The sequence below is a fragment of the Ranitomeya variabilis genome, chromosome 4, assembly GCF_051348905.1.
Source record: "Ranitomeya variabilis isolate aRanVar5 chromosome 4, aRanVar5.hap1, whole genome shotgun sequence".
Taxonomy (NCBI): Eukaryota; Metazoa; Chordata; class Amphibia; order Anura; family Dendrobatidae; genus Ranitomeya; species Ranitomeya variabilis.
In genome coordinates, this window is record NC_135235.1 from 405,509,919 (window position 1) to 405,654,097 (window position 144,179).

Consider the following 144,179-nt stretch of genomic DNA (forward strand, 5'->3'; position numbering starts at 1 on the left):
ACACTGTGGCGAATCTTTTGGGCCCAGGCATAAGAAGTCGTCGAGGTAATGGATAATATGTGCCGCCTTACAAACGTCCATGATGACACATTCGAGGAAGCAACTAAACACCTCAAATAGTGAGCAGGATATGGAGCACCCTATGGGCAAACAGCGATCTATGTAGTATGCTCCTTCACAGAAGCAGCCCAATGGGAGGACACTATTCGGAGGCACAGGTAGTAACCGGAACGCCCCCTCAATGTCTGTTTTGGCCATTAGGGTGCCCCTTCCCAACTTCTTGACCCATCTGATTGCCTCGTCAAAGGAGGTACAGTACATAGTACTGTACTTGGTTCCACGTCGATGTTGTCGTTTACTGCCCCTTGGATATGACAAATGGTGGATTAGTCTGAATGTATTGGGTTCATTTTTTGGCACAACTCCCAACGGGGGTACCACTACGTCTTCTAAGGAAAGTGTTCTGAATGGACCCGCCGCCATTCTACCTAAAGATATTTCTTTTCTTTTTTTTGTCAAGACGTCTGGGTGTTGGTAGTGAGTTTAGATTTTTACTCCAGCCTTTCTTAACTTTAGAAGGGCATGACATGCCTATATCTGTGTCTCCTCCTCCTTTTACTCCTCCACCTCTTTTCTTTTCGCATGACTATGTGTAGTTGTGACTTTTCCATGTGTTTGTTGTGTCTTCTGAGCAGTTTGTCAGCTTTTGGACACCTTTTAAGGTGTTTTCTATGTGTTTTCCATGTGTTTGTATGTGTTTGTGTTTGCGTGCCATTGGTTTCAATGGGTTTCAATGGGGTTCAACGGTGTTCGTCGAACAGTTCGACAAACAGTTCGGCGAACATCTCCCTGTTCGACGAACTGAACCGAACCCGAACACTAGGGAGGTGGCTCATCTCTACTCAGTAGCCATAATAACCATCTAGTGTATCAAATTAGCAATACTTTTAAAATCCCTTTAATAAAAAATGTGTACATACTGTATATGCAATCGTTTTTACTGTATAGATTAAAAAAATAATCCGTAGGGGTATGACACACAGGAAGCCATCTTTTCAATGTAAGAGTCTCTGATTGATTTGGTGAAATGTGGCTACATTTTCTCATTGAAATGGTGAGGTTTCCTGCATGTCATACCCCTATGGATACTTTTTTTCATCTATATAGTAAAAATGTTTGTATATATGTACATCTTTTTTAATTAAAGTGATTTTAACATTATTATTTATTTAATACACTAGATGGCTACTATGGCTATTTGGATGGGCCCTGAGAAAGGCCATGTGGCTGAAACGTTGCTTCATTTTTGTCTTCTCACTGTTGTGATGTTTTAATTAATTTGGAATAAAGATTGAACTTTTACAAGGATCTCCATGGTGCTGAGGATATCTTTGGATTTGCTGCTGTTTTTGGACCTGGTGGGAGGCCCTGCCAAGTAGCACATACTCATCAATGGTACATGGGAATTCTATATTGGACTGAGTAGGTACTGAGTCGAAATTCCGATCAACAAATTGAAAGATAGTCCTAAGATGGCTGAAATGTCCATTGCTGCCATCTACCTACAGGAAAGAATCCGGCTGCCAAGCAGGCTGACTGACTCTTTGTGTTGTCAGCAGCTATATGACAGTAGATCGGGACTCCTCTTGAAGTCATTATAGCGATCAGTTTTGTAACTACGTCATTGAATACACCTTGTGCTCTGTAGGCGCCCTCAGTGAACCCCATGCGAATTTCTGCAGACTGTTCAGTTAATGTCCAGGCAATAGGTTGTTGCGTGCCCTGTTTTCTAGCACACAAGTTAGGAAACATCTGAATACATCGTGCGATATAGTTCTTGCTGTTTTCATTACCGCCAAAGCCCCATTCTGCATTAACAAGGTAGGCCTCATCAGGGTTTAGTTCACTGAAGTGCATGTTAACAGACCTGTAGAATGGAAACAATACAATGGTTTGTGACAAAGGGGAAAGAATAGATGAGAAGAAGCACATTCAGGTTAAGAAATGATTTGCAATTGTTTCATTGTGACCTAAAGATTTTTGTCCTGGCACCAAATCAGTACCCTCATTTTGGAACATTTGGGTCCAAAATGACATTTTGTCAGACACATAAAATACCCTCTGACCAAAGAATATATTATCTTTGACTAATGGTGCAGCTGACTCTACTGCCTAAGGTACGAGACATCACAGTTCTTACCCTAGATTATCAACTAGAGTGCCTCCATAATGTTGCCAATGCCTTGTTTAATACAGGAGGATGCATCCACCAGAGTGCCATCTATTAACTAATTGGTTTTCTCATTTCTGCAGGAACAGAATGTTATAAATGGCTTGAACTTATTTGCGCACTAAAGCATGGCAGTGATAATGGTACTGTGGCTAGTACTCTTTGAGGAAACACAAACTCAAGAGAAACAAGGAGTGCTGTTAAGAATTTGGAGCTCATGGAAAACACTGGAACACTATGTTTAGCCCTCATTGGCATGGGACAGTATGAAAAGGTAATTTGATATACCATTGTTATGGGGAACTTACCATTGCACTATTTAACCCCTTCACCCACGGGCCATTTTCCGTTTTTGCATTTCTGTTTTTTGTTCTCCTCCTTCCCAAAGCCATAAATTTTTTACTTTTCCATCAATATGGCCATGTGAGAGCTTGTTTTTAGTGTGACGTGTTGTACTTTTGACTGACACCATTGGTTTTACCATGTAGTGTACTGGAAAACTGGAAAAAAAATTCCAAGTGCGGTAAAATTGGAAAAAAAAGTGCAATCCCACACTTGTTTTTTGTTTGCCTTTTTACTATGTTCACTAAATGCTAAAACTGACCTGCCATTATGATTCTCCAGCTCATTAAAAGCTAGTAGATACCAAATAATTATAGGTTCTTTTGAAAAAAAATCCCAAATTTGTAAACAAAGAAAAAAATTTGCCTCATTTTCTGAGACCTGTAACACCTCCATTTTTCATGATCTGGAGCTGGGTGAGGGCTTATTTTTTGGGTGCCAAGCTGATGTTTTTATTGACACCATTTTAATGTAGATACTTTTGATTGCCCGTTATTGCATTTTATTGTATTTTTTTCTCGTTACACCGTTTACCAATCGGATTAATTATTTTTATATATTGATAGATCGAGGAGATTCTGAATGCGATGATACCAAATATGTGTATTTTTAATTTTTTTTAACTTTATTTTTTAATGGGGTGAGTGGGGGGGTGATTTAAACTTTTATATTTTTTTTATTTTCAAAAACATTTTTTTAACTTTATACTTGCTTCAATAGGTTCCATGGGAGACTAGAACCTGCAATCACCTGAGAGGCTGTCAGAAAGAAATTAATTTTATTCTCCACTGCAGCATTTCAGTTTCAGTCATGGGGGTGCCACTGGCACGGGTTTAATCACCGCTCTGTATATAGAGAGCAGCAGCTGTAACACGTGATTGAAATGCTGACGGGGGAATTAAGTTAAGTTCTTCCTGGCAGCATGGGTCTAAGTGCCAGTGCTGCTGTGGCACCCCAGCAACTTTATTTTTCACTACACTTCATCCCCTTCAATTGGACGCCCAGGGCCACGGACCGGGTCACCGCTGCCGTGACCTACCCCTTTAAGAACTGTGTCTGGCCCGGTACCGTGTATCCCACGGTCCTAGCGGGCGCTCCACTGCCATCTTCAATACAAATAAATTGAGCAAGGCTGGACATATCTAGTCAGAATGTGGCTGGAAGTATGAAAATCGCATACATACACTCACATGACTGTCCACTCTTGCCGCCAGCACAGGAGAATCCTGACAATGTGCAGTACATGTGCTGTGAAAATTCAAAAGTCTGCAGCCACAGATAATGATTGCAGACTTTCATCACAAACCTGGACAACCCTTTTAAGGGTATGTGCCCACGTTGCTGATTCTGCTGCGGATTTTTCCACAGCGGATTTGGAAAATCCGCAGTGCAAAACCACTGCGGTTTTCACTATGGATTTTCTCGCAGTTTCTTCTGCGGATTCCTCTGCGGGTTTTCGACTGCACTTTCCTATTGGTGCTTGTTGAAAACCACTGCGGAATCCACAGAAAAAATTGACATGCTGCGGAAAATAATCCGTTGCGTTTCCGCTCGGAATTTTCCGCAGCATGTGCACAGCGGTTTTTTTTCCCCATAAGTTTACATGGTACTGTAAACTGCGGATCTGCAGCAGAATCCGCAGCGTGTGCACATACCCTAACCCCTTCATGATCCAGCCTATTTTGACCTTAATGACCTAGCCGGTTTTTGCAATTCTGACCAATGTCCCTTTATGAGGTAATAACTCAGGAACGCTTCTATGGATCCTAGCGGTTCTGAGATTGTTTTTTCGTGACATATTGGGCTTCATGATAGTGGTAAATTTAGGTCGCTAATTTTTGCGTTTATTTGTGAAAAAAATGGAAATTTGGCTAAAATTTTGAAAATTTCGCAATTTTCAACTTTTGAACTTTTATTCTGTTAAACGAGAGAGTTATGTGACACAAAATAGTTAATAAATAACATTACCCACATGTCTACTTTACATCAGCACAATTTTGGAAACAACATTTTTTTTGCTAGGAAGTTTAAGGGTTAAAATTTGACCAGCGATTTCTCATTTTTACAACAAAATTTACAAAACCATTTTTTTAGGGACCACCTCACATTTGAAGTCAGTTTGAGGGGTCTATATGGCTGAAAATACCCAAAAGTGACACCATTCTAAAAACTGCACCCCTCAAGGTACTCAAAACCACATTCAAGAAGTTTATTAACCCTTCAGGTGCTTCACAGCAGCAGAAGCAACATGGAAGGAAAAAATGAACATTTAACTTTTTAGTCACAAAAATGATTTTTAGCAACAATTTTTTTATTTTCCCAAGGGTAAAAAGAGAAGCTGGACCACAAAAGTTATTGTACAATTTGTCCTGAGTATGCCGATACCCCACATGTGGAGGGGAACCACTGTTTGGGCGCACAACAGGGCTCGGAAGGGAAGGAGCGCCATTTGACTATGTCAATGAAAAGTTGGCTCCAATCTTTAGCAGACACCATGTGCCTAAACATTGGAGCTCCCCCACAAATGACCCCATTTTGGAAACTAGACCCCCCCAAGGAACTTATCTAGATGCATAGTGGCATAATGAGCACTTTGAACCCCCAGGTGCTTCACAAATTGACCCGTAAAAATGAAAAACTACTTTTTTTTCACAAAAAAATTCTTTTAGCCTCAATTTTTTCATTTTCACATGGGCAACAGGATAAAATGGATCCTAAAATGTGTTGGGCAATTTCTTCTGAGTACACCGATACCTCATATGTGGTCACAAACCACTGTTTGTGCACACGGCAAGGCTCGGAAGGGAAAGAGCCCCATTTGACTTTTGAATGAAAAATTAGCTCCAATCGTTAGTGGACACCATGTTGCGTTTGGAGAGCCCCTGTGTGCCTAAACATTGGAGCTCCCCCACATGTGACCCCATTTTGGAAACTAGACCCCCCAAGGAACTTATCTAGATGCATAGTGAGCACTTTGAACCCCCAGATGCTTCACAAATTGATCCGTAAAAATAAAAAAGTACTTTTTTTTCACAAACAAATTATTTTAGCCTCAATTTGGTCATTTCCACATGGTCAACAGGATAAAATGGATCCTAAAATTTATTGGGCAATTTCTCCTGAGTACACCAATACCTCACATGTGGGGGTAAACCACTGTTTGGGCACACGGCAGGGCTCGGAAGGGAAGGAGCGCCATTTGACTTTTTGAATGAAAAATTAGCTCCAATCGTTAGCGGACACAATGTTGCGTTTGGAAAGCACCTGTGTGCCTAAATATTGGAGCTCCCCCACATGTGACCCCATTTTGGAAACTAGACCTCCCATGGAACTAATCTAGATGTGCGGTGACCACTGTAAACCCCCAAGTGCTTCACAGAAGTTTATAACGCAGAGCCGTGAAAATAAAAAATAATTTTTCTTTCCTCAAAAATTATTTTTTAGCCCGCAATTTTTTATTTTCACAAGAGTAACAGGAGAAATTGGACCCGAAAAGTTGTTGTCCAGTTTGTCCTGAGTACGCTGATACCCCATATGTGGGGGGAACCACTGTTTGGGCACACGTCAGGGCTCGGAGGGAAAGTAGTGACGTTTTGGAATGCAGACTTTGATGGAATGGTCTGCGGGCATCATGTTACGTTTGCAGAGCCCCTGATGTGCCTAAACAGCAGAAATCCCCCACAAGTGACCCTATTTTTGAAACTAGACCCCCCAAGGAACTTATCTAGATATGTGGTGAGCACTTTGAACCCCCAAGCACTTTGAACCCCCAAGTGCTTCACAGAAGTTACAACTCAGAGCCGTGAAAATAAAAAATCATTTTTCTTTCCCCAAAAATGATGTTTTAGCAAGCAATTTTTTATTTTCACAAGGGTAACAGGTGAAATTGTACCCCAATAGTTGTTACCCAGTTTGTCCTGAGTACACGGATCCCCATATGTAGGGGAAACCACTGTTTGGGCACACGTCAGGGCTCGGAGGGGAAGTAGTGACGTTTTGGAATGCAGACTTTGATGGAATGGTCTGCGGGCATCATGTTACGTTTGCAGAGCCCCTGATGTGCCTAAACAGCAGAAATCCCCCACAAGTGACTATATTTTTGAAACTAGACCCCCCAAGGAACTTATCTAGATATGTGGTGAGCACTTTGAACCCCCAAGTGCTTCACAGAAGTTACAACGCAGAGCCGTGAAAATAAAAAATCATTTTTCTTTCCCCAAAAATGATGTTTTAGCAAGCAATTTTTTATTTTCACAAGGGTAACAGGGGAAATTGTACCCCAATAGTTGTTACCCAGTTTGTCCTGAGTACACGGATACCCCATATGTGGGGGAAACCACTGTTTGGGCACAAGTCGGGGATCGGAAGGGAAGTAGTGATGTTTTGAAATGCAGACTTTGATGGAGTGGTCTGCCGGCGTAACGTTGTATTTGCAGAGCCCCTGATGTGCCTAAACAGTAGAAACCCCCAACAAATGACCCCATTTTGGAAACTAGACCCCCAAGGAACTTATCTAGATGTGTGGTGAACACTTTGAACCCCCAAGTGCTTCACAGAAGTTTATAACGCAGAGCCGTGAAAATAAAAAATAATTTTTCATTCCTCTAATATTATGTTTTAGCAAGCAATTTTTTATTTTCGCAAGGGTAACAGGAGAAATTGGACCCCAATAATTGTTGCCCAGTTTGTCCTGAGTATGCTGTTACACCATATGTGGGGGTAAACCACTGTTTGGGCGCACGTCGGGGCTTGGAAGGGAGGGAGCACCATTTGACTTTTTGAACGCAATATTGGCTGGAATCAATGGTGGCGCCATGTTGCGTTTGGAGACCCCTGATGCACCTAAACAGTGGAAACCCCTCAATTCTAGCTCCAACACTAACCCCAACACACCCCAAACCCTAATCCCAACACTGGATATAACCCTAACCCCAACACACCCCTAACCCTAGTCCTAACCCTAATCCCAACCCTAACCACAACCCTAACCCCAACACACCCCTAACCATAACCCTAACCACAAGCCTAATCTTAACCCTATTTCCAACCCTAGCCCTAATTCCAACCCTAACTCTAAGGCTATGTGCCCAAATTGCGGATTCGTGTGAGATTTCGCCGCACCATTTTTGAAAAATCCGCAGGTAAAAGGCACTGCATTTTACCTGCGGATTTACCACGGATATCCAGTGTTTTTTGTGCGGATTTCCCCTGCGGATTCCTATTGAGGAACAGGTGTAAAACGGAATCCACACAAAGAATTGACATGCTGTGGAAAATACAACACAGCGTTTCCGCGCGGTATTTTCCGCACCATGGGCACAGCGGATTTGGTTTTCCATAGGTTTACATGGTACTGTAAACCTGATGGAAACTGCTACGAATCCGCAGCGGCCAATCCGCTGCAGATCCACAGCCAAATCCGCACCGTGTGCACATAGCCTAATCTAACCCTAACTCTAGTTCTAACCCTAATTCTAACCCTAGCCCTAACCCTAGCCCTAACCCTAGCCCTAACCCTAACCCTAACCCTAGCCCTAACCCTAACCCTAGTGGGGGAAGAAAAAATATATATATATATTTTCTTTATTTTATTATTGTTCCTACCTATGGGGGTGATAAAGGGGGGGTTAATTTACTAATTTTTTAATTTTGATCACTGTGATAGGTTTTTATCACAGTGATCAAAGTGTACCTGCAACGAATCTGCCAGCCGGAAGATGGCGGAACACATGAAGAAGACGGACGGACACCGGGAGGCTCAGTAAGTATGAGGGGGTAGATCGGAGCACGGGGGGATCGGAGCACGGGGGGGTGGATCGGAGTACGGGGGGAGCAGACAGGAGGACGGGGGAGCGGACAGGAGGACGGAGGGGAGCGGACCACAGTACGGGGCAGAAAGGAGGACTGGGGAGCAGATAGGTGGCGGTGGCGGGGGCAGATCAGGGTTTCCAGTCATGGCCGATGATATTGCAGCATCGGCCATGGCTGGATTGTAATATTTCACCACTTTTCATAGGTGAAATATTACAAATTTCTCTGATTGGCTGTTTCACTTTCAACAGCCAATCAGAGCGATCGTAGCCACGGGGGGAGGGGGGGCGAAGCCTCCCCCCCTGGGCTGAAGTACCACTCCCCCTGTCCTTGCAGATAGGGTGAAATTGGAGTTAACCCTTTCATCCGATCTGCAGGGACGCGATCCCTCCATGACGCCACATAGGCGTCACAGGTTGGTTTGGCACCGACTTTCATGACGCCTACATGGCGTCACAGGTCGGGAAGGGGTTAATTATAACATTAAGCACTGCAGCATGCCAATCCTAACAGCATGTAATATACTCACTTTCAAGATCCGGCTCAGCTTGCTGGTTCCAGCAGTCATCACATGACCAAATATATATTCGTTCTTCATACTTACGGTCACATGAGAACTGGCTTTTCTCCTTGCTTCTCTCAGTGAAACAGGGGCAGTATTATTTCACTAAACACTGAGAAAATTAGTAAAAAACAGCTCGTCGGCACGTGGCTGTAAGAAACCAAATCGCATATGAGTGGTCAAATGATGACTAATGGAACCACTTCAGGGGCCCCAAACTGAATTCTTGACTGAGTGCCAGAAAACCTAGATCCACCTCTGTCTTATGTTTTTTGTGTTTTTTTTTGCATGTTTTTTAAATTTTTCAATAAAGATGAAAATTTTAGGTATGTTTTTGAGAAATTATTATTATTTTATAACTTTGCATTATCTGAAACACTGTGAATTACTACTTTCAGATTAGACAGCAAAAACCTTTTGACAGATTCTCTTTATAACTGGAACCTACAACCAGCCATTGTCTGCAAGAGTCTGAGTTATCTGTGGGGTCATCTATAAATTTCTCTTGTTGTAAAGAAAAAAGGTTAACAAAATCTGTTGAAGATAACATATATGTGTCCTAGTTAGTGTTGAGCGATACCTTCCGATATCGGAAAGTATCGGTATCGGAAAGTATCGGCCGATACCGTCAAAGTATCGGATCTAATCCGATACCGATACCCGATCCCAATGCAAGTCAATGGGACGAAAATATCGGAATTAAAATAAACCCTTTCTTTCCTTGTAGGTTCATTCTACATGAAGGAAAACAACTAAGAATAATGTAGGATGTATTGGGGGAGGTGGCGGAGACAAATTAAAGGCACAGAGGTTTATCCCAATCAAATAGAATAGCAGGATTTTGGGGTTTTTTTATGACGTTCGGCGTTAGAAAGATTTTGATTATGTTATTTGTTTTTTTTATTTTGTCAGATATTGATGTTTCACTACTTCCACGCCCTTCACCTTCTTTTTTACTTCTCCCACACTTTCTTCTTCATTATCCTCATCATCAGCTTCTTTGACATCAACTATCTTCACCTTATTCATCTTCTTCTTCATCTTCTACCTATAATTTTTTTTTTTTACATTGTTCATATTCTTTTTATTTAACTATTATTTTCTTCATATTCAACTTCTTCATCATATTCTTATTTGTGACAGGCATTCCCGTAGTTATCTATAAAAGTTTGAAGATTACACCTTCCGTTCTGCCTGTCACAAAAGAGTTACATTTGTCCGCGTTCAGTTAGGCCTGCAGCATCAGGCTTTATCCAGGGGCACCACGAGGAGGAACGGACTCACCCCCATACACTGCTTAGTCTTCTTCTGCTTATAATTTAGATAATATCTTTTGCTCTGATATTTAGTGTTATGCTTAATGTTCTTCTGCTCTTTGTTCTGCAGCCTCTTGTTCTTCTGCTTCTCGGTCTCCCATGTCGTCGTCGTCTCCAGGGTCGTCGTCTCCAGGGTCGTCGTCTCCGGGGTCATCGTCATCGGGGTGGTCTTCAGGGTCATCGTCTCCAGGGTCGTCGTCATCTCAGTGGTTGTCGTCTCTGGTGTCGTCGTCATCTTAGGGGTGGTCTTCCGGGTCGTCGTCTTTAGGGTCTTGAACTTGGAAATGTAGCAGAAGGTACAAGAAGGCTGAGAAAATGCCGAGAAACAGCTGATGGAACTGGAACTCGGATGGCTACCCGAAGGTCCAAGAGCCAATGGAACTACCGAGGACCAGCTGACATTACTGGAACCCGGTTACTAAGCAGGAGGTACCCGTGCCTGAAAGCACTACCAAGGACCACCTGATGTTGGTGGAACTCGGATACCCAGAGGGAGGCACCTAAGCCAAAGGCTCTGCCCGGAACCAGCTGACGGTACTGGAACCAGGATGGGGAGCAGAAGGTACAAGAGCAAAAGACACTGCCGAGAACCAGCTGACTGTACTGGAACCAGGATGGGGAGAAGAAGGTACAAGAGCAAAAGACACTGCCGAGAACCAGCTGACGGTACTGGAACCCGGATGGGTAGCCGAAAGTCCAAAAGCCAAAGGAACTACCGAGGACCAGCTGACGTTACTGGAACCCGGTTACTAAGCAGGAGGTACCCGTGCCTGAAAGCACTACCAAGGACCACCTGACGTTGGTGGAACTCGGATACCCAGAAGGGGGCACCTAAGCCAAAGGCTCTGCCCAGAACCAGCTGACGGTGCTGGAACCAGGATGGGGACCTATTCAAGCTTGTCTTCCTAGAGCCCCAACTAGCGGTGTTGGAGCAAAGGGTCAGCAGGGGGAGCAGAGTGTAGGCCGAAGCCTTCACTGGAGGCATATGTAGGTCTGTTGTGTCTGCGTGGCGTTTGCAGGACACGATGCCGGCTACACAGCAGGGGAACAGCTGGCGGTGCTGAACCCCACTGACACATTGGCGAGGTGTTTTTCTCTGTGCAGCCAGCACTTCGAGGCACCAACTGGCGGTGTTAGAGCCCAGGCTCTGCAGGGGGAGCAGAGTGTAGACCGAAGCCTAATTGAACCAATTTTAAAGGTAACCTTTAACCCCCCCTCAGGTGTTACAAACTAGAAGAGCCACGCCTTATGCAGCAGTAGTGCTGCACAAGTCAAAGGTTGCTCTTTTAATTTTGTTCCTTGCACAAGCTGAATGAATCACGTACAACATTTTGGCCCTTATACAGTCAATTTGTCTTGGAGGCGGGAGTTCCCTTCGTAATGAGACGCAGCACAGCTGGCAAAAATACCACCTTGGTGCTTGGTGCGGCCTCCTGAGCATCGCATTTTGATGTACAGGAGTCTGCGTTGTTGCGTTATCCCTTGGCCATGCGCTGCCCGTCTTCTGACATCATTTCATGTCGGCTGGTGCGGTTCACGATGCCCATGAATCCCAGCCCCGCAGTGTCTTTACAGTGTTTCACACTGCGGGGCTGGGATTCATGGCCTGGCGCAGTACATATGTTCGCCTCTCGCTCGTGTCCTTACACCTGCTACAGACTGTGTGGCGTCAGCTGATCCCTTATCGCATGCCACGGCCATGAAGCCGCACAGTCTGAAGAAGGCGGAAGGAGCTGAGTGACAGCCTGGCGAAGATATGCACTGCTCATGCCCGTCAATCAAACCCTCGCAGTCAAAATAAATAAGACACCGAGGGGCGTTGTGTAGGGCAAGGCGGCCGCAGAGGCGCAGCCAGCCAAACAATGATGTCAGAAGAAGGGCTGTGCTACCAAGGGGGTCGTTGCGTGTCATTACAAAGGAAAGTCACACCTCAGGGACGTTTTAATGGTCTCAGGGGACACATTGTAGACGTGTTCTGTTCCACGGGTGCAAGGAGAATAAGTTTATGAGCCACCTTGCACACATGCAGCATTACTGCTGTACAAGGTGGCAGTAAAACATACAAACACCTGGGGGTGGGGCGACAGGATCCCTTCAATTTCAGTTCTTGTGTCTGCGTGGCTTTTGCAGGACACGATGCCGGCTACACAGCAGGGGAACAGCTGGCGGTGCTGAACCCCACTGACACATTGGCTGGTGTTTTTCTCTGTGCAGCTAGCAGTACCGGGCACCAACTGGCGGTGTTAGAGCCCAGGATCAGCAGGAGGAGGAGAGGGAGCAGAGTGTAGGCCGAAGCCTGCACTGGTGGCAGCTTTGTGTCTGCGTGGCTGTTGCAGGACACGTTGCCGGCTACACAGCAGGGGAACAGCTGGCAGTGCTGAACCCCACTGACACATTGGCGAGGTGTTTTTCTCTGTGCAGCCAGCACTTCGGGGCACCAACTGGTGGTGTTAGAGCCCAGGCTCTGCAGGGGGAGCAGAGTGTAGGCCGAAGCCTAATTTGTCATGGTTCTCTAATGGCAAGAGAACATAAATACAGACTAGCTCTTGGAAGATGGCAACTCGAGCTGACCATGAGCTAAACCTATCGCACAACTAGCAGTGGCCGGGTAGCGTGCCTACGTTTTTATCCCTAGACGCCCAGCGCCAGCCGGAGAACTAAATAACCCTAGCAGAGGAAAGTACAGACCTGGCTTACCTCTAGAAGATTAACCCCAAAGGCAGACAGAAGCCCCCCACATATATTGTCGGTGAATGCAGAGGAATATGACAAACGTAGTATGATGATAGGTTCAGCAAAGGGAGGTCCGCTTACTAGATAGAAGAAGACAGAAAAGGGGACTTCACGGTCAACTGAAAACCCTTACAAAAAACCATCCCGAAATTACTTTAAGACTCTAATATCAACTCATGATACCAGAGTGGCAATTTCAGCTCAACAAGAGCTTCCAGTCACAGAAATAACAATCACTGAGAACTGGAACAAAAATGCAAAGCAAACATGGGACAAAAGTCCAACTTAGCTGATAGTTGACTAGAAGCAGGAACATGCAACAGAAAGGCTTCTGGTTACATTGATGGCCGGCATAAGAATGACTGAGGAGCAAGGCTAAATAGAAAACTCCCACATCCTGATGAAAACAGGTGAACAGAGAAGGTGAAAACCACAAGTTCAATACCACCATTGACCACCGGGGGAGATTCACAAAACCCAAAATCACAACAGTACCCCCCCCTCAAGGAGGGGGCACCGAACCCTCACCAGAACCACCAGGGCGATCAGGATGAGCCCTATGAAATGCACGGACCAAATCGGAGGCATGAACATCAGAGGCAGTCACCCAAGAATTATCCTCCTGACCGTAGCCCTTCCACTTGACCAGATACTGAAGTTTCCGTCTGGAAACACGGGAGTCCAAGATCTTCTCCACAACGTACTCCAACTCACCCTCAACCAACACCGGAGCAGGAGGCTCAACGGAAGGCACAACCGGTACCTCATACCTGCGCAATAATGACCGATGGAAGACATTATGAATAGAAAAAGATGCAGGAAGGTCCAAACGAAAGGACACAGGGTTAAGAATCTCCAATATCTTGTACGGGCCGATGAACCGAGGCTTAAACTTGGGAGAAGAAACCCTCATAGGGACAAAACGAGAAGACAACCACACCAAGTCCCCAACACTAAGACGAGGACCAACCCGACGACGGCGGTTGGCAAAATGCTGAGTCTTCTCCTGGGACAACTTCAAATTGTCCACCACCTGCCCCCAAATCTGATGCAACCTCTCCACCACAGCATCCACTCCAGGACAATCCGAAGACTCCACCTGACCGGAAGAAAACCGAGGATGAAACCCCGAATTACAGAAAAAAGGAGAAACCAAGGTGGCAGAACTAGCCTGATTATTGAGGGCAAACTCCGCCAACGGCAAAAAGGCAACCCAATCATCCTGATCCGCAGACACAAAACACCTCAAATAAGTCTCCAAGGTCTGATTAGTTCGTTCGGTCTGGCCATTAGTCTGAGGATGGAAAGCAGACGAAAAAGATAAATCAATGCCCATCCTAGCACAGAACGCCCGCCAAAATCTAGACACGAATTGAGTCCCCCTGTCAGAAACGATATTCTCCGGAATACCATGCAAGCGAACCACATTCTGAAAAAACAGAGGAACCAACTCGGATGAGGAAGGCAATTTAGGCAAGGGAACCAAATGGACCATCTTAGAGAAACGGTCACACACCACCCAGATGACAGACATTTTCTGAGAAACAGGGAGATCCGAAATAAAATCCATCGAGATGTGAGTCCAAGGCCTCTTCGGAATAGGCAAGGATAACAGCAATCCACTAGCCCGAGAACAACAAGGCTTGGCCCGAGCACAAACATCACAAGACTGCACAAAACCTCGTACATCTCGCGACAGGGAAGGCCACCAGAAGGACCTAGCCACCAAATCCCTGGTACCAAAGATTCCAGGATGACCTGCCAATGCGGAAGAATGAACCTCCGAGATGACTCTACTGGTCCAATCATCAGGAACAAACAGTCTACCAGGCGGGCAACGATCAGGTCTATCCGCCTGAAACTCCTGCAAGGCCCGTCGCAGGTCTGGGGAGACAGCAGACAATATCACTCCCTCCTTAAGGATACCTGTAGGTTCAGAATTACCAGGGGAATCAGGCTCAAAACTCCTAGAAAGGGCATCCGCCTTCACATTCTTAGAACCCGGCAGGTAAGAAACCACAAAATTAAACCGAGAGAAAAATAACGACCAGCGCGCCTGTCTAGGATTCAGGCGCCTGGCAGACTCAAGATAAATCAAATTCTTGTGGTCGGTCAATACCACCACCTGATGTCTAGCCCCCTCAAGCCAATGACGCCACTCCTCAAAAGCCCACTTCATAGCCAAGAGCTCCCGATTACCAATATCATAATTTCGCTCGGCGGGTGAAAATTTACGAGAAAAGAACGCACAAGGTCTCATCACAGAGCAATCAGAACTTTTCTGCGACAAAACCGCCCCAACTCCGATTTCGGAAGCGTCGACCTCAACCTGAAAAGGAAGAGCAACATCAGGCTGACGCAACACAGGGGCGGAAGAAAAGCGGCGCTTAAGCTCCCGAAAGGCCTCCACAGCAGCAGGGGACCAATCAGCAACATCAGCACCCTTTTTAGTCAAATCAGTCAATGGTTTAGCAACATCAGAGAAACCAGTTATAAATCGACGATAAAAATTAGCAAAGCCCAAAAATTTCTGAAGGCTTTTAAGAGAAGAGGGTTGCGTCCAATCACAAATAGCCTGAACCTTGACAGGATCCATCTCAATGGAAGAGGGGGAAAAAATGTACCCCAAAAAAGAGATCTTCTGAACCCCAAAAACACACTTAGGACCCTTCAGACACAAGGAATTAGACCGCAAAACCTGAAAAACCCTCCTAACCTGTTGGACATGAGAGTCCCAGTCATCCGAAAAAATCAAAATATCATCAAGATACACAATCATAAATTTATCCAAAAATTCACGGAAAATGTCATGCATAAAGGACTGAAAGACTGAAGGGGCATTTGAAAGACCAAAAGGCATTACTAAATACTCAAAGTGGCCCTCGGGCGTATTAAATGCGGTTTTCCACTCATCCCCCTGCTTAAGTCACACTAAATTATACGCCCCACGGAGATCGATCTTAGAGAACCACTTAGCCCCCCTTATTCGAGCAAACAAATCAGTCAGTAGTGGCAAAGGATATTGATATTTAACCGTGATTTTATTCAAAAGCCGGTAATCAATACACGGCCTCAAAGAGCCATCTCTTTTAGATACAAAGAAAAAACCGGCTCCTAAGGGAGATGATGAAGGACGGATATGTCCCTTTTCCAAGGACTCCTTAATATATTCACGCATAGCAGCATGTTCAGGCACAGATAGATTAAATAAACGACCCTTAGGGAATTTTCCGCCCGGAATCAAATCTATGGCACAATCGCAATCTCTGTGCGGAGGTAGTGAACCAAGCTTAGGCTCCTCAAAAATGTCACGATAATCAGATAAAAATTCCGGAATCTCAGAGGGCATAGATGACGAAATGGAAACCAAAGGAACGTCCCCATGAGCCCCCTGACATCCCCAACTTAACACAGACATAGCTTTCCAGTCAAGGACTGGGTTATGAGATTGCAGCCATGGCAATCCAAGCACCAAAACATCATGTAGATTATACAACACAAGAAAGCGAATAATCTCCTGGTGGTCCGGATTAATACGCATAGTTACTTGTGTCCAGTATTGTGGTTTATTACTAGCCAATGGCGTGGAGTCAATACCCTTCAGAGGTATAGGAACTTCCAATGGCTCTAAATCATACCCACAGCGCTTGGCAAAGGACCAATCCATAAGACTCAAAGCGGCGCCAGAGTCGACATAGGCGTTCGCGGTAATTGATGACAAAGAACAAATCAGGGTCACAGACAGAATAAACTTAGACTGTAAAGTGCCAATTGAAACAGACTTATCAACCTTCTTAGTACGTTTAGAGCATGCTGATATAACATGAGTTGAATCACCACAATAGAAGCACAACCCATTTTTCCGCCTAAAATTCTGCCGTTCGCTTCTGGACAGAATTCTATCACATTGCATATTCTCTGGAGCCTTCTCAGTAGACACCGCCAGATGGTGCACAGGTTTGCGCTCCCGCAAACGCCGATCAATCTGAATAGCCATTGTCATGGACTCATTCAGACCTGCAGGCACAGGGAACCCCACCATAACATCTTTCACGGCATCAGAGAGACCCTCTCTGAAATTCGCCGCCAGGGCGCACTCATTCCACTGAGTAAGCACAGACCATTTACGAAATTTTTGGCAGTATATTTCGGCTTCATCTTGCCCTTGAGACAGGGCCATCAAGGCTTTTTCAGCCTGAATCTCTAAATGAGGTTCCTCGTAAAGCAACCCCAAGGCCAGAAAAAACGCATCCACATTGAGCAACGCAGGATCCCCTGGTGCCAATGCAAATGCCCAATCCTGAGGGTCGCCCCGGAGCAAGGAAATTACAATCCTGACCTGCTGTGCAGGATCTCCAGCGGAGCGAAATCTCAGAGACAAAAACAATTTACAATTCTGTCTGAAATTCTGAAAGCGAGATCTATCCCCGGAGAAAAATTCAGGTAAAGGAATTCTAGGTTCAGATACTGGAGCATGAATAACAAAATCCTGCAAACTTTGAACCTTCATAGCGAGATTATTCAAACCTGTAGCTAGACTCTGTGGATCCATTTTACTCAGGTGAGATCAGAGCCATTCAAGGATTAGAAGGAGAGAGAGACGAAGGCTGCAGTATACAAGGAGATGCAAGTGAAAAAAAAAAAAAAAAATTTTCCTGCAGACTTCTTTTTCTCTCCTTACTTCTGCCAATTATTTTAACCCTTGGCCGGCCATACTGTCATGGTTCTCTAATGGCAAGAGAACATAAATACAGACTAGCTCTTGGAAGATGGCAACTCGAGCTGACCGTGAGCTAAACCTATCGCACAACTAGCAGTGGCCGGGTAGCGTGCCTACGTTTTTATCCCTAGACGCCCAGCGCCAGCCGGAGAACTAAATAACCCTAGCAGAGGAAAGTACAGACCTGGCTTACCTCTAGAAGATTAACCCCAAAGGCAGACAGAAGCCCCCCACATATATTGTCGGTGAATGCAGAGGAATATGACAAACGTAGTATGATGATAGGTTCAGCAAAGGGAGGTCCGCTTACTAGATAGAAGAAGACAGAAAAGGGGACTTCACGGTCAACTGAAAACCCTTACAAAAAACCATCCCGAAATTACTTTAAGACTCTAATATCAACTCATGATACCAGAGTGGCAATTTCAGCTCAACAAGAGCTTCCAGTCACAGAAATAACAATCACTGAGAACTGGAACAAAAATGCAAAGCAAACATGGGACAAAAGTCCAACTTAGCTGATAGTTGACTAGAAGCAGGAACATGCAACAGAAAGGCTTCTGGTTACATTGATGGCCGGCATAAGAATGACTGAGGAGCAAGGCTAAATAGAAAACTCCCACATCCTGATGAAAACAGGTGAACAGAGAAGGTGAAAACCACAAGTTCAATACCACCATTGACCACCGGGGGAGATTCACAAAACCCAAAATCACAACACTAATTGAACCAATTTTAAAGGTAACCTTTAACCCCCCTCAGGTGTTACAAACTAGAAGAGCCACGCCTTATGCAGCAGTAGTGCTGCACAAGTCAAAGGTTGCTCTTTTAATTTTGTTCCTTGCACAAGCTGAATGAAACACGTACAACATTTTGGCCCTTATACAGTCAATCTGTCTTGGAGGCGGGAGTTCCCTACGTAATGAGACGCAGCACAGCTGGCAAAAATACCACCTTGGTGCTTGGTGCGGCCTCCTGAGCATCGCATTTTGATGTACAGGAGTCTGCGTTGTTGCGTTATCCCTTGGCCATGCGCTGCCCGTCTTCTGACATCATTTCATGTCGGCTGGTGCGGTTCGCGATGCCCATGAATCCCAGCCCCGCAGTGTCTTTACAGTGTTTCACACTGTGGGGCTGGGATTCATGGCCTGGCGCAGTACATATGTTCGCCTCTCGCTCGTGTCCTTACACCTGCTACAGACTGTGCGGCGTCAGCTGATCCCTTATCGCATGCCACGGCCATGAAGCCGCACAGTCTGAAGAAAGCAGAAGGAGCTGAGTGACAGCCTGGCGAAGATATGCACTGCTCATGCCCGTCAATCACACCCTCGCAGTCAAAATAAATAAGACACCGAGGGGCGTTGTGTCGGGCAGGGCGGCCGCATAGGCGCAGCCAGCCAAACAATGATGTCAGAAGAAGGGCTGTGCTACCAAGGGGGTCGTTGCGTGTCATTACAAAGGAAAGTCACACCTCAGGGACGTTTTAATGGTCTCAGGGGACACATTGTAGACATGTTCTGTTCCACGGGTGCAAGGAGAATAAGTTTATGAGCCACCTTGCACACATGCAGCATTACTGCTGTACAAGGTGGCTGTAAAACATACAAACACCTGGGGGTGGGGCGACAGGATCCCTTTAATTTCAGTTATTGTGTCTGCGTGGCTGTTGCAGGACATGATGCAGGCTACACAGCAGGGGAACAGCTGGCGGTGCTGAACCCCACTGACACATTGGCTGGTGTTTTTCTCTGTGCAGCTAGCACATCTGGGCGCCAACTGGCGGTGTTAGAGCCCAGGGTCAGCAGGAGGAGAGGGAGCAGAGTGTAGGCCGAAGCCTGCACTGGCGGCAGCTTTGTGTCTGCGTGGCTGTTGCAGGACACGTTGCTGGCTACACAGCAGGGGTACAGCTGGCGTTGCTGAACCCCACTGACACATTGGCTGGTGTTTTTCTCTGTGCAGCTAGCACATCTGGGCGCCAACTGGCGGTGTTAGAGCCCAGGGTCAGCAGGAGGAGGATAATGTAGGCCGAAGCCTGCACTGGAGCAAGTTGAAAGGGAACCTCTTTAACCCCCCCCCCAGGGGTTTGTAGCTGAAAGAGCCATATTGTACAGCACTAATGCTGGAAAAGGTAAACTTAGCTCTTTTAATTATGGTCCTTGCAAACGCTGAACTTGACACTTACGAAATGTGTCCCCTCACACCGTTAAACCGTCCGGTCGGAGGGACTTTCCTTTGTCATGTGACGCAGCACAGCTGTCATTCTTACCCCCTTGGCGCCGTGCGCCGCCTCCTCAGCGTTGTTTGAATCTGTCCCAGAGCCTGCGCTGTTATGTTAGCCCTTGTCCATGCACACATTTTGCGCTGCCCATCTTCTGACATCATTTGGTGTCAGGCTGGCTGCGCCTGTGTGGCTGCGCTGGCCAAGATCCCGCCTCGCTGTGTCATCTAATGTAATCACTCTGCGGACCTGTGATCCATGGGCATGCGCAGTGCATATCCTTGCCTCTCACTCCCCTCCTTCCAGCTTCTTCAGACTGTGCGGCGTCATGGCCGTGGCATGCTATTAGGGATCAGCTGACGGCGCACAGTCTGAAGAAGGCTGAGGGAGATGAGAGAGAGGCGGATGTTAAGATATGCACTGTGCATGTCCATGGATCACAGGCCCGCAGTGGGATTAAATCAGAAGACACTACGAGGTGGGATCTCGTCCAGCGCGGCCGCACAGGCGCAGCCAGCCTGACACCAAATGATGTCAGAAGATGGCCAGCGCAAAATGTGTGCATGGACAAGGGCTAACATAACAGCGCTGGCTCCGGGACAGATTCAAACAACGCTGAGGAGGCGGCGCACGGCGCCAAGGGGGTAAGAAACACAGCTGTGCTGCGTCACATGACAAAGGAAAGTCCCTCCGACCGGACGGTTTAACGGTGTGAGGGGACACATTTCATAAGTGTCAAGTTCAGCGTGTGCAAGGAGCACCACAAAAAGAGCCTCTTTTTCCTTTTGCATCATTATTACTGCTGCACAAGGTGGCTCTTTCAGTAACAAACGCCTTGGGGGAGGGGACAGGTTCCCTTAAATTTAAGTTGTTGTGCCTGCGTGGCGGTCGCATGACACGTTGCCGTATACACAGCAGGGGAGCAGCAGGCGTTACTGAAACCCACTAACACATTGGCGAGGTGTTTGGCTCTGTGCGGACAGCACTTCTGGACAACAACTAGCGGTGTTGTAGCCCAGGGACATCAGGAGGAGGAGGTGGAGGAGATAGGAGGGATTGCCACACACACAGCTGGGGAACAGCTGACGTTACTGAACCTGTTGTGAATTTGCTTTTTGCTCCCTCTAGTGGTTACTAGTTTTTTGACTCTGGTTTTTCTGTCATTCCTTTTATCCGCACCTGGGTCGTTAGTTAGGGGTGTTGCTATATAAGCTCCTTGGACCTTCAGTTCAATGCCTGGCAACGTAGTTATCAGAGCTAGTCTGCTGTGCTCTTGTCTACTGATCCTGGTTCCAGTTATATCAGCTAAGTCTGCCTTTTGCTTTTTGCTAGTTGTTTTGGTTTTGTATTTTTGTCCAGCTTGTTCCAAATATATATCCTGACCTTTGCTGGAAGCTCTAGGGGGCTGGTGTTCTCCCCCCGGACCGTTAGACGGTTCGGGGGTTCTTGAATTTCCAGTGTGGATTTTGATAGGGTTTTTGTTGACCATATAAGTTACCTTTCTTTATTCTGCTATCAGTAAGTGGGCCTCTCTGTGCTAAACCTGGTTCATTTCTGTGTTTGTCATTTCCTCTTACCTCACCGTCATTATTTGTGGGGGGCTTCTATCCAGCTTTGGGGTCCCCTTCTCTGGAGGCAAGAAAGGTCTTTGTTTTCCTCTACTAGGGGTAGCTAGATTCTCCGGCTGGCGCGTGTCATCTAGAATCAACGTAGGAATGATCCCCGGCTACTTCTAGTGTTGGCGTTAGGAGTAGATATATGGTCAACCCAGTTACCACTGCCCTATGAGCTGGATTTTTGTATTCTGCAGACTTCCACGTTCCTCTGAGACCCTCGCCATTGGGGTCATAACAGTTTGCCAGGCCAGTATTAAATGTTTAATGCATTGCAGAAGAGGGATTATAAGAAAGAAGATTCAGAGTTTTTTTTTTTTTCTTCTTCCCCTTTACCTCAGAGTGGCTATGCTTGCTGCAGACATGAATGTCCAGACCTTGATTACAAGTGTGGACCAGCTGGCTACTCGTGTGCAGGGCATACAAGACTATGTTATCAGAAATCCTAGGTCAGAACCTAAAATACCGATTCCTGAACTGTTTTCCGGAGACAGGTTTAAGTTTAGGAATTTCGTGAATAATTGTAAATTGTTTTTGTCCCTGAGACCCTGTTCATCTGGAGATTCTGCTCAGCAAGTAAAAATTGTTATTTCGTTCTTACGGGGCGACCCTCAGGATTGGGCTTTTTCGCTGGCGCCAGGAGATCCGGCATTGGCTGATCTTGATGCGTTTTTTCTGGCGCTCGGTTTACTTTATGAGGAACCCAATCTTGAGATTCAGGCAGAAAAGGCCTTGCTGGCTATGTCTCAGGGGCAGGACGAGGCTGAAGTGTATTGCCAAAAATTTCAGAAATGGTCCGTGCTGACACATTGGAACGAGTGTGCACTGGCCGCTAATTTTAGAAATGGCCTTTCTGAAGCCATTAAGAATGTTATGGTGGGTTTTCCCATTCCCACAGGTCTGAATGATACCATGTCCCTGGCTATTCAAATTGACTGGCGGTTGCGGGAGCGCAAAACCGCAAATTCCCTCATGGTGTTGTCTGAACAGACACCTGATTTAATGCAATGTGATAGAATCCTGACTAGAAATGAGCGGAAAATTCATAGACGCCGGAATGGCTTGTGCTACTACTGTGGTGATTCTACACATGTTATCTCAGCATGCTCTAAACGTATAGCTAAGGTTGTTAGTCCTGTCACCGTTGGTAATTTGCAACCTAAATTTATTCTGTCTGTAACTTTGATTTGCTCACTGTCATCTTATCCTGTCATGGCGTTTGTAGATTCAGGTGCTGCCCTGAGTCTCATGGATCTCTCATTTGCTAAGCGCTGTGGTTTTACTCTTGAACCATTAGAAAATCCTATTCCTCTTAGGGGTATTGATGCTACACCATTGGCAGCAAATAAACCGCAGTATTGGACACAGGTTACCATGTGCATGACTCCTGAACACCGCGAGGTGATACGTTTCCTGGTTTTACATAAAATGCATGATTTGGTTGTTTTAGGGCTGCCATGGTTACAGACCCATAATCCAGTCCTGGACTGGAAGGCTATGTCAGTCTCAAGTTGGGGCTGTCGTGGTATTCATGGGGATTCCCTGCCTGTGTCTATTGCTTCTTCTACGCCTTCGGAAGTTCCGGAGTATTTGTCTGATTATCAGGATGTCTTCAGTGAGTCTGAGTCCAGTGCACTGCCTCCTCATAGGGACTGTGACTGTGCTATAGATTTGATCCCAGGCAGTAAATTTCCTAAGGGAAGACTGTTTAATCTGTCGGTACCTGAACATACCGCTATGCGTTCATATATCAAGGAGTCTCTGGAGAAAGGACATATTCGTCCGTCTTCTTCCCCTCTTGGTGCGGGATTCTTTTTTGTGGCAAAAAAGGACGGATCTTTGAGACCTTGTATTGATTATCGGCTTTTAAATAAGATCACTGTCAAATTTCAGTATCCTTTACCGCTGTTGTCTGACTTGTTTTCCCGGATTAAGGGTGCCAAGTGGTTCACCAAGATAGACCTTCGTGGTGCGTACAACCTTGTGCGCATTAAGCAAGGTGATGAATGGAAAACCGCATTCAATACGCCCGAAGGTCATTTTGAGTACTTGGTGATGCCTTTTGGGCTCTCCAATGCGCCTTCAGTTTTTCAGTCCTTTATGCATGACATTTTCCGGAAGTATCTGGATAAATTTTTGATTGTTTATCTGGATGATATTTTGGTTTTTTCTGATAATTGGGATTCGCATGTGGAGCAGGTCAGGTTGGTCTTTAAAATTTTGCGTGAAAATTCTTTGTTTGTCAAGGGCTCAAAGTGTCTCTTTGGTGTACAGAAGGTTCCCTTTTTGGGGTTCATTTTTTCCCCTTCTGCTGTGGAGATGGACCCAGTCAAGGTCCGAGCTATTCTTGATTGGACTCAGCCCTCGTCAGTTAAGAGTCTTCAGAAGTTCTTGGGCTTCGCTAACTTCTACCGTCGTTTTATCGCTAATTTTTCTAGCATTGTGAAACCTTTGACGGATATGACCAAGAAGGGCTCCGATGTAGCTAACTGGGCTCCTGCTGCCGTGGAGGCTTTCCAGGAGTTGAAACGCCGGTTTACTTCGGCGCCTGTTTTGTGCCAGCCTGACGTCTCACTTCCCTTTCAGGTTGAGGTGGATGCTTCGGAGATTGGGGCAGGGGCTGTTTTGTCGCAGAGAGGCCCTGGTTGCTCTGTTATGAAACCTTGTGCCTTTTTCTCTAGGAAGTTTTCGCCTGCCGAGCGAAATTATGATGTGGGCAATCGGGAGTTGTTGGCCATGAAATGGGCATTTGAGGAGTGGCGTCATTGGCTCGAGGGTGCTAAGCATCGTGTGGTGGTCTTGACTGATCACAAAAATCTGATGTATCTCGAGTCTGCTAAACGCCTTAATCCGAGACAGGCCCGCTGGTCATTGTTTTTCTCCCGCTTTGATTTTGTTGTCTCGTATTTACCAGGTTCAAAGAATGTGAAGGCCGATGCTCTTTCTAGGAGCTTTGTGCCTGATGCTCCTGGAGTCGCTGATCCTGTTGGTATTCTTAAAGATGGAGTTATCTTGTCAGCTATTTCTCCGGATCTGCGACGTGTGTTGCAGAGATTTCAGGCTGATAGGCCTGAGTCTTGTCCACCTGACAGACTGTTTGTCCCGGATAAGTGGACCAGCAGAGTCATTTCCGAGGTTCATTCCTCGGTGTTGGCAGGTCACCCGGGAATTTTTGGCACCAGAGATCTGGTGGCCAGGTCCTTTTGGTGGCCTTCCTTGTCAAGGGATGTGCGGTCATTTGTGCAGTCCTGTGGGACTTGTGCTCGAGCTAAGCCTTGCTGTTCTCGTGCCAGCGGTTTGCTCTTGCCCTTGCCTGTCCCGAAGAGACCTTGGACACATATCTCCATGGATTTCATTTCTGATCTTCCGCTATCTCAGGGCATGTCCGTTATCTGGGTGATATGTGATCGCTTCTCCAAGATGGTCCATTTGGTTCCTTTGCCTAAGCTGCCTTCCTCTTCCGATCTGGTTCCTGTGTTTTTCCAGAACGTGGTTCGTTTGCACGGCATCCCTGAGAATATTGTGTCAGACAGAGGATCCCAGTTCGTTTCCAGGTTCTGGCGATCCTTTTGTAGTAGGATGGGCATTGATTTGTCGTTTTCATCTGCTTTCCATCCTCAGACTAATGGACAGACGGAGCGAACCAATCAGACTTTGGAGGCTTATTTGAGGTGTTTTGTCTCTGCTGATCAGGACGATTGGGTGACATTCTTGCCGTTGGCTGAGTTTGCCCTTAATAATCGGGCTAGTTCCGCCACCTTGGTTTCGCCTTTTTTCTGCAACTCTGGTTTCCATCCTCGCTTTTCTTCGGGTCATGTGGAGCCTTCTGACTGTCCTGGGGTGGATTCTGTGGTGGATAGGTTGCAGCAGATCTGGAATCATGTGGTGGACAACTTGAAGTTGTCACAGGAGAAGGCTCAGCGCTTTGCCAACCGCCGCCGCGGTGTGGGTCCCCGTCTACGCGTTGGGGATTTGGTATGGCTTTCTTCCCGCTATGTTCCTATGAAGGTCTCCTCTCCCAAATTTAAACCTCGTTTTATTGGGCCTTACAAGATATTGGAAATCCTTAATCCTGTATCTTTTCGTCTGGATCTTCCTGTGTCGTTTGCTATTCACAATGTATTTCATAGGTCCTTGTTGCGGCGGTACATTGTGCCTGTAGTTCCTTCTGCTGAGCCTCCTGCTCCGGTGTTGGTTGAGGGCGAGTTGGAGTACGTGGTGGAGAAGATCTTGGATTCTCGCCTCTCCAGGCGGAGACTTCAGTACCTGGTCAAGTGGAAGGGCTATGGTCAGGAGGATAATTCCTGGGTGGTCGCCTCTGATGTTCATGCGGCCGATTTAGTTCGTGCCTTTCATGCCGCTCATCCTGATCGCCCTGGTGGTCGTGGTGAGGGTTCGGTGACCCCTCACTAAGGGGGGGGTACTGTTGTGAATTTGCTTTTTGCTCCCTCTAGTGGTTACTAGTTTTTTGACTCTGGTTTTTCTGTCATTCCTTTTATCCGCACCTGGGTCGTTAGTTAGGGGTGTTGCTATATAAGCTCCTTGGACCTTCAGTTCAATGCCTGGCAACGTAGTTATCAGAGCTAGTCTGCTGTGCTCTTGTCTACTGATCCTGGTTCCAGTTATATCAGCTAAGTCTGCCTTTTGCTTTTTGCTAGTTGTTTTGGTTTTGTATTTTTGTCCAGCTTGTTCCAAATATATATCCTGACCTTTGCTGGAAGCTCTAGGGGGCTGGTGTTCTCCCCCCGGACCGTTAGACGGTTCGGGGGTTCTTGAATTTCCAGTGTGGATTTTGATAGGGTTTTTGTTGACCATATAAGTTACCTTTCTTTATTCTGCTATCAGTAAGTGGGCCTCTCTGTGCTAAACCTGGTTCATTTCTGTGTTTGTCATTTCCTCTTACCTCACCGTCATTATTTGTGGGGGGCTTCTATCCAGCTTTGGGGTCCCCTTCTCTGGAGGCAAGAAAGGTCTTTGTTTTCCTCTACTAGGGGTAGCTAGATTCTCCGGCTGGCGCGTGTCATCTAGAATCAACGTAGGAATGATCCCCGGCTACTTCTAGTGTTGGCGTTAGGAGTAGATATATGGTCAACCCAGTTACCACTGCCCTATGAGCTGGATTTTTGTATTCTGCAGACTTCCACGTTGCTCTGAGACCCTCGCCATTGGGGTCATAACATGAACCCCAATAACAGAGGAGCGACTGTTGACTGTGCGTACAGCACTACCAGGCAACAACTAGCGGTGTTGTAGCCCAGGGACATCAGGAGGAGGAGGTGGAGGAGATAGGAGGGATTGCCACACACACAGCTGGGGAACAGCTGACGTTACTGAACCCCAATAACAGAGGAGCGACTGTTGACTGTGCGTACAGCACTACCAGGCAACAACTAGCGGTGTTGGAGCCCAGGGACAGCAGGAGGAGGAGGTGGAGGAGATAGGAGGGATTGCCACACACACAGCTGGGGAACAGCTGACGTTACTGAACCCCAATAACAGAGGAGCGACTGTTGACTGTGCGTACAGCACTACCAGGCAACAACTAGCGGTGTTGGAGCCCAGGGACAGCAGGAGGAGGAGGTGGAGGAGATAGGAGGGATTGCCACACACACAGCTGGGGAACAGCTGACGTTACTGAACCCCAATAACAGAGGAGCGACTGTTGACTGTGCGTACAGCACTACCAGGCAACAACTAGCGGTGTTGGAGCCCAGGGACATCAGGAGGAGGAGGTGGAGGAGATAGGAGGGATTGCCACACACACTGCTGGGGAACAGCTGACGTTACTGAACCCCAATAACAGAGGAGCAACTGTTGACTGTGCGTACAGCACTACCAGGCAACAACTAACGGTGTTGGAGCCCAGGGACATCAGGAGGAGGAGGTGGAGGAGATAGGAGGGATTGCCACACACACAGCTGGGGAACAGCTGACGTTACTGAACCCCAATAACAGAGGAGCGACTGTTGACTGTGCATACAGCACTACCAGGCAACAACTAGCGGTGTTGGAGCCCAGGGACAGCAGGAGGAGCAGAGGAACACAGTGTAGGCCGAAGCCTGATTGGAGTAAGTCAAAAGGGAACCTTTAACCCCCCCCCAAGGCGTTTGTAGCTGAAAGAGCCAGCTTGTGCAGCACAAAGGATGCAAAAGGAAAAGGTGGTTCTTTTCATTATGCTCCTTGCAAACACAGAACTAAACACTTATAAAATGTGTCCCCTGATACCGTGAGACCGTCCCGGAGGTGGGACTTTCCTTCGTAATATGACGCAGCACAGCTGTCATTCCTACCCCCTTGGCGCCATGCCCCGGCTCCTCAGCATTGTTTGATTCTGTCCCGGAGCCTGCGCTGTTATGTTATCCATTGGCCAGGCACACTTAGCGCTGCCCATCTTCTGACATCATTTGGTGTCAGGCTGGCTGCGCCTGTGCGGCCGCGCTGGCCGAGAGCCCGCCTCGCAGTGTCGTCTAATGTAATCCCACCGCGGGCCTGGGATCTGTGGCCATGCGCAGTGCATATCCTCGCCTCTCACTCCCCTCCCTACGGCTTCTTCAGACTGTGCGGCGTCATGGCCGTGGCATGCTATTAGGGATCAGCTGACGGCGCACAGTCTGAAGAAGGCGTAGGGAGATGAGTGAGAGGCGGAGGTTCAGATATGCACTGCGCATGTCCATGGATCTCAGGCCCCCAGTGGGATTAAATCAGAAGACACTGCGAGGCGGGCTCTCGGCCAGCACGGCCACACAGGCGCAGTCAGCCTGACACCAAATGATGTCAGAAGAGGGACAGCGCTAAGTGTGCCTGGCCAAGGGATAACATAACAGCGCAGGCTCCGGGACGGAATCAAACAACGCTGAGGAGCCGGGGCACGGCGCCAAGGGGGTAGGAATGACAGCTGTGCTGCGTCATATTACGAAGGAAAGTCCCACCTCCGGGACGGTTTTACGGTATCAGTGGACACATTTTATAAGTGTTAAGTTCTGCGTGTGCAAGGAGCTAAACAAAAATAGCTACCTTTTCCTTGTGCAGCATTACTGCTGCACAAGGTGGCTCTTTCTGTAACAAACGCCTTGGGGGGGGGGGGACAGGTTCCCTTACATTTCAGTTGTTGTGTCAGCATGGCGGTCGCAGGACACATTGCCGGCTACATAGCTGGGGATCAGCTGACGTTACTGAAACCCAATAACACTGGGTCGTATGTTTTGACTGTGCAGATGGCACTTCTGAGCCTCAACTGGCGGTGTTGGAGCCCAGGAATTAAAGTTCAAGTGGTAGAAAGATGAACACAACAAGAGACCTGGATACTGTAGACAGTCACCTAATTATTTAATCAGGAAGAGGAGTGGCAAATTCCTGCGAGATCCAGGCCTTGTTCATTTTCAGGAAAGTAAGCCGGTCAACGTTATCGGTGGATAGTCGCATGCGACGGTCAGTTAGTACACCACCTGCAGCACTAAAGACGCGTTCCGATAATACACTAGCCGCAGGGCAAGCCAGCACCTCCAATGCATACTGGCTTAGCTCTGGCCATGTATCCAGCTTTGAGACCCAAAACTTGAAAGGGGAAGAGCCATCTGGGAGTACAGCAAGAGGGCAAGACATGTAGTGTGTCACCATCTGACGGAACCGTTGCCTCCTGCTGACTGGAGCCGTCTGTGATGGTGTAGACTTTTGTGGCGGGCACAAAAAACTGTGCCACAGTTGGGCCATACTGGTCTTGCCTTGGGCAGAGGCACTGCTTCTGCTCCCTCTTTGTGCAGAGCCTCCTCCACTGCCTGGACGCACTGAGCTGCTTTGTAATGCACTAGCAGCACTTCTCTCAGTTGGAATGGAGAAGATGATGGAATTCACCAGTGTGTCTTGGTACTCCCGCATTTTTCGCTCCCGGTTCAACGGTGTGATGAGGCTTTCTACGTTGTCCCGGTAGCGAGGATCGAGGAGGGTGAACATCCAATAATCAGACATGTTGAGAATGTGGGTGATGCGGCGGTCGTTTCTCAGGCAGTGCAGCATGTAATCCACCATGTGCTGCAGACTGCCAACTGGCCAAGAAACGCTGTCCCCTGCTGGAGGCGTGATCTCTGCCCGCTCGTCATCACCCCACCCTCGCTGTACACACGGAGTACTGGACAATTGTGTAACTCCCTCCTCTGGACGGATGTCTTCCTCCTCCATTGACTCCTCCTCATCCTCCTCACAAAGTGTCCCCTGCCTACGCGTTTGTGAGGCACCACGTGGCGCTGACTGTCCAGAAGATGATGGAAATGGTGAATCCTCATCCTCCACCTCTTCCACAACATCATCCCTTAGCGCTTGCAGTGATTTTTCAAGCAGGCAGATAAGGGGGACAGTCATGCTGACTAGTGCATCATCTGCACTCGCCATCCGCGTGGAATAATCGAAGGGACGCAAAACCTGGCAGACGTCCTTCATAGTGGCCCACTCTGTGGTTGTGAAGTCTGAACGGTGCGGAGTGCGACTTCTTTGCGCCTGATGCAGCTGGTACTCCATTACAGCTTGCTGCTGCTCACACAACCGCTCCAACATATGTAACGTGGAATTCCACCCGGTAGGTAGGTCACATATGATGCGATGTTCCGGCAGGCGGTGTCGGCGCTGCAGAGCCGCAATGCGCGATTTTGCCGTGCTGGAACGCCGCAAGTGAGCACACTCTAGGCGGACCTTGTGCAGCAGTGCATCAAGATCCGGATAGTCCCTCAAAAAACTCTGCACGACCAAATTGAGCACATGTGCCAGACATGGGATGTGAGTGAGGTTGCCGAGGCCCAGAGCTGCCACCAGATTTCGGCCATTATCACACTGTTGTGAACTCTGTTTCCGGGCTTCCTCCTGTGGTCATGAGTGGTACTGTGTGAGTTCTCTCTTTGGGCTCCTCCTGGTGGCTCTTTTTGTTATTTTGCAGGTTTCTGGCAGGTTCCTTGCCTGTTGCCGTTGTATTCAGTGCTATTCTGATTGCTCCTGTCTACATCCGTTATCAGTCTCTCCAAGAGAAGCTAAGTTCTGTTTGCTTATTTTTGCTCATCTGTGTTCAAGATGTTTCCTAGTATATGATGAGTTTTTGTCCAGCTTGCTAATATGTGATTTCCCTGCTTGCTGGTGCTCTGGGGTGCTGAGTTGCTCCCCCCACATCGTTAGTTGGTGTGGGGGTTCTCTCATTCTCTGCGTGGATATTTTTGCATAGGGTTTTTTACTGACCGCACAGATCCCTTGCTAAATTCTGCTATCTAGCGTTAGCGGGCCTCATTTGCTTAACCTGTTTCATCTCTGCGTTTGTCTTTTCCTCTTCACTCACCGTTGTTATTTGTGGGGGGCTTCTATATCTCTGGGGGATTTCTCTGAGGCAACTAAGGTCTTACTTTCTCTTTAGGGGTAGTCAGTTTCTCAGGCCGTGAAGAGACGTCTAGGATTTCAGGAAACGTTCCACGGCTGCCTATAGTGTGTGCGGTTAGGATCAGGTTTGCGGTTAGTCCAGTTACCACATCCCCAGAGCTCGTCCTATTATTTTCTACTTAGCTGGTTAGATTTGTGATCCTAAGCCACTAGGATCATAACACACACACTACCATGCCTGGCTGGAGATTCGCTGGCACAAACCACACATCGCTCTCCTGCTTGATGGCATTCCAGAGCTCCTGCGCTGTGTGGCTTCGATTCCCCAAAGAAATTAATTTCAAGACGGCCTGTTGACGTTTGGCCACGGCTGTGCTCATGTCGGTTGTAACAGGTAAACGTTCATCACGGGTCCATGTGGAGGTGGACTGTGACGGCTCCTGCAGCGATGATTCTGAGGAACTGGTGTAAGAGGAGGAGTCAATGCGTACAGAATGGATTCCTGCAATCCTTGGAGTGGGCAAGACACGGCCTGCGCCACTCGCACGATCTGTACCCGGCTCAACGACATTAACCCAATGGGCAGTGAGGGAAAGGTATCGCCCCTGTCCATGTTGACTGGTCCACGCATCGGTGGTGAGGTGGACCTTGCTACTGACGGCATTCAGTAGCGCGTGTTTTATGTGTCCCTCCACATGCTTGTGCAGGGCAGGTGTTATGATCCCAGTGGTAGAGGATCTCTGATATTTCGGCAAGATAGCAAAAACATAAATACTGCTCTATTGAGGTGGTAACTGGGCTAACCACATACTTGATCCTAACACACAACTAGAAGCAGCCGGTGAACGTGCCTACATTGGTTCTAGACGTCTCGAGCCAGCCGGAGAACTGACTACCCCTAGAGGGAAAATAAGACCTCACTTGCCTCCAGAGAAATTGAACCCCAAATATATAGAAAGCCCCCAACAAATAATAACGGTGAGGCAAGAGGAAAACACAAACGTAGAGATGAACTAGATTCAGCAAAGTGAGGCCCACTAGTCTAGATAGACAGAAAATAGATAGTGGACTATGCGGTCAGCAGAAAACCCTACAAAAACATCCACGCTGAATATTCAAGAACCCCCACACCGACTGACGGTGCGGAGGGAGAATATCAGCCCCCTAGAGCTTCCAGCGAGCCATAAAATCAAATATTAAGCAAGCTGGACAAAGACACTGAAAATGCAAACGATCCAAATTATACAAAACGGACTTAGCTTTTCTTGCATGAGACAGACTGAAAGGAATCCAGAGGAGACCATATAGGTCTGGATACAACGATGCCAGGCAAGAGACTGAGTCCGGAGGAGACTTAAATAGGGAACACCCGCTGCTTAACGACACAGCTGGAGCTCAGGCCTGCAACAAGACATGCCTAACACAATACCGTTAGTGATCACCAGAGGGAGCCCAGAAACACAGTTCACAACAGTACCCCCCCCCCTTCAGAAGGGGTCACCGAACCCTCACCAAGACCCCCAGGGCGATCAGGATGAGCAGCGTGAAAGGTATGAACCAAATCAGCCGCATGAACATCAGAGGCGACAACCCAGGAATTATCCTCCTGACCATAGCCTTTCCACTTAACTAAATACTGGAGTTTCCGTCTAGAGATACGAGAATCCAGAATCTTCTCCACCACGTACTCCAACTCGCCCTCAACCAAAACCAGGGCAGGAGGCTCAACAGCAGGAACCATAGGCACCACGTACCGCCGCAACAAGGACCTATGGAACACATTATGAATAGCAAATGACGCTGGAAGGTCCAAGCGAAAAGACACCGGGTTAAGGATTTCCAAAATCTTATAAGGACCGATAAAGCGAGGCTTGAACTTAGGAGAGGAGACGTTCAAAGGAACATGCCGAGAAGACAACCAAACCAAATCCCCAACACGAAGTCGGGGACCCACACCGCGGCGGCGGTTGGCAAAACGCTGGGCCTTGTCTTGTGACAATTTCAAATTGTCCACCACATGGTTCCAAATCCGCTGCAACCTATCCACCACAGAATCAACCCCAGGACAGTCAGAAGGTTCAACCTGGCCCGAGGAGAAACGAGGATGAAAACCAGAGTTGCAGAAAAAGGGTGAAAACAAAGTGGCAGAACTAGCCCGATTATTAAGGGCAAACTCGGCCAGTGGCAAAAAGGTAACCCAGTCGTCCTGATCAGCAGAAACAAAACATCTCAAATAAGTCTCCAACGTCTGATTAGTTCGCTCGGTCTGGCCATTAGTCTGAGGATGAAAAGCCGACGAAAAAGACAAATCAATACCCATCTTAGCACAAAAGGATCGCCAGAATCTGGACACAAACTGGGATCCTCTGTCAGACACAATATTCTCAGGGATGCCGTGCAAACGAACCACATTCTGAAAGAACAAAGGGACCAAATCAGAGGAGGAAGGCAACTTAGGCAAGGGCACCAAATGGACCATTTTAGAAAAACGATCGCACACTACCCAGATGACAGACATCTTCCGAGATACCGGAAGATCCGAAATGAAATCCATGGAAATGTGCGTCCAAGGCCTCTTCGGGATAGGCAAGGGCAAAAGCAACCCGCTGGCACGAGAACAGCAAGGCTTAGCCCGAGCACAAATCCCACAGGACTGCACAAAAGAACGCACATCCCGCGACAAGGAAGGCCACCAAAAGGACCTAGCCACCAAATCTCTGGTACCGAAAATCCCAGGATGTCCCGCAAACACTGAAGAATGAACCTCAGAAATAACTTTGCTGGTCCATCTGTCAGGGACAAACAGTCTCTCTGGTGGGCAACGATCAGGCCTATCAGCCTGAAATTTCTGCAGCACTCGTCGCAAATCTGGGGAAATGGCAGACAAAATCACTCCCTCTCTGAGAATACCAGCCGGCTCCGAGACTCCCGGAGAGTCAGGCACAAAACTCCTAGAAAGTGCATCAGCCTTCACGTTCTTCGAACCAGGCAGGTACGAGACCACAAAGTCAAAACGGGAGAAAAACAACGACCAACGAGTCTGTCTAGGATTCAGGCGCTTGGCCGACTCGAGGTAAATCAGATTTTTATGATCAGTCAAGACCACCACACGATGTCTAGCTCCCTCGAGCCAATGTCGCCACTCCTCAAATGCCCACTTCATAGCCAACAACTCCCGATTACCAACATCATAGTTCCGCTCAGCAGGCAAAAATTTTCTTGAAAAGAAGGCGCATGGCTTCATCACGGAGCCATCAGAACTTTTTTGCGACAAAACAGCCCCTGCACCAATCTCAGAAGCATCAACTTCAACCTGGAAGGGAAGAGAGACATCCGGCTGGCACAAGACTGGCGCTGAAGTAAACCGATGCTTCAGCTCCCAAAAGGCCTCCACGGCCGCAGGAGACCAATTAGCAACATCAGAACCCTTCTTGGTCATATCCGTCAAAGGTTTAACCACGCTGGAAAAATTAGCGATAAAACGACGGTAAAAATTAGCAAAGTCCAAGAACTTCTGCAGGCTCTTAACAGACGTGGGCTGAGTCCAGTCATGAATGGCACGGACCTTGACTGGGTCCATCTCCACAGTAGAAGGGGAAAAAATAAAACCCAAAAAAGAAACCTTCTGTACCCCAAAGATACATTTTGAGCCCTTCACAAATAGAGCATTCTCCCGCAGAACCTGAAACACCATCCTGACCTGGTTCACATGGGACTCCCAATCATCAGAAAAAACCAAAATATCATCCAGATAAATAATCATAAATTTATCCAGATATTTCCGGAAGATGTCTTGCATGAAGAACTGGAACACAGAAGGGGCATTCGATAATCCAAAAGGCATCACCAGGTACTCAAAATGACCCTCGGGCGTATTAAATGCCGTTTTCCATTCATCTCCCTGCTTTATGCGCACAAGGTTATACGCACCACGAAGATCTATCTTGGTGAACCAACTGGATCCCTTAATCCGAGCAAACAAATCAGACAACAATGGCAAAGGATACTGAAATTTAACTGTGATCTTATTCAGAAGTCGATAATCTATACAAGGTCTCAAAGACCCATCTTTCTTGCCCACAAAAAAGAATCCTGCACCAAGAGGAGAAGAGGATGGGCGAATATGTCCCTTCTCCAAAGACTCCTTTATATAACTCCACATCGCGGCATGCTCTGGCACAGATAAATTAAAGAGTCGTCCCTTAGGAAACTTACTACCAGGAATCAAATCTATAGCACAATCACAGTCCCTATGAGGAGGAAGGGCACTGGACCTGGCCTCATTAAATACATCCTGAAAGTCTGGCAAAAACTCAGGGATCTCAGAAGGAGTAGAAGAAGCAATAGACACCAATGGAGAATCGCCATGAATCCCCTGACACCCCCAACTAGACACAGTCATAGCTTTCCAATCTAAAACTGGATTATGGGCCTGTAACCATGGCAGACCCAAAACGACAACATCATGCATTTTATGCAGTACCAGAAAACGAATCACCTCCTGGTGTACAGGAGTCATGCACATGGTCACTTGCGTCCAATACTGAGGTTTATTCTCTGCCAATGGCGTAGAATCAATTCCTCTAAGAGGAATAGGATTTTCCAAAGGCTCCAGGACAAAACCGCAGCGCTTGGCAAACGACAAATCCATCAGACTTAAAGCAGCACCAGAATCCACAAAAGCCATAACTGAGTAAGAAGATAATGAACAAATTAAAGTCACAGACAAAATAAACTTAGGCTGAAAAGTACCAATGGCGACAGGATTAACACTTTTTTTTTAAGCGTTTAGAGCATGCTGAGATAACATGTGTTGAATCACCACAGTAGAAACACAACCCATTTTGACGTCTATGATTTTGTCGCTCGGCTCTGGTCAAAATTCTGTCACATTGCATAGAATCAGGTGACCGTTCAGACAGCACCGCCCAAGGATTAACAGATTTGCGCTCCCGCAAACGTCGATCAATTTGAATGGCCAGAGCCATTGAATCATTCAGACCTGTAGGGATAGGAAACCGCACCATCACATCTTTAATGGCTTCAGAAAGACCATTTCTGAAATTTGCGGCCAGTGCACACTCATTCCATTGAGTAAGCACGGACCATTTCCGAAACTTTTGACAATATACCTCAGCTTCGTCCTGACCCTGAGAGATAGCCAGCAACATCTTTTCAGCCTGATTTTCAAAATTAGGCTCCTCATAAAGCAAACCAAGTGCCAGGAAAAACGCATCAACATTCACCAATGCAGGATCTCCTGGCACCAGAGAGAAGGCCCAATCTTGAGGGTCGCCGCGCAAGAAGGAAATAACAATCTTAACTTGCTGAGCGGAATCACCAGAGGAACGAGGTTTCAGAGACAGAAACAATTTGCAATTATTCCTAAAATTCAGGAACTTAGATCTATCTCCAAAAAACGGCTCAAGAATAGGTATTTTTGGTTCAGACATAGGGCTATGGATAACAAAATCCTGAATGCTTTGCACCCTAGCAGCAAGCTGATCCACACTAGAAGTCAGAGTCTGGACTTTCATATCTGCAGCAGAGTTCCAGCCACTCAGAGAAAAAGGGGATGGAAGAAGCTACGCAAACTGCAGCAACAAAAAAAAAACAAAAAACTCAGAACTTCTTTTTAATCCCGCTTCTGCGATGCAATAAACATTTTCTTTCGGCCTGGCATACTGTTATGATCCCAGTGGTAGAGGATCTCTGATATTCCGGCAAGATAGCAAAAACATAAATACTGCTCTAGGGAGGTGGAAACTGGGCTAACCGCATACCTGATCCCAACACACACAACTAGAAGCAGCCGGTGAACGTGCCTACGTTGGTTCTAGATGTCTCGAGCCAGCCGGAGAACTGACTACCCCTAGAGGGAAAATAAGACCTCACTTGCCTCCAGAGAAATTGAACCCCAAAGATATAGAAAGCCCCCAACAAATAATAACGGTGAGGCAAGAGGAAAACACAAACGTAGAGATGAACTAGATTCAGCAAAGTGAGGCCCACTAGTCTAGATAGACAGAAAATAGATAGTGGACTATGTGGTCAGCAGAAAACCCTACAAAAACATCCACGCTGAACATTCAAGAACCCCCACACCGACTGACGGTGCGGAGGGAGAATATCAGCTCCCTAGAGCTTCCAGCGAGCCAGAAAATAAAATATTAAGCAAGCTGGACAAAGACACTGAAAAATGCAAACGATCCAAATTATACAAAACGGACTTAGCTTTTCTTGCATGAGACAGACTGAAAGGAATCCGGAGGAGACCATATAGGTCTGGATACAACGATGCCAGGCAAGAGACTGAGTCCGGAGGAGACTTAAATAGGGAACACCCGCTGCTTAACGACACAGCTGGAGCTCAGGCCTGCAACAAGACATGCCTAACACAATACCGTTAGTGACCACCAGAGGGAGCCCAGAAACACAGTTCACAACAGGCAGGGACAGCTTGCCTGCTGAAGTAAAAGCGGCTGGGCACATTGTACTGTGGGACTGCCAATGACATCAAGTCACGGAAGCTGTCAGTCTCCACCAGCCTGAATGACAGCATTTCCAGTGACAGAAGTTTGGCAATGCCTGCAGTCAGAGCCTGTGCTCGTGGGTGGTTTGACGAGAAAGGCCGCCTTTTCTCCCATGCCTGTACTACCGATGGCTGTAGACTGGGCTGGGAATGTGTGGATGACTGGGAAAGTGGTGCTGCGGGTGGAATTACAGTGGGTCTCTGGACAACAGGGCCAGAGGTTCTTCCACGGCGATCCTGGGAGGAAGCCGAACCAGCTGCGTGTGAGCTGGAGGAAGAGGCAACACGAGCTGGAGAGGTGGTAGCTGCCGCTGTTGGTTGGCCTAGCTCTTCAGTGTGTTTTTCTAACTCCGCCGCGTGCCTGTTGCGCACATGTTTCCACATGTTGGAGGTATTGAGGTTGCTGACATTTCGACCTCTTTTGACTTTGTGATGACACACCTTGCATTTGACATAGCAAATGTCATCTGCAACTGTGTCAAAAAAGGGCCAGACACTGCAAGTCTTGGGAGCGCCCTTTTTGGCTTTTGGAACAGACATGCTCCTTACGGGTGCCAAAGTGGAGGCTACAGGCTGCGCAGTCTTCCCCCTCCCTCTACCTCTTTGGCCCGTTCTAGGAATCTCTTCCTCGGAGCTGCTCCCACCACCTTCCTGTCCCTCACACCACGATGGGTCAAGGACCTCATCATCTACACTACCCTCTGCCACCAACTGCTCCTCCTGGGTAGTCTCAGCAGCAGAGCACGCACCAGAAAGTGGCACCTGAGTGTCATCATCAGCGGATGCGGCCTGCGATGTGGTGACCGGAGGCACTGGCCCACCCGCCTCTTCAGAGGAAGAGAGAAAAAGCTGTTGGGCATCACTGCACCCTGCCTCTTCTTCCATTTCTCCAATGCTGCTTGGCTGGCCCCCTGTTTCCAAGCCAAGAGATTCAGAGAACAGAAGTAGAGACGGCTCCTGTCCTGGGCTCTCTGTCTGCCTGGCCAATTTGGCAGGTGGTGAAGAGACAGATGGCTGCTCTCCAGTGCTCTGTGTCTGAGAGGATGTGGCACTAATTGAAGTCGATGCGTTAGCTGCCATCCATCCAACAACGGCTTCAATTTGGTCTTCACGCAGCAGCGGTGTACGGCGCTCTGCGACAAAGCTGCGCATGAAGGACTGTTCCCTGGTGAAACTGAGTCACCGGTGCCCGCAGCAGGCACAGAATCCCCACGTCCTCTCCCTGCTCCGCGCCCACGCCCACGTGCCTTACTCCCTGCCTTCTTCATCTTGGTTGACTGATAAAGATAAGCAGAAAAGTACTAACGGCTTTGTGTGCTTATTCCTGAAAAGCTCCGAGTCCTAACAGGTATAGGAAACACTAATTTTCTAAAGTGTGGACTAGACTTTAATATGAGCTAATGTGGCCTACACAAATGTAAAGTGGTGTGTTTGGTGAACTTTATTATTTATTTTTTGGGGGCTGAACTGACAACAGAGAGAGCTGCAGTCACACGGAGACCGTGCAGACAGCCGTAAACGGCGCTGCAAGGCCCAAAAAACCTCCTCTACTTTATCCTATGTAGTGTTTTTCCACAAGTTAGCTGGATACGGGTGGAAAGACACTAATAGGAATTTTTTGAAAAAATGTGCAGCAGCCTTTACTACTTAAAACAAAAGGAAAATTGATTTTACGGTATGACGCAGTGAAGAACCCTGAGCTGGATACAACCAGGCTATGGCTGCTCACAGACTACAGGGCGAGCTGCAGTCACACGGAGACCGTGCAGACAGCCGTTAACGGTGCTGCAAGGCCCAAAAAACCTCCTCTACTTTATCCTATGTAGTGTTTTTCCACAAGTTAGCTGGATACGGGTGGAAAGACACTACTAGGAATTTTTTGAAAAAATGTGCAGCAGCCTGCACTACTTAAAACAAAAGGAAAATTGATTTTACGGTATGACGCAGTGAACAACCCTGAGCTGGATACAACCAGGCTATGGCTGCTCACAGACTACAGGGCGAGCTGCAGTCACACGGAGACATTGCAGACAGCCGTTAACGGGGCTGCAAGGCCCAAAAAACCTCCTCTACTTTATCCTATGTAGTATTTTTCCACAAGTTAGCTGGATACGGGTGGAAAGACACTAATAGGATTTTTTTGAAAAAATGTGCAGCAGCCTGCACTACTTAAAACAAAAGGAAAATTGATTTTACGGTATGACGCAGTGAACAACCCTGAGCTGGATACAACCAGGCTATGGCTGCTCACAGACTACAGGGCGAGCTGCAGTCACACGGAGACCGTGCAGACAGCCGTAAACGGCGCTGCAAGGCCCAAAAAAAGTCCTCTACTTTTTTCTATGTAGTGTTTTTCCACAAGTTAGCTGGATACGGGTGGAAAGACACTAATAGGAATTTTTTGAAAAAATGTGCAGCAGCCTGCACTACTTAAAACAAAAGGAAAATTGATTTTACGGTATGACGCAGTGAACAACCCTGAGCTGGATACAACCAGGCTATGGCTGCTCACAGACTACAGGGCGAGCTGCAGTCACATGGAGACCGTGCAGACAGCCGTAAACGGCGCTGCAAGGCCCAAAAAACCTCCTCTACTTTATCCTATGTAGTGTTTTTCCACAAGTTAGCTGGATACGGGTATAAAGTCACTAATAGGAATTATTAGAAAAAATTAGCAGCAGACTACACTACTTGAAAAAAAAAAAAAAAAAGAACAGTATGAGGCAATGAACCACCCTCCCTGAACTGAATGCAACCAGCTATGGATGGCCTATGGCTGCACACAGACTAGAGAGTGGGCTGCACTCACACACACACACACACACACACACACACACACACAGACCTTGCAGATCGCTGTGAAAACAGCGCTGCAAGGCAAAAGCAAGGTGATTAGTAGGTGAACACAGCTGTTGCTAAATTAGCCTTGGAAAAGCACAAAGAAGCAAATCGCTATCTCTAAACTGGCCCTCAGTCAGCAAACAGCGTCCTGTCACTAACTGAATTCACAGCAGAGTGAGCGAAAAATGGCGCCAGCGACTTTTAAACTGCATCATGACATCATTTCAGCAGCCAATCACAGCCTTGCCAGTAGTTTCATGCTCTCCATGCTGAACAGGATGTGCCCACACTTGGAATCATTCTCATTGGCTGATTTCGTGCAAATTTGTGCAGTTTGAATCCTGGGAACTTCCGATTCCGGTATCCGATACGCGGCAAGTATCGGATCTCGGTATCGGAATTCCGATACCGCTAAGTATCGGCCGATACCCGATACTTGCGGTATCGGAATGCTCAACACTAGTCCTAGTACTAACCAGTATATGGAAAGGCTAACTAGAATTATCAAATAATCTTTGCATGCCAGACCTGAATGCTAGTCTTACCTAAGGTTATTCGTTTCTATTAACACTTGTACATCTACCAAAGCGCAGGTTCAATATATATTATAAAATATATAAAAGAGTTGAGCATTGTTGAATCACCTTCTACTGTTCCGGTTGTCCAATTCATTTGCATCTTTTATACCATGCCTCATGTATAATATATTACTGCTGGTCTGCATACAGCTTCCATGTTTGGAACTTATCTTATAGAGCACACTCCCGAGTTCTGGCTGACATCCTGTATGGAAAGCATAGAAATACTCAGAGAGATTATAAAAAACAATATACCGTAGTTGACAACCATTTACATTTATTTCTAGGGCCACATTGGTTTTGACAAATCAGACCATTCATAATTCATACTCAATAACCCATAGTACAGATCAAAGATCCAGCATTTTTACCACAGTCAAGATCCCATAATTCAACTTTATTTCAATCCCCTTATATTACGCACTTGTCCTCAGTCCCATCCATTTCTGTAGATACTGTACCTCTTTGGCTCCAGGCCTTGCCAGATCTAAGATGCTTTGTGCATTTAAAGGATTGTCCGGATTTTTTTCCTATTCTGTGTGTGTACCTGGGCTGCAGTTTGTAATATACTCACTACTCATATACTCAGCATTCTGCACCGTTGCCCAGATACCACATTTAGGCATGTAACCAGCTTCTCTCCTGATTCTAGATGAACTACTCACATCCCATCTAGAGTTTTCCTGTTCAGAGACTGGACATAATGCCACACTAATATCAGCCAAGATGATTGTCTATAAAGTGATGGTATAAAAAAAGACTGACTGGCACTTCCAGGAAGTGCCAGTCAGTCTTTTGTCATTTGTATATTAGCTCTCTGACCAAGCACTTCGCCCTCCAGCATGTGGTGGATTTTAATTGCAACAGGGTCCTGCCTACCCATAAAATCAGACTTTGGAGAGAGATATTCACATCTATGCAGGAATTGAGACTTCAGTCTTAGAATGGTATTCACACTAGACTCATAGGAAAAATCTACCCAAAATCTATGTATCTATACAGCTATCTACATATTCCATATTTATTTATGTATATATCTTTCAGTCTATCAATCTATCTCTGTATCACATATCTATCCCATACCTGGATGTTATGAATGTATTCATTACCTCTTCCTCCCAAATATATCCGGTAATAGACGGAAAGGTTCAGGTCACATACATATGAATTTACTTCGCTGCTCAAGTATACCTCTATCACACACTTTACTTATTCCCTTTCTTTCTCTTTGACATTACCGCAGCCAACATCTTCTATACAGTAGGTACGCCCACCGCAAACTGCACAAGCGCCGACGTTCCTCATAATCTTTGCCCTCAGTGACATTGCGCAGATGCCGACGTTGCCCGGCAACTCCCAAACAAACTTAGATCACCGCACAGCGCATGCGTCTGCAGGCCGTCCCACTTCCGGTCACCTGACCCATGAGCGCTATTTATGAGCGCTCAGCCTGCGATCTTCCAGGCGTCCCATTGCTAAGGCACGGCTGTGCCAGCACCTCTACAAACCGATCCGCATGTAAGTACACCCCTTGGTCACAAACACAACTTGCCCATTACAATTTAGTTCTTACGGTAAACTCTCTTATAGTGGCATCTGCACAACCTGGACTCTGGGCTCACACAGCTCCAGTGTCGCGCCACACCCGGGAAGGCGCACCTACTTTTTTGACCGGTGTAAGTACACTGTGATGCCACAGCTATATTTTACCCATTATGTCAGGTTACTTACCTCCATGTATTCGATTTCCCCCCCCCCTTTTTTTAGTGGCATCTACATTATCTGGGCTCATATAGCTCTAGGATTGCGCTTCACCAAAGGGAGCGCACTGACCATATTTGCTGGTGTAAGTATACACCTCTGTCCCTGTCATACTTTTTTCATTGTGTCACATTACTTACTTCCATATATTTAATCCCATTTTAGTGGCATCTACACAACCTGGGCTCTTACAGCTCTACTAGTGCATTTCTCCAAAGAGAGCGCACCCACCACATGCCTGGTGTAAGTATACACCTCTGTCCCCGACATATGTTGCCCATTGCGTCAGATTAATTATTTCCATGTATTGAATCCTATTTCAGTGGCTTCTACATTATTTGGGCTCAAACAGCTCTAGCATTTGTCTATAAGTGGACACACTCACTACTTGAACGGTGCAGTTTATCATCAGGGGTAATTATGCCTTTTTACTTCCTCATCACGCACCACCATTGTTATACAATCACACACTCCTCTGGCCATATTACACCTCTATCCTAGTACCCCTTCATACATGGTCCCCATAATACTACGGGGTAGCCCCCTTAAAACCGCAACATGACGTAGGACTCACTATGACTAAACTCTCACCAGGTTATCCAGATTTTGACCCAGACTGATCCAGGACGCTCGAGCATTATTCAGTGACACACTGAACACTACGGTATGTCTCTTTTCTTTTCTATAATCTGTAGCTCTTGTCTTTTTACCCATAGTCTATGAGACCTCAAATATATCTAGGAGGTCTTGTCGTTAGTACATCTATATCTCTCTCATGTCCCCTATAGATGTCCCAGTCTCATTAAAGGACCCCTTCAGAGGCCACTCTGACATGACCTCTACTCCCTACGATGCGTGATATACTGTGTATCATATATTTGTAAATATTGTAAATATTGTGTCTATACTATATGTCTTATGTATATTTGTTTTCCATCTTTTCTAGCGACACAGTGATCAAGGCCACAAGGTGGCCGAAACGTCTATACTTGTCGCCTCTTCATTTATAATAAAATACACATGATTTTGAAGCATAAATCTTGTTGCAAAGTGTGCAGTGATTAGAGACTTATATATGCAGGAATTGAGACTTCAGTCTTAGAATGGTATTCACACTAGACTCATAGGAAAAATCTACCCAAAATCTATGTATCTATACAGCTATCTACATATTCCATATTTATTTATGTATATATCTTTCAGTCTATCAATCTATCTCTGTATCACATATCTATCCCATATCAAAATCAAATTCAATTCTAATTCAAAGAAACTTTATTGGCAGGACCCAGTTCAAATTAGTTTTGCCAAAGCAGGTGTACAAGTAGGGAATGGGGATAGGGACTGTGGGGATGATGGGTAGGAACTGTAGGAATGAAGGATGGGTGCACATACAGTGTTTGGGCTATGGAAGTCCATGGCTTATCATAGTTCTCCTTCTTGCAGCCTATGGCATGCATTCACACACTGGACTGCTATATCCAATGTGCTCACTTCTTTCCCCAGTAATATATATGTTTTCTCTTCCTGGAGCCAAAATCCAGAAAAAGATTGGAGAGTCTCTAGAAGTGAGTGTCCCTCACTGCTGAATATTTGGAGCAGTGTAGCAGGAAGTGGGTCTCATCCTCCAGGACCTCAAAGACACAGTGCGGGCACAATTTGTCTTCCCTGGGCTTGTAGCTTTGTGCCGGCTAGATTCAGTGTCCGGACTGTGGGCATCTATACCGGATCAGGATCTGGCTGTCTGTGGGATACAGAAGTTTCTCCAGATGTGGATCCAGTCTGGAGTTTATCTGTAGACTGTGGTACATGGTCAGTTTCAGGTGATGATATTGTTCCTTCACAAAAAATAAAAAAAAATGTCCATCATTATGACAGTTCCATGCCGACAGCTGTCACTGCCCAGCAGCTAGATCAAGAGACCTGCTGGGACACCCGTTGTGGTTCCATAGGAGATTGGAGGACTGGCTGACCTGCAGATCACAGGAGATGGAGGCAGAAACTTCCACCTTGAGCTAAAAGGTATACCCGAGGAGGTCCATGGTCTGTGAGGAGGACGGAGCTGAGCACCGGGAATGACAGCCAACAGCAGGTGCGACTCCCACTGTGCACAGAGAAGACAACGTGATCTGTGGGAGAGCACAGAGGAGGCAGGAGCGGGATTCCCCAGTCACCAGAGCCGTGATTGCCTGCTGCCCTGAGGTGTTGGATGTTGCACCTCTTCGACTGCGTCTAATACTTGATACTTTCTGTGGCTGCTCATCTCCCCTAACTAATTTGGCCCCCAAATCCACCACTTTGCAAAATCAATAGAGGAGACACTGCATCTCCATCTGCAGTTCCTCCCCTTCTTCACCCTGCCAACAGAGACTCTCGAAACTGGGGAAAGATATTCTGACCCTATATAACTTTATACTCTGTAAACATTTAAAACAATAGAGATACTGATAGATCCCTCGGACATAGCTCCTCTGCTTAACTTTCGGTGCCAAATTCCGCCATTTTATGAAACAACACGCCCATTGATATCACATCTTCAACTACTATACTGATATTTCTATGTCTCCTACCATCTAAAGTGGGTTTTGATAGAAGATTACAATTGGTCCTATGAAAAAGGTCCGTGTATAATATGACACATTTCTGCTAAATTAATTAGAGATTTCAAGGTTTGGTTGGTTATGATTGGCAAACTTCCTGATATTTATTGAACAGTTCATCTAATATACCCAAACCCCATTGACTCCAATGGGAGGAAAAACAACATGCATAGACAACACCTTCAAGGGGGCCACAAAGCTGCCAAAACAGCTAAAGTTAGGGACAGACACCAGGAAAAGTGGCATTAATTGACCCGTCCATTGAGCTATAAATAAATAATTTAAAAAAATTGATGTGGGTTCCCCTGTATTTTTGATAACCAGCCAAGCAAAACTGACAGCTATGGACTGCAACTCTCAGCAGTCAGCGTTAGCAAGGCTGGTTATCAAGAATACAGGGGTCCTCACGCTGTTTTGTTTTAATAATTTAAATTAATCATTTAAAAAAACCTTGTGGGGTACCCCCATTTTTTAAAAACAGTACAGCTAAAGTTGACAGCTGGGGGCTAGTATTCTCAGGCTGGTAAGGGGCCATGGATTTTTGCCCCTCAGCCTAAAAATAGCAGCCCGCAGCCACCCCAGAAAAGGCACATCTATTAGGTGGGCCAATTCTGTCGCTTTGCCCAGCTCTTCCCATTTGCTCTGTGGCAGCGGTTAGGGTTGAGCGAAACGGATCGGTCATTTTCATAAGTCGCCGACTTTTTGAAAAGTCGGGTTTCATGAAACCCGACCCGATCCCTGTGTGGGGTCGGCCACGCGGTACGCGACTTTCGCGCCAAAGTCGCGTTTCAATGAGGCTAAAAGCGCCATTTCTCAGCCAATTAAGGTGCACGCAGAGTGTGGGCAGCGTGATGACATAGATCTCAGTCCCCACCATCTTAGAGAAGGGCATTGCAGTGATTGGCTTGCTTTCTGTGGCGTCACAGGGGCTATAAAGGGGCGTTCCCGCCGACCGCCATCTTACTGCTGCTGATCTGAGCGTAGGGAGAGGTGCCGCTTCGTCAGAAGCAGGGATAGTGTTAGGCACGGTACATTCACCCCCAAACCGCTTGTGCTGTAGCGATTTCCACTGTCCAACACCACCTTTTGTTTGCAGGGACAGTGGAAGCTACATTTTTTTTTCCTCAGCGCTGTAGCTCATTGGGCTGCCCTAGAAGGCTCCCTGATAGCTGTGTTGCTGTGTGTACGCCGCTGTGCAAACCAACTGCTTTTTTCAAAGCACAAATCCTGTTGTTCCTTCCTTTCTGCACAGCTGTCTTGTTTGTTTGTCCACACTTTTTTTTTTTTTTTGTGCAGCTGTCCACTCCTTGTTATTGCTGCCTGCCATACCTTGCTGAGATTACTGCAGGGAGATAGTAATTGTAGGACAGTCCCTTTTTTTTTTTTTTTTTAAATTCTCCCTGAAAACAAAAAAAAAATAGTGGGAGATTAAGATTGGCATTTCTGCTTGAGTGCCGGTCCTGTGTGTGCCATCTGTCTCAAATTATTGGGGCACAGAAAACCTAGTGTGTCATACTGGGAATTTTTTTTTTTTTTTTTAAATTCTCCCTGAAAACAAAAAAAATTGTGGGAGATTAAGATTGGCATTTCTGATCGAGTGTCGGTCCTGTGTGTGCCATCTGTCTCAAATTATTTGGGGCACAGAAAACCTAGTGTGTCATACTGTGAATTTTTTTTTTTTTAATTCTCCCTGAAAACAAAAAAAATAGTGGGAGATTAAGATTGGCATTTCTGCTTGAGTGCCGGTCCTGTGTGTGCCATCTGTCTCAAATTATTGGGGCACAGAAAACCTAGTGTGTCATACTGGGAATTTTTTTTTTTTTTAATTCTCCCTGAAAACAAAAAAAATAGTGGGAGATTAAGATTGGCATTTCAGCTTGAGTGCCGGTCCTGTGTGTGCCATCTGTCTCAAATTATTGGGGCACAGAAAACCTAGTGTGTCATACTGGGAATTTTTTTTTTTTTTATTCTCCCTGAAAACAAAAAAAATAGTGGGAGATTAAGATTGGCATTTCTGCTTGAGTGCCGTTCCTGTGTGTGCCATCTGTCTCAAATTATTGGGGCACAGAAAACCTAGTGTGTCATACTGGGAATTTTTTTTTTTTTTTTAAATTCTCCCTGAAAACAAAAAAAATAGTGGGAGATTAAGATTGGCATTTCAGCTTGAGTGCCGGTCCTGTGTGTGCCATCTGTCTCAAATTATTGGGGCACAGAAAACCTAGTCTGTCATACTGGGAATTTTTTTTTAACCCCTTCCCACCTGTGACGCCACGTAGGCATCATGAAAGTCGGTGCCAATCCGACCCATGACGCCTATGTGGCGTCATGAAAAGATCGCGTCCCTGCAGATCGGGTGAAAGGGTTAACTCCAATTTCACCCGATCTGCAGGGACAGGGGGAGTGGTACTTCAGCCCGGGGGGGGGGTGGCTTCACCCCCCCATGGCTACGATCGCTCTGATTGGCTGTTGAAAGTGAAACAGCCAATCAGAGCGATTTGTAATATTTCACCTATGAAAATGGTGAAATATTACAATCCAGCCATGGCCGATGCTACAATAGCATCTGCCATGGCTGGAGACCCCGATTTGCCCCCCCCACCGCCACCGATCGCCCCCCCCAGTCGTCCTTTCTGCCCCGATCTCCTGTCCGCTCCCCACCTCCCTCCTGTCCGCTCCCCCGGTCCTCCGATCCCCCCCCATGTTCCAATCCCACCCCCCATACTTACCTAGCTTCGATGTCCCTCCCGGTGTCCGGCCGTCTTCTCCATGGGCGCCGCCATCTTGGAAAATGGCAGGCGCATGCGCAGTGCGCCCGCCGAATCTGCCTACCGGCAGATTCTTTCCTGTACATTTTGGTCGCTGTGATAAGTTCTATCACAGCGATCAAAATAAAAAAAATAGTAAATAAACCCCCCCCCTTTATCACCCCCATAGGTAGGGACAATAATAAAATACAGAAAATATAATTGTTTTTGTTTTTCCATTAGGGTTAGGGTTAGGGGTAGGGTTAGGGGTAGGGTTAGGGTTAGGGGTAGGGTTAGGGTTGCACTTAGGGTTAGGGTTGCACTTAGGGTTGCACTTAGGGTTAGGGTTGCACTTAGGGTTGCACTTAGGGCTAGGGTTGCACTTAGGGCTAGGGTTGCACTTAGGGTTGCACTTAGGGTTGCACTTAGGGTTAGGGTTGCACTTAGGGTTAGGGTTGCACTTAGGGTTGCACTTATGGTTAGGGTTGCACTTAGGGCTAGGGTTGCACTTAGGGTTGCACTTAGGGTCAGGGTTGCACTTAGGGCTAGGGTTGCACTTAGGGTTGCACTTAGGGTTAGGGTTGCACTTAGGGCTAGGGTTGCACTTAGGGCTAGGGTTGCACTTAGGGCTAGGGTTAGAATTAGGGTTAGGGTTAGAATTAAGATTAGAATTAGGGTTGCAATTAGGGTTAGGGTTGGAATTAGGGTTAGAATTATGCTATGTGCACACGGTGCGGATTTGGCTGCGGATCCACAGCGGATTGGTCGCTGCGGATTCGTATCAGTTTTCCATCTTGTTTACAGTACCACGTAAACCTATGGAAAACCAAATCCGCTGTGCCCATGGTGCGGAAAATACAGCGCGGAAACGCTGCGTTGTATTTTCCGCAGCATGTCAATTCTTTGTGTGGATTCCGCAGCGTTTTACACCTGCTCCATAATAGGAATCCGCAAGTGAAATCCACACAAAAAACACTGGAAATCCACGGTAAATCCGCAGGCAAAGCGCAGTGCGTTTTACCTGCAGATTTTTCAAAAACTGTGTGGAAAAATCCACACACAAATCCGCAACGTGAGCACATAGTCTTAGGGTTAGGGTTGGAATTAGGGTTAAGACTAGGGTTAGGGGTGTGTTGGGGTTAGGGTTGTGGTTAGGGTTGGGATTAGGGTTAGGGGTGTGTTGGGGTTAGTGTTGGAGTTAGAATTGAGGGGTTTCCACTTTTTAGGCACATCAGGGGGTCTCCAAACGCGACACGGCACCACCATTGATTCCAGCCAATCTTGCGTTGAAAAAGTCAAATGGTGCTCTCTCCCTTCCGAGCCCCGACGTGTGCCCAAACAGTGGTTTACCCCCACATATGGGGTACCAGCGTACTCAGGAGAAACTGAGCAACAACTTTTGGGGTCCAATTTTTCCTGTAACCCTTGGGAAAATAAAAAATTGAGGGCTAAAAAATTATTTTTGAGGAAAGAAAAATTATTTATTATTTTCACGGCTCTGCGTTATAAACTTCTGTGAAGCACTTGGGGGTTCAAAGTGCTCACCACACAGCTAGATAAGTTCCCTTGGGGGTCTAGTTTCCAAAATGGGGTCACTTGTGGGGGGTTTCTACTGTTTAGGCACATCAGGGGCTCTGCAAACGCAACGTGACACCCGCAGAGCATTCCATCAAAGTCTGCATTTCAAAACGTCACTAATTCACTTCCGAGCCCCGGCATGGGGTCACTTATGGGGAAGCTCCAATGTTTAGGCACACAGGGGCTCTCCAAACGTGACATGGTGTCCGCTAATGATTGGAGCTAATTTTCCATTCAATAAGCCAAATGGCGTGCCTTCCCTTCCGAGCCCTGCCGTGCACCCAAACAGTGGTTTACCCCCACATATGGGGTATCATCATACTCAGGACAAACTGGACAACAACATTTGGGGTCCAATTTCTCCTGTTACCCTTGGGAAAATAAAAAATTCTGGGCTAAAAATAATTTTTGAGGAAAAATTATTTTTTATTTTCACGGCTCTGCGTTATAAACTTCTGTGAAGCACTTGTTGGTTTAAAGTGCTCACTATGCATCTAGATAAGTTCCTTGGGGGGTCTAGTTTCCAAAATGGGGTCACTTGTGGGGGAGCTCCAATGTTTAGGCACACAGGGGATCTCCAAACGCGACATGGTGTCCGCTAACGATGGAGATAATTTTTCATTCAAAAAGTCAAATGGCGCTCCTTCCCTTCCGAGCCTTACCATGTGCCCAAACAGTGGTTTACCCCCACATGTGAGGTATCAGTGTACTCAGGAGAAATTGCCCAACAAATTTTAGGATCCATTTTATCCTGTCGCCCATGTGAAAATTGAAAAATTGAGGCTAAAAGAATTTTTTTGTGAAAAAAAAGTACTTTTTCATTTTTACGGATCAATTTGTGAAGCACCTGAGGGTTTAAAGTGCTCACTATGCATCTAGATAAGTTCCTTGGGGGGTCTCCTTTCCAAAATGGGGTCACTTGTGGGGGAGCTCCAGTATTTAGGCACACAGGGGCTCTCCAAACGCGACATGGTGTCCGCTAACGATGGAGATAATTTTTCATCCAAAAAGTCAAATGGCGCTCCTTCCCTTCCGAGCCTTACCATGTGCCCAAACAGTGGTTTACCCACACAAGTGAGGTATCAGTGTACTCAGGAGAAATTGCCCAACAAATTTTAGGATCCATTTTATCCTGTTGCCCATGTGAAAATTAAAAAATTGAGGCTAAAATAATTTTTTTGTGAAAAAAAAGTACTTTTTCATTTTTACGGATCAATTTGTGAAACACCTGGGGGTTTAACCCCTTTCTGTCATTGGACGTACTATTCCGTCCATGTGGGGTGGGCCCTAATTCCCAAGGACGGAATAGTACGTCCAGCACGATCGGCCGCGCTCTCGGGGGGAGCGCGGCCGGTCGCGGCCGGGTGTCAGCAGCCTATCGCAGCTGACATCCGGCGCTATGTGCCAGGAGCGGTCACGAACCGCCCCCGGCACATTAACCCCCGGCACACCGCGATCAAACATGATCGCGGTGTACCGGCGGTATAGGGAAGCATCGCGCAGGGAGGGGGCTCCCTGCGGGCTTCCCTGAGACCCCCGCAGCAACGCGATGTGATCGCGTTGCTCCGAGGGTCTCCTACCTCCTTCCTCGCTGCAGGTCCCGGATCCAAGATGGCCGCGGCATCCGGGTCCTGCAGGGAGGGAGGTGGCTTACCGAGTGCCTGCTCAGAGCAGGCGCTGGTAAGCTTGCTGCACTCTAAGTGAGATCGGTGATATGACAGAGTGCTGTGCACACTGTCAAATCACCTATCTGTAATGTCCCCCCCGGGACAAAGTAAAAAAGTTAAAAAAAAATGTCCACATGTGTAAAAAAAAAAAAAAAAAAAAATCCTAAATAAATAATAAAAAAAAAATTATTCCCATAAATACATTTCTTTATCTAAATAAAAAAAATCAAACAATAAAAGTACACATATTTAGTATCGCCGCGTCCGTAACGACCCCACCTATAAAACTTTATCACTAGTTAACCCCTTCAGTGAACACCGTAAAAAAAAAAAAAAAAAAAACGAGGCAAAAAATAATGCTTTATTCTCATACCGCCAAACAAAAAGTGGAATAACACGCGATCAAAAAGACGGATATAAATAACCATGGTACCACTGAAAACGTCATCTTGTCCCGCAAAAAACAAGCCACCATACACCATCATCAGTGAAAAAATATAAAAGTTATAGTCCTCAGAATAAAGCGATGCCAAAATAATTATTTTTTCTATAAAATAGCTTTTATCGTATAAAAGCGCCAAAACATAAAAAAAGATATAAATGAGGTATCGCTGTAATCGTACTGACCCGAAGAATAAAACTGCGTTATCAATTTTACCAAATGCGGAACGGTATAAACGCCTCCCCCAAAAGAAATTAATGAATAGCTGGTTTTTGGTCATTCTGCCTCACAAAAATCGGAATAAAAAGCGATCAAAAAATCTCCCATGCCGAACATGTTACCAATAAAAACGTCAACTCGTCCCGCAAAAAACAAGACCTCACATGACTCTGTGGACTCAAATATGGAAAAATTATAGCTCTCAAAATGTGGTAACGCAAAAAATATTTTTTGCAATAAAAAGCGTCTTTCAGTGTGTGACGGCTGCCAATCATAAAAATCCGCTAAATAACCCGCTATAAAAGTAAATCAAACCCCCCTTCATCACCCGCTTAGTTAGGGAAAAATTAAAAAAATTTAAAAAATGTATTTATTTCCATTTTCCCATTAGGGCTATGGTTAGGGTTGGGGCTAGGGTTGGGGCTAGGGTTAGGGTTAGGGCTATAATTAGGGTTAGGGTTGGGGCTAGGGTTGGGGCTAGGGTTGGAGCTAGGGTTGGGGCTACATTTAGGGTTGGGGCTAAAGTTAGGGTTAGGGTTGGGGCTAAAGTTAGGGTTAGGGTTTGGATTACATTTACGGTTGGGAATAGGGTTGGGATTAGGGTTAGGGGTGTGTCTTGGTTAGAGGTGTGGTTAGGGTTACCGTTGGGATTAGGGTTGTGTTTGGATTAGGGTTTCAGTTATAATTGGGGGGTTTCCACTGTTTAGGCACATCAGGGGCTCTCCAAACGTGACATGGCGTCCGATTTCAATTCCAGCCAATTCTGCGTTGAAAAAGTAAAACAGTGCTCCTTCCCTTCCAAGCTCTCCAGTGCGCCCACACAGGGGTTTACCCCCACATATGGGGTATCAGGGTACCCCAAACAAATTGGACAACAACTTTTGGGGTCCAATTTCTCCTGTTACCATTGGGAAAATACAAAACTGGGGGCTAAAATATAATTTTGGGGGGAAATTTTTTTATTTTTTATTTTCACGGCTCTGCGTTATAAACTGTAGTGAAACACTTGGGGGTTCAAAGTTCTCACAACACAACTAGATAAGTTCCTTGGGGGGTCTAGTTTCCAATATTGGGTCACTTGTGGGGGGGTTTCTACTGTTTAGGTACATTAGGGACTCTGCAAACGCAATGTGACGCCTGCAGACCAATCCATCTAAGTCTGCATTGCAAATGATGCTCCTTCCTTTCCGAGCTCTGCCATGCGCTCAAACAGTGGTTCCCCCCCAGATATCAGGTATCAGCGTACTGAGGACAAATTGGACAACAATATATAGGGTTCAATTTCTCCTGTTACCCTTGGAAAAATACAAAACTGGGGGCTAAAAAATAATTTTTGTGGAAAAAAAAAAATTTTATTTGCACGGCTCTGCGTTATAAACTGTAGTGAAACACTTGGAGGTTCAAAGCTCTCACAACACATCTAGATGAGTTCCTTAGGGGGTCTACTTTCCAAAATGGTGTCACTTGTGGGGGGTTTTTACTGTTTAGGTACATTAGGGTCTCTGCAAACGCAATATGATGCCTGCAGACCATTCCATCTAAGTCTGCATTCCAAAACGTCACTACTTTCCCTCCGAGCCCTCCCATGCGCCCAAACGGTGGTTCCCCCCCACATATGGGATATCAGCGTACTCAGGACAAATTGGACAACAACTTTTGGGGTCCAATTTCTCCTGTTACCCTCGGGAAAATACAAAACTGTGAGCTAAAAAATAATTTTTGTGGGAAAAAATTTTTGTTTTATTTTTACGGCTCTGCATTATAAACTTCTGTGAAGCACTTGGTGGGTCAAAGTGCTCACCACACATCTAGATAAGTTCCTTAGGGGGTCTGCTTTCCAAAATGGTGTCACTTGTGGGGGGGTTTCAATGTTTAGGCACATCAGTGGCTCTCCAAACGCAACATGGCGTCCCATCTCAATTCCTGTCAATTTTGCAGTGAAAAGTCAAACTGCGCTCCTTCCCTTCCGAGCTCTCCCATGCGCCCAAACAGTGGTTTACCCCCACATATGGGGTATTAGCGTACTCAGGACAAATTGTACAACAACTTTTGGGGTCCAATTTCTTCTCTTACCCTTTGGAAAATAAAAAATTGGGGCGAAAAGATCATTTTTGTGAAAAAATATGATTTTTTATTTTTACGGTTCTGCATTATAAACTTCTGTGAAGCACTTGGTGGGTCAAAGTGCTCACCACACATCTAGATAAGTTCCTTAGGGGGTCTACTTTCCAAAATGGTGTCACTTGTGGGGGGTTTCAATGTTTAGGCACACCAGTGGCTCTCCAAACGCAACATGGCGTCCCATCTCAATTCCAGTCAATTTTGCATTGAAAAGTCAAATGGCGCTCCTTCGCTTCCGAGCTCTGTCATGCGCCCAAACAGTGGTTTACCCCCACATATGGGGTATCGGCGTACTCAGGACAAATTGTATAACATCTTTTGGGGTCCATTTTCTCCTGTTACCCTTGGTAAAATAAAACAAATTGGAGCTGAAGTAAATTTTGTGTGAAAAAAAGTTAAATGTTCATTTTTATTTAAACATTCCAAAAATTCCTGTGAAACACCTGAAGGGTTAATAAACTTTTTGAATGTGGTTTTGAGCACCTTGAGGGGTGCAGTTTTTAGAATGGTGTCACACTTGGGTATTTTCTGTCATATAGACCCCTCAAAATGACTTTAAATGAGATGTGGTCCCTAAAAAAAAATGGTGTTGTAAAAATGAGAAATTGCTGGTCAACTTTTAACCCTTATAACTCCCTAACAAAAAAAAATTTTGGTTCCAAAATGGTGCTTATGTAAAGTAGACATGTGGAAAATGTTACCTATTAAGTATTTTGTGTGACATATCACTGTGATTTAATTGCATAAAAATTCAAATTTGGAAAATTGCGAAATTTTCAAAATTTTCGTCAAATTTCCATTTTTTCACAAATAAATGTAGGAAATATCAAAGAAATTTTACCACTATCATGAAGTACAATATGTCTCGAGAAAACATTATCAGAATCACCAGGATCCGTTGAAGCATTCCAGAGTTATAACCTCATAAAGGGACAGTGGTCAGAATTGTAAAAATTGGCCCGATCCATAACGTGCAAACCACCCTTGGGGGTGAAGGGGTTAAAGTGCTCATTATGCAACTAGATAAGTTCCTTAGGGCGTCTTGTTTCCAAAATGGGGTCACTTGTGGGGGAGCTCCAATGTTTAGGCACACGGGGGCTCTCCAAACGCGACATGGTGTCCGCTAAAGATTGGAGCCAATTTTTCATTCAAAAAGTCAAATGGCGCTCCTTCCCTTCCGAGTTCTGCCGTGCGCCCAAACAGTGGTTTACCCCCACATATGAGGTATCAGCGTACTCAGAACAAATTGGACAACAACTATCGTGGTCCAGTTTCTCCTTTTACCCTTGGGAAAATAAAAAAAAATTGTTGCTAAAAGATCATTTTTGTGACTAAAAAGTTAAAAGTTCATTTCTTCCTTCCATGTTGCTTCTGCTGCTGTGAAATACCTGAAGGGTTAATAAACTTCTTGAATGTGGTTTTGAGCACCTTGAGGGGTGCAGATTTTAGAATGGTGTCACTTTTGGGTATTTTCAGCCATATAGAACCCTCAAATTTACTTCAAATGTGAGGTGGTCCCTAAAAAAAATGGTTTTGTAAATTTTGTTGTAAAAATGAGAAATCACTGGTCAAATTTTAACCCTTATAACTTCCTAGCAAAAAAAAAATATTGTTTCCAAAATTGTGCTGATGTAAAGTAGACATATGGGAAATGTTATTTATTAACTATTTTGTGTCACATAACTCTCTGGTTTAACAGAATAAAAATTAAAAATGTGAAAATTGCTAAATTTTCAAAATTTTCGCCAAATTTCCGTTTTTTTTCACAAATAAACGCAGAAATTATCGACCTAAATTTACCACTAACATGAAGCCCAATATGTCATGAAAAAACAATCTCAGAATCGCTAGGATCCTTTGAAGCGTTCCTGAGTTATTACCTCATAAAGGGACACTGGTCAGAATTGCAAAAAATGGCGAGGTCATTAAGGTCAAAATAAGCTGGGCCATGAAGGGGTTAAATTCTCCCTGAAAACAAAAAAAAGTAGGAGATTAAGATTGGCATTTCTGCTTGAGTGCCGGTCCTGTGTGTGCCATCTGTCTCAAATTATTGGGGCACAGAAAACCTAGTGTGTCATACTGGGAAATTTTTTTTGTTTTTAATTTTCCCTGAAAACAAAAAAAATAGTGGGAGATTAAGATTGGCATTTCTGCTTGAGTGCCGTTCCTGTGTGTGCCATCTGTCTCAAATTATTTGGGCACAGAAAACCTAGTGTGTCATACTGGGATTTTTTTTTTAAATTCTCCCTGAAAACAGAAAAAATAGTGGGAGATTAAGATTGGCATTTCTGCTTGAGTGCCAGTCCTGTGTGTGCCATCTGTCTCAAATTATTGGGGCACAGAAAACCTAGTGTGTCATACTGGGAATTTTTTTTTGTTTTTAATTTTCCCTGAAAACAAAAAAATAGTGGGAGATTAAGATTGGCATTTCTGCTTGAGTGCCGTTCCTGTGTGTGCCATCTGTCTCAAATTATTGGGGCACAGAAAACCTAGTGTGTCATACTGGGATTTTTTTTCTAAATTCTCCCTGAAAACAGAAAAAATAGTGGGAGATTAAGATTGGCATTTCAGCTTGAGTGCCGGTCCTGTGTGTGCCATCTGTCTCAAATTATTGGGGCACAGAAAACCTAGTGTGTCATACTGGGAATTTTTTTTTTTTTAAATTCTCCCTGAAAACAAAAAAAAATAGTGGGAGATTAAGATTGGCATTTCAGCTTGAGTGCCGGTCCTGTGTGTGCCATCTGTCTCAAATTATTGGGGCACAGAAAACCTAGTGTGTCATACTGGGAATTTTTTTTTTTTTTAATTCTCCCTGAAAACAAAAAAATAGTGGGAGATTAATATTGGCATTTCTGCTTGAGTGCCGGTCCTGTGTGTGCCATCTGTCTCAAATTATTGGGGCACAGAAAACCTAGTGTGTCATACTGGGATTTTTTTTTTTTTTTTTAATTCTCCCTGAACAAAAAAAATAGTGGGAGATTAAGATTGGCATTTCTGATTGAGTGCCGATCCTGTGTGTGCCATCTGTCTCAAATTATTGGGGCACAGAAAACCTAGTGTGTCATACTGGGAATTTTTTATTTTTTTTTAAATTCTCCCTGAAAACAAAAAATAGTGGGAGATTAAGATTAGCATTTCTGCTTGAGTGTCGGTCCTGTGTGTGCCATCTGTCTCAAATTATTGGGGCACAGAAAACCTAGTGTGTCATACTGGGATTTTTTTTTTTTTAATTCTCCCTGAAAAAAAAAAATAGTGGGAGATTAAGATTGGCATTTCTGATTGAGTGCCGGTCCTGTGTGTGCCATCTGTCTCAAATTATTGGGGCACAGAAAACCTAGTGTGTCATAGTGGGAATTTTTTTTTTTTTAAATTCTCCCTGAAAACAAAAAAAATAGTGGGAGATTAAGATTGGCATTTCTGCTTGAGTGCCGGTCCTGTGTGTGCCTTCTGTCTCAAATTATTGGGGCACAGAAAACCTAGTGTGTCATACTGGGAATTTTTTTTTTTTTTAATTCTCCCTGAAAACAAAAAAAAATAGTGGGAGATTAAGATTGGCATTTCTGCTTGAGTGCCGGTCCTGTGTGTGCCATCTGTCTCAAATTATTGGGGCACAGAAAACCTAGTGTGTCATACTGGGATTTTTTTTTTTTTTTTTTATTCTCCCTGAAAAAAAAAAATAGTGGGAGATTAAGATTGGCATTTCTGATTGAGTGCCAATCCTGTGTGTGCCATCTGTCTCAAATTATTGGGGCACAGAAAACCTAGTGTGTCATAGTGGGAATTTTTTTTTTTTTAAATTCTCCCTGAAAACAAAAAAAATAGTGGGAGATTAAGATTGGCATTTCTGCTTAAGTGCCGGTCCTGTGTGTGCCTTCTGTCTCAAATTATTGGGGCACAGAAAACCTAGTGTGTCATACTGGGAATTTTTTTTTTTTTTTAATTCTCCCTGAAAACAAAAAAAAATAGTGGGAGATTAAGATTGGCATTTCTGCTTGAGTGCCGGTCCTGTGTGTGCCATCTGTCTCAAATTATTGGGGCACAGAAAACCTAGTGTGTCATACTGGGAATTTTTTTTTTTTTTTAAATTCTCCCTGAAAACAAAAAAATAGTGGGAGATTAATATTGGCATTTCTGCTTGAGTGCCGGTCCTGTGTGTGCCATCTGTCTCAAATTATTGGGCACAGAAAACCTAGTGTGTCATACTGGGATTTTTTTTTTTTTTTAAATTCTCCCTGAAAACAAAAAAAATAGTGGGAGATTAAGATTGGCATTTCTGATTGAGTGCCGATCCTGTGTGTGCCATCTGTCTCAAATTATTGGGGCACAGAAAACCTAGTGTGTCATACTGGGAATTTTTTATTTTTTTTTAAATTCTCCCTGAAAACAAAAAATAGTGGGAGATTAAGATTGGCATTTCTGCTTGAGTGCCGGTCCTGTGTGTGCCATCTGTCTCAAATTATTGGGGCACAGAAAACCTAGTGTGTCATACTGGGAATTATTTTTTTTTTAAATTCTCCCTGAAAACAAAAAAAATAGTGGGAGATTAAGATTGGCATTTCTGCTTGAGTGCCAGTCCTGTGTGTGCCATCTGTCTCAAATTATTGGGGCACAGAAAACCTAGTGTGTCATACTGGGAATTTTTTTTTGTTTTTAATTTTCCCTGAAAACAAAAAAAATAGTGGGAGATTAAGATTGGCATTTCTGCTTGAGTGCCGATCCTGTGTGTGCCATCTGTCTCAAATTATTGGGGCACAGAAAACCTAGTGTGTCATACTGGGAATTTTTTTTTTTTAAATTCTCCCTGAAAACAAAAAAAATTGTGGGAGATTAAGATTGGCATTTCTGCTTGAGTGCCGGTCCTGTGTGTGCCATCTGTCTCAAATTATTGGGACACAGAAAACCTAGTGTGTCATACTGGGATTTTTTTTTTTTTAAATTCTCCCTGAAAAAAAAAAATAGTGGGAGATTAAGATTGGCATTTCTGCTTGAGTGACGGTCCTGTGTGTGCCATCTGTCTCAAATTATTGAGGCACAGAAAACCTAGTGTGTCATACTGGGAATTTTTTTTTTTTTTTAAATTCTCCCTGAAAACAAAAAAAATAGTGAAAGATTATGATTGGCATTTCAGCTTGAGTGCCGGTCCTGTGTGTGCCATCTGTCTCAAATTATTGGGGCACAGAAAACCTAGTGTGTAACATTGGGCCTGATTTTCCTTTCAGTGTCAGCCACCTATAAAGGTATATATAAATCCTACAGAATTTTGAGTTCACCTTAAAAGTTGTTTTATAGTAACAAATACCGTTACTTTGGTTACATTTTGCAAACAATGAGGAAGTCTGGTGGAAGAGTTCGTGGCCATGGGCAGTCATTGTCAGCTGGTAATGATGGTAGTGGTGGTGGAGCATCAGGTGGTCATGGTAAAAGCAATACAGCACCTATGTCTCGAGTTGTTGAGCCAGGTTCGTCGTCTGGCTACACAAGGCCTCGAACGCTCCCTTTTCTGGGAGTAGGAAAACCGCTTTTAAAGCCGGAGCAGCAAGAACAAGTTTTGGCTTTCCTTGCTGACTCAGCCTCTTGCTCTTTTGCCTCCTCTTCTGAAAGTGCTAAATGTAAAAGCAGCGCATTGTTAGTGGATGTTCACGGTCAGGGACAAGTCGCTTCCTTGTCTTCTTCACCCAGAACAAGAGAGAAGGATGCGTCAGGCGACACAACGGGTCACTCCATGGAGCTCTTTACACATACCGTTCCTGGGTTAGACAGTGAAACAGCTAACAGGCCATGCCCATTAGAAGTTGAATCGGACATGGAGTGCACAGATGCACAGCCACAGCCAGATTACTATGCTGTTCCTTTGACTCAGACCAGAACATTGCCCTCGCAGTGTACTGAGCCAGAATCAAACCCAGCTGAGACTATGGTGCCCCGTCACGAACGCTATAGCACTGGCTTACACGGTGACAGACGAAGTTGCACACGAGATAGAAGAGGAGGTCATAGATGACCCAGTTGTTGACCCCGATTGGCAGCCATTGGGGGAACAGGGTGCAGGCGGCAGTAGTTCTGAAGCGGAGGAGGAGGAGCCGCAGCAGGCATCAACATCACAACAGGTTCCATCTGCCGGGCCCGTATCTGGCCAAAAACGCGTGTCAAAACCAAAACCAGTTGGAGGACAGCGTGGCCATCCGGTTAAAGAAGCTCAGTCTGCAATGCCTGAAAAGGTATCCGATAGTAGAAAGAGTGCAGTCTGGCATTTTTTTAAACAACATCCAAATGATCAGCGCAAAGTCATCTGTCAAAAATGTTCAACTACCTTAAGCAGAGGTCAGAATCTTGAAAGTCTAAATACAAGTTGCATGCATAGACATTTAACCACCATGCATTTGCAAGCCTAGACTAACTACCAAACGTCCCTAAAGGTTGCAGCACCCTTGGCCAATAAAGCTAGTCAGCAACGCTACATCCCTTGCCTCACTGTAAGCCCATCATTTCCCGCACCACCTGCAGTATCTGTGCAGCTTTCGTTGCCAGGCCAAAGCAGTCAGGGAATCACCAGGTTCGTAGTAGGAAACACTGCATGTAGGGCACCGGCAAGAATACCATCTCCAACCCTCTCTCAGTCTGCCATGTCCACCGGCACCACCGCTAGTTCCACGATCTCCAGCTCTCCATTCCAGCTCACCCTACATGAGACTCTTGTTAGGAAAAGGAAGTACTCATCCTCGCATCCGCGTACACAGGGTTTGAACGCCCACATTGCTAGACTAATCTCATTAGAGATGATGCCCTACCGGTTAGTTGAAAGCGAAGCTTTCAAAACGCTGATGGACTACGCTGTACCACGCTACGAGCTACCCAGTCGACACTTCTTTTCAAGAAAAGCCATCCCAGCCCTCCACCACCATGTTAAAGAGCGCATCGTCCATGCACTCAGGCAATCTGTGACTACAAAGGTGCACCTGACAACAGATGCATGGACCAGTAGGCATGGCCAGGGACGTTACGTGTCCATCACGGCACACTGGGTGAATGTGGTTGTGGTGGATGCAGGGTCCACAGGGGACAGCAATATTGGGACAGTCCAGCCTAGCCCACGGTCTAGGAAACAGTTGGCTGTAGGCGTTCGCCCCCCCTCCTCCTCCTCCTCGTCCTCCTGCAGAAGCGAGAGCTCGTCCACAGACCGCAGTCGCACATCCACTCCATCCGCAGCTGCCACTGTTGCACACCAGGTGTCCCATTATGGGACAGCTAGTGGCAAGCGTCAGCAGGCTTTATTGGCAATGAAGTGTTTGGGCGACAACAGACACACCGCGGAAGTTCTGTCCGAGTTCTTGCAGAAAGAAACTCAGTCATGGCTGGGCACTGTACATCTTGAGGCAGGCAAGGTAGTGAGTGATAACGGAAGGAATTTCATGGCTGCCATAGCCCTTTCCCAACTGAAACACATTCCTTGCCTGGCTCACACCTTAAACCTGGTGGTGCAGTGCTTCCTGAAAAGTTATCTGGGGTTACCCGACCTGCTACTCAAAGTGCGCAGACTTTGCTCGCATATCCGCCGTTCGCCCGTACACTCCAGCCGTATGCAGAACTATCAGCGTTCTTTGAACCTTCCCCAGCATCACTTAATCATTGATGTTGCAACAAGGTGGAACCCAACACTGCACATGCTTCAGAGACTGTGCGAACAGAGGCATGCTGATATGTATTTGTGGGAGGATACACATACACGGGCAGGCAGTTGGATGGCAGACATGGAGTTGTCAGGTGTGCAGTGGTCGAAGGTACAAGACCTGTGTCAAGTCCTTCAGTGTTTTGAGGAATGCACACGGCTGGTTAGTGCAGACAATGCCATAATAAGCATGAGCATCCCCCTAATGCATCTGCTGATGCAAAGTTTGACGCACAAAAAGGAGCAGGCGTCTGCAGCCGAGGAAGAGGAAAGCCTTGATGACAGTCAGCCATTGTCTGGTTAGGGCAGTCTACAGGACGAGGTAGCGGGTGAAGAGGAGGAGGACGAGGAGGATGATGGGGATGAGTATTTTTTAAATGAGGAAGCTTCTCCGGGGCCAATGGAAATTGGTGGCATGGCAAGGCCGGGTTCAGGTTTTTTGAGGGAGACAAGTGACGTAGATTTGCCTGTAACTGCCCCTCAAACCAGCACAACCGCAGATTTGACAACTGGAACTTTGGCCCACATGGCGGATTATGCCTTACGTATCCTCAAAAGGGACCCACGCATTATTAAAATGATGACCGATGATGATTACTGGTTGGCCTGCCTCCTTGATCCTCGCTATAAAGGCAAATTGCAAAATATTATGCCACATGAGAACCTCGAACAAATATTAGCAACCAAACAAGCAACTCTTGTAGACCGCTTGATTCAGACATTCCCAGCACACAGCGCCGGTGATGGTTCTCACACGAGCTGCAGGGGCTACAGGGCAGAGGTGTTAGAGGTGCACAAATCAGAAGTGGCGTTGGACAGAGGGGTTTTCTGACCAGGTTGTGGAGTGATTTCGCAATGACCGCAGACAGGACAGGTACTGCAGCATCTATTCAAAGTGACAGGAGACAACATTTGTCCAGTATGGTTACTAACTATTTTTCAGCCCTTATCGATGTTCTCCCTCAACCGTCATTCCCATTTGATTACTGGGCATCCAAATTAGACACCTGGCCTGAATTGGCAGAATATGCATTGCAGGAGCTTGCTTGCCCAGCAGCTAGTGTGCTATCAGAAAGAGTATTCAGTGCTGCTGGTTCAATATTAACCGAAAAAAGGACTCGTCTGGCTACCCAAAATGTTGATGATCTAACCTTCATTAAAATGAACCACTCCTGGATTTCAAATTATTTTGCCCCACCTTTCCCGGCTGACACCTAGCTTTCCTATAAAAAGGTCTTGCTTGTGGACTGGTCTTAGGGTACTGTCACACTCTGCAACTTTCCAAAGATCACGACCAGCGATACGACCTGGCCGTGATCGTTGGTAAGTCGTTGTGTGGTTGCTGGGGAGCTGTCACACAGACCACTCTCCAGCGACCAACGATGCCGAAGGCCCCGGGTAACCAGGGTAAACATCGGGTTACTAAGCGCAGGGCCGCGCTTAGTAACCCGATGTTTACCCTGGTTACCATCGTAAAAGTAAAAAAAAAAAAACCGTACATACTCACATTCCGGTGTCCGTGAGGTCCCTCGCAGTCTGCTTCCCGCTCTGACTGAGTGCCGCCGTAAAGTGAAAGCAGAGCACAGCGGTGACGTCACCGCTGTGATCTGCTTTCACTTTACGGTCGGTCCTTTCAATCGTCCTCCGCTGACCACACCAATGCTGCCTGTGTACCCCTGTAACCAATTTAAAACTGCATAGAGCCACCTTTTTTTAGTTAACACATGCTACCTTTGTCTGTCTGCGCCCCTAAATCATGCTGTCCTCCAAAAAAAGCTGAGCTTCAACCTTCAGGCTCTCATTGAGTATTTTTTAATGTCACACTGCAGTTGCCCTACTACTTTGGTTGGGGCCTAGTAACGGTGTCTGCCACTCCTTGGTGTTCTCCTCCAGGTTTCCTTGTCTGAGCTTCAACCTTCAGGCTCTCATTGAGTATTTTTTAATGTCACACTGCAGTTGGCCTACTACTTTGGTTGGGGCCTAGTAACAGTGTCTGCCGCTCCCTGGTGTTGTCCTCCACTGAAAAAGCTGAGCTTCAACCTTCAGGCTCTCATTGAGTATTTTTTAATGTCACAATGCAGTTGGCCTACTACTTTGGTTGGGGCCTAGTAACGGTGTCTGCCACTCCTTAGTGTTCTCCTCCAGGTTTCCTTGTCTGAGCTTCAACCTTCAGGCTCTCATTGAGTATTTTTTAATGTCACACTGCAGTTGCCCTACTACTTTGGTTGGGGCCTAGTAACGGTGTCTGCCACTCCTTGGTGTTCTCCTCCAGGTTTCCTTGTCTGAGCTTCAACCTTCAGGCTCTCATTGAGTATTTTTTAATGTCACAATGCAGTTGGCCTACTACTTTGGTTGTGGCCTAGTAACGGTGTCTGCCGCACCCTGGTGTTGTCCTCCACTGAAAAAGCTGAGCTTCAACCTTCAGGCTCTCATTGAGTATTTTTTAATGTCACACTGCAGTTGCCCTACTACTTTGGTTGGGGCCTAGTAACGGTGTCTGCCGCTCCTTAGTGTTCTCCTCCAGGTTTCCTTGTCTGAGCTTCAACCTTCAGGCTCTCATTGAGTATTTTTTAATGTCACACTGCAGTTGGCCTACTGCTTTGGTTGGGGCCTAGTAACGGTGTCTGCCGCTCCCTGGTGTTGTCCTCCACTGAAAAAGCTGAGCTTCAACCTTCAGACTCTCATTGAGTATTTTTTAATGTCACAATGCAGTTGGCCTACTACTTTGGTTGTGGCCTAGTAACGGTGTCTGCCGCTCCCTGGTGTTGTCCTCCACTGAAAAAGCTGAACTTCAACCTTCAGGCTCTCATTGAGTATTTTTTAATGTCACACTGCAGTTGGCCTACTGCTTTGGTTGGGGCCTAGTAACGGTGTCTGCCGCTCCCTGGTGTTGTCCTCCACTGAAAAAGCTGAGCTTCAACCTTCAGGCTCTCATTGAGTATTTTTTAATGTTACACTGCAGTTGCCCTACTACTTTTGTTGGGGCCTAGTAACGGTGTCTGCCGCTCCTTGGTGTTCTCCTCCAGGTTTCCTTGTCTGAGCTTCAACCATCAGGCTCTCATTGAGTATTTTTTAATGTCACACTGCAGTTGGCCTACTACTTTGGTTGGGGCCTAGTAACGGTGTCTTCCGCTCCCTGGTGTTGTCCTCCACTGAAAAAGCTGAGCTTCAACCTTCAGGCTCTCATTGAGTATTTTTTAATGTCACACTGTAGTTGCCCTACTACTTTGGTTGGGGCCTAGTAACGGTGTCTGCCGCTCATTGGTGTTCTCCTCCAGGTTTCCTTGTCTGAGCTTCAACCATCAGGCTCTCATTGAGTATTTTTTAATGTCACACTGCAGTTGGCCTACTACTTTGGTTGGGGCCTAGTAACGGTGTCTGCCGCTCCCTGGTGTTGTCCTCCACTGAAAAAGCTGAGCTTCAACCTTCAGGCTCTCATTGAGTATTTTTTAATGTCACACTGCAGTTGCCCTACTACTTTGGTTGGGTCCTAGTAATGGTGTCTGCCACTCCTTGGTGTTCTCCTCCAGGTTTCCTCGTCTGAGCTTCAACCTTCAGGCTCTCATTGAGTATTTTTTAATGTCACACTGCAGTTGGCCTACTACTTTGGTTGTGGCCTAGTAATGGTGTCTTCCGCTCCCTGGTGTTGTCCTCCATTGAAAAAGCTGAGCTTCAACCTTCATGCTCTCATTGAGTATTTTTTAATGTCACACTGCAGTTGCCCTACTACTTTGGTTGGGGCCTAGTAACGGTGTCTGCCGCTCCTTGGTGTTCTCCTCCAGGTTTCATTGTCTGAGCTTCAACTGTTGTGAATTTACCTTTTGGCTCCCTCTAGTGGCTACTAGTGATTTGACTCTGGGTATGTCATTCATCCCTTGTTTGCTCACCTGGGTCGTTAGGTCAGGGGTGTCGCTATATAAGCTCCCTGGACCTTCAGTTCAATGCCTGGCAACGTTGATATCAGAGCTAATCTGTAGTGCTCTGGTCTGCTGATCCTGGTTCCTGCTTTATTAAGCTAAGTCTTCTTCCTTGCTTTTTGCTATTTGTTTTTGTTTTGCATTTTTGTCCAGCTTGTATATAATCTGTTTCCTGACCTTGCTGGAAGCTCTAGGGTGGCTGGTGTTCTCCCCCCGAGCCGTTAGACGGTTCGGGGGTTCTTGAATCTCCAGCGTGGATTTTTGATAGGGTTTTTGTTGACCATATAAGTTATCTTACTACATTCTGCTATTAGTAAGTGGGCCTCTCTTTGCTAAACCTAGTTCATCTCTGTGTTTGTCATTTCCTCTTACCTCACCGTTATTATTTGTGGGGGGCTTGTATCCTACTTTTGGGGTCTTTTCTCTGGAGGCAAGAGAGGTTTTTGTTTTTTTCCTCTTCTAGGGGTAGTTAGCTCTCCGGCTGGCGCGAGACATCTAGCGACCAACGTAGGCATGTTCCCCGGCTACTTCTAGTGTTGGCGTTAGGAGTAGATATATGGTCAACCCAGTTACCACTGCCCTATGAGCTGGATTTTTGTACTTCGCAGACTTGCTGATATCTCTGAGACCCTCGCCATTGGGGTCATAACAGTTTGCCAGGCCCATTAAATGTTAAATGCATTGCAGAAGCGGGATTATAAGAAAGAAAGTTCTGAGTTTTTTTTTTCTCTCTCAGTTTTTTTTTTTTTTTCTTTTCCCCTTTACCTTTGAGTGGCTTGTGATTGCTGCAGACATGAATGTCCAGACCTTGATTACAAGTGTGGACCAGCTTGCTGCTCGTGTGCAGGGCATACAAGATTATGTTATCAGAAATCCTATGTCAGAACCTAAGATACCGATTCCTGAACTGTTTTCCGGAGACCGATTTAAGTTTAGAAATTTCAGGAATAATTGTAAATTGTTTTTGTCCCTGAGACCCTGTTCCTCTGGAGACTCCGCTCAGCAAGTGAAAATTGTTATTTCTTTTTTACGGGGCGACCCTCAGGATTGGGCTTTCTCGCTGGCGCCAGGAGATCCGGCATTGGCTGATATTGATGCGTTTTTTCTGGCGCTCGGTTTGCTTTATGAGGAACCCAATCTTGAGATTCAGGCAGAAAAAGCCTTGCTGGCTATGTCTCAGGGCCAGGACGAGGCTGAAGTGTATTGCCAAAAATTTCGAAAATGGTCCGTGCTGACTCAGTGGAACGAGTGTGCATTGGCTGCAAATTTTAGAAATGGCCTTTCTGAAGCCATTAAGAATGTGATGGTGGGTTTTCCCATTCCCACAGGTCTGAATGATTCCATGGCCCTGGCAATTCAAATTGACCGGCGGTTGCGGGAGCGTAAAACCGCAAATTCACCTATGGTGCTGTCTGAACAAATGCCTGATTTAATGCAATGTGATAGAAAAACCGCAAATTCACCTATGGTGCTGTCTGAACAAACGCCTGATTTAATGCAATGTGATAGAATCCTGACTAGAAATGAGCGGAAAATTCATAGACGCCAGAATGGCTTGTGTTACTACTGTGGTGATTCTACACATGTTATCTCAGCATGCTCTAAACGTCTTACTAAGGTTGTTAGTCCTGTCGCCATTGGTAATTTGCAACCTAAATTTATTCTATCTGTAACTTTGATTTGCTCACTGTCATCGTATCCTGTCATGGCGTTTGTAGACTCAGGTGCTGCCCTGAGTCTTATGGATCTGTCATTTGCCAAGCGCTGCGGTTTTGTTCTGGAGCCATTAGAAAATCCTATCCCTCTTAGGGGTATTGATGCTACGCCTTTGGCAAAAAATAAACCGCAGTTTTGGACACAGGTTACCATGTGCATGACTCCCGAACATCGGGAGGTGATACGTTTTCTGGTTCTGCATAAAATGCATGATTTGGTTGTTTTGGGGTTGCCATGGTTACAGACCCATAATCCAGTCTTGGACTGGAAGGCAATGTCAGTGTCAAGTTGGGGCTGCCATGGAATTCATGGAGATTCCCTGCCCTTGTCTATTGCTTCTTCTACGCCTTCGGAAGTTCCGGCGTATTTGTCTGATTATCAGGATGTCTTCAGCGAGTCTAAGTCCAGTGCACTGCCTCCTCGTAGAGAATGTGACTGTGCAATAGATTTGATTCCTGGCAGTAAGTTTCCTAAGGGGAGACTGTTTAATTTGTCGGTACCTGAACATACCGCAATGCGTTCATATATCAAGGAGTCTCTTGAGAAGGGGCATATCCGTCCTTCTTCTTCCCCTCTTGGTGCGGGATTCTTTTTTGTGGCCAAAAAGGACGGATCTTTGAGGCCTTGTATTGACTATCGGCTTTTAAATAAGATCACTGTCAAATTTCAGTATCCTTTGCCGCTGTTGTCAGATTTGTTTGCCCGGATTAAAGGTGCCAAGTGGTTCACCAAGATAGACCTTCGTGGTGCGTACAACCTTGTGCGCATTAGGCAAGGCGATGAATGGAAAACCGCATTCAATACGCCCGAAGGTCATTTTGAGTACTTGGTGATGCCATTTGGGCTCTCTAATGCACCTTCAGTTTTTCAGTCCTTCATGCATGACATTTTCCGGAAGTATCTGGATAAATTTTTGATTGTTTATCTGGATGATATTCTGGTTTTTTCTGATGATTGGGACTCGCATGTGGAGCAGGTCAGGATGGTTTTTGAGATTTTGCGTGAAAATTCTTTGTTTGTAAAAGGCTCAAAGTGTCTTTTTGGTGTACAGAGGGTCCCCTTTTTGGGGTTCATTTTTTCCCCTTCTGCTGTGGAGATGGACCCAGTCAAGGTCCGAGCTATTCATGATTGGACTCAACCCTCGTCAGTTAAGAGTCTTCAGAAGTTCTTGGGTTTTGCTAACTTCTACCGTCGTTTTATCGCAAATTTTTCTAGCGTTGTTAAACCGCTGACGGATATGACCAAGAAAGGCTCTGATGTAACTAACTGGGCTCCTGCTGCTGTGGAGGCTTTCCAGGAGTTGAAACGCCGGTTTACTTCGGCGCCTGTTTTGTGCCAGCCTGACGTCTCACTTCCCTTTCAGGTTGAGGTGGATGCTTCAGAGATTGGGGCAGGGGCCGTTTTGTCGCAGAGAGGCCCTGGTTGCTCTACTATGAGACCTTGTGCCTTTTTCTCTAGGAAGTTTTCGCCGGCAGAGCGAAATTATGATGTGGGCAATCAGGAGTTGTTGGCCATGAAGTGGGCATTTGAGGAGTGGCGTCATTGGCTCGAGGGTGCTAAGCATCGTGTGGTGGTCTTGACTGATCACAAAAATCTGATGTATCTCGAGTCTGCTAAACGCCTGAATCCTAGACAGGCCCGCTGGTCATTGTTTTTCTCCCGTTTTGACTTTGTGGTCTCGTATTTACCAGGTTCTAAGAATGTGAAGGCCGATGCTCTGTCTAGGAGCTTTGTGCCTGATGCTCCTGGAGTCGCTGAACCTGGGGGTATTCTTAAGGAAGGAATTATCGTGTCAGCTATTTCTCCAGATCTGCGACGTGTGTTACAGAGATTTCAGGCTGGTAGGCCTGACTCTTGTCCACCTGACAGATTGTTTGTGCCTGCTAAATGGACCAGCAGAGTCATTTCCGAGGTTCATTCCTCAGTGTTGGCAGGGCACCCGGGAATTTTTGGCACCAGAGATCTGGTGGCCAGGTCCTTTTGGTGGCCTTCCTTGTCAAGGGATGTGCGGTCATTTGTGCAGTCCTGTGGAACTTGTGCTCGAGCTAAACCTTGCTGTTCTCGTGCCAGCGGGTTGCTCTTGCCCTTGCCTGTCCCGAAGAGACCTTGGACACACATCTCTATGGATTTCATTTCTGATCTTCCGGTGTCTCAGGGCATGTCTGTCATCTGGGTGATATGTGATCGTTTCTCCAAGATGGTCCATTTGGTTCCTTTGCCTAAGCTGCCTTCCTCTTCTGATCTGGTTCCTGTGTTCTTCCAGAACGTGGTTCGTTTGCACGGCATTCCTGAGAATATTGTGTCGGACAGAGGATCCCAGTTTGTTTCCAGGTTCTGGCGATCCTTTTGTGGTAGGATGGGCATTGATTTGTCGTTTTCGTCCGCTTTCCATCCCCAGACTAACGGACAAACGGAGTGAACTAATCAGACTCTGGAGGCTTATTTGAGGTGTTTTGTCTCTTCTGATCAGGATGATTGGGTGACCTTCTTGCCGTTGGCTGAATTTGCCCTTAATAATCGGGCTAGTTCCGCCACCTTGGTTTCGCCATTTTTCTGCAACTCTGGTTTCCATCCTCGTTTTTCCTCGGGACATGTGGAGCCTTCTGACTGTCCTGGGGTGGATTCCGTGGTGGATAGGTTGCAGCAGATCTGGACTCATGTGGTGGACAACTTGAAGTTGTCACAGGAGAAGGCTCAGCGTTTTGCCAACCGCCGCCGCGGTGTGGGTCCCCGACTTCGCGTTGGGGATTTGGTATGGCTGTCTTCTCGATTTGTTCCTATGAAGGTCTCCTCTCCCAAATTTAAGCCTCGCTTCATTGGTCCTTACAAGATATTGGAAATCATTAATCCTGTATCCTTTCGCCTGGATCTTCCGGTGTCGTTTGCCATTCACAACGTATTTCATAGGTCCTTGTTACGGCGGTACGTTGTGCCTGTGGTTCCTTCTGCTGAGCCTCCTGCTCCGGTGTTGGTTGAGGGCGAGTTGGAGTACGTGGTGGAGAAGATCTTAGATTCTCGTCTCTCCAGGCGGAGGCTTCAGTACCTGGTCAAGTGGAAGGGCTATGGTCAGGAGGATAATTCCTGGGTGGTCGCCTCTGATGTGCATGCGGCCGATTTAGTTCATGCCTTTCACGCCGCTCATCCTGATCGCCCTGGTGGTCTTGGTGAGGGTTCGGTGACCCCTCACTAAGGGGGGGGGGGGTACTGTTGTGAATTTACCTTTTGGCTCCCTCTAGTGGCTACTAGTGATTTGACTCTGGGTATGTCATTCATCCCTTGTTTGCTCACCTGGGTCGTTAGGTCAGGGGTGTCGCTATATAAGCTCCCTGGACCTTCAGTTCAATGCCTGGCAACGTTGATATCAGAGCTAATCTGTAGTGCTCTGGTCTGCTGATCCTGGTTCCTGCTTTATTAAGCTAAGTCTTCTTCCTTGCTTTTTGCTATTTGTTTTTGTTTTGCATTTTTGTCCAGCTTGTATATAATCTGTTTCCTGACCTTGCTGGAAGCTCTAGGGTGGCTGGTGTTCTCCCCCCGGGCCGTTAGACGGTTCGGGGGTTCTTGAATCTCCAGCGTGGATTTTTGATAGGGTTTTTGTTGACCATATAAGTTATCTTACTACATTCTGCTATTAGTAAGTGGGCCTCTCTTTGCTAAACCTAGTTCATCTCTGTGTTTGTCATTTCCTCTTACCTCACCGTTATTATTTGTGGGGGGCTTGTATCCTACTTTTGGGGTCTTTTCTCTGGAGGCAAGAGAGGTTTTTTTTTTTTTCCTCTTCTAGGGGTAGTTAGCTCTCTGGCTGGCGCGAGACATCTAGCGACCAACGTAGGCATGTTCCCCGGCTACTTCTAGTGTTGGCGTTAGGAGTAGATATATGGTCAACCCAGTTACCACTGCCCTATGAGCTGGATTTTTGTACTTCGCAGACTTGCTGATATCTCTGAGACCCTCGCCATTGGGGTCATAACATTCAACCTTCAGGCTCTCATTGAGTATTTTTTAATGTCACACTGCAGTTGCCCTACTACTTTGGTTGGGGCCTAGTAACGGTGTCTGCCGCTCCTTGGTGTTCTCCTCCACTGAACAAAGCAGTGCTGCCTGTTTACTCCTGTTACCAATTTTGAACTTCATTTGGCCCACTTAATTACTTGGGCCTACTAACTGTGTCAGCCTCTCATTACAGTTGTCCTCCAGTGAACAAACCAATGCCGCCTGGTTAGTCCTGTTACCAATTTTGAACTGCATTTAGCCTACTTTATTCTTTGGCCCTATATCTGTGTTTCCTCCTCATCCTGCCCATTGCCCAGCCACTGCTAGATGTGTCTGCTGGTACATTGACCCAGACCACTACATTCCCCTTGCACTATACACAGCCAGAATCTGAGTAAGGTTCCCCTTCCCGCATGCTATACCACCTTACACGGGGACAAAGAGGAAGGTGCAGATGAAAGTGCACAAGTGTCGCTGCCGGTGGGAGGCGCCCCCGCCGTGCAAACACACCGCCGTACTTTGAGGGGCCCTGTGCCAGTGCCAATGCCAAAGAGTGGCCCCCCCTGCTTGCTCAGGATCACAGCACTTGCAAAGTTGAAATACTTACCTCTCCCTGCGCCACTGCCGTGACGTGGTCCAGATTTCCTGGGCCCACAAAATATTTGAACCAGCCCTACCCCCAACAACTTTAGCCAAATGACCCCCAATTTCCAATGCCTATTATTATAAGGGAAATTAATATTGACAAGCTTCATTAACAAGAATGGATGTTTTTGCCATTAAAATTGGCACTCTAGGTGTTTTCCTGGCCCCACTCACTGCCGACTATGCTGCCCCATTGACTTGCATTGGGTTTCGTGTTTCGGCCAATCCCGACTTTACGAGATAATCGGCCGATTTCACTCGACCCGAGGGTCTGAAAATGGATTGAGAGAGCAATAAATTATTACAACAACCGCTGTGTTTATTTCATTAAAATACTTTTAAATCATGTGTGTGTGTGTGTGTGTGTTTTTTAACCCTTTCAAACAATTGGATTAATAATGGATAGGTGTCATAATTGACGCCTCTCCATTATTAATCTGGCTTAATGTCACCTTACAATAGCAAGGTGGCATTAACCCTTCATTACCCCATAGCCCACCGCTACAGGGAGTGGGAAGAGAGTGGCCAAGTGCCAGAATAGGCGCATCTTCCAGATGTGCCTTTTCTGGGGTGGCTGGGGGCAGATGTTTTTAGCCACGGGGGGGGCCAATAACCATGGACCCTCTCCTGGCAATTAATATCTGCCCTCAGTCACTGGCTTTACCATTCTGGCGGAGAAAATTGCGCGGGAGCCCACGCCAATTTTTTACGCCATTTAACCCTTTATTTTAGCAGCTACAGCGGCCAAATTTTGCACATACACACTACTAACATTAGTAGTGTGGAATATGCAAAAAAAAGGGGGATATGAGATGGTTTACTGTATGTAAACCATGTCTCATATCCTGTCGGGTTTGGGAAGGAGAAATGCAAAGCCGGCAATTGAATTACCGGCTTTTCACAGATATCGCGCTGAATGAAATATAAATACAGAATATATATATATGTCTCTCAATGACATATATATATATATACTGTATATATGTTTTCCCGAACATTTGAGCACATAAATCCATTAGATGTCGGTTTTGCAAGCTTGCGAGAAAATCTCGGCATACGGATGCCATACGGATGTCACACGGATGTCACACGGATCATTTGATGCGAGGAAATCGCATCCTCGCACTGCACACGGATCACTGTTTTTGAAACATTTGTGCGATTCTCGGCCGTGAAAAACGGACCGTTTTTTTATACGTTAAGTGTGTCCCCGGCCTCAGAAGAAAAAGCCCTGGAAGCTGCCTGGTCTGGAGGAGCCTGATGTAAACACACTGGGTGAAGGGAATGTGTGCAGTGAAATTCAGGAAGAAGAAAAGGTAGAAGCAAAGAACAAAATGAATAGAAGTGTTGTATATTATAATATGGATGGGGTCACACTTAACATATAGAAAATCGGTCCGAGTCTCCCTGCCGAGAGTCACACGAGTGTACTCCGTATGGTCATCCATGTGTAATGCATTTGCAATGCAATAATGCGATTTTCTCCCACCCATGTATCCGTATGACATCCGTATGACATCCGTATGACATATGTAAAGCCATACGGCTTTACATTTCTCACTGATTTTCCCCATTGAATTTAATGTCTCAATGGGCTGAAAATCTGCATATTTGTTGCAAGCTAGATGAATGGTCTGTGTGGCGTCTGAGTTTTTCTCGCACCCATAGGCTTGCATTGGCGAGTCTCGGACGATATACGCATACAATCGCAGCATGCTCACACTCGCACGTCGAATACACCTGAGAAAGAATACAGTGATGTGAGCTGCCCCATAGATTAACACTGGTCCAAGTACTATGCAATGTTTTCTCGCATAGCACTCGCCCGTATTCTACGCTAGTGTGACTCCGGCCTACAGCACAGACTATCTTCAGTAAAAAAATTGAATTTGGGGATCCGACAACCTCTTTAACTTACAAAGTGTCTCGGTCCTTAAAGGGTTAGGGTTAAAGAGTTATTCCTAAAAAAAAAAAAAAGTTATTCCCTAGTTCTAAGATAACTTTCTGATCCCTGGGACCCCTATCAATCCATTGTCTGTAACCCTGCTAGTCAGGATCTGTACCACATTTTGAATGGAGTAGAAACGCACACATTCAGAGTCAGATTCATTCATGCTCAAAGGGACTGCTGAAAATATTGTAGCCAAGTAGTGATGAGCGAGTGTACTCATTGCTCGGGTTTTCCCGAGCACGCTCGGGTGGTCTCCGAGTATTTGTTAGTGTTTGGGGACTTAGTTTTCATCGCCGCAGCAGAATGATTTACAGCTGCTATCCAGCTTGATTACATGTGGGGATTCCCTAGCAACCAAGCAACCCCCACATGTACTCAGTCTGGCTAGTAGCTGTAAATCATGCAGCTGGGTGATTAAAACTAAATCTCCGAGCAGTTACAAATTCTTGGAGACCACCCGAGCGTGCTCGGGAAAACCCGAGCAACGAGTATACTCGCTCATCACTATAGCCAAGTACTCTGAACCACTGGTAATCACACTGGTTGGAGCCCTAGTAATCATGGATACGGGATAGTTTTTTTTTTTGTGAATACACCTTTGAAATCAACATTATTACCTATTTACCTTGTATCTGTAGCTTCTGCTTCCAATTTATAGTGCTTGGTTCTTCGAGCATTTGGCTAAGGTTCTGTGGAGCTTTGCTGAAGAGAAAATAAGTGTTCGTGTAAGGGTCCATGGCATCTGTCATTTCCTGGAAAAAGAAAAAATATATACTGTAAGTAATACTTAAAGATTTATTATGATACAATAAAGGGAGAAAAATGCTGATACAATTGACATGCTACATATTTGAAAAACGCACTGATGATTTTAAAATGCAAGGAAAAAAATGTAGCATGTGGACAACATTTTGACATTCATTATGTAAAATGTTTTTTGAGCACGAAAAACGCACAGAAAATGTTAAAATACTCAACCTGTGAGCAAGCCACAGTTGCTGCTTTGATGGGTCATGGGTGTACCCACTCACCTCCAGTGGAGGGCGACATATTACAGAAGTAAATTCTGGCCATTTGTCCACAAGCACTTGAAGTCGGAAAGGGTTATTGCAGATGATATGATGTACCGCACCATGTACCTGCATAATAGATATAAACAGGACTAGATCAGAAAAAGGGGATTAGTCTATGCTAGATTTAGAAGCCATACCATATCCTTTCTCTTACCTTCAGTGATACTGGGAAACTATGAGTCAGTAGTTTTGCCAGTGTGGCTAGCTTGGCAGAGCAGGTGAGAAATAGCATTTTAGACAAATCACTGGCTGACTGACCAAAATGTGCTTACTATTGGCTTCCAAAATGTGAATAACTTTTTAGATCCAACTAAGTATGTGTCTGCACTGACGTGGTCTTCTCCACTACTTAGTGGTTGCCCTGTCACTATGAAGTGCTGCTTCCAATATTAAGGTTCAGGGTTGAAATCTGAGAAGAGAGGATAGAAAAAAACATAAACAATGGTACTACACAAACTAAAACCTACATAAGGCTATGTTCACACGTTGTGTTTTTGCTGTGCTTTTTCCTAAGGCAAAACATGCCTCAAAAAAGCAGGCTTTGCTTAGTTTTTGTTGCGTTTTTTAATGCTTTTTTCGTGTGTGTTTTTGCTGCATTTTTGTCAGGGTACATTTGTCTCTTGTGCATGCTGATAAAGTTTAGAGCAAAAAAAAAAATCTGATTTTACATCATCAGTGTTTTTCTGCACCACCCATTGCTTTCAATGTGTGAAAAATGCTGAATATACTCTGAAAGAAGTGACATGCTGCATTTGTCAAGAACCAAGGTATTGCACCAAACACTGACGACAAAAAACCAAGCTGTGTGCATGAGAGTTCTGAAATCTCATATACTAAATGCTTAAAAAATGTGACGTGTGAACATAGCCTAAGTAGAAAGTGCAGAATTTGGGTTAGGGTTAGTGATCAGACCCCATAGGAGATTTGAAACTTGAATTTGACCTCTGATCAGATCCCAAAATAAAACACACTAGATAAAATCCCAGCCTAGAATCCAAAATTAATGCAGACCTCAGACTAGGGTTGAGCGACTTTCATTTTTTTAAGATCGAGTAGGGTTTTGGGAAACCCGATTTTGTCCAGAGTCGAGTCGAGTGCAGTCGGCCGATTATCGCTAAAAGTCGGGGATCGACCGAAACACGAAACCCAATGCAAGTCAATGGGGAAGCATAGTCGGCAGTGAGTGGAGGCCAGGAAAACACCTACAGTGCCCATTTTAATGCCAAAAACATCCATTCTTGTTTCTGAAGCTTGCCAATCTTAATTAACTGTATAATAATAGTTGGGCATAGGGAATTGGGGGAAAGTTGTGGGGGGAGTAGGGCTGGCTCAAGTTTTTCGTGGGCCCAGGAAATGCGGACTACGTCACGGCGGTGTTGCAGGGAAAGGTAAGTATTTAAACGTTGCAAGTGCTGTGATCCTGAGCAAGCAGGGGGGGGCCCACTCGTTCGCATTGGCACTGGCACAGGGCCCCTCAAAGTACGGTGGTGTGTTTGCATGGCGGGGGCGCCTCCCACCAGCAGCGACACTTTTGCGTACTCTGAGGGGCCCTGTGCCAGTGACGTCGCCAACGAGTATGCCCCCCCACCTGATGAAGGAACCTGCACTTTCATCTGCACCTTCCTCTTTGTCCTTGTGTAAGGTGGTATAACATGCGGGAAGGGGAACCTTACTTTCAGCAGGGTCAGATTCTGGCTGTGTAGAGTACAAGGGGAATGTAGTGGTCTAGGTCAATGTACCAGCAGACTCATTTAGCAGTGGCTGGGCAATGGGCAGGATGAGGAGGAAACAGATATAGGGCCAAAGAATAAAGTAGGCTAAATGCAGTTCAAAATTGGTAACAGGAGTAAACAGGCGGCATTGCTTTGTTCAGTGGAGTAGCAAACCCAAGAGCAGCAGACACTGTTTCAAGGGCCTAACCACACTAGTAGGCCAAATGCAGTTTAATATCTGATAGTATAGGGCGAAAGCCAGAATGTGGAAGCTCAGCTTTGTTCAGTTGAGGACAACACCAGGGAGGGGCAGACACCTTTAGTAGGCCGGAAAAGCCTATTGCATTTTTTAAAATGGTAATTTGGAGCAGAAGGTTGAAGCTCAGCTTTATTTAGTTGAGGACAACACCAGGCAGGGGCACACAGACAGACACCTTTAGTAGGCCGGAAAAGCCTATTGCATTTTTTAAAATGGTAATTTGGAGCAGAAGGTTGAAGCTCAGCTTTATTTAGTTGAGGACAACACCAGGCAGGGGCACACAGACAGACACCTTTAGTAGGCCGGAAAAGCCTATTGCATTTTTTAAAATGGTAATTTGGAGCAGAAGGTTGAAGCTCAGCTTTATTTAGTTGAGGACAACACCAGGCAGGGGCACACAGACAGACACCTTTAGTAGGCCGGAAAAGCCTATTGCATTTTTTAAAATGGTAATTTGGAGCAGAAGGTTGAAGCTCAGCTTTATTTAGTTGAGGACAACACCAGGCAGGGGCACACAGACAGACACCTTTAGTAGGCCGGAAAAGCCTATTGCATTTTTTAAAATGGTAATTTGGAGCAGAAGGTTGAAGCTCAGCTTTATTTAGTTGAGGACAACACCAGGCAGGGGCACACAGACAGACACCTTTAGTAGGCCGGAAAAGCCTATTGCATTTTTTAAAATGGTAATTTGGAGCAGAAGGTTGAAGCTCAGCTTTATTTAGTTGAGGACAACACCAGGCAGGGGCACACAGACAGACACCTTTAGTAGGCCGGAAAAGCCTATTGCATTTTTTAAAATGGTAATTTGGAGCAGAAGGTTGAAGCTCAGCTTTATTTAGTTGAGGACAACACCAGGCAGGGGCACACAGACAGACACCTTTAGTAGGCCGGAAAAGCCTATTGCATTTTTTAAAATGGTAATTTGGAGCAGAAGGTTGAAGCTCAGCTTTATTTAGTTGAGGACAACACCAGGCAGGGGCACACAGACAGACACCTTTAGTAGGCCGGAAAAGCCTATTGCATTTTTTAAAATGGTAATTTGGAGCAGAAGGTTGAAGCTCAGCTTTATTTAGTTGAGGGCAACACCAGGGAGGGGCAGAAGCCGTTAGTAGGCCCTAACCACCATTTTTTTTTTTTAAAACCACTTAATGAGAGCCGGAAGGTTGAAGCTCAGCTTTATTTAGTTGAGGACAACACCAGGCAGGGGCACACAGACAGACACCTTTAGTAGGCCGGAAAAGCCTATTGCATTTTTTAAAATGGTAATTTGGAGCAGAAGGTTGAAGCTCAGCTTTATTTAGTTGAGGGCAACACCAGGGAGGGGCAGAAGCCGTTAGTAGGCCCTAACCACCATTTTTTTTTTAAAAAACCACTTAATGAGAGCCGGAAGGTTGAAGCTCAGCTTTATTTAGTTGAGGACAACACCAGGCAGGGGCACACAGACAGACACCTTTAGTAGGCCGGAAAAGCCTATTGCATTTTTTAAAATGGTAATTTGGAGCAGAAGGTTGAAGCTCAGCTTTATTTAGTTGAGGACAACACCAGGCAGGGGCACACAGACAGACACCTTTAGTAGGCCGGAAAAGCCTATTGCATTTTTTAAAATGGTAATTTGGAGCAGAAGGTTGAAGCTCAGCTTTATTTAGTTGAGGACAACACCAGGCAGGGGCACACAGACAGACACCTTTAGTAGGCCGGAAAAGCCTATTGCATTTTTTAAAATGGTAATTTGGAGCAGAAGGTTGAAGCTCAGCTTTATTTAGTTGAGGGCAACACCAGGGAGGGGCAGAAGCCGTTAGTAGGCCCTAACCACCATTTTTTTTTTAAAAAACCACTTAATGAGAGCCGGAAGGTTGAAGCTCAGCTTTATTTAGTTGAGGACAACACCAGGCAGGGGCACACAGACAGACACCTTTAGTAGGCCGGAAAAGCCTATTGCATTTTTTAAAATGGTAATTTGGAGCAGAAGGTTGAAGCTCAGCTTTATTTAGTTGAGGGCAACACCAGGGAGGGGCAGAAGCCGTTAGTAGGCCCTAACCACCATTTTTTTTTTAAAAAACCACTTAATGAGAGCCGGAAGGTTGAAGCTCAGCTTTATTTAGTTGAGGACAACACCAGGCAGGGGCACACAGACAGACACCTTTAGTAGGCCGGAAAAGCCTATTGCATTTTTTAAAATGGTAATTTGGAGCAGAAGGTTGAAGCTCAGCTTTATTTAGTTGAGGACAACACCAGGCAGGGGCACACAGACAGACACCTTTAGTAGGCCGGAAAAGCCTATTGCATTTTTTAAAATGGTAATTTGGAGCAGAAGGTTGAAGCTCAGCTTTATTTAGTTGAGGACAACACCAGGCAGGGGCACACAGACAGACACCTTTAGTAGGCCGGAAAAGCCTATTGCATTTTTTAAAATGGTAATTTGGAGCAGAAGGTTGAAGCTCAGCTTTATTTAGTTGAGGGCAACACCAGGGAGGGGCAGAAGCCGTTAGTAGGCCCTAACCACCATTTTTTTTTTTAAAAACCACTTAATGAGAGCCGGAAGGTTGAAGCTCAGCTTTATTTAGTTGAGGACAACACCAGGCAGGGGCACACAGACAGACACCTTTAGTAGGCCGGAAAAGCCTATTGCATTTTTTAAAATGGTAATTTGGAGCAGAAGGTTGAAGCTCAGCTTTATTTAGTTGAGGGCAACACCAGGGAGGGGCAGAAGCCGTTAGTAGGCCCTAACCACCATTTTTTTTTTAAAAAACCACTTAATGAGAGCCGGAAAGTTGAAGCTCAGCTTTATTTAGTTGAGGACAACACCAGGCAGGGGCACACAGACAGACACCTTTAGTAGGCCGGAAAAGCCTATTGCATTTTTTAAAATGGTAATTTGGAGCAGAAGGTTGAAGCTCAGCTTTATTTAGTTGAGGGCAACACCAGGGAGGGGCAGAAGCCGTTAGTAGGCCCTAACCACCATTTTTTTTTTAAAAAACCACTTAATGAGAGCCGGAAGGTTGAAGCTCAGCTTTATTTAGTTGAGGACAACACCAGGCAGGGGCACACAGACAGACACCTTTAGTAGGCCGGAAAAGCCTATTGCATTTTTTAAAATGGTAATTTGGAGCAGAAGGTTGAAGCTCAGCTTTATTTAGTTGAGGGCAACACCAGGGAGGGGCAGAAGCCGTTAGTAGGCCCTAACCAAAGTTGAAGGCCAAATGCAGTTTAATTTCTGATACTATAGGCCGAAAGCCAGAAGGTGGAAGCTCCGATTTAGACAGTGGAGGACAATTTGAATTAGGGACTGCAGACAGACTTAGTAGGCTGTCCCCTGTGGACCATGCATCCACCACATTAACCCATTGCGCCGTAATGGACACGTAATCTTCCGTGGCCATGCCTACAGGTCCATGCGTCTGTTGTCAGGTGCACCTTTGTACTCACAGATTGCCAGAGTGCATGGACAATGCGGTCTTCTACATGCTGGTGGAGGGTTGGGATGGCTTTTCTCGCAAAAGAAGTGTCGACTGGTTAGCTTGTAGCGTGGTACAGCGTAGTCCATCATGGCCTTATTAATAGTAAATAAAATATATAACTAGGCTCTATGAACTTTTAAATAGGTTCCAGGGGTACACGGGCAGCATTGGTGTGGTCAGTGGAGGAGTATTGCAAGTAGGGGCCGCAGACAGGCTATCAAAGGCCTAAAATAACAAACAGTAGGCAGTCATGGCAGTTTTACATCGGTTACATGGATACACAGGCAGGCACTCCAGGCAGCATTGTGGTCAGTGGAGGAGTATTGCAAGTAGGGGCCGCAGACAGGCTATCAAAGGCCTAAAATAACAAACAGTAGGCAGTCATGGCAGTTTTACATCGGTTACATGGATACACAGGCAGGCACTCCAGGCAGCATTGTGGTCAGTGGAGGAGTATTGCAAGTAGGGGCCGCAGACAGGCTATCAAAGGCCTAAAATAACAAACAGTAGGCAGTCATGGCAGTTTTACATCGGTTACATGGATACACAGGCAGGCACTCCAGGCAGCATTGTGGTCAGTGGAGGAGTATTGCAAGTAGGGGCCGCAGACAGGCTATCAAAGGCCTAAAATAACAAACAGTAGGCAGTCATGGCAGTTTTACATCGGTTACATGGATACACAGGCAGGCACTCCAGGCAGCATTGTGGTGAGTGGAGGAGTATTTAAAGTAGGGACCGCAGACAGGCTATCAAAGGCCTAACATAACAAACAATAGGCTCATGGCAGTTTTACAGCGGTTACATGGATACACGGGCAGGCAGCTTGGTGGTCAGTGGAGGAGTATTTAAAGTAGGGACCGCAGACAGGCTTCAAAGGCCTAACATAAGAAAATGGGCTGGCTGTAGGCACTTTATAATTGGTTCCAGGGGTACACGGGCAGCAGTGGTCTGGCCAGTGGAGGACTAGTGGAAGGAGGGACCGCAGACAGGCTTCAAAGGCCTAACATAAAAAAATGGGCTGGCTGTAGGCATTTTATAATTGGTTCCAGGGGTACACGGGCAGCAGTGGTCTGGCCAGTGGAGGACTAGTGGAAGGAGGGACCGCAGACAGGCTTCAAAGGCCTAACTGTCATGATCTCAATGGCAAGAGAACATAGCATCAGCATATATAGGAACTAGCTCTTGGAAGATGGGAACTGAGCTGACCATGAACTAAACCTAACGCACAACTAGCAGTGGCCGGGTAGCATGCCTACGTTGATTCTAGATGCCCAGCACCAGCCGGAGGACTAAATAAAGCTAGCAGAGGAAAATATTAGTCCTAGCTCACCTCTAGAGAAATACCCCGAAAGGAGACAGAGGCCCCCCACATGTATTGGCGGTGAATCAAGATGAAATAACAAACGTAGTATGAAAATAGGTTTAGCAAATTTGAGGTCCACTTACTACATAGCAGAAGACAGAAAGGACACTTTCATGGTCAGCTGAAAACCCTATCAAAACACCATCCAGGAATTACTTTAAGACTCTGGCATTAACTCATAACACCAGAGTGGCAATTCCTGTTCACAAGAGCTTTCCAGACACAGTAACGAAACTACAGCTGTGAACTGGAACAAAATGCAAAAACAAACATGGACAAGAGTCCAACTTATCTAGTAGTTGTCTAGGAGCAGGAACAAGCACAGAGAGGCTTCTGATAACATTGTTGACCGGCAAGCAACTAACAGAGAAGCAAGGTTATATAGCGACTCCCACATCTTGATGGGAACAGGTGAACAGAGAAGATGAAGACACCAGTTCAATTCCACCAGTAGCCACCGGGGGAGCCCCGAATCCAAATTCACAACAGTACCCCCCCCTCAAGGAGGGGGCACCGAACCCTCACCAGAACCACCAGGGCGATCAGGATGGGCCCTATGAAAGGCACGAACAAGATCAGAGGCATGAACATCAGATGCATTCACCCAAGAATTATCCTCCTGGCCGTATCCCTTCCACTTGACCAGATACTGGAGTCTCCGTCTGGAAACACGGGAGTCTAAGATTTTCTCCACAACGTACTCCAACTCACCCTCAACCAACACCGGAGCAGGAGGCTCAACGGAAGGCACAACCGGTACCTCATACCTGCGCAATAATGACCGATGAAAAACGTTATGAATAGAAAAGGATGCAGGGAGGTCCAAACGGAAGGAAACAGGGTTAAGAATCTCCAATATCTTATACGGGCCGATGAACCGAGGCTTAAACTTAGGAGAAGAGACCCTCATAGGGACAAAACGAGAAGACAACCACACCAAATCCCCAACACAAAGCCGAGGACCAACACGACGGTGGCGGTTGGCAAAAAGCTGAGTCTTCTCCTGGGACAACCTCAAATTGTCCACCACCTTCCCCCAGATCTGATGCAATCTCTCCACCACAGCATCCACTCCAGGACAATCCGAAGATTCCACCTGACCAGAGGAAAATCGAGGATGAAACCCCGAATTACAAAAAAACGGGGACCCCAAAGTGGCAGAGCTGGCCCGATTATTGAGAGCGAACTCCGCCAATGGCAAAAAAGCAACCCAATCATCCTGGTCAGCAGACACAAAACACCTCAGATATGTCTCCAGGGTCTGATTAGTCCGCTCGGTCTGGCCATTCGTCTGAGGATGGAAAGCGGACGAAAAAGATAAATCTATGCCCATCCTAGCACAGAATGCCCGCCAAAATCTAGACACGAATTGGGTCCCTCTGTCAGAAATGATATTCTCAGGAATACCATGCAAACGAACAACATTTTGAAAAAACAGAGGAACCAACTCGGAAGAAGTAGGCAACTTGGGCAGAGGAACCAAATGGACCATCTTAGAGAAACGGTCACACACCACCCAGATGACAGACATCTTCTGAGAAACAGGCAGATCTGAAATAAAATCCATCGAGATGTGCGTCCAAGGCCTCTTAGGAATAGGCAAGGGCAACAATAATCCACTAGCCCGAGAACAACAAGGCTTGGCCCGAGCACAAACGTCACAAGACTGCACAAAGCCTCGCACATCTCGTGACAGGGAAGGCCACCAGAAGGACCTTGCCACCAAATCCCTGGTACCAAAAATGCCAGGATGACCTGCCAACGCAGAAGAATGAACCTCAGAGATGACTCTACTGGTCCAATCATCAGGAACAAACAGTTTATCAGGTGGGCAACGATCCGGTCTATCCGCCTGAAACTCCTGCAAGGCCCGCCGCAGGTCTGGAGAAACGGCTGACAATACCACTCCATCCTTAAGGATACCTGTGGGCTCAGAGTTACCAGGCGAGTCAGGCTCAAAACTCCTAGAAAGGGCATCCGCCTTAACATTCTTAGAACCCGGTAGGTATGACACCACAAAATTAAACCGAGAGAAAAATAATGACCAGCGCGCCTGTCTAGGATTCAGGCGCCTGGCGGTCTCAAGATAAATCAAATTTTTGTGGTCAGTCAATACCACCACCTGATGTCTGGCCCCCTCAAGCCAATGGCGCCACTCCTCAAAAGCCCACTTCATGGCCAAAAGCTCCCGATTCCCAACATCATAATTCCGCTCAGCGGGCGAAAATTTACGGGAAAAGAAGGCACAAGGCCTCATCACGGAGCAGTCAGAACTTTTCTGCGACAACACTGCCCCAGCTCCGATCTCAGAAGCGTCGACCTCAACCTGAAAAGGTAGAGCAACATCAGGCTGACGCAACACATGGGCAGAGGAAAAACGGCGCTTAAGCTCCCGAAAGGCCTCCACAGCATCAGGGGACCAATCAGCAACATCAGCACCCTTCTTAGTCAAATCGGTCAATGGTTTAGCAATATCCGAAAAACCAGCAATAAATCGACGATAAAAGTTAGCAAAGCCCAAAAATTTCTGAAGACTCTTAAGAGAAGAGGGCTGCGTCCAATCACAAATAGCTTGAACCTTGACAGGATCCATTTCAATGGAAGAGGGAGAAAAAATATATCCCAAAAAGGAAATCCTCTGTACCCCAAAAACACACTTAGAACCCTTCACACACAAAGAATTAGACCGCAAAACCTGAAAAACCCTCCTGACTTGCTGGACATGAGAGTCCCAGTCATCCGAAAAAATCAGAATATCATCCAGATACACAATCATAAATTTATCCAAACAATCGCGAAAAATATCATGCATAAAGGACTGGAAAACTGACGGAGCATTTGAAAGACCAAAAGGCATCACTAAATACTCAAAGTGGCCCTCGGGCGTATTAAATGCGGTTTTCCACTCATCCCCCTGCCTGATTCGCACCAAATTATACGCCCCACGAAGGTCAATCTTAGAGAACCACTTGGCCCCCTTTATGCGAGCAAACAAATCAGTCAGCAACGGCAATGGGTATTGATATTTAACAGTGATTTTATTCAAAAGCCGATAATCGATACATGGTCTCAAAGAGCCGTCTTTTTTTGACACAAAGAAAAAACCGGCTCCTAAGGGAGATGACGATGGACGAATATGTCCCTTTTCCAAGGACTCCTTTATATATTCTCGCATAGCAGCATGTTCAGGCACAGACAGATTAAATAAACGACCCTTTGGGTATTTACTACCCGGGATTAAATCTATGGCACAATCGCACTCTCGGTGCGGAGGTAACGAACCAAGCTTGGATTCTTCAAAGACGTCACGATAGTCAGACAGGAACTCAGGAATTTCAGAGGGAATAGATGATGAAATGGAAACCACAGGTACATCCCCATGAGCCCCCTTACATCCCCAGCTCAACACAGACATAGCTCTCCAGTCGAGGACTGGGTTGTGAGATTGCAGCCAAGGCAATCCTAGCACCAAATCATCATGTAGACTATACAGCACCAGAAAGCGAATAATCTCCTGGTGATCCGGATTAACACGCATAGTTACTTGTGTCCAGTATTGTGGTTTATTATTAGCCAATGGGGTGGAGTCAATCCCCTTCAGAGGAATAGGAGTCTCCAAAGGCTCTAAATCATACCCACAGCGTTTGGCAAAGGACCAATCCATAAGACTCAAAGCGGCGCCAGAGTCGACATAGGCGTCCGTGGTAATAGATGACAAAGAGCAAATCAGGGTCACAGATAGAATAAACTTAGACGGTAAGGTGCAAATGGAAACAGATTTATCAAGCTTTTTAGTGCGCTTAGAGCATGCTGATATAACATGAGTAGAATCACCACAATAGAAACACAACCCATTTTTCCGTCTAAAATTCTGCCGCTCGCTTCGGGACAGAATTCTATCACACTGCATACTCTCTGGCGACTTCTCAGTGGACACCGCCAGATGGTGCACTGGTTTGCGCTCCCGCAAACGCCTATCGATCTGAATAGCCATTGTCATGGACTCATTCAGACCCGCAGGCACAGGGAACCCCACCATAACATCCTTAATGGCATCAGAGAGACCCTCTCTGAAAGTCGCCGCCAGGGCGCACTCATTCCACTGAGTAAGCACAGACCATTTACGGAATCTTTGGCAGTAAATTTCCGCTTCATCTTGCCCCTGAGATAGGGACATCAAAGTTTTTTCTGCCTGAAGCTCCAAATGAGGTTCGTCATAAAGCAACCCCAAGGCCAGAAAAAACGCATCCACATTGAGCAACGCAGGATCCCCTGGTGTCAATGAAAAAGCCCAGTCTTGAGGGTCGCCCCGGAGCAAGGAAATCACAATCCTGACCTGCTGTGCAGGGTCTCCGGCAGAGCGAGATTTCAGGGACAAAAATAATTTGCAATTATTTCGAAAATTCTGAAACCCAGATCTATTCCCCGAGAAAAATTCCGGCAAAGGAATTCTCGGCTCAGATACAGGTGCATGACAAACAAAGTCTTGCAAATTTTGTACCTTCGTGGCGAGATTATTCAAACCTGCAGTTACACTCTGAAGATCCATTACAAACAGGTGGACACAGAGCCATACAAAGGAAAAAAAAAAAAAAAAAAAAAAAACTCAGCAGACTTCTTATTACTCTCCTTTCTCAGCCAAGGATTTTAACCCTTTAGTGGGCCGGTCAAACTGTCATGATCTCAATGGCAAGAGAACATAGCATCAGCATATATAGGAACTAGCTCTTGGAAGATGGGAACTGAGCTGACCATGAACTAAACCTAACGCACAACTAGCAGTGGCCGGGTAGCATGCCTACGTTGATTCTAGATGCCCAGCACCAGCCGGAGGACTAAATAAAGCTAGCAGAGGAAAATATTAGTCCTAGCTCACCTCTAGAGAAATACCCCGAAAGGAGACAGAGGCCCCCCACATGTATTGGCGGTGAATCAAGATGAAATAACAAACGTAGTATGAAAATAGGTTTAGCAAATTTGAGGTCCACTTACTACATAGCAGAAGACAGAAAGGACACTTTCATGGTCAGCTGAAAACCCTATCAAAACACCATCCAGGAATTACTTTAAGACTCTGGCATTAACTCATAACACCAGAGTGGCAATTCCTGTTCACAAGAGCTTTCCAGACACAGTAACGAAACTACAGCTGTGAACTGGAACAAAATGCAAAAACAAACATGGACAAGAGTCCAACTTATCTAGTAGTTGTCTAGGAGCAGGAACAAGCACAGAGAGGCTTCTGATAACATTGTTGACCGGCAAGCAACTAACAGAGAAGCAAGGTTATATAGCGACTCCCACATCTTGATGGGAACAGGTGAACAGAGAAGATGAAGACACCAGTTCAATTCCACCAGTAGCCACCGGGGGAGCCCCGAATCCAAATTCACAACACCTAACATAAAAAAATGGGCTGGCTGTAGGCACTTTATAATTGGTTCCAGGGGTACACGGGCAGCAGTGGTCTGGTCAGTGGAGGACTAGTGGAAGGAGGGACCGCAGACAGGCTTCAAAGGCCTAACATAAAAAAATGGGCTGGCTGTAGGCACTTTATAATTGGTTCCAGGGGTACACGGGCAGCAGTGGTCTGGTCAGTGGAGGACTAGTGGAAGGAGGGACCGCAGACAGGCTTCAAAGGCCTAAAATAACAAACAATAGGCTCATGGCAGTTTTACAGCGGTTACATGGATACACGGGCAGCTTGGTGGTGAGTGGAGGAGTAGTGCAAGGAGTGTCTGTCCCAGTACTCCCAAAATATAAATAGATGTTAATGTCTCGCAAAACAACCAAAACAAAAAAAAAGGTGGCATACTTAGGTACAGGGGTGGGCTCATCTGCTGAGTTTCTGACATAGTAATTTGGCAGTAACTATTTAATGGTGCCAATATAGGACACAGACACAGACTACTTTAAGTTGCATCATAGATGTCTACAAATTTGTATTGTCAGTGCCAGACATTGAATGATGTCAGCGAATAGACTAAAGATTGGTGGAGCTGTGCGACATAATTTTGCACGTGGTAGAGCACATTTTGAGCTGGGGTAGGGGGGAACTCTCTTGAGGCCGGCGGGACCGCCCCAGGGCCCCTCATGTTACAACGGTGTGTCTGACGTTGGGTGCGCACCACCACCGCCAGAGACACTACATTGTACTATGAGGGACCCAGTAGCAATGCCGTCAACCAAAAGCGAGCACACCCACCTCTTCAGACAAACAGCAGTCTCACGGGTGCTTGCGCCAAGTCGCGATACCACGGCCCCGTGTGGGGAGTTTGGCCATTTAGGGAGGTGTAAACATGTCGTATGCTGTACAATCAGCTGCAGCAAATTAGACATTAGAAAAGTAATTCACAGGCAAGAGCTTTTCATAGGAAAGCTAGGTGTCGGCCGGGCAAGGTGGGGCAAAAGATTTCGAAATCCAGTTGTGGTTCATTTTAATGAATGTTAGATCGTCAACATTTTGGGTAGCCAGACGAGTCCTTTTTTCTGTTAATATTGAACCTGCAGCACTGAATACTCTTTCTGATAGGACACTTGCTGCCGGGCAAGCAAGCTCCTGCAATGCATATTCTGCCAATTCTGGCCAGGTGTCTAATTTGGAGGCCCAGTAATCAAATGGGAATGACGGTTGAGGGAGAACATCGATAAGGGATGAAAAATAGTTAGTAACCATACTGGACAAATGTTGTCTCCTGTCACTTTCAATTGATGCAGCAGTACCTGTCCTGTCTGCGGTCATAGCAAAATCACTCCACAACCTGGTCAGAAAACCCCTCTGTCCAACGCCACTTCTGATGTGTGCACCCCTAACACTCCTAGTCTGCTGCCCCCTGGAGCTCGTGTGAGAACGATCACGTGCGCTGTGTGCTGGGAATGCCTGAAGCAAACGGTCAACAAGAGTTGATTGTTTGGTTGCTAATATTAGTTCCAAGTTCTCATGTGGCATAATATTTTGCAATTTGCCTTTATAGCGTGGATCAAGGAGGCAGGCCAACCAGTAATCGTCATCGTTCATCATTTTCGTAATGCGTGTGTCCCTTTTTAGGATACGTAAGGCATAATCCGCCATGTGGGCCAAAGTTCCAGTTGTCAAATCTCCGGTTGTGATTGGTTGAGGGGCAGTTGCAGGCAAATCTACGTCACTTGTGTCCCTCAAAAAACCAGAACCCGGCCGTGACACGCAACCAATTTCCTGTGCCCCCGGGAAAGGTTCGGCATTAAAAATATACTCATCCCCATCATCCTCCTCGTCCTCCACCTCCTCTTCGCCCGCTACCTCGTCCTGTACACTGCCCTGACCAGACAATGGCTGACTGTCATCAAGGCTTTCCTCTTCCTCTGGTGCAGACGCCTGCTCCTTTATGTGCGTCAAACTTTGCATCAGCAGACGCATTAGGGGGATGCTCATGCTTATTACGGCGTTGTCTGCACTAACCAGCCGTGTGCATTCCTCAAAACACTGAAGGACTTGACACATGTCTTGTATCTTAGACCACTGCACACCTGACAACTCCATGTCTGCCATCCTACTGCCTGCCCGTGTATCCTCCCACAAATAAATAACAGCACGCCTCTGTTCGCACAGTCTCTGAAGCATGTGCAGTGTTGAGTTCCACCTTGTTGCAACGTCTATGATTAGGCGATGCTGGGGAAGGTTCAAAGACCGCTGATAGGTCTGCATACGGCTGGCGTGTACAGGCGAACGTCGGATATGTGAGCAAAGTGCACGCACTTTGAGGAGCAGGTCGGAGAACCCAGGATAAGTTTTCAATAAGCACTGCACCACCAGGTTTAAGGTGTGAGCCAGGCAAGGAATGTGTTTCAGTTGGGAAAGGGAGATGGCAGCCATGAAATTCCTTCCGTTATCACTCACTACCTTGCCTGCCTCAAGATCTACTGTGCCCAGCCACGACTGCGTTTCTTGTTGCAAGAACTCGGATAAAACTTCCGCGGTGTGTCTGTTGTCGCCCAAACACTTCATAGCCAATACAGCCTGCTGACGCTTGGCAGTAGCTGGCCCATAATGGGACAACTGGTGTGCAACAGTGTCATCTGCCGATGGAGTGGTTGGCAGACTGCGTTCTGTGGAAGAGCTGTAGCTTCTGCAGGAGGACGAGGAGGAGGAGGAGGAGGGGGTGCGAACGCCTACAGCCAACTGTTTCCTAGACCGTGGGCTAGGCACAACTGTCCCTAAATTGATGTCGCCTGTGGACCCTGCATCCACCACATTCACCCAGTGTGCCGTGATGGACACATAACGTCCCTGGCCATGCCTACTGGTCCATGCATCTGTAGTCAGGTGCACCTTTGTACTCACAGATTGCCTGAGTGCATGGACGATGCGCTGTTTAACATGCTGGTGCAGGGCTGGGATGGCTTTTCTGGAAAAAAAGTGTCGACTGGGTAGCTCGTATCGTGGTTCAGCGTACTCCATCAGGGCTTTGAAAGCTTCGCTTTCAACTAACCGGTAGGGCATCATCTCTAACGAGATTAGTCTAGCTATGTGGGCGTTAAAACCCTGTGTACGCGGATGCGAGGATAAGTACTTCCTTTTTCTAACCAGAGTCTCATGTAGGGTGAGCTGGACTGGAGAGCTGGAGATCGTGGAACTTTCGGGTGTGCCGGTGTACATGGCAGACTGAGAGACGGTTGGAGACGGTATTGTTTCCGCCGGTGCCCTAGATGCAATATTTCCTCCTACAAAACTGGTGGTTCCCTGACCCTGACTGCTTTTGGCTGGCAAAGAAACCTGCACAGATACTGCCGGTGGTGCGGAAAATGGTGGCCTTACAGTGACGGAAGGGATGTTGCGTTGCTGACTAGCTTCATTGGCCGAGGGTGCTACAACCTTAAGGGACGTTTGGTAGTTAGTCCAGGCTTGAAAATGCATGGTGGTTAAGTGTCTATGCATGCAACTAGTATTTAGACTTTTCAGATTCTGACCTCTGCTTAAGCTAGTTGAACATTTTTGACAGATGACTTTGCGCTGATCAGTTGGATGTTGTTTAAAAAAATGCCAGACTGCACTCTTCCTAGACTCGGATCCCTTTTCAGGGATTGCAGACTGAGCTTTAACTGGATGGCCATGCTGTCCTCCAACAGGTTTTGGCTTTGACACGCGTTTTGGGCCAGATACGGGCCCGGCAGATGGAACCTGTTGCGATGTTGATGCCTGCTGCGGCCCCTCCTCCACCTCCGCTTCTGAACTACTGCCGCCTGCACCCTGTTCCCCCAATGGCTGCCAATCGGGGTCAATAACTGGGTCATCTATTACCTCCTCTTCGAGCTCGTGTGCAACTTCGTCTGTGTCACTGTGTCGGTCGGTGGTATAGCGTTCGTGGCGGGGCAACATAGTCTCATCAGGGTCTGATTGTGGATCTGTACCCTGAGAGGGCAATGTGGTGGTCTGAGTCAAAGGAGCAGCATAGTACTCTGGCTGTGGCTGTGCATCAGTGCACTCCATGTCAGAATCTACTTGTAATGGGCATGGCCTGTTAAATGTTTCACTTTCTAAGCCAGGGACGGTATGTGTAAAGAGCTCCATGGAGTGACCCGTTGTGTCGCCTGCTGCATCCTTCTCTCTTGTTGTAGTTTTTGCTGAGGAGGACAAGGAAGCGACTTGTCCCTAACCGTGAACATCCACAAGCGACGCGCTGCTTTTACATTTACCAGTTTCGGAAGAGGAGGCAAAAGAGCTAGAGGCTGAGTCTGCAATGTAAGCCAAAACTTGCTGTTGCTGCTCCGCCTTTAAAAGCGGTTTTCCTACTCCCAGAAAAGAGAGCGTTCGAGGCCTTGTGTAGCCTGACGACGAAACTGGCTCCACAGCTCCAGACTTAGGTGGAATATTTTTATCCCCACGACCACCTGATGCTCCACTACCACTACCATCATTACCAGCTGACAATGAACGCCCACGACGACCTCTTGCACCAGACTTCCTCATTGTTTTAAAATCTTAACCAAAGTAACTTTATTTGTTGCTGTCAAACAACTTACACGGTGAGCTATAACTTCAGTATGATTTCAATATCCCTTAACAGGTTGGTGAGACCACAAGGAAAATCAGGCACAATGTTACACACTCTGTTTTCTGTGGCACAAAATCACAGAGATGACACACACGCAGGACTGTCACTCAAGCACTAATGTCAATATTAATCTCCCACCTAATTTATTTTTTTTTTTTTCTCAGGGAGACTTTAGAAACCAAATAATATTAAAAAACCCCCCCAAAAAAATAGCCTTTCTATGGCCCACTGAATGAGAGAGAGGTGGCACACCCAGGAGTCAAGACTGGCACACAAGCTGAAAGGGCAATCTTACTCTCCCACTGTTTTTTTATGTATTTTTTGTTTTTTAAGGGAGACTTTAGAAACCCAATAATATTTAAAAAAAAAAATAAATAGGCTTTCTATGGCCCACTGAATGAGAGGGAGAGAGGTGGCACACCCAGGAGTCAAGACTGGCACACAAGCTGAAAGGGCAATATTACTCTCCCACTGTTTTTTTATGTATTTTTTGTTTTTTAAGGGAGACTTTAGAAACCCAATAATATTTTAAAAAATAAATAAATAGGCTTTCTATGGCCCACTGAATGAGAGGGAGAGAGGTGGCACACCCAGGAGTCAAGACTGGCACACAAGCTGAAAGGGCAATATTACTCTCCCACTGTTTTTTTATGTATTTTTTGTTTTTTAAGGGAGACTTTAGAAACCCAATAATATTTAAAAAAAAAAAAAAATAGGCTTTCTATGGCCCACTGAATGAGAGGGAGAGAGGTGGCACACCCAGGAGTCAAGACTGGCACACAAGCTGAAAGGGCAATATTACTCTCCCACTGTTTTTTTATGTTTTTGTTTTTTTTTTCAGGGAGACTTTAGAAACCAAATAATAAGAAAAAAAATAAATAAATAAATAGGCTTTCTATAGCCCACTGAATGAGAGATAGCACACACAGCAGTGGCACACAAGCCCTGACTGAGGCCAATATTTTTCTCCCACTGATTGATGTAGTGTTTTTGTGTTGAGGTAGATTTTAGAACACAAATCAAGGAAAAAAAAAAATGCTTTCTATGGCCCACTGAATGAGAGAGAGGTGGCACACCCAGGAGTCAAGACTGGCACACAAGCTGAAAGGGCAATATTACTCTCCCACTGTTTTTTTATGTATTTTTTGTTTTTTAAGGGAGACTTTAGAAACCCAATAATATTTAAAAAAAAAAAAAAATAGGCTTTCTATGGCCCACTGAATGAGAGAGAGAGGTGGCACACCCAGGAGTCAAGACTGGCACACAAGCTGAAAGGGCAATATTACTCTCCCACTGTTTTTTTATGTATTTTTTGTTTTTTAAGGGAGACTTTAGAAACCCAATAATATTTAAAAAAATAAATAAATAGGCTTTCTATGGCCCACTGAATGAGAGAGAGGTGGCACACCCAGGAGTCAAGACTGGCACACAAGCTGAAAGGGCAATATTACTCTCCCACTGTTTTTTTATGTATTTTTTGTTTTTTAAGGGAGACTTTAGAAACCCAATAATATTTAAAAAAAAAAAAATAGGCTTTCTATGGCCCACTGAATGAGAGGGAGAGAGGTGGCACACCCAGGAGTCAAGACTGGCACACAAGCTGAAAGGGCAATATTACTCTCCCACTGTTTTTTTATGTTTTTTTTTTTTTTTCAGGGAGACTTTAGAAACCAAATAATATTAAAAAAACCAAAAAAAAAATAGCCTTTCTATGGCCCACTGAATGAGAGAGAGAGGTGGCACACCCAGGAGTCAAGACTGGCACACAAGCTGAAAGGGCAATATTACTCTCCCACTGTTTTTTTATGTATTTTTTGTTTTTTAAGGGAGACTTTAGAAACCCAATAATATTTAAAAAAATAAATAAATAGGCTTTCTATGGCCCACTGAATGAGAGGGAGAGAGGTGGCACACCCAGGAGTCAAGACTGGCACACAAGCTGAAAGGGCAATATTACTCTCCCACTGTTTTTTTATGTATTTTTTGTTTTTTAAGGGAGACTTTAGAAACCCAATAATATTTAAAAAAAAAATAAATAGGCTTTCTATGGCCCACTGAATGAGAGGGAGAGAGGTGGCACACCCAGGAGTCAAGACTGGCACACAAGCTGAAAGGGCAATATTACTCTCCCACTGTTTTTTTATGTTTTTTTTTTTTTTCAGGGAGACTTTAGAAACCAAATAATATTAAAAAAACCAAAAAAAAAAATAGCCTTTCTATGGCCCACTGAATGAGAGAGAGAGGTGGCACACCCAGGAGTCAAGACTGGCACACAAGCTGAAAGGGCAATATTACTCTCCCACTGTTTTTTTAGGTTTTTTTTTTTTTTTCAGGGAGACTTTAGAAACCAAATAATATTAAAAAAAAAAAAAAAAAAAATAGGCTTTCTATAGCCCACTGAATGAGAGATAGCACACACAGCAGTGGCACACAAGCCCTGACTGAGGCCAATATTTTTCTCCCACTGATTGATGTAGTGTTTTTGTGTTGAGGTAGAATTTAGAACACAAATCACGGAAAAAATAAATAGGCTTTCTATGGCCCACTCAGTGAGAGATGGCACACACAGGGATGGCACTGTAGCAGAAATGCCAATCTTAATCTCCCACAAAAAAAAAAAAAAAAAAACAGGGACTGTCCTACAATTACTATCTCCCTGCAGTAATCTAAGCCAGGTATGGCAGGCAGCAATAGGAGTGGACTGATGCACAAATTAAATAAAAAGTGTGGACAAACAAAAAAGATAGCTGTGCAGAAAGGAAGGAACAAGAGGATATGTGCTTTGAAAAAAGCAGTTGGTTTCCACAGTGGCGTACACACAGCAATACAGCTATCACGGAGCCTTCTAGGGCAGCCCAATGAGCTACAGCGCTGAGGGGAAAAAAAAAAAAAATAGCTTCCACAGTCCCTGCACACCGAAGGTGGTGTTGGACAGTGGAAATCGCTGCAGCACAAGCGGTTTGGTGGTTAGTGGACCCTGCCTAACGCTCTCCCTGCTTCTGACGAAGCGGCAGCAACCTCTCCCTAAGCTCAGATCAGCAGCAGTAAGATGGCGGTCGGCGGGAACGCCCCTTTATAGCCCCTGTGACGCCGCAGACAGCAAGCCAATCACTGCAATGCCCTTCTCTAAGATGGTGGGGACCAGGATCTATCTCATCACGCTGCCCACACTCTGCGTTCACCTTCATTGGCTGAGAAATGGCGCTTTTCGCGTCATTGAAACGCGACTTTGGCGCGAAAGTCGCGTACCGCATGGCCGACAAGCACAGGGGTCGGATCGGGTTTCATGAGACGCCGACTTAGCCAAAAGTCGGCGACTTTTGAAAATGATCGACCCGTTTCGCTCAACCCTACCTCAGACCAAATTTTGTAAGCAGATCTAGATCTTCTAAAAAAATTCAGACCTTAAGCCAGGCCCTCTACCCCAGACCCACTAAACAGATAGAGTCCTCAAAATAAATCTAGGTTTTAGATCAGACACCAAAATTAATGCAGATACCAAACTGGAGTCTGGATTAGAGAAGAGCGAACCTTTCAAATTTCGGTTTGGTTTGGATTCACCAAATGGACGTTCATTCGCAGAACAGTTCAACAAATGAACCCCATTAGATTCAATGGGAAGCAAATCCAAACGAATAGACAACACCTTGAGAGGTGACAAAAAGCTTCCAAACAGCTAAAATTAGGGGCAGACAACAGGAAAAGTGGCATAAATTCACCCACAGTAGAAATTTGCAAATGGCACAGAAGCAGTCAGTCATTGGCCATACATGAGGTATCAGAGCCTGGCAACCAGGGTTGCCTTGTTGCTAGGGAATCCCCACATGTACTCAGGCTGACTAGCAGCCGTAAATCATGCAGCCGAATCAACAAAAACTAAATCTCCGAGCAGTCACAAATACTCGGAGACCACCCGATCGTGCTCGAGAAAACCCGAGCAACGAGCATATTCGCTCATCACTAATCAGCACCTGTAGCAACAGCAGACACAGAAAACAACACAAAGAGGCACAGGCTGCAATAACATGAGATCAATACATGACACTAAAAACAACACCATCACCTAGTCTGCCCAATCTGCGACTGGGGTGCAAAAGTCATCGGAGATCCTTGACTTGTTCATTTTAATGAAAGTTAGGCAGTCTACATTTTCAGGGGACAGCCGGATGTGCTTATCCATCAGGGCACCACCAGCAGCGTTGAAGACATGTTCCGAGAGACTACTCTCAGGCATCATCTGTTCTTCTGGTGCACGTGCTGGTCTAAAAAATGTGTTAAACGACTCCCAGAAATTGCTTTTGCTACTTACACTGCTGCTGCTCATGTTTTGGCAATGACGCCTTGACTTTCCCGGATGCACACTGGGTGCCGCACTGCTGTCTTGTGGTAAACCACTCTTTAGATTGTCTACAAGCGTATTTCGATGCTCCAGCATGTGCGCATCCCTTTCCAGTGGGTTGAAGCATCTGGCTAAATTTACTCTTGTACTGTGGATCTAACTGAGTGGCAACCTAGTAGTCAGCACTATTTCTAACCCTAAGAATACGGGCATCGTGTTGAAGATAGTGCAGCAGGAAGACACTCATGTGTCAGGCTCTTCCATGAAGTCCAAGTACATCCTGTGTATATGGCAGGGTAAGACTTAAGGTTGTTCCCTCACGCCAACCACAGACAACAGGGAGGGGATCATTATCCTATTTAACTCCCAACTGTTGCCCGTCCATCACCTCCTCCTCCATTTGTTCCCCAGCTCCTGTACCTTCACTAATAGTTTGTCTGATACCATGAGCCCACCTCCCATGGCATCTGCCTGTGAGATGATAGTACGGAAATTTGAGATATTGTTATCCTTTCAGCATTCTCCTATGTCTCCAACTCTTCCTCTGGGTCCATCACCTCCTCAAACAGACTATTCAAAGTGTTCTCCAGCATGTGGATGACCTGAATAGTTATGCTGATGACGGCTTTGTCAGTGCTAACCATCTTAGCAGCCTTTCAAAACTGTCCAGAAGGGTGCTGAGGTCCTTCACCTGTCCCCACTCCGAAAGCGTGATTTGCACCATGTCCAGACTGCGTTGGCCCAGGCTATGCCAAAGGACATACTGACCTCTATAGCGGTGCAATCGTTGGAAGTGAACACAGTGACCATGCTTTCTGCAGCAGCTTATCCAGGCCGGCATAGGGTGGAGAAATTGCTGTGCCACCAGGTCGAAGGCGTGAGCCATGCAAGGCATGTGTGTGAGGTTGCCATGGCATAGGGCTGCCACCAAGTTTGCACCGTTATCACATACGGCCTTCCCTGGCTCCAGGTTTAGTGGAGACAGTCATTGCACTCAATATGCCTGGATACTTGCCCACAAATCTTGAGCTGTGTGACTGCGATCTCCAAGGCATATTAATTTAAACACTGCCTATTTGCGGTGAGCCAAGGCTGCGCAGTACAGACGAGGGAGAGATTATATCTGCACAGTTGGAACGTCTGTCTGATTAACCCCTTTCCAACAATGGGTGTTATAATGTGCAAATATCAGAATCCCTCCTTTTGATGTGGGCTTCGGCGCTGAGCCCACATCTTTTCCAGCACATGTCAGCTCTTTTGAACAGCTGACATGTGCCTCTAACAGCCACTGGTGGAAGTGCCATCCACCCATGGCTGTTAACCTGTTAAATGCCACTGTCAATTTCTGACAGCGGCATTTAACTCGCGCTTACCAGCGCTCATAGCAGTGAGCATTTCCTCTACACATACGCAATTTGATCATCACTTGCATGTAGCAGAGGTGATCAGACAAATGGAGACTATTGAAACAGGCAAAAAGTAAAAAAAAAAAATTTTTTAAATATTAAAAAAAAATATAAAAATTCAAATCACTCACTTTTTGCCAAATTCAAAATAAAACAATAAAAAAAATTCAAATATACACATTTTTGGTATCGTCACTTTGAGAATCGCCCTATCTATCAATATAAAAAAATAAATTAACCAGATCGCTAAGCGGTGTAAAGAGAAAAAATTAAACGCAAGAATTACGTTTTTTTGGTCACTGCTACATTGCAATAAAATGCAAAGACGGGCAATCAAAAGATCATATCTACACCAAAATGGTATCAATAAAAACATCAGATTGACGCGCAAAAAATTAGCCCTCACGCAGCCCCAGATTATTAAAAATAGAGATGCCACAGGCCTCGGAAAATAGCACCATTTTTTTTAACCAAAGTTTGGATTGTTTTTTCACCACTTAAATAAATAAGACATGTTTGGTGTCCGAGAATTCGTAACGGCAGGTCAGTTTTACCACTTAGTAACCATGGTTAAAAAAACTGTGGAATTGCACTTTTTTTTAACAATTTCACCGCTCTTGAATTATTTTCCCGTTTTCCAGTACACGATATGTTAAAACCAATGGTGTCATTCAAAAGTACAACTTGTCCAGCAAAAAACAAGCCCTCACATGGCCATTTTGACAGAAAAAATAAAAAATGTTATGGCTCTGGGCAGAAGGGGAGCAAAATACTAAAATGCAAAAATGAAAATACCTCCGGTCATAAAGGGGTTAAGGGAGAGGTTAAGGGCACAGGTGGAGGTCCTAGAGGAGATGGAGGAGGCAGAAGCAGTGCAAGAACTGTTATATGCAGAGGCTTGTCCCACAAGGCTTGGGGATTCAAAGACTTGTGGAGCCGTCCGTTGACCCCCTGCCCCCACAGCTACCATAGTCACCCAGTGCCTAGTCAGAGCAATGTAATGTCCCTGCCCATGTTTGCTCATCCAGGTGTCAGTGGTGAAATGCACCCTGGCAAACATTTTTTTTTTTAGGGAATGGGTGATTGTTGTGAAATTGGATTCTGGGCTCCCCCGGTGGCCACTTGTGGAATTGGACTTGTGTGCATCGTCCCCTCTGTTCACCTGCTCCTATCAGGATGTGGGAGTCGCTATATAACCTTGCTCCTCTGTCAGTTTCATGCCGGTCAACAATGTAATCAGAAGCCTTCTGTGCTTGTTCCTGCTACTAGACAACCCCCAGCTAAGTTGGACTTTTGTCCTTGTGTGTTTTTGCATTTTGTTCCTGTTCACAGCTGCTGTTTCGTTACTGTGTCTGGAAAGCTCTTGTGATCGGAAATTGCCACTCTGGTGTTATGAGTTAATGCTAGAGTCTTAAAGTAATTTCTGGATGGTGTTTTGATAGGGTTTTCTGCTGACCATGAAAGTGCCCTTTCTGTCTTCCTGCTATCTAGTAAGCGGACCTCGATTTTGCTAAACCTTTTTTCATACTACGTTTGTCATTTCATCTAAAATCACCGCCAATATATGTGGGGGCCTCTGTCTGCCTTTTGGGAAAATTTCTCTAGAGGTGAGCCAGGACTGTCTTTTCCTCTGCTAGGATTAGGTAGTTCTCCGGCTGGCGCTGGGCATCTAGGGATAAAAAAAACGTAGGCATGCTACCCGGCCACTTCTAGTTGTGCGGCAGGTTTAGTTCATGGTCAGTATAGTTTCCATCTTCCAAGAGCTCGTTCTCATATATGCTGGGCTATGTTCTCTCGCCATTGAGAATCATGACAGTTTGACCGGCCCAAAAAAGGGTTAAATTACTGGCTGAGAAAGGAGAGAAAAAAGAAGTCTGCTACAATTTTTTTTTTTTTTTTCCTCTAGTTCTGAGTGTGCTCTTAATTGAATCACTTGCTAGTCTGCCTATACTGCAGCCTTCCTCTCTTTCTCTCCTTCTAATCCTTGAATGGCTCTGTGTTCACCTGTTTCAAATGGATCTTCAGAGTGTAGCTACAGGTTTGAATAATCTCGCCACAAAGGTACAAAATTTGCAAGATTTTGTTGTTCATGCACCTATGTCTGAGCCTAGAATTCCTTTGCCTGAGTTCTTCTCGGGGAATAGATCTCACTTTCAAAATTTTAAAAATAATTGCAAATTGTTTTTGTCCCTGAAGTCTCGCTCTGCCGGAGACCCTGCACAGCAGGTCAGGATTGTAATTTCCTTGCTCCGGGGCGACCCTCAAGACTGGGCTTTTGCATTGGCACCAGGGGATCCTGCGTTGCTCAATGTGGATGCGTTTTTTCTGGCCTTGGGGTTGCTTTATGAGGAACCTCATTTAGAGCTTCAGGCGGAAAAGGCCTTGATGTCCTTGTCTCAGGGGCAAGATGAAGCTGAAATATACTGCCAAAAATTCCGCAAATGGTCTGTGCTTACTCAGTGGAATGAGTGCGCCCTGGCGGCGATTTTCAGAGAAGGTCTCTCTGATGCCATTAAGGATGTTATGGTGGGGTTCCCTGTGCCTGCAAGTCTGAATGAGTCCATGACGATGGCTATTCAGATCGATAGGCGTCTGCGGGAGCGCAAACCTGTGCACCATTTGGCGGTGTCTACTGAGAAAACGCCAGAAAATATGCAATGTGATAGAATTCTGTCCAGAAGCGAGCGGCAGAATTTTAGACGAAAAAATGGGTTGTGCTTCTATTGTGGTGATTCAACTCATGTTATATCAGCATGCTTTAAGCGTACTAAGAAGCCTGACAAGTCTGTTTCAATTAGCACTTTACAGTCTAAGTTTATTCTATCTGTGACCCTGATTTGTTCTTTGTCATCTATTACCGCGGACGCCTATGTCGACTCTGGCGCTGCTTTGAGTATTATGGATTGGTCCTTTGCCAAACGCTGTGGGTATGATTTGGAGCCATTGGAGGCTCCGATACCTCTGAAAGGGATTGACTCCACCCCATTGGCTAGTAATAAACCACAATACTGGACACAAGTGACTATGCGTGTTAATCCGGATCACCAGGAGGTTATTCGCTTTCTGGTGCTGTATAATCTACATGATGTTTTGGTGCTGGGATTGCCATGGCTGCAATCTCATAACCCAGTCCTCGACTGGAGAGCTATGTCTGTGTTAAGCTGGGGATGTAAAGGAACTCATGGGGACGTACCTTTGGTTTCCATTTCATCATCTATTCCCTCTGAGATTCCTGAATTCTTGTCTGACTTTCGTGACGTTTTTGAAAAACCCAAGGTTGGTTCACTACCTCCGCACCGGGAGTGCGATTGTGCCATAGACTTGATCCCGGGTAGTAAATACCCTAAGGGGCGTTTATTTAAGCTGTCTGTGCCTGAACACGCTGCTATGCGAGAATATATAAAGGAGTCCTTGGAAAAGGGACATATTCGTCCTTCGTCATCTCCCTTAGGAGCCGGTTTTTTCTTTGTGTCTAAGAAAGATGGCTCTTTGAGGCCGTGTATTGATTATCGACTTTTGAATAAAATCACGGTTAAATATCAATATCCGTTACCACTGCTTACTGATTTGTTTGCTCGTATAAAGGGGGCCAAGTGGTTCTCTAAGATTGATCTCCGTGGGGCGTATAATTTGGTGCGAATCAAGCAGGGGGATGAGTGGAAAACCGCATTTAATACGCCCGAGGGCCATTTTGAGTATTTGGTGATGCCTTTTGGTCTTTCAAATGCCCCTTCAGTCTTCCAGTCCTTTATGCATGACATTTTCCGCGATTATTTGGATAAATTTATGATTGTGTATCTGGATGATATTCTGATTTTTTCGGATGACTGGGACTCTCATGTCCAGCAGGTCAGGAGGGTTTTTCAGGTTTTGCGGTCTAATTCCTTGTGTGTGAAGGGTTCTAAGTGTGTTTTTGGGGTTCAGAAGATTTCCTTCTTGGGATACATTTTTTCCCCCTCTTCCATCGAGATGGATCCTGTCAAGGTTCAGGCTATTGCTGATTGGACGCAACCCTCTTCTCTTAAGAGTCTTCAGAAATTTTTGGGCTTTGCTAACTTTTATCGTCGATTTATTGCTGGTTTTTCTGATGTTGTAAAACCATTGACTGATTTGACTAAGAAGGGTGCTGATGTTGCTGATTGGTCCCCTGATGCTGTGGAGGCCTTTCGGGAGCTCAAGCGCCGCTTTTCTTCCGCCCCAGTGTTGCGTCAGCCTGATGTTGCTCTTCCTTTTCAGGTTGAGGTCGACGCTTCTGAAATCGGAGCTGGGGCGGTGTTGTCGCAGAGAAGTTCCGACTGCTCCGTGATGAGACCTTGTGCTTTTTTTTCCCGTAAATTTTCGCCCGCCGAGCGGAATTATGATATTGGGAATCGGGAGCTTTTGGCCATGAAGTGGGCTTTTGAGGAGTGGCGTCACTGGCTTGAGGGGGCCAGACATCAGTTGGTGGTATTGACTGACCACAAAAATTTAATTTACCTTGAGTCTGCCAGGCGCCTGAATCCTAGACAGGCGCGCTGGTCGTTGTTTTTCTCTCGGTTTAATTTTGTGGTGTCTTACCTACCGGGTTCTAAGAATGTTAAGGCGGATGCCCTTTCTAGGAGTTTTGAGCCTGACTCCCCTGGTAATTCTGAGCCCACAGGTATCCTTAACCCCTTAAGCCCCGAGGGTGGTTTGCACGTTAATGACCGGGCCAATTTTTACAATTCTGACCACTGTCCCTTTATGAGGTTATAACTCTGGAACGCTTCAACGGATCTTGGCGATTCTGACATTGTTTTCTTGTGACATATTGTACTTCATGTTAGTGGTAAAATTTCTTCGATATAACTTGCGTTTATTTGTGAAAAAAACGAATATTTGGCGAAAATTTTGAAAATTTCGCAATTTTCCAACTTTGAATTTTTATGCCCTTAAATCACAGACATATGTCACACAAAATGCTTAATAAATAACATTTCCCACATGTCTACTTTACATCAGCACAATTTTGGAACCAAAATTTTTTTTTGTGACGGAGTTATAAGGGTTAAAAGTTGACCAGCAATTTCTCATTTTTACAACACCATTTTTTTTTAGGGACCACATCTCATTTGAAGTCATTTTGACGGGTCTATATGATAGAAAATACCCAAGTGTGACACCATTCTAAAAACTGCACCCCTCAAGGTACTCAAAACCACTTTCAAGAAGTTTATTAACCCTTCAGGTGTTTCACAGGAATTTTTGGAATGTTTAAATAAAAATGAACATTTAACTTTTTTTCACACAAAATTTATTTCAGCTCCAATTTGTTTTATTTTACCAAGGGTAACAGGAGAAAATAGACCCCAAAAGTTGTTGTACAATTTGTCCTGAGTACGCTGATACCCCATATGTGGGGGTAAACCACAGTTTGGGCGCATGGCAGAGCTTGGAAGCAAAGGAGCGCCATTTGACTTTTCAATGCAAAATTGACTGGAATTGAGATGGGACGCCATGTTGCATTTGGAGAGCCCCTGATGTGCCTAAACATTGAAACCCCTAACAAGTGACACCATTTTGGAAAGTAGACCCCCTAAGGAACTTATCTAGATGTGTGTTGAGCACTTTGACCCAACAAGTGCTTCACAGAAGTTTATAATGCAGAGCCGTAAAAATAAAAAATCATATTTTTTCACAAAAATGATCTTTTCACCCCCAATTTTTTATTTTCCCAAGGGTAAGAGAAGAAATTGGACCCCAAAAATTGTTGTGCAGTTTGTCCTGAGTACACTGATACCCCCATATGTGGGTGTAAACCATTGTTTGGGCGCAGGGCAGAGCTCAGAAGGGAAGGAGCGCCATTTGACTTTTCAATGCAAAATTGACTGGAATTGAGATGGGACGCCATGTTGCGTTTGGAGAGCCCCTAATGTGCCTAAACATTGAAACCCCCCACGAGTGACACCATTTTGGAAAGTAGACCCCTTAAGGAACTTATCTAGATGTGTGTTGAGCACTTTGACCCAACAAGTGCTTCACAGAAGTTTATAATGCAGAGCCGTAAAAATAAAAAATCATATTTTTTCACAAAAATGATCTTTTCACCCCCATTTTTTTATTTCCCCAAGGGTAAGAGAAGAAATTAGACCACAAAAGTTGTTGTGCAATTTGTCCTGAGTACGAAGATACCCCATATGTGAGGGTAAACCACTGTTTGGGTGCATAGCAGAGCTCGGAAGGGAAGGAGCGCTATTTGACTTTTCAATGCAAAATTGACTGGAATTAAGATGGGATGCCATGTTGCATTTGGAGAGCCCCTGATGTGCCTAAACATTAAAAAACCCCACAAGTGACACCATTTTGGAAAGTAGACCCCCTAAGGAACTTATCTAGATGTGTTTTGAGAGCTTTGAACCCCCAAGTGTTTCACTACAGTTTATAACGCAGAGCCGTGAAAATAAAAATTATTTTTTTTTTCACAAAAATGAATTTTTAGCCCCCAGTTTTGTATTTTCACAAGGGTATCAGGATAAATTGGACCCCAAAAGTTGTTGTCCAATTTGTCTGGAGTACGCTGATACCCCATTTGTGGGGAGGGACCACTGTTTGGGCGCATGACAGAGCTCGGAAGGGAAGGAGCGCCATTTGGAATGCAGACTTAAATGGATTGGTCTGCAGGCGTCACGTTGCATTTGCAGAGCCCCTGATGTACCCAAACAGTACAAACCCCCCACAAGTGACCCCATATTGGAAACTAGACCCCCCAAGGAACTTATCTAGATGTGTTGTGAGAACTTTGAACCCCCAAGTGTTTCACTACAGTTTATAACGCAGAGCCGTGAAAATAATTTTTTTTTTCTTTTCACAAAAATGAAATTTAGCCCCCAGTTTTGTATTTTCACAAGGGTATCAGGATGAATTGGACCGTAAAAGTTGTTGTCCAATTTGTCCTGAGTACGCTGATATCCCCTATGTGGGGGGGAACCACTGTTTGGGCGCATGACAGAGCTCGGAAGGGAAGGAGCGCCATTTGGAATGCAGACTTAAATGGATTGGTCTGCAGGCATCACGTTGCATTTGCAGAGCCCCTGATGTACCCAAACAGTACAAACCCCCACAAGTGACCCCATATTGGAAACTAGACCTCCCAAGGAACTTATCTAGATGTGTTGTGAGAACTTTGAACCCCCAAGTGTTTCACTACAGTTTACAACGCAGAGCCGTGAAAATAAAACATATTTTTTTTCCCACAAAAATGATTTTTAGCCCCCCAAATTTTTATTTTCCCAAGGATAACAAGAGAACTTGGACCCCAGAAGTTGTTGTTCAATTTGTCCCTAGTACGCTGATACCCCATATGTTGGGGTAAACCCCTTTTTGGACGCACGGGAGAGCTCGGAAGGGAAGGAGCACTGTTTTACTTTTTCAACGCAGAATTGGCTGGAATTGAGATTGGACGCCATGTCGCGTTTGGAGAGCCCCTGATGTGCCTGAACAGTGGAAACTCCCCAATTCTACCTGAAACCCTACCCCTAACCTCACCCCTAACCGTTTACTGAACATTTTCTGACAGTCATAAGTGCCACGTATATAAGTGCCACGTATATAAGTGCCACGTATATAAGTGCCACGTATATAAGTGCCACGTATATAAGTGCCACGTATTTAAGAGCCAGGTATTTAAGTGCCACGTATTTAAGTGCCACGTATTTCAGTGCCACGATATTTCAGTGCCACGATATTTCAGTGCCACGTATTTCAGTGCCACGTATTTCAGTACCACGTATTTCAGGCACTGAAAAATACGTGGCACGTAAATACGTGGCACTTAAATACGTGGCACTTAAATACGTGGCACTTAAATACGTGGCACTTAAATACGTGGCACTTAAATACGTGGCACTTAAATACGTGGCACTTATATACGTGGCCACTGAAATATCGTGGCACTTATATACGTATATAAACGTATATTTCAGTGCCACGTATTTCAGTGCCACGTATTTCAGGTTAGGGGTAGGGTTAGGGGTAGGGTTAGGGTTTTTTGTTTTTTTCTTGTTTTCTTGTGTTTTTCTATAAAAACGCATGCGTTTTACCGCGTTTACATGCATTTTTTCACACATGTGGTTTTTTTAAAAAACGCATGCAGATAAAAACGCAAGTGTGAAACCAGACTAAAAGACGCTTTTTATAGCAAAAAAGTTTTTGCGTCTCCACATTTTGAGACCTATAATTTTTCCACATTTTGGTCCACAGAGTCATGTGAGGTCTTGTTTTTTGCGGGACGAGTTGACATTTTTATTGGTAACATTTTCGGACACGTGACCATTTTTTATCACTTTTTATTCCGATTTTTGTGAGGCAGAATAACCAAAAACCAGCTATTCATGAATTTCTTTTGGGGGAGGCGTTTATACCGTTCTGCGCTTGGTAAAATTGATAAAGCAGTTTTATTCGTCGGGTCAGTACGATTACAGCGATACCTCATTTATATCATTTTTTTATGTTTTGACGCTTTTATACGATAAAAACTATTTTATAGAAAAAATAATTATTTTGGCATCGCTTTATTCTGAGGACTATAACTTTTTTACTTTTTGCTGATGATGCTGTATGGCGGCTCGTTTTTTGCGGGACAAGATGATGTTTTCAGCGGTAACATGGTTATTTATATCCGTCTTTTTGATCGCGTGTTATTCCACTTTTTGTCCGGCGGTATGGTAATAAAGCGTTGTTTTTTGCCTCGTTTTTTTTTTTTTTTTCTTACGGTGTTTACTGAAGGGGTTAACTAGTGGGCCAGTTTTATAGGTTGGGTCGTTACGGACGCGGCGATACTAAATATGTGTACTTTTATTGTTTTTGTTTGTTTTTTTTAGATAAAGAAATGTATTTATGGGAATAATATTTTTTTTTTTATTATTATTTATTTAGGAATTTTTTTATTTTTTTTTTACACATGTGGAAATTTTTTTTTTTACTTTTTTACTTTGTCCCAGGGGGGGGACATCACAGATCGCAGATCTGATAGTGTGCACAGCACTCTATTAGATCTGCGATCATCCTTTCATCGGAGCAGGCTGCAGCTTTCATCTGCAGCCTGCTCCGACCCGGAAGTGCTCCCTGCAGGACCCGGATACAGCCCCTCGGCCATTTTGGATCCGGGGCCTGCAGGGAGAAGACGTTCGGTACGAGGTGAGTACATCACCTTGTACCGATCGTCTCAGGGAAGCACGCAGGGAGCCCCCTCCCTGCGTGATGCTTCCCTGTACCGCCGGTACACCGCGATCATGTTTGATCGCGGTGTGCCGGGGGTTAATGTGCCGGGGGCGGTCCGTGACCGCTCCTGGCACATAGTGCCGGATGTCAGCTGCGATATGCAGCCGACACCCGGCCGCGATCGGCCGCGCTCCCCCCGTGAGCGCGGCCGATCGCGTATGACGTACTATCCCGTCACCGGGAATTAAGTCCCAGGTCACCTTGACGGGATAGTACGTCATACGGGATTAAGGGGTTAAAGATGGAGTGATATTGTCTGCCGTTTCTCCAGACCTGCGGCGGGCCTTGCAGGAGTTTCAGGCGGATAGACCTGATCGTTGCCCACCTGGTAGACTGTTTGTTCCTGATGATTGGACCAGTAGAGTCATCTCTGAGGTTCATTCTTCTGCGTGGGCAGGTCATCCTGGAATCTTTGGTACCAGGGATTTGGTGGCAAGGTCCTTCTGGTGGCCTTCCCTGTCACGAGATGTGCGAGGCTTTGTGCAGTCTTGTGACGTTTGTGCTCGGGCCAAGCCTTGTTGCTCTCGGGCTAGTGGATTGTTGTTACCCTTGCCTATCCCGAAGAGGCCTTGGACGCACATCTCGATGGATTTTATTTCGGATCTGCCTGTTTCTCAGAAGATGTCTGTCATCTGGGTGGTGTGTGACCGTTTCTCTAAGATGGTCCATCTGGTTCCCTTGCCTAAGTTGCCTTCTTCTTCCGAGTTGGTTCCTCTGTTTTTTCAAAATGTTGTTCGTTTGCATGGTATTCCGGAGAATATCGTTTCTGACAGAGGGACCCAATTCGTGTCTAGATTTTGGCGGGCATTCTGTGCTAGGATGGGCATAGATTTGTCTTTTTCGTCTGCTTTCCATCCTCAGACTAATGGCCAGACCGAGCGGACTAATCAGACCTTGGAGACATATTTGAGGTGTTTTGTGTCTGCGGATCAGGATGATTGGGTTGCTTTTTTGCCTTTGGCGGAGTTCGCCCTCAATAATCGGGCCAGCTCTGCCACCTTGGTGTCCCCGTTTTTCTGTAATTCGGGGTTTCATCCTCGATTTTCCTCCGGTCAAGTGGAATCTTCGGATTGTCCTGGAGTGGATGCTGTGGTGGAGAGGTTGCATCAGATTTGGGGGCAGGTGGTGGACAATTTGAAGTTGTCCCAGGAGAAGACTCAGCTTTTTGCCAACCGCCGTCGTCGTGTTGGTCCTCGGCTTTGTGTTGGGGACTTGGTGTGGTTGTCTTCTCGTTTTGTCCCTATGAGGGTTTCTTCTCCTAAATTTAAGCCTCGGTTCATCGGCCCGTACAAGATATTGGAGATTCTTAACCCTGTGTCCTTCCGTTTGGACCTCCCTGCATCCTTTTCGATTCATAATGTTTTTCATCGGTCATTGTTGCGCAGGTATGAGGTACCGGATGTGCCTTCCGTTGAGCCTCCTGCTCCGGTGTTGGTTGAGGGTGAGTTGGAGTACGTTGTGGAAAAGATCTTAGACTCTCGTGTTTCCAGACGGAAACTCCAGTATCTGGTCAAATGGAAGGGATACGGTCAGGAGGATAATTCTTGGGTCACTGCCTCTGATGTTCATGCCTCCGATCTTGTCCGTGCCTTTCATAGGGCTCATCCTGATCGCCCTGGTGGTTCTGGTGAGGGTTCGGTGCCCCCTCCTTGAGGGGGGGGTACTGTTGTGAAATTGGATTCTGGGCTCCCCCGGTGGCCACTTGTGGAATTGGACTTGTGTGCATCGTCCCCTCTGTTCACCTGCTCCTATCAGGATGTGGGAGTCGCTATATAACCTTGCTCCTCTGTCAGTTTCATGCCGGTCAACAATGTAATCAGAAGCCTTCTGTACTTGTTCCTGCTACTAGACAACCCCCAGCTAAGTTGGACTTTTGTCCTTGTGTGTTTTTGCATTTTGTTCCTGTTCACAGCTGCTGTTTCGTTACTGTGTCTGGAAAGCTCTTGTGATCGGAAATTGCCACTCTGGTGTTATGAGTTAATGCTAGAGTCTTAAAGTAATTTCTGGATGGTGTTTTGATAGGGCACTTTCATGGTCAGCAGAAAACCCTTTCTGTCTTCCTGCTATCTAGTAAGCGGACCTCGATTTTGCTAAACCTTTTTTCATACTACGTTTGTCATTTCATCTAAAATCACCGCCAATATATGTGGGGGCCTCTGTCTGCCTTTTGGGAAAATTTCTCTAGAGGTGAGCCAGGACTGTCTTTTCCTCTGCTAGGATTAGGTAGTTCTCCGGCTGGCGCTGGGCATCTAGGGATAAAAAAACGTAGGCATGCTACCCGGCCACTTCTAGTTGTGCGGCAGGTTTAGTTCATGGTCAGTATAGTTTCCATCTTCCAAGAGCTCGTTCTCATATATGCTGGGCTATGTTCTCTCGCCATTGAGAATCATGACAGGTGATGTTGTCAGCAAATGCTGTTTCAATAGTAGGCACAGCTTTCTTTGAGAAGTAATGTTTACTGAGCAACTGGTACTGAGGGACTGCAATTATTTTGTTATATTGATAGATCGGGCGATTCTGAAAGTGACAATACCAAAAATGTGTACATTTGAATTTTATTATTGTTTTATTTTGAATGGGGCAAAAAGGGAGTGATTTGAATTTTTGTATATTTTTAAAAACATTTTTTTTTTTACTTTTTGCCTGTTTCAATAGTAGGCACAGCTTTCTTTGAGAAGTAATGTTTACTGAGCAACTGGTACTGAGGGACTGCAACGGCCATCAACTTTTGGAAACTGTCTGTATCCACCAGGTGGAAAGGCAGCATGTTCATGGCCAACAGATGGAATTGGTGTAGCTAAAGCTCTTAGCTGTGCCATGTATAGGAAGAAACATTCTTTAACCAAAAACTATGGAACTGAGAGTTGGCTGCTCTGGAGAGAGTTGGCGGACTACGGAGAACAGGACAAACTGCTGGACTGTGAGTGAGGTGCAGGCAGAGATGTTATGATGGATTGAGAAAGATGTGTTGTGCTAAGTGACACCAAAGCAGCAGTTATATCTACTTCTGTAACAGTTGACCTGCTCTCACACACACCAAATGTGATGGATAAACAATTGTAGTTTCTGCGGCTGGAGTCCTGTGTGTGAAGACTTGGAATGCTGATGGAGGAGGAAGAAGCAGCAGATGGGGTTGATGGGACAGCTGGTGGTTGGCGAGGCCCACTAGTCAGCATTTTAGCACAGTGAAATTCCCACACTAAGACATGTTGATTGCGCATGTGCCGATTCATTTATGTAGTTGTTACATTTTTTAAATTTTTGCCTTTACTGAGTTTTATTTTGCAAATTTGACAGATAACGTGAGTTGGGTCATCCTTATTAGGCTAGGCAATAGTGATGAGCGAGTATACTCGTTGCTCGATATTTCCAGAGCATGCTCGGGGGGTCTCCAAGTATTTGTAAGTGCTTGGAGATTTACTTTTTCTTCACGCAGCTGCATGAGTTACAGCTGCTAGCCAGCATAAGTACATGTAGGGGTTGCCTGGTTGCTAGGGAATTCCCACATGTAATCAAGCTGGCTAACAGATGTAAATCATTCAGCTGCAGGGATGAAAACTAAATCTCTGAGCACTAAAAAATACTCCGAGGACACCCGAGCATGCTTGAATTCTCAAGTAACGAGTATACTCGCTCATCACTACTAGGCAACCATTGCTGCCCCTGAGAACTGCACACTCGCAGAGTGAGGACTGAGGATGCAGTGCTTGTCATGGTTACATCACTTCGTGTCTGTGTGGGAAGCCGCAATGTAACCTCCTCATTTTCCCACTCCACCTCTTCTGCTGAACTATCCAGCTGCATACCTCAAGGTCGCAACAAGTGGGATCTACAGCCTCATTGTCATCCTCTCTGTTCTCACACTCCTCACTCTGAGAGTCACCCTACTCCTCTTCTTGGCCAGACAACAAAGTACACTCCGCATGTGCCTCTGATATCTGAGTCTCTTCAGAATGACCCATCTAAGGTTCTCCAAAGTCAGTTGGGCGTTTAGAAATTTTTGACTCGGGAGGAAACAAGGTTGATTAGGGTGCCACCTCTGATGATTCTACTGTGTGTGATATTATGGTGCAGGAAGAGGAGGAGAGGCCACTTGATGCAGCGCTTGCCATCCACTGAAGCACATGTTTTTTATGAGCCTCATCTACAAGGCATACCGCTGTTCGGTTGCCAAATAAAGGTAGACAAGTAGGCCTGCCAGTAACAGATGTTGTCAGAAGTCTTTGGATAGGATCAGACAGTGTTAGTTCAGTTGAGCTTTCATTCACATTAACACCTAACCCATGTACATATCGAACACGAAGCCTATTCCTCCTTCCATCACAACTTCGCTTTTTCCCTCTCTTGTTGTAAGTAGCCTTCCCGTCTTGTACCCTGCTGTTTCACAACCTTAGACCCACAGTTCTCAGTCACCTGTTGCTACATGAACAATCACTATTTATTTTCTTACATTTTTACGTGGAAAGATAGCCTTCTGATTTGCCACTGAAACACCGTTTTAGCCAAAACGATTTGGAGTAGGTAATTGTGCCTAGTGGATGCACCACTACATTAGGCTTAACGAAATGTAAGTGGAAATCTGCCCTTCTGATTTGAGACTGAAACACAGTTTTAGCACAAACAATTAGGAGTAGCTAACTGGACCTCGTGGCTGCACCACTATAGTAGGCCTAATGGTTTTTACATGGAAATCTGGCCTTCTGATTTGTCACTGAAATACAATTTTAGCACAAACGATTTGGAGTAGCTATTTGGGCCTCGTGGCTGCAACACTATATAAGTCGTAACAATTTTTAAGTGAAAATCTGGTCTTCTGATTTGCCTTTGAAACACAGTTTTAGCACAAATAATTTGAAGTAGCAAATGGGGCTTCTGGAGACTGCCACACAGTTTGTGCGTAATCTACTTTGATGCTGGAATATCGATTTCACACAGGACAAGTTCACTTTCATCAGCAGCACTAACGCAGGAGCGACCACTCTGTACTGTGATACAGAGCAAATGGCGCCAGCATACCAATATGTCTGCTTTTTATAAGGCCAGGAACATGTGACTTCAGCAACCAATCACAGAAGACCTTGTGTCATGACGTTGTGGATGGTTTCTGCACCCTGACTGGTCACCAGAATCAACACACATAAAGTTAACCCCTTAACGACCGCCGATACGCCTTTTAACGGCGGCCGCTAAGGGTACTTAAACCACAGCGCCGTTAATTAACGGCGCTGTGGAAAAAGTGAATAGCGCCCCCCAGAGTCGGATTTTCTCTGGGGTCTTGGTTGCCGAGGGTAGCCGAGACCCCAGAGAACATGATTCGGGGGGTTTTTACCGACCCCCGAGTTGCGATCGCCGGTAATTAACCGTTTACCGGCGGTCGCAACAAAAAAAAAAAAAACGCGATTTGCCGTTTAATTTCTCTGTCCTCCGATGTGATCGCACATCGGAGGACAGAGAAATGTGGTCCCCGATGGCCCCCAATAGCCCCCCAATACTTACCTACCTCCCCCGGTGCTCCTCGTGTCTCCCCATGGGCGCCGCCATCTTTTTTCCGGGAAAAAATGGCGGGCGCACGCGCAGTGCGCCCGCCGCCCGGCACCCGGATGTTCTTTGGGGTCTCGGCTGCCGGGGGTAGCCGAGACCCCAAAGAACATGATCGGGGTCGATTTGCACCGACCCCTGCTTTGCGATCGCCGTTAATTAACAGTTTACCGGCGACCGCAAAAAAAAAAAAAAAAAAAAAAAAGCGATCAGTTATTTCTCTGTCCTCTGATGTGATCGCACATCAGAGGACAGAGAAATAGGGGGATTCGGGGACCCTATCATACTCACCCGGGGTCCCTGGGTCCTCTTCTGTCTTCTCCTGCCAGCCGGCTTTTTCATCATGGCGGGCGCATGCGCAGTGCGCCCGCCATCTGCTGCCATCTGCCGGCCGGCAGGAGAAGACAAGTTGGGGCTAAAATTAGGGTTAGGGTTAGAGTTAGGGTTAGGGTTAGAGTTAGGGTTAGGGTTAGAGTTAGGGTTAGGGTTAGAGTTAGGGTTAGGGTTGGGGCTAAATTTAGGGTTAGGGTTAGGGCTAGGGTTAGGGTTAGGCTACTTTCACACTAACGTTTTTTGGCTTCCGTCGCAATGCGTCGTTGGAGAAAAAACGCATCCTGCAAAAGTGCTTGCAGGATGCGTTTTTTCTCCATTGGCTTGCATTAGCGACGCATTGCGACGGATTGCCACATGTCGCATCCGTCGTGCGACGGATGCGTCGTGCTTCGGCGGACCGTCGACACAAAAAAAACTACATGTAACTTTTTTGTGCGACGTGTCCCACATATTTCAGTGCCACGTATTTAAGTGACACGTGCCACGTATCAAAGTGCCACGTGCCACATATTTCAGTGCCACGTGCCACGTATCAAAGTGCCACGTGCCACGTATCAAAGTGCCACGTGCCACGTATCAAAGTGCCACGTGCCACGTATCAAAGTGCCACGTGCCACATATTTCAGTGCCACGTGCCACGTATCAAAGTGCCACGTGCCACATATCAAAGTGCCACGTGCCACATCTTTCAGTGCCACGTGCCACGTATTTAAGTGACACGTGCCACGTATCAAAGTGCCACGTATCACGTATTTCAGTGCCACGTATTTAAGTGACACGTATCACGTATAAGTGCCACGTGTCACGTATTTAATTGCCACATATTTAAGTGCCACGTATCAAGATTTTCCATGGAGAACAGACACATCCAGAGATATGTCTGCTCTCCACGGCTGCAGCAACACACTGACAGGAGCCATAGTTCCTGTCGGTGTGTCACTGCGCATGCGCGAGCGAGTTTACCGGCGGTCATTGACCCCGGCACTCTCGCTTAACGGCAGTGCTGCGTGGGAAAGTTCAACGCAGCTGTACTGCTGTTAACCGAGACGCCGGAGTCATTGAACTCCGGAACAGTACGCGATACACTGCTAGGAGCTTCGCTCCTGGCAGTGTATCGCCGGAGAGCAGCCGATCGGCGTGGGACACTTGTTTTATGGATTCTGCGGACAGGGAGTATGAATTTGGTTTATTATTTTTGGATTTTTTCCTGGAGGATCGAGGGCTTCGCCTACAAGTGTGCTGTTGGTGAGTATATACTCTGTGTTATATGTTGTATGTACTGTGTGTCATGTATGTGTATTGTGTGTAGGTGTTTTGTGTAACTTTACAATTGTGCTAAGTCGCCGGACACAGGGACAACTCTCCCATCCTAATACCGGATGGGAGTAGTAGTCCCATACGGCGACTTAGCACAATGGTGGCACTAGCGTCGCATGGGGACACACACACGCACACACACGCACACACACGCGCACACACACACACACAGAAGGACTCCATGCTGCTTCACTGGGGGGCGGGGGCTTCCCTCTTCCTGTCCGACGTCACGTCCGGTCCTGGGTGTCAACCCCTCCGTACAAAGACGCCGACACCCAGGACAAAGGCGCTGTGTGTGGAAGGTAATATGGGGCCCTAGGGGGATACGCAGACACGCCGCTGCGTAAAGAATTGACATGTCAATTCTTTTTACGCCGGCGTGTTTGCAGACAAAAGCGCCGCGTTTTTTTGCGGTGTGTCTGAACGGCAAAGTGAATTTCTCATTCACTTTGCCGGCAGACGAAAATGACATTGCGCATTTTTGAAAAGCGCCCGCAAAATAGCGCTCAAAAATGCGCTATGTCTGAAAGTAGCCTAAGGCTTCTTTCACACTTGCGTCGGTACGGGGCGGTCGCAATGCGTCGGCCCGATGTACCGACGCACGTTGTGAAAATTGTGCACGACGTGGGCAGCGGATGCAGTTTTTCAACGCATCCGCTGCCCAGTCTATGTCCTGGGGAGGAGGGGGCAGAGTTACGGCCACGCATCCGTGGAAATGGCGGACGCGACGTACAAAAAAAAGGTTACATTGAACTTTTTTTGTGACGACGGGGGCTAAAGTTATGGTTAGGGTTGGGGCTAAAGTTAGGGTTGGGGCTAAAGTTAGGGTTAGAGTTGGGATTAGGGTTAGGGTTTGGATTAGGGTTGGGATTAGTGTTACGTTTGGGATTAGGGTTAGGGTTGGGATTAGGGTTAGGGGTGTGTTGGATTTAGGGTTTTGATTAGGGTTATGGTTAGGGTTGAGATTAGGGCTGTTTTGGGGTTAGGGTTGTGATTATCGTTAGGGTTGTGATTAGGATTATGGATCGGGTTGAGATTAGGGTTAGGGCTGTGGTGGGGTTAGGGTTGGAGTTAGAATTGGGGGGTTTCCACTGTTTAGGTACATCAGGGGGTCTCCAAACACGACAGCCAATTTTGCGCTAAAAAAGTCAAATGGTACTCCCTCCCTTCTGAGCTCTGCCGTGCGCCCAAACAGTGGTTTACCCCCACATATGGGGCATCAGCGTACTCGGGATAAATTGGACAACAACTTTTGGGGTCCAATTTCTCCTGTTACCCTTGTGAAAATAAAAACTTGGGGGCTAAAAATCTTTTTTGTTGGAAAAAAATATATTTTTTTATTTTCACTACTCTGCATTATAAATTTCTGTGAAGCACTTGAGCTTTCAAAGTTCTCACCACATATCTAGATAAGTTCCTTAGGGGGTCTAGTTTCCAAAATTTGGTCACTTGTGGGGGTTTCTACTGTTTAGGTACATTAGGGGTCTGCAAACGCAACATAACACCCACAGACAATTCTATCAAAGTCTGCATTGCAAAATGGCGCTCCTTCCCTTCCGAGCTCTGCCGTGCGCCCAAACAGTGGTTTACCCCCACATATGGGGTACCAGCATACTCAGGACAAATTGGACAACAACTTTTGGGGTCCAATTTCTCTTGTTACCCTTGTGAAAATAAAAACTTGGGGGCTAAAAAATCTTTATTGTTAAAAAATATATATTTTTTATTTTCACGACTCTGCATTATAAACTTCTGTGATGCACTTGGGCATTCAAAGTTCTCACTACACATCTAGATAAGTTCCATGGGGGGTCTAGTTTCCAAAATGGGGTCACTTTTGGGGGGTTTCTGCTGTTTAGGCACATCAGGGGCTCTCCAAACGCGACATGGCGTCCGATCTCAATTCCAGTCAATTTTGCATTGAAAAGTCAAATGGCGCTCCTTTGCTTCCGAGCTCAGCCATGCGCCCAAACAGTGGTTTACCCCCACATATGGGGTGTCGACGTACTCAAGACAAATTGTACAACAGCTTCTGGGGTCCATTTTCTCCTGTTACCCTTGGTAAAATAAAAATTTGGAGGCAAAAAGATCATTTTTGTAGAAAAAATGAGATTTTTTTATTTTCACGGCTCTACGTTATAAACTTCTGTGAAGCACCTGGGGGTTTAAAGTGCTCACCACACATCTAGATAAGTTCCTTAAGGGGTCTAGTTTCCAAAATGGTGTCATATGTGGGGGGTCTCTACTGTTTAGGCACATCAGCGGCTCTCCAAACGTGACATGGCGTCCGATCTCAATTCCAGCCAATTCTACATTGAAAAAGTAAAACGACACTCCTTCTCTTCCAAGCTCTGCGGTGCGCCCAAACAGTGGTTTACCCCCATATATGGGGTATCGACGTACTCAGGAGAAATTGCACAACAACTTTTGTGGTCTAATTTCTCCTGTTACCCTTGTGAAAATAAAAATTGGGGGGCAAAAAGATCATTTTTGTAGAAAAAATGAGATTTTTTATTTTCACGGCTCTACGTTATAAACTTCTGTGAAGCACTTGGGGGTTCAAAGTGCTCACCACACATCTAGATAAGTTCCTTGGGGGGTCTAGTTTCCAAAATGGTGTCACTTGTGGGGGGTTTCCACTGTTTAGGCACATTAGGGGCTCTCCAAACGCGACATGGCGTCCGATCTCAATTCCAGCCAATTCTGCATTGAAACAGTCAAACGGTGCTCCTTCACTTCCAAGCTCTGCGGTGCGCCCAAACAGTGGTTTACCTCCACATATGGGGTATCGGCGTACTCAGGAAAAATTGCACAACAAAATTTGTGGTTAAATTTCTGTTTTTACACTTGTGAAAATTAAAAAAAATGGTTCTGAAGTAAAATGTTTGCAAAAAAAAGTTAAATGTTAATTTTTTTCTTCCACATTGTTTTAGTTCCTGTGAAGTACGTAAAGGGTTAATAAACTTCTTGAATGTGGTTTTGAGCAGCTTGAGGGGTGCAGTTTTTAGAATGGTGTCACACTTGGTTATTTTCTATCATATAGACCCCTCAAAATCACTTCAAAGGTGATGTGGTCCCTAAAAAAAACATGGTGTTGTAAAAATGAGAAATTGCTGGTCAACTTTTAACCCTTATAACTCCCTAACAAAAAAACAAATTGTTTCCAAAATTGTGCTGATGTAAAGTAGACATGTGAAAAATGTTATTTATTAACTATTTTTTGTGACATATCTCTCTGATTTAAGGGCATAAAAATACAAAGTTTGAAAATTGCAAAATTTTAAAAATTTTCGCCATATTTCCATTTTTTTCATAAATAATCGCAAGTAATATCGAAGAAATGTTACCACTAACTTGAAGTACAACATGTCACGAAAAAACAATCTCAGAATCAGCGGGATCCGATAAAGCGTTCCAGAGTTATAACCTCATAAAGTGACACTGGTCAGAATTGTAAAAATTGGCTCGGTCATTAAGTACCAAATTGGCTCTGTCACTAAGGGGTTAAAGGAAATATTTAAAAAAAACAAACGTGTGCTGCTCCTGTAATCTCTTTAGACGCTCCATTAACCCTTCCACATCCCCTTCCCTCATCAACTGCGTCCTCCCGTCCCCCACGCTCATCATGCAGCACCACTATCCTAGCCATAGTCATACAAAAGCATTAGTGGAAATGCGATGATTTACCGAACTGTGACTTTTGCTGACTTTTGGTTGTGAAACTGAACACAAATCTGAATGTGCTATGTTCATGCCCAATTTGAGATTGGCAAACGTGCCAGGATGCCAAATAATTCTAATAAATAAAGATTTACAGAAGTTAGGGTCAGGCTGGGGGCCAGACTTATCAGACCCGGAATGTGTTTCAGTACTTGGAGAATCCATCAAAATTACATAATGGGTCTGATCAGATGTTAGAAAATTATATGATTTCCACTTGAGTCCACATAAAGTTTACATATGTATTGCTTCACATCAATCATGCAATCTCCCACCCAAAACATCCTCCCTTTGTTGCTCATCAAATTTACATAATGGGCTACCATTATGGTGGTGATTGAGATTTGTGGGAGGACACTGACCATTAAAATCCTCTGCCTCTCCATAAGAAATGGTCTCCAGGTGGGCTTACATCACTTATGTGCTGTAGATAATAACATCACGGCTGTTACCCCCGAATTACATCGTTTTTAGTTCCTTGTATTCACTAAAGAACCATACTCCCCTATCTCAGAGCCAAACAGAGCAATGTTTTTGGACTCAAAGATGATTATCCTGTCCCCATATAACCCATTTAAAGGGAATCTGTCAGCATGTTCTTGTTATGGAATCTTAGAGCAGCACAATGTAGGGGGAAGAGAACCTGACTTCAGCAATGCGTCACTTATTGGGCTGTTTGGTGTAGTTTTGATAGAATCTCTTGTTTCCTCTGGTGCAAGTGTAACAGTAGTGAAAATGCTAGCTATATACAACCCCACCCACACCACTGATTGGCAGTTTCCTGTGTATACTGTACATTGTCAGCAGGCTGCCAATCAGTGGTGGGGGTGGAGTTACACAGTTTAGCTTAACTGCCTTGCATGCAACATCAATAGCAAGTCCAGCAGTGATAATTTCCTGCTGATAAAACACTGATTGTATTGAAACTACAGCACACAGCCTAATAAGTGATGCATCTCTAGAATCGGGTTCTTGCCCTATAATATGCTGATCTCAGATTCCATTGAAGGGGGTGTTACACATGTGCTTTTCTCCATGTCTAAGTGTTCGTTTCCAGTAGGCGTATACATCTGATGATGATGCACATCAGAGCTCACATTCACTCTGCCGGCACCATTATAGTATATGACCCCTGCCGGCGCATATGTCCAAATTTCGTTTTACAGGGAAGGGGGTAAGATCAGATGCAAGCCCCGACGGGATCCACAGACATGCAGAAAAGTGCAATGTAAAGCACCCAAAGGTATAAGTAGAGTTGCCACTTTGTTGATAGACTACAGATGCAGTAAGTAATTATTTCTACCATCATTATCAAGTGCATGTTGTTCTTTTATTATAGAACAATGTATTTGACAAGTTTAGTAGATTCTTATTTAAGTTGAATACTACTTGTTTACCTGGCTGTCCATCCCTATAAATGTCAGCAGCATCAGGACTAGGTCTTGTATAGGATTGCCCTCTACAGGGGATTGTAATGGACAAGGCAGCAGAAAACCAGAGACAGCCACTACCCACCTACACAGCCATGTGAATTGGAAGCAGAGCAGCATACTCAGGGTTAATTCCGTGTCAGTTTACTGTATTGGATGCGACACCATTTCACTGCTGTATGGAATAGCGCAATCCGTGATATTCTATACAGGAGTATCTAGTACTAAAATCAGTTTGTGCAAAATTGTGGGAAAAAAATCACAATAAAAAAATAGAACATGTAAATCACCCTGAATCTAGGCAATATTTTTAGGTAGCATTGGTGGCAACCCAATATTAAAAACGTGACAATAAATAATTCCCGTGTAGAACTGTAAAATCACACTGTGTGTTTGGCCATGCCCCACAAAAGAATGCCCCTTTTTAAGACTCAATTACGTAGATGGGAACTCTCGGTATGAGAACTGGTCTAGTTTAATCTACTTCCTAATACTGTACAAATGTGGGTCCCCCTGTAATAAACAGCAGGGGGGATGTAGTAAACACATCAGTTATTACGTACCTCTCCTGGGGTCTGATCGCCTTCCTGCCACTTGCAATCTGATCTTCAGCACTGGAACCAGAGAGCTGTAGGGCCGAAGTGATGGAATTTCTAGCTCTCAGTAAAAGTGGGATGTGCTGCAGAGTTATGTTACATGACTATAAGCCCTAATGCTGAAAGCTTCTGCATAGTCTCCCTCACAGGCCCCAAACCAAGAGTCAATCATTTACCTTATAGGCTCTCACACAGAGGCCAAGGCTTTGCTCTCCTCCCTACTGCAGCTATACCATTAACTATTAAATCGTTTTCATTTAGGTAAACCCCTTAATGAAGTGGCATATTTTGGACATTAGGATGCAGCCCCATTTTTCATACCTGGCATTTTACGTAACAATAACTTTCTAATGCTTTTACATATCCAAATAAGTCTGACACTGTTTTTTCGTGACACATTTCTATGTTATGTCATACCTCACAACTTAAATGAACCAGAAACACGAAAAATAGGAATAATCAATTAGCACCATACAAAGGAATAGAATAAAATCACCTTTTTATTGTAGATATAATTTTAAAATACAATACCGGATAAGGATGTAAATCAGGTCTAACAAGGAGAAAAATAATGGGTGAGAAGAGATGGTGTCGAGAGGTAGCAGAGTTGGCAGAGATAGTAAAGTTAATAAAGGTAAAGTGACAGTGCTATATAGCTGATAGATATGTAGTTCTTACCCATAGCTAGGAGAGACTGAATGCCCCCATCGGAATTGCCCCGACGCGCGTTTCGTGTGCTTTCTCAAGGTGAGGTGTGACCTCATTGTAGTCCTGCCATATATGTATACCAGTGCGTTGTTAAGCACCGTGGGGCTGAGTCCCTCCCCACCATCACATGGTAATCCCGGAACTACCCGAGAGAGTGGAACGCAAACTGCGTGTCACCAGTATCGACATGCGCAGTACTAATGCTCCTTAGATGTGTTCGTTGTACATATGGGGCTAAAGCCCGCCCCACCATTTATTGAATTTTAGGCGTTCCTAGAGGAGCAGAACGCAAGTGCATGTCGCCGATGCACTGTGCCAGCGCTACTTGGACGCGCTTCTCATGCACATTGGCGCTAAAGCCTGCCCCCTCATCACATACCTTTCTGCGCTCCCAAAGTAGTGGGACGCAGATGCGTGTCAGCCAATGCTGACATACGCACTGTTTCAAGCCTAGTCCTTTACCAGCCTAACTCCCGGCTAGAAGTCTTTCCCGGTTATCAGATCATGATAAAAGTTCTATATTTCTGACTCATATTTTCGGGACATACTTGTTGGCATAAAATCAATATAGGCTCAGAGAGAAAAGAGGATTAAAGGTAAAGATTTAGGAAAGGGCTATTGTCCTCTTAAAACAGTGAAGAAGAGGTACATATAGACGTTATGCAGGAGGAGCATGAAATAAACTCATCTTCATAAGTCCACATCACAGGTATAGTATAATGCACTGCGCAATTTATGCCATGTTAAGTAATGCTCAGTATAGTGCGGGCTTTGCGTGCCCAAAAAGGACAACCAATATTCTCATGTATATTGCAGCCATTCGATACTTATACCTCCGCACACACCACTATATTATGTGTATCGTGTTCTTTGCCAGAGGGCATCCATGCCCACACTCAGAGGCCATCTGGCCTCCACTGATGAAGGTACCACTGCAGGGGAGAAAATAACCTACAGTATCTTTGGACTCACAGTCAGTTGAAAAAGATGGACCAAAAGGATTATCTACCGAAGTTGACATCCTTCATACGAGCAGTCCTAAACAAAGCAGGCATATGTCAATTGTTCATTGAGCCCACCAGGGCTCATACTCTGCAACCAGAAGATCCATCTACATTCTCGCTGAAGGATCTTATTGTCCCAGTTACCCTGTCTAATGGAAGGATATACCACCTCAATGATTTTGAACGAGATACAATCGACATTCCCATTATGTACAGAGTTGACATGTCTGGCTAGCGGAGAGTCTCGCCCATGTCTTATGTCTCCTAGGTGCTCGCCCATTCTGACCCGCAGCTGTCGCTTTGTTTTTCCTACGTAATCCATAGGACAAGAGCATGTACAGACATAGACGACACCCTCCGTTTTGCAGTTACCAAATTGTCTGTTTTTGTATATCCTTTTTGTCACCGAGCTCTGGAACGTAGTAGATGGTGCAATAAAGTTACAGAAACTACAGTGACCACATCTGAAGGTCCCCACAGATCTGTTCACCAACCATGTCTCTTTCATTTTTGGTGGATTATAGTGGCTATCAACCACCATGTCTCTAATGGACCTACCCCTCCTGTAGGTAACAGACGGGTAGGGGGAGATCCATCTATTAAGGTCTGGGTCCGTTCTCAAAATCCCCCAGTGTTTCCTTAGTATACCCATAATCCTTCCCTGCTGGTCATCGAAGGTACCAATGAGTCTTGTTTTAGGGGTCTCATTATCATTTTTGCGGGGATGAAGCAATGTTGTCCTTTCTCTAGTTTTGGCATATTGATTAGCTTCCTCAAGTAGTGCCCTAGGATATCCACGATCCGTGAATCTTTTTTTCAGATCTCTTGCTTTGTTTTGATAATCTCCATTTTCAGAACAGTTTCTCCTCAGCCTTAGAAACTGTCCTTTTGGTATCCCTCGTTTCAGTGGGATCGGGTGATAACTTTCCCACCTTAGCAGGCCATTAGCCGTCGTTGGCTTACGAAAGAGGGTAGTTCTTATTGAGCCATTATCTTCAATGGACAGTTTCACATCGAGGAATGAAATCTCTCTTCCTCCCACCTCATACGTAAACCTGAGACCCAGTTGGTTCTCATTCAAAGATTCCATAAAAGAGTGGAAGGTTGGTATATCTCCAGTCCAGAGGACGAGGATGTCGTCTATGTATCGACCCCAAAATTGTATATGGGGTCCCCAGACGGCATCCCCGTCCCCAAAGACCACCGTATCCTCCCACCAGCCCAGGAGCAAATTCGCATAGGTGGGCGCACAGGGGCTGCCCATAGCGGTGCCCCTGAGCTGGTGGTAGAACTTGCCATTGAATAGGAAAAAATTATGGCACAACACAAACTCCAGCAGATTCATCACGAATTCGTTATGTGGGGCCAAATGATTACCTCGTGTGTTCAAAAAGTATTGAACTGCCTTGAGACCCGCCTCATGATGTATGCTTGAATACAAGGCCTCTACGTCTATAGAGATGAGTATTGTCCCTGATTCCACAGAGACCCTGTCCAATTTAGTCAATAGATCAGTTGTCTCTCGTATACGATGGCAGGGCTACAACGAATGGCCTCAACACCTGATCAAGGTAGACGCTACTGTTCTGTCCCAGAGCGTCTATCCCCGACACTATTGGCCTCCCTTTGAGCGGGGGGTACCCCTTATGAATTTTTGGAATTGCATAAAATGTTGCAATTACAGGACTTTTAGGAAGAAGGAAATTCAGTTCGTTTTTGGAAATCAAATGGGTTTCCAGAGCTCTAGTTAGAATGTCGTTTAGACTTTTTTTATACTCAGGGGAAGGGTCGCGACGTATCACCTCATATGTCGTCTCATCGGCTAGAATATCCATACACATCCTGACATACTCCACCCTATTCATCAGGACAGTGTTTCCCCCTTTGTCCGATGGTTTTATGATCAAAGAGGCATCGGACTGGAGGCATTGTAGTGCGGCTTTTTCTTCTTTAGATATATTGGGGCTAATTGACCTGTGTTTAGGATTAATTCTCTTTATTTCATCCACAACCAGCTTTTCAAAAGCATCAATAATTCCATGGTCACAGGGGGGCGGCATTTTAGTGCTTCTCCGTTTCAGGTTGGTGAAAGGGCCTTCTCCCGGATTTCTATCCCCCTCTTCTGCCAGGTCAGCCAGAGTACATACATCCTCAAAGTCCTCTGGCAGGATGCCAAGCTGTTGACACTTATTCCGATCGCTATTTGAAAAAAACTTTTTCCACCTTAATTTTCTCAGGAATAAGTTTATATCCTTGACCCATGTAAAAGGATCAAAGTTGGTTGTGGGAACAAAGGAAAGCCCCGCCTGCAGAATAGTTTTCTCGGGTTCTGTCAGGATGTGATTGGATAAGTTAATAATGTCATTCTTTCCTTTGCCATTGATGTGGCGTCTCGTGATGGTGTCAGAAATGCTACCCGTCATTAGTGCGTCACTGTTCGTCCCCTTAGATGGTATCTTATATCTCGATTCTCTAAAAAAGACGGAGCTGCAGAGGAAGTACCAGAGGAGGATGGCATATTTGTTTCCCCACGTGCTGGCCCTTGCCATCTTGCAGAGTTTCCCCTTTTATTTTTGGCCAACCGAGAGACGCCTTTAGACCTTATAGACGGTTTACTATAAGGTCTAAAGGCGTCTCTCGGTTGGTAATCAGAGTCAGATGTCTCTACGTCTGAGGAAGAGATATCAGCCCTAGTAGATGGTCTGCCGTTACCGGCGTTAGTGTCAGTGAACAAATAGGCCCTCTTTTCTTTAAACTCAGTGAGGTCTCTCAGGAATTTTTTATGTTTCCTTTCTTTAAGCGCCGCTTTATATTTATCTACTGCTACTTTGACAATTTTCCCTGAACTTTTTCTAACCTACCCGAACCCAGGTGGTTGATGTTGGTAGCATACATTTAAGTTTATTTACTTGTTTACGAGAATTTTAGACATTATTAATAAAATATTTTTTAGGATATTGCGTTTTCTTCTGGTTGTCTAATATAGTATATCCTTATAATATTCTAGTTTTTTTTTTACATATATGTATACCCCCAAGTACAGGTGCCGCAAAATTAGGTGCATGGGCACTGTAGTCCATGTAATTTAGAATCGACGCTCGCCCGTCACCGTCATTGCAATGCTCGTGTTGGGTAAACAAACCCAGTGACATCATAGACGGCCGGGAGAGGCCATAAGACTCAGTACGGCAGAGCGCATACATGCAGCGGAAGCCATCTTTATGAAGTCACATGTATGGATGCTTACAAGAGTCAAAAGAGACTAAGTATACTGATCATATCAGAGTGCAAAGTGCATGTGTGGAAATAAGGAAATATAAAATGATCAATGAACACATAAATACATGATGTGACATAATATGGTGCACCGAAACATAAACATCAAATATAAGAATGCACAATAGAAAAGTAATAATGCCAATAAACAGCTATAATATGTACATATAAGATATGTGGATTAATAATATGAAGTGATAAAAATAAAACAAAAATAAACAAGAAAATAAAAAAATGAAAAATAATCAATAATATAAACTTTTCTATGCAGCAAAATGTTAAATATCTATGTATACAAAATATTATACAGTACATGTAAAGACTTATACAAAAAGCTCCATAGCACATTAATCATCAACACATTCCCTCCGTAAATACTTTCCCCCTATGGGTCATTTCAAGCAAAGGCCAGGAACATATCTGGTTCTGATGAGTGATGGAACGTATGTAGGGGAAATGGCAGAAAGACAGGATAATCCAAAATAACAGCATGGATGCTACAAGCAAGACATACGACAAATAGTTAAAAACAAATTAAAAAAGAGAAATAAGGCAAGGAATAATAAATCTCAATAAGTGAATGTTGTACTCTGGTGAATTCAGTACAGAAAAGAAGCACAACTAAGTTTCTTGTTTAAACCTTTTGGTGATACCGTGTCCAGTGTGGATATCCAACGGCATTCAAGGATCTGCTTGGCATTACCTCCTCTGATGCCACATTGAACCCTATCAATACCTCGTGCCTTTAGGCCACAAGGATCACTATCATTAAACGTTTTTAAAGTGCTTAGGAAGAGTTTTGAATAGGCTCAGATCTGACATTGATTTTGCAGCACCTATGTCACACATACTGCATGTTCTCTAATGCATGTTTTCAATTCACGCATATATTTTTTCACATGGACATGTGACATAGTATATACATGTGTAATAGTGCAAGATATATGATGCCGGATTTTGTTACGGCTGCGACCGTAAACGCTGCCGAGCCGATGCCCCCACGTCGCCAAACCATGACAATGTGGGCGAACATCCCAAATGGGAACGCGATGTGGACCCACTGGACTACATAGAGTAACCTGGACCTACCCAGACTAGGGAAGGGCAGCGAGCAGGGTCTGTGGCAGCTGAGCATTTGAACAAAATGGCAATATGCAGAACTAGATTACACCGCACAACTTCAGGTATGAAGAAACAAGGTTTACTTAAATGAAAACACAGTACATAACAAAACATAATGATGTCAGGATCCCGATTCCACACATCAGAGTAGGGTACACATCTCAGGATAACAGACGAAGGCAGGAGGGCATCACAGGTTGATGAAGTCCAGGGTTATCTGGCACGGGCATGCTAGGAAGGCCTCTCTCTCAGGCCTCAGGCGCAGCACAGGTTCAGCAGGAGAGCATCAGACCCCGACCTTGGACAGACGTCAGAAGATGGCAGGGGTCATCACGGGTTGATGCAGTCCAGGGTCATCTGGCACGGGCTTACTAGGACGGCCTCTCTCAGGCCTCAGGCGTAGCACAGGCTCAGCAGGAGAACATTAGACACTGACCCAGGACAGACGTCATCACAGGGTGGACCCCGGGGAACAGGTGGAACATTGGGTTACAGGCAGGACATCAGGACATTAGACACAGGCTGGACATCAGGACATCGGACACAGACTGGGCATCAGGACACAGGCTGGACATCAGGATAGACATCCGGGACACTGGCGTGGCAGCCCAGGTCATCGGCTGGGACACTGGCGTGGCAAACCAGGACATCAGGACATCGAACACAGGAAGGACATCAGGACATAAGCAGGGCATCAAGATATCAGGAATACGGATAGTCATCTTGGACTCTGGCATGGCAGCCCAGGTCATCGGCTGGGGCACTGGCGTGGCAGCCCAGGGCATCAGGACATTGGACGCTGGAAGGACATCAGGACATAGGCAGGACATCAGGAATACGGATAGACATCTGGGACACTGGCATGGCAGCCCAGGTCATCGGCTGGGACACTGGCGTGGCACAGGATCAGGTAGCCGAGGTCATCAGGCTCCTAGCTACGGCTGTCAGGCTCCGGGCATCGGAGCTAGGAAGGAACTCAAGCGTGATGGTGCAAGCACCGCCGGACTGGACCTGGGCCAAATGGGGTTAGCACCACATAACAGGCTGAGCAAAGCACAGTAAGGGCTCAGCATAAACACCAGACTCCATCTTTAAAAGATGAGCCCAGGAAGTTCAGTCACTGGGTACGGGGTGTCAGACACAAAAGGACTTCAGGAACATAACAGAGGACACAGTTCAGGCAGGGTCAGGTACTGGATATGCAGCCTCCAGGATAGGCGGATCTGGGTACTCTGCCCCAGAACAGGCGGAAGACAGGTATCAGCTCTCCCAGAACATATTGCAGACAGAACGGGAGCTGGATACCTAACTCACAAGGCAAGACACAGAAACACAATGCAATGCTCTGGCAATGCCCAACAGGAAAGAGGGAGTTTATATAGGTGCTGCCCCTCAGCAATAGGCTGAGGAAGCAACACAGGTGCGCACTAAAATCCTAATAAAAGCAGGGTAGGTGTGGCTGTGCACACCCTAAGTACAAACAGAAACCATTACAGCACAGACAGCACAGGAACTGTGGCTTAGGGCACCTGGCAGTGACTGCTAGCCTGAACACATGTGGAAAGTCATGCACCAGCTGCAGAGGACCTTGCAAGCCGAGGATAACTTCCACAGCGGCAGCCAGGGACCGCACATGCGAGTGGTCATGCAGCAGAGCAAAGACATCACAGCACATGTACAGCTACGCAGCAGCACAGGGAAGTGAGCCACATCCATAAAGGTAACAGACTACAGTATCCCTGCAAGTTAGGGGGAGAGGAGCAAGGGTTAAAGCAGAGGCATGCAAAAGTAAAAGAATCAAGGTATAAATCCAGTGGTGTTACAGATTTGATATTCTTTCAGGCCATCAGAGGACAAAAAATATGTAGATCTTATCATGTTGGCACAAGCGAAACAATTACCGCTTGGAAAAAAGCCAAAAAAAGGTCCTTTAATTCTGAAGGGAGGGATACTTTTTGCTACATAATGACTGCTCACAAGATGGTCTTTTAATTTCTGACTCCTCCTAGGTGTTAATCTGGAATCTGTGGTAGACAAGTGGCCAAAGTACTGTCAGTTTTCAGAACTGACCAATGCTTATTCAGTATTTTAAGGATATTATCCCAATAGCAATTGGAGGTAGATATAAAATTAATATTATAGTTATTGATGGTCACTTTTTTCCTTTGTGCCAACAGATCATCACGATTGGATTTCTTGGACCTCATGTATCCATTCTTAACACATCTACCACTGTAATATCTAGCTTTGAATCTGTCACTGAGGATGGTGGACTGTTGTTCGAACCTGTCTTTGGTAGAACAGATTTGGCTTACCCTAAAAAAATCAACGAACTGGGTTGGTTTTAATAACTGAATAAACATGTGCTGATGAGGCATGGAGCAAAGAGTTAGTTGTTGTTGAATCTTTACAAAACAGATCTGTTTGTATGAGTCTATACTCATCGGCACAACTTAGGATTTCAAAGAAATCAATTTAGGACCTATGCCATTTATGGGTAAACCCAAGATTAAATGAATTGTGATTAAGTACATCCATAAATTGCATTAATTCAGCCACCGTACCCTGCCAGATCATTAGGATGTTGTTGATGTAACGAAACCAACCCTGTACAGGGTTGTGGCGTTCTCTCCGTCACCATGGAAAATCTGTATCTCCCAATAGCCAAGAAACAGATTCACATATGTAGAAGCCATGGCCATCCCTCATTTTTAAGATAGAATCTATCCATGAACACAAAGAAGTTGTGTGTTTACACATACTCCGATAGCGCCAATATAAATTTACATAGATGGCCATCCCAGTTTGTCATTCCCAAAAAGAATTGGACCACCCTAAGACCATCCTCATTCCAAATTGAGATGTACAGTGATTCTATGTCGATGGTTACCATGGTCATATTTGGCTCCACAGACATACCATTAATTTTGGTAAGGACATCAGTAGTGTCTCTGACATAGGAGGTTTTGAGATAATAACCAACGAATTTACAGGCCATATCGCATAGCCTTCCTATGCCAGAAACAATAGGACCACCTGAAGGATTCATGAGGTCCTTGTGAACCTTCGAAAGAAGATAAATCTGTAGAAATGTTGGATGTTTTTATAAAGAGATCAACAAAAACTTTTTGGGGGATAAAGACGCAACAAAACACCATGGAGACTTTAACTGGTTTGAAAATGATAAAATTGGATTGCTAGCAAGCATTTGGTACGTGTCTTGATCTTTCAATTGGCGAAAGGTCTCGCTCTCATATTTTTCAGTAGGCCAAATCACGACTTTTCCCCCCTTGTCTGCCATCTTGATTACCACATCGTTGAGGAACCAAAGTTCTCTCAATGCCCTTCTCAATGAGGGATTAAGATTATAATTTTTTATGTCTTTACAGATCTTTTTGAGATCTTCTGTAATAAGTTATAAAATATCTTAGCTTGTGGACGGATGGACAAGGAGGGGAATGTCGATGACAGCAGCAGAAGTGACTGCCGAGCACAGATTCTATGCGCCTAATTATGGGGCACCTGTACGTGGGGATATATACAGTGTATATATATAAATGTGGCGCCCCTAGGGGTATTTGCCACAAAAATAGTTATTGACACAAATAAATGTTAAAATAGCAAGACTGCACTACCATCTCCGGCCAGAAGGGGGAGCTCCAGAGATTCCCCTTGATCTATTCTGGTCTGAGAAAAAGATTGGCAGTTGGGTTGAGGAGCTGAAAGTGTGAGGTCGTATAACTGAGCTCCTAACAGCCCTATGACGGATCATAGGTCCGTAATACCGATAGTAGGAAAAGAGGAATAGAGAAAAAGGACATTGTGAGAACCGGGTAGTAATAACCTCTACCCAGAATAGGCGCAGAGACGGATACCGGATCCGTGGCTATATTCATTATATATAATACAGCAACCGGAAGGGAGGTGATATCAGCTTCACCAGGGTAAGACGCAGCAACAGACACAGAGTTCAGCAGTACTCCCAGAGGGGGTAAGCCGACAAAAAGGGACTCGGGTTGTCCGTCGAACCAGAGCACAGAAGGGACAGATTGGGTCGGCAGCCAGTTCACAAACAGCAGCAGGACCATACAGAAACTGCGCATAATAAGAGGTGGAAATCCTGACAGGGTCAAAGTAATTCAGGGTTCTTATACAGACTCCGGTGACAGTATTGGTGGCAAATCCCTTTTTGTTGAAGTAAATTGGTTAAACGTTTCAACGCCTCAGTCTTTCATTTGGACAATAGCCGTCGATCCAAGATCGGGGCCATCACAGCTGAGAAGACCTGCTGCTGACCAAGTAAGTGTCTGTTCCTTCATGATATCCCTTACACTGTGCATCGCCTGAGGCCACAGCACCGGGTCAAGCCACTAGTGACATCCCTCTTAAGAGACAGACCTCATTGATCTGGTGCTGGGTACCTCGGTCTCCCGGGCGTCACAACTGGCGTCACGAACAGGATTGAACCAGCCCGTACACCGGGTATTGTGTGTCGTAATTGGAGTCTGAAACTGTGAAAATTTGGATGAAAAATCTTGGAAATTGACTTTGTTAAAGAAAATCCCGTTCCCCATTGAAAACTATTGAAAGTGACTTTTCTCCATTGGTTATAATGGGGTAAAAATGGCTGCCGTCCCCTGAAGTAATCATCTCATAACCGTTAGGCACAAAACTGGTAATCGAGCTACATCATTACCCAAGCCCCAGTCTAACTGAAAAACTTCAAAATCCACCATCACAGAGCGTGCGGCAGTTAGAGGCAGCAGGGGGCGTGTCATTGTCATCCTACTGCACAGAGGAACGAATCTACATTATCTAGACGGAAGCTGGGACCGGAGGGGTCTGGATTAACTAAGGGGGTACAGTATGTCGCAGCACGGAGAGGCCGCAGCATCCGGCCACGCTAATGCAGCTGAAAGACAGAGCGTCGATAGAGAGCCTGGCAGCGCAGCAGTGCAAGGAGTGGTGCCCATCATGCCGGTGTTAATGCCATTTACCCCGGGTGGCCCGTGGCTTCCAATTTATGAAGGTGAACCTAATACCCTTGACGGTTTCAGGGAAAAGATGCTGGCTCATTTTGATATGTTCCCCGTGGGTGAAGCTCAGCGTGTTAGTCTCCTGATGATGCAGTTAAGTGGCCATGCTAAGCGAGAGGTCACGGCATGGGCAACCGATCTAAAAGGTACTGTAGAACGCATATTTGCTGGATTAAAAGCTACATTTGAAACCACTGCCAGCAGCAAAGCTAAAGTACGATTCTTTAATTGCAAACAAAAAGCTAATGAGGGCGTGAGAGATTTTGCCTTAAACCTGCAGGAAGCCCTTAAATCACTTACACTGGCTGAACCCATTTTTAACACAGGAGCCGATAAACTGCTAAGAGATCAATTTATTGAGGGACTCTACACGCCTTCTCACCGGGGGCATGTGAGTATGCTTGTTTTTAAGAACCCTGAATTGACATTTGCCCAAATAAAGGAGAGTGCTATACGTCTCCAGCTGGCAGAGGCACCTCGGGATCAGGATCTCACACAACCCATGGCAGATGCACTTCAGCAACGGGGAATGCCAGTGACATCAGCTACGTCCGGTGTCAGTGCGAAGTCCCTGGGGCCCATTACTAATGAGGCTTTTCAGCAAAAGCTTGACTCTTTAACTGATGTTGTTGCTTCAATGGCTAAAACCATGCAGGAGATGAGAGAACCCAAGATGGAGTTGGCAAACCGTAGAGAGGATGTTCCATGGTGAGGTCCCGGAGATACCCGACATGGAGAGGACGACCCCGTGACCGCTACCAACCGGATGGACAGCCCATTTGCCGCCGTTGCCAGCAGCCAGGCCACTTCGCACGAAATTGTGATTTAAACGGGAATCCCCTGGGAATGCGGGCCGCTTCGCAGGAATGAATTTTCAAGGCCCAACACCCTGGCACGACAGGTACATCGGAGGACGACCAATCATCCCTATCGTGCTGGACGGAATTCCCCTCAACGCTTTGCTGGATACAGGTTCCCAGATTTCATCTATACCATATATCCTTTATAAGAGGTACTGGGCTGAGGTAGATATTGATAAAGGACCCTCTGATGTTGAACTAAATATATGGGCCAGTGTTATGGTTCTCAATGGCAAGAGAACATAGCCCAGCAAACATAAGAACTAGCTCTTGGAAGGATGGAAACTAAACTGACCATGAACTAAACCTGCCGCACAACTAACAGTAGCCGGGTAGCGTTGCCTGCGTTTTATCCCTAGACGCCCAGCGCCGGCCGGAGGACTAACTAATCCTGGCAGAGGAAAATACAGTCCTGGCTCACCTCTAGAGAAATTTCCCCGAAAGGCAGACAGAGGCCCCCACATATATTGGCGGTGATTTTAGATGAAAATGACAAACGTAGTATGAAAATAGGCTTTAGCAAAATTGAGGTCCGCTTACTAGATAGCAGGAAGACAGAAAGGGGACTTTCATGGTCAGCTGAAAACCCTATCAAAACACCATCCTGAAATTACTTTAAGACTCTAGTATTAACTCATAACATCAGAGTGGCAATTTCAGATCACAAGAGCTTTCCAGACACAGAAACGAAACTACAGCTGTGAACTGGAACAAAATGCAAAAACAAACAAGGACTAAAGTCCAACTTAGCTGGGAGTTGTCTAGCAGCAGGAACATGCACAGAAAGGCTTCTGATTACAATGTTGACCGGCATGGAAGTGACAGAGGAGCAAGGCTAAATAGCGACTCCCACATCCTGATGGAAACAGGTGAACAGAGGGGATGATGCACACCAGTTCAATTCCACCAGTGGCCACCGGGGGAGCCCAAAATCCAATTTCACAACAGTACCCCCCCCTCAAGGAGGGGGCACCGAACCCTCACCAGAACCACCAGGGCGATCAGGATGAGCCCTATGAAAGGCACGGACCAGATCGGAGGCATGAACATCAGAGGCAGTCACCCAAGAATTATCCTCCTGACCGTATCCCTTCCATTTGACCAGATACTGGAGTTTCCGTCTGGAAACACGGGAGTCCAAGATTTTTTCCACAACGTACTCCAACTCGCCCTCAACCAACACCGGAGCAGGAGGCTCAACGGAAGGCACAACCGGTACCTCATACCTGCGCAATAATGACCGATGAAAAACATTATGAATAGAAAAAGATGCAGGGAGGTCCAAACGGAAGGACACAGGGTTAAGAATCTCCAATATCTTGTACGGGCCGATGAACCGAGGCTTAAACTTAGGAGAAGAAACCCTCATAGGGACAAAACGAGAAGACAACCACACCAAGTCCCCAACACAAAGCCGAGGACCAACCCGACGCCGGCGGTTGGCAAAAAGCTGAGTCTTCTCCTGGGACAACTTCAAATTGTCCACTACCTGCCCCCAAATCTGATGCAACCTCTCCACCACAGCATCCACTCCAGGACAATCCGAAGATTCCACCTGACCAGAAGAAAATCGAGGATGAAACCCCGAATTACAGAAAAAAGGAGACACCAAGGTGGCAGAGCTGGCCCGATTATTGAGGGCAAACTCCGCTAAAGGCAAAAAAGCAACCCAATCATCCTGATCTGCAGACACAAAACACCTCAAATATGTCTCCAAGGTCTGATTCGTCCGCTCGGTCTGGCCATTAGTCTGAGGATGGAAAGCAGACGAGAAAGACAAATCTATGCCCATCCTAGCACAGAATGCTCGCCAAAATCTAGACACGAATTGGGTTCCTCTGTCAGAAACGATATTCTCCGGAATACCATGCAAACGGACCACATTTTGAAAAAACAGAGGAACCAACTCGGAAGAAGAAGGCAACTTAGGCAGGGGAACCAAATGGACCATCTTAGAGAAACGGTCACACACCACCCAGATGACAGACATCTTCTGAGAAACAGGAAGATCCGAAATAAAATCCATCGAGATGTGCGTCCAGGGCCTCTTCGGGATTGGCAAGGGCAACAACAATCCACTAGCCCGAGAACAACAAGGCTTGGCCCGAGCACAAACGTCACAAGACTGCACGAAGCCTCGCACATCTCGAGACAGGGAAGGCCACCAGAAGGACCTTGCCACCAAATCCCTGGTACCAAAGATTCCAGGATGACCTGCCAACGCAGAAGAATGAACCTCAGAAATGACTTTACTGGTCCAATCATCAGGAACAAACAGTCTACCAGGTGGGCAACGATCAGGTCTATCCGCCTGAAACTCCTGCAAGGCCCGCCGCAGGTCTGGAGAAACGGCAGACAATATCACTCCATCCTTAAGGATACCTGTAGGTTCAGAATTACCAGGGGAGTCAGGCTCAAAACTCCTAGAAAGGGCATCCGCCTTAACATTCTTAGAACCCGGCAGGTAGGACACCACAAAATTAAACCGAGAGAAAAACAACGACCAGCGCGCCTGTCTAGGATTCAGGCGTCTGGCGGACTCAAGATAAATTAGATTTTTGTGGTCAGTCAATACCACCACCTGATGTCTAGCCCCCTCAAGCCAATGACGCCACTCCTCAAAAGCCCACTTCATGGCCAAAAGCTCCCGATTCCCAACATTATAATTCCGCTCGGCGGGCGAAAATTTACGCGAGAAAAAAGCACAAGGTCTCATCACGGAGCAATCGGAACTTCTCTGCGACAAAACCGCCCCAGCTCCGATTTCAGAAGCGTCGACCTCAACCTGAAAAGGAAGAGCAACATCAGGCTGACGCAACACAGGGGCGGAAGAAAAGCGGCGCTTAAGCTCCCGAAAGGCCTCCACAGCAGCAGGGGACCAATCAGCAACATCAGCACCCTTCTTAGTCAAATCAGTCAATGGTTTTACAACATCAGAAAAACCAGCAATAAATCGACGATAAAAGTTAGCAAAGCCCAAAAATTTCTGAAGACTCTTAAGAGAAGAGGGTTGCGTCCAATCACAAATAGCCTGAACCTTGACAGGATCCATCTCGATGGAAGAGGGGGAAAAAATATATCCCAAAAAGGAAATCTTTTGAACCCCAAAAACGCACTTAGAACCCTTCACACACAAGGAATTAGACCGCAAAACTTGAAAAACCCTCCTGACCTGCTGGACATGAGAGTCCCAGTCATCCGAAAAAATCAAAATATCATCCAGATACACAATCATAAATTTATCCAAATAATCACGGAAAATGTCATGCATAAAGGACTGAAAGACTGAAGGGGCATTTGAAAGACCAAAAGGCATCACCAAATACTCAAAGTGGCCCTCGGGCGTATTAAATGCGGTTTTCCACTCATCCCCCTGCTTAATTCGCACCAAATTATACGCCCCACAGAGATCTATCTTAGAGAACCACTTGGCCCCCTTTATGCGAGCAAACAAATCAGTCAGCAGTGGCAACGGATATTGATATTTAACCGTGATTTTATTCAAAAGCCGATAATCAATACACGGCCTCAAAGAGCCATCTTTCTTAGCCACAAAGAAAAAACCGGCTCCTAAGGGAGATGACGAAGGACGAATATGTCCCTTTTCCAAGGACTCCTTTATATATTCTCGCATAGCAGCATGTTCAGGCACAGACAGATTAAATAAACGACCCTTAGGGTATTTACTACCCGGAATCAAATCTATGGCACAATCGCACTCCCGGTGCGGAGGTAATGAACCAAGCTTAGGTTCTTCAAAAACGTCACGATATTCAGTCAAGAATTCAGGAATCTCAGAGGGAATAGATGATGAAATGGAAACCACAGGTACGTCCCCATGCGTCCCCTTACATCCCCAGCTTAACACAGACATAGCTTTCCAGTCAAGGACTGGGTTATGCGATTGCAGCCATGGCAATCCAAGCACCAACACATCATGTAGGCTATACAGCACAAGAAAGCGAATAATCTCCTGGTGATTCGGATTAATCCGCATAGTTACTTGTGTCCAGTATTGTGGTTTATTGCTAGCCAATGGGGTGGAGTCAATCCCCTTCAGGGGTATAGGAGTTTCAAGAGGCTCCAAATCATACCCACAGCGTTTGGCAAAGGACCAATCCATAAGACTCAAAGCGGCGCCAGAGTCGACATAGGCATCCGCGGTAATAGATGATAAAGAACAAATCAGGGTCACAGATAGAATAAACTTAGACTGTAAAGTGCCAATTGAAACAGACTTATCAAGCTTCTTAGTACGCTTAGAGCATGCTGATATAACATGAGTTGAATCACCGCAATAGAAGCACAACCCATTTTTTCGTCTGAAATTCTGCCGTTCACTTCTGGACAGAATTCTATCACATTGCATATTCTCTGGCGTCTTCTCAGTAGACACCGCCAAATGGTGCACAGGTTTGCGCTCCCGCAGACGCCTATCGATCTGGATAGCCATTGTCATGGACTCATTCAGACCCGCAGGCACAGGGAACCCCACCATAACATCCTTAATGGCATCAGAGAGACCCTCTCTGAAATTCGCCGCCAGGGCACACTCATTCCACTGAGTAAGCACAGCCCATTTACGGAATTTCTGGCAGTATATTTCAGCTTCGTCTTGCCCCTGAGATAGGGACATCAAGGCCTTTTCCGCCTGAAGCTCTAACTGAGGTTCCTCATAAAGCAACCCCAAGGCCAGAAAAAACGCATCCACATTGAGCAACGCAGGATCCCCTGGAGCCAATGCAAAAGCCCAATCCTGAGGGTCGCCCCGGAGCAAGGAAATCACAATCCTGACCTGCTGAGCAGGATCTCCAGCAGAGCGAGATTTCAGGGACAAAAACAACTTGCAATTATTTTTGAAATTTTGAAAGCAAGATCTATTCCCCGAGAAAAATTCAGGCAAAGGAATTCTAGGTTCAGATATAGGAACATGAACAACAAAATCTTGTAAATTTTGAACTTTCGTGGTGAGATTATTCAAACCTGCAGCTAAACTCTGAATATCCATTTTAAACAGGTGAACACAGAGCCATTCCAGGATTAGAAGGAGAGAGAGAGAGAAAGGCTGCAATATAGGCAGACTTGCAAGAGATTCAATTACAAGCACACTCAGAACTGAAGAGAAAAAAAAAAAAAATCTTCAGCAGACTTCTCTTTTCTCTCCTTTCTCTGTCAATTAATTTAACCCTTTTGTGGCCGGTCAAACTGTTATGGTTCTCAATGGCAAGAGAACATAGCCCAGCAAACATAAGAACTAGCTCTTGGAAGGATGGAAACTAAACTGACCATGAACTAAACCTGCCGCACAACTAACAGTAGCCGGGTAGCGTTGCCTGCGTTTTATCCCTAGACGCCCAGCGCCGGCCGGAGGACTAACTAATCCTGGCAGAGGAAAATACAGTCCTGGCTCACCTCTAGAGAAATTTCCCCGAAAGGCAGACAGAGGCCCCCACATATATTGGCGGTGATTTTAGATGAAAATGACAAACGTAGTATGAAAATAGGTTTTAGCAAAATTGAGGTCCTCTTACTAGATAGCAGGAAGACAGAAAGGGGACTTTCATGGTCAGCTGAAAACCCTATCAAAACACCATCCTGAAATTACTTTAAGACTCTAGTATGAACTCATAACATCAGAGTGGCAATTTCAGATCACAAGAGCTTTCCAGACACAGAAACGAAACTACAGCTGTGAACTGGAACAAAATGCAAAAACAAACAAGGACTAAAGTCCAACTTAGCTGGGAGTTGTCTAGCAGCAGGAACATGCACAGAAAGGCTTCTGATTACAATGTTGACCGGCATGGAAGTGACAGAGGAGCAAGGCTAAATAGCGACTCCCACATCCTGATGGAAACAGGTGAACAGAGGGGATGATGCACACCAGTTCAATTCCACCAGTGGCCACCGGGGGAGCCCAAAATCCAATTTCACAACAGGCCAGTAATGGTAAGTTGGTACCGAAACTAGGATTCAGGGAGATGACCATAAAGATTGGTAAAGCAGAATTGAAGAAACAGGGTATAATTGTCGTTGATGTTGACCGACAGAACTGTGAACCAACTGTATTGATAGGAATGAATGTGTTAGAGAACTGCTTTTCCGAAGTTATTTCTGTCTTACAACAAATTGCTGAAACCGCCCGATCCTGCCAGCAGAGAGTTCTCCGGAGGGAAATAAAAGTATTAATGTTAAGGCAACAGATAGAAGTTGCAGGTGGAGAAATCGGCAGTGTGAGGGTGAGTGATCCAACGTCTATTGTAATCCCACCAAAAACAGAAATGCTGGTATGGTGTAGAGCGGCCATTGGTACTAAAGGACGAGACTATCAAGCCTTAATAGAACCATCATACACCGACAGCAGACCCACTATACTCACGGCACGAGGGGTGGTCGAGGTACACCGGGGACGGGTGCCGGTACGACTTTTGAACTGTGGAGAGGAAGAGGTCACTTTGCCAAGGTACGCTACAGTGGCAAAGTTATATACTGTTGACAACAATGCCATCACAACCGTTGAGCCTTTAGAAACGACCTGTCAGGTGGAAAATAACGGCTCAGATGGAGAATCGGAGGATTGGTGCCAACAGCTAGACGTGGGTGTAGATTCAACACCTACCCATCAAAGACAAGGGGTATATAGATTAGTGACGGAATATGAACAGGTCTTCAGTAAACACCCATTGGACTTCGGACGGATAGAAGGGGTGGAACATACAATCCCCACTGGTGACCATCCCCCGATAAAAGAAAGATATAGGCCCATACCGCCCGCTCACTATCAATGCGCGAAGGACATGCTGAGAGAGATGAAACAGGCCGGGGTAATAAGAGATAGTTGTAGCCCTTGGGCGGCCCCTCTGGTGATTGTCAAAAAAAAGGACGGAACCATGAGAATGTGCGTAGACTACCGGCGGATTAATAACATCACCCATAAAGACGCCTATCCCTTGCCTAGGATAGAAGAGTCCTTGACTGCTTTGAAATCTGCTAATTATTTTTCCACCTTAGACTTAACAAGCGGGTATTGGCAAGTTCCTGTGGCTGAGAGAGATAAAGAAAAAACGGCATTCACCACACCAATGGGTTTAAGCGAATTTAATCGCATGCCGTTCGGACTCTGCGACGCATCCGGTACTTTCCAGCGACTGATGGAATGTTGCCTCGGACACAAGAACTTCGAGACCGTCCTCCTGTACCTAGATGATGTGATCGTCTACTCAAAGACTTACGAACAGCACTTAACAGACCTGGCAGAGGTGTTCGAAGCCTTATCCAAGTATGGTATGAAAATCAAACCATCCAAATGTCACCTTCTCAAGTCAAAGGTACAATACTTAGGGCACATCGTGAGTTCGGAGGGAGTAGCACCGGATCCCGAGAAAATAACTGCCATAAGGGATTGGCCAAGACCTACCAACGCAAAAGAAGTGAGGCAATTCTTGGGATTAGCGGGTTACTATCGTAGATTTATAAAAGGATTTACCAAATTGGCAGCGCCCTTGCAAGATACTTTGATAGGGCAGACGAAGAAACCTTCAAACCGAAACCCTCCTTTTCAGTGGAACGACGAAAGAGAAGACTCCTTTGAACAACTAAAGAAGGCACTAACCGGAGATGAAGTTCTGGCGTACCTGGATTACCATCAACCTTTCATCCTCTACACCGAAGCCAGTAATGTGGGATTGGGAGCGGTGCTGTCACAAAAGCAAGAAGGTCGGGAGAAAGTAATCGCCTTTGCAAGTAGAAAACTCTGGCCTACTGAAAGAAATTTTGAAAATTATAGTTCCTTCAAATTGGAGCTACTGGCAGTAGTTTGGGCTGTGACTGAACGTTTCAAACACTATTTGACCGGTGCAGAATTTATTGTCTATACTGACAACAATCCATTGACCCACCTAGACACGGCTAAATTAGGTGCGTTCGAATAGCCCGGTTATCTAATTACAACTTCGTGATCAAGTATCGAGCAGGTCGCAAGAATGGAAATGCCGATGCCCTATCCCGGATGCCACACTTGAGAGATGTAGAAGAAGAAACAGGGGAGCTTGAAGAAATTGAACTACCAGCCTTTCATCAGCCCAAGGCAAAACATCGTCAGTCAAATACCTATCAGAAACAACAAGAAGTGAATTTTAATCCGTTAGCACACCATAGATGGGCTGACACCCAAGATAGCAATCCGGCTGTGAAGATAGTGAAGGAACTATTGATGGAGCAAAGTGCATATCCCGGTGAGGATGCCCCAGAAGAGACGCATCAACTCTGGAAAGAGAGAGGCAAAATGTTCCTGTATCAAGGGAAACTCTGTAGAAGATATACCAATCCGAAAACACATGAATTGGTCTGGCAGATTATCGTGCCTAAACAAGATGTGAGGATGGTCCTCGAGGCTTACCACAATGCTGCTGGTCACTTTGGTTGGAAAAAGCTAGAAGTACTTCTGAGAGAGAGATTTTATTGGGTCGGGATGAGAAAATCAATCGAACAGTGGTGTAGAAACTGTGGCCCGTGCAACTGTAATAGAGTGCAGGGTTGCGTATGTCACCACGGAACAGACAGACCAACTGTTGGAGGGGATTTATTAACAGGGACAAAATTCTCCTCGCAGGGAGTAAACAGGGGGTTAATAGAGGTAAATCAATAGTAAACAGTTAAACGGAAACGAAAGGGTTAACGAGTGTTCTTGTAACTTATCAGTCCAGGGAGGTCCTGACTGAAGGGTCCTTATTCCAATGTGGGTACCGTCACCAGCAGGGCTTGAGATCCTGAAGTCTTTTCTGTGTCTCCTGGGAAGTACGGGGTTAAGTCTCTGGAGCCTGTTCTTCGCAAAGTGGAACTGGAACCAGGAAATAGCACAGTCTTTCCTTCACTGCTGCAGGAGTCTCCGTAAGTCTGGCAGCTTCTCTGTAATAACGATGTCACACACACTGGACAGTTACTAATCTCACTCAGGGATCTTTGCTTGTCACTGCGGTCACCAGGGCTGCACTGAGTCACTGTCTCACACTGTCAGGGGAAGAGTCTTCTCAGAGTATGGAGGCTTCCAAGTCTCCACTCTCACTCCAGTCTTAGTGCCCTCACGGGGAGCACTCTGTCATGGGGAGCGCGGCGCTGCAGCCTGCTTTCTCTCTAGCACGCTGTCCCCTCTCTGGCGCGCTCTCTCTCCCGCACTTTTCTGACCACTCCCCTCTCTTTTCCCAGCAGTCAACCTGTCCCCTCTGTCCAGGGCAGAAAGTCTTCCCCCCAACAACCCAGCTGTCTGGCTAAGTGGTTCCAGGCAAGGAGCAGGGAAAGCAACCTCCTTACACAACCTCAGAAGGAACGATCAAAAGAGCCAAAGAGCACCACTGCATCCCATAATCACCAAACAACCACTCGAACTGGTAGCCATGGACCACGTGAAGTTGACACCGAGCAGGTCCGGTTACGTCTATGCCTTGACCATCGTGGACCATTATTCGCGCTTCTTGGTAGTAGTACCTGTAAAAGATCTGACTGCAAAAACAGCAGCCAAAGCGTTCCAAACGTACTTTTGTAGACCCCATGGATATCCGGAACAGGTTCTCACTGACCAGGGTACAGCCTTTGAATCAGAGATCTTCAGAGAATTCTGTAATATGTATGGTTGCAAAAAGATCCGGACGACGGCCTATCATCCGTAAACAAACGGCTTATGTGAGAAGATGAACCATATTGTGATAGACCTACTAAAGACTTTACCTGAAACGGAAAGGAATCAATGGCCAGAGAAATTGCCTGACTTGGTGGATCTGTATAATCATGTCCCGGTGAGCTCTACCAACTGCACCCCAGCTTATCTTATGCGTGCAAGACCCGGCCAATTACCAATCGATCTAGAAATGGGAATACTGAAACCAGACGCAGAAGTTCAAGACTCCAATTGGGATGTCATACGGCAAAAGCAGTATCGCCAAGTGCAAGAGAGTGTGGAAAGAAGCCTCCAGCAAACCAGAGAAAGACAAGAGCGAACTTTCAATCAGAATGCTCTAGCAACTCCATTAAGACCGGGTGACCAAGTACTCAAGAGGAATCGTCGAACCAATAAACTGGATAATCAATGGGAAGCCGTACCCTACACAGTTTTACCAACAAGAATGGATAATCCTAAAATGTGTCTCATTAGCAAAAACGGAGGTTTAACATCTGTACTAGTGTCAAGAGACAATCTTAAATTATGTCCGGAAACGTTGAAAGAGCCAGAAGTTGTCCAGCCAGAATCAGAAGTTATTCAACCTATACAGGTTCAACCAGTAAAGGAAAAAGAGGAGGAAATGTATCACACCTGTATAGGAGACTTTCCCAAAACCTTACTAACATACCATGGTGCAGTAGTGGTTCCCATGGTGGCCTTTTATCGAACACCGAATCCAATATTAGAAGTCCCAAGACAGGAAGAGGCTGACCCCGTACTACAAGAGGTTCCAGGTCAGGAAGAACAGATTCCTGATCAGAGTGATCCCATTCACAGTGGACTTGCCAACCCCATAGTGGGGGAATTATCTTTAGCAGAGAGGGCAGATACTATATCCGCAGTAGACAGTAGTACACCACATAAAGAGACACCGTTATTACGTAGATCCCAGCGTAGTACCCGGGGTCAATTACCGGCCAGGTATGCGGATTACCAACTATAAGACTATAGTCATTGTTATTTTTCAGTAACGTTTAAGCCCAGTACCTACAGAGACTTACCTGTATGAACTTCTTGCATATTCTTGAACTTTTTATCAGCCCGGAAACACTAAATCAAAGCTCCGGAAAGACTGCTTTGTGAACTTTGCTTCCTAGTGCCTTCAAGGATAGAACTGTATTAATGGACGCTATTTGAAGTGACTTTTTACAGAATTCCATTTTTTTTGTTTCTTTGAGTGGTTTTTGTAACTTTTCATTTTTAAGACTCTGTATATATCAATTGTTATTTCAAAATGTTATCGTCCCACAGTCCCGGAGTACTGTTCTTAACTAAGGGGGAATGTGGCGCCCCTAGGGGTATTTGCCACAAAAATAGTTATTGACACAAATAAATGTTAAAATAGCAAGACTGCACTACCATCTCCGGCCAGAAGGGGGAGCTCCAGAGATTCCCCTTGATCTATTCTGGTCTGAGAAAATGATTGGCAGTTGGGTTGAGGAGCTGAAAGTGTGAGGTCGTATAACTGAGCTCCTAACAGCCCTATGACGGATTATAGGTCCGTAATACCGATAGTAGGAAAAGAGGAATAGAGAAAAAGGACATTGTGAGAACCGGGTAGTAATAACCTCTACCCAGAATAGGCGCAGAGACGGATACCGGATCCGTGGCTATATTCATTATATATAATACAGCAACCGGAAGGGAGGTGATATCAGCTTCACCAGGGTAAGACGCAGCAACAGACACAGAGTTCAGCAGTACTCCCAGAGGGGGTAAGCTGACAAAAAGGGACTCGGGCAGCAGGACCATACAGAAACTGCGCATAATAAGAGGTGGAAATCCTGACAGGGTCAAAGTAATTCAGGGTTCTTATACAGACTCCGGTGACAGTATTGGTGGCAAATCCCTTTTTGTTGAAGTAAATTGGTTAAACGTTTCAACGCCTCAGTCTTTCATTTGGACAATAGCCGTCGATCCAAGATAGGGGCCATCACAGCTGAGAAGACCTGCTGCTGACCAAGTAAGTGTCTGTTCCTTCATGATATCCCTTACACTGTGCATCGCCTGAGGCCACAGCACCGGGTCAAGCCACTAGTGACATCCCTCTTAAGAGACAGACCTCATTGATCTGGTGCTGGGTACCTCGGTCTCCTGGGCGTCACAACTGGCGTCACGAACAGGATTGAACCAGCCCGTACACCGGGTATTGTGTGTCGTAATTGGAGTCTGAAACTGTGAAAATTTGGATGAAAAATCTTGGAAATTGACTTTGTTAAAGAAAATCCCGTTCCCCATTGAAAACTATTGAAAGTGACTTTTCTCCATTGGTTATAATGGGGTAAAAATGGCTGCCGTCCCCTGAAGTAATCATCTCATAACCGTTAGGCACAAAACTGGTAATCGAGCTACATCATTACCCAAGCCCCAGTCTAACTGAAAAACTTCAAAATCCACCATCACAGAGCGTGCGGCAGTTAGAGGCAGCAGGGGGCGTGTCATTGTCATCCTACTGCACAGAGGAACGAATCTACATTATCTAGACGGAAGCTGGGACCGGAGGGGTCTGGATTAACTAAGGGGGTACAGTATGTCGCAGCATGGAGAGGCCGCAGCATCCGGCCACGCTAATGCAGCTGAAAGACAGAGCGTCGATAGAGAGCCTGGCAGCGCAGCAGTGCAAGGAGTGGTGCCCATCATGCCGGTGTTAATGCCATTTACCCCGGGTGGCCCGTGGCTTCCAATTTATGAAGGTGAACCTAATACCCTTGACGGTTTCAGGGAAAAGATGCTGGCTCATTTTGATATGTTCCCCGTGGGTGAAGCTCAGCGTGTTAGTCTC

At 45.7% G+C, this 144,179-nt stretch overlaps 1 protein-coding gene and 1 long non-coding RNA gene across 2 annotated transcripts; one reads left to right on the forward strand and one right to left on the reverse strand.

Annotated features, from left to right (window-relative positions):
- Positions 1 to 780: 780 nt before the first annotated feature.
- Positions 781 to 119,750, reverse strand: LOC143764957 (glycine N-acyltransferase-like). Its single transcript, XM_077251110.1, has 6 exons — positions 119,644 to 119,750; positions 75,092 to 75,346; positions 74,896 to 75,003; positions 74,490 to 74,616; positions 40,914 to 41,052; positions 781 to 1,927 (listed from the first exon to the last, which is right to left on the reverse strand). Exons 2-6 carry the CDS (start codon positions 75,167 to 75,169, stop codon positions 1,528 to 1,530), a joined length of 852 nt encoding a protein of 283 aa, XP_077107225.1. The 5' UTR covers positions 75,170 to 75,346; positions 119,644 to 119,750; the 3' UTR covers positions 781 to 1,527.
- LOC143764959 (uncharacterized) lies at positions 42,774 to 43,268 on the forward strand. Its single transcript, XR_013213306.1, has 3 exons — positions 42,774 to 42,851; positions 42,932 to 43,022; positions 43,203 to 43,268. It is a non-coding gene; the product is annotated as an uncharacterized LOC143764959 (long non-coding RNA).
- Positions 119,751 to 144,179: the final 24,429 nt, after the last annotated feature.

Coding starts and splice junctions, on each gene's coding strand:
- LOC143764957 (XM_077251110.1), bottom strand. CDS start 75,169: ATGCTATTTCTCACCTGCTCTGCCAAGCTAGCCACACTGGCAAAACTA. Junction 75,004..75,091: donor GTTTCCCAGTATCACTGAAG/GTAAGAGAAAGG, acceptor TCTATTATGCAG/GTACATGGTGCGGTACATCA. Junction 74,617..74,895: donor TATGTCGCCCTCCACTGGAG/GTGAGTGGGTAC, acceptor TTCTTTTTCCAG/GAAATGACAGATGCCATGGA.